Genomic DNA, 144,179 nt, shown 5'->3' on the forward strand with positions numbered 1-144,179 from the left:
TCCGGGTCCACAGCTGGAATCTTATTGGCAATTGGCTGTAGGTGGGGCTGATGGCGTGCGACCTCTGGGGAGGGGATTTCCGTCCTGTCCTCTGGCATCATGTCGCACTCAATCAAGGTGGGGAGGGGAAGCTGTAGTTTCCCATCCATGGACTCGATCATGAAGTTCCCAACTCTCCTACCCGTAGTCTCTGTTGTCCCTGCACAGGTTTTTAGCGGTGCTGGCCTTGACGTCGAAGAGATTGAAGAATTCCGTCTTCGCTAGAGACTTGTTACTTTGCTCGTCGAGCACTGCATACATTTTGATTGCCTTCTCCTTTCTCCCTGCAGGATATGCTTTAACCAAGCAGATTTTGGAGCATGAGCGTGGGCTGCTTGCATTTCCGCAAACCTCTGTACACTTGGAGGTGACTGAAGATGTGCTTTCGCTTTGCTCCCCGCTATCCTCTTTGTCAACCGCGGCACTCTCGGTGGTTGACGGAGGAGGACCTGGATGCAGGGCTGCTATGTGTTTTTCGCTGTTGCACTCAAGGCACTTGATTGTCGCCTTGCAGTCTTTTGCTATGTGCGTAGTCGACCCACAACACCTGAAGCAGATGCGGTTCTCTTTCAGGCATGATGTGCGCTCATCAATGGGCTTGTCTCTAAAGCTTCGACACTTTTTGAGTGGGTGGGGCTTCTTGTGTATAGGACACTGATGATCTGGGTCATCCACTTCATTCCCAGCAGAACTGGATTGGTTGACTGAGGGTTCGGCTGGAACATCTGTTTTGTGCACACTCACAGAGGCTTTGTTGCTGTACTTTGTGGGTTTCTCTGTTCTCAAAGGAGCGTAACTGCTGGAGGTGGAGAAAGTGAAACTTGGATCATTCCTCACCCTCGCCTGTTGTTGGACAAACCTGGAGAAGAGAGAGAAGGGGGGAAATGCCACTCCATTGTCCTCCTTGTACTTGGATCCCTTAGCTATCCATTTCTCTTGAAGATTGTGGGGGAGCTTTTCCACTATTGGGTTTACCCCGCGAGCCGTATCCAAATACGAGAGGCCGGTCAGGTAACCTTCTCCCTTGGCACACTCCAGTTCGAGGAGAATGTCGCCCAGTTCTCTGAGCTCGACATTATCCTTGTTGGTTAGCTTCGGGAAGTCCTCAAGCTTCTTGAGCAGTGCATGTTCGATGACTTCTGGTGTCCCATAACAGTCGTCGAGACGTTGCCAAACCAGGTTGAGGCGTGCTGTGGGATTGAGGACGTGCGCTGAGCGAATTCTCTTCACCTGCCTTGACGACTCGGCTCCGAGCCACTTTATCATCAAGTCTAGTTCTTCTCTGGCTGACAGATTCAAGTCCTTGGTGGTACTCAGGAAGGATGCTCTCCATGACCAATAATTTTCAGGACGGTCATCGAATTCTAGGAGGCCTGAACTTAATAATTCTCGGCGAGTAAGGTACCTGGTGAAGTCTTGTGCGCCTTGCGGCTCGGGCGAGGACTGCTTAGCTGGATTGGCCGAGTGTTGTGGAGGTCTCTGCAGGTGAGCCTTACTCGTTTCTTCTCTTTTAAGTTCAGTGTCTCTGAAAACGGGCCGTTTGTTGCTGGGGTGAGTAGCTGGTTCTACGTCGAGATACCTGAATGTTTCCTTTGAGAACACTTTGGAGTGTTGTTGGACATACTCATTTGTACGTTGCACTGGACTGAGGGGCTGTTCCAGGTCATATGTTTCCTGGCTGGGCTCCCCGCGTTCGCTCTCCTCATCTTCTTCATAAGCTGCGGCTTCGGCTTTAGCGGCAGCGGCAGCTCTCTGGCTTTGGAGAATGTGGAGAATGGCAGCGAGATCAGCTCTCTGCTTTACAAGGTCAGCTTTCTGCTTCATCATACTAGCGTCGAGGTCGGCTCTCTGCTTCATGAAGTCAGCTTCTTTTTCAGCGAAGGACAATTGCGCCTGGGTGGCCTTTGCCTTGGCACGTGCTTTGGCGGCTGTAGAAGCTGTCGATGACGACGGTCTGCTGGACCGCCGAGATGACCTAGAGGATACTTTAGAGAACTGTGACTTGGCATCGTTTGCTGGGAGAGCTGTCGGTGACGACGGTCTGCTGGACCGCCGAGATGTTCTAGAGGCTGCTTTAGAGGACTGTGACTTGGCCTCGTTTGCTGGGAGAGGCTCATTCTTCTCGATTGGCTGGTCGACTTCCTCTAGAGTATATTGTTTTCCTGAGCGTAGACTCATGGTAGCTGAGTGGTATCTTCCTGTGCTTGAGCCCGCTGTGCTGCTGTCTTTTTACTGTTCTGCCCTCGCAACGCGATCCTATGCAGAGCTAGACAGATAGCGAACAACTCGATATCTTCCAATAAAATCACAAGGCTTGACTTTTCTTGTAACGCTTTACTGAAAGATTCTTATTGTAAAACTGAAATACAACACAGAAATGGAAGGACACATTAGTATACAGACGCATAATTGATATGTATACACAAATTTAGGTACGCCTGGGCAACACGGTACATCTGGCAACGAATTACATTTAGCAAGCTGGAAGGCATTCTCTTTAAATTAGCCCTGTACATAGTGTATCAAATACGGCTGCTAGTTAACCAGCTAGACAGAAAAAGTTACAACTAAACATTTTCTCCAACATACAGTGTATGCTAATCGTCTATAGCATTCTAAATACTCACAGACAAACAATTTCCAAGACTGAAGCATGGGGACAATACAACCGAGGAGCACCGTGGCGCAGGTCTTGTTCCGGCGGCAGCTCCACGAGGAATGAACTTGCAGTGCCGTGGGGAGCGTGATGACCTCATCACGCTCGGGGTCGTGACGTCGTCGCGTTTGCCGGTAGTTGCGTCGCTGGCCGTTGGGGCCTAAGTCGGGAGCAGGAGCTGGAGGCCAGGCTGGGCCGGTGCTTGCCGCGGGAGCGGAAGATAGCGGCGCTCCCGGCGGCTGATCGATGCGGCCGAAGACGCTGGGCCGGGCTGTGCCGGCAGCCTTTCTGGAGAGCCGAGTCGGGCCGGCAGCCGCCTCACGCACGTCACGTCGTACATGACGTGACGTCAGCACGCTAAGGTGCGTCTTAAAGGGGCAATGGCCCTAAACGGTGAGTTAAAGGGGCAACGGCCCTAACAGGTAAGTTATACATATATAAGTAGGTTATGTACATACAGTAAGGTTAAGTTAGAGGGAGAGACAGCACAATGCTTTTCAAAAGTAAAAACAACGAAAGGGCAACGAGTTAATGTAATTGAGGACACTGATTTAAGTGAGACATTTTTTGTAGGAATGGTGTCATGTGACAATATCAAAAAGGATACAGAAAATGTGCAGCCCTCAGAAATGGACAATGCTGAACATAAAGTTAATGCAGTAAAAGAGGACAAATGGATGATCCCACTGCAGGTAAATGGAGCATTAGTTACCTTGAAACTAGACACTGGGGCAAAAGCAAACTTAATCAATATGAGTGACATTAACAATATGAAAGAAAAGCCCAAAATACAGAAAAATCAGTACTACTGAAGGACTATAATGGACAGAAAATAGATAGCTTAGGTGTATGCAGACTTAAAGTGACAGTCAAAGACAAAGTGCCTCATCTCATGTTTTCTGTTGTGGCTGAAAGACTTGATTCACCATTAGGTGACAAAGCTTGTGAAGACTTAGAACTGGTCAAGAGAGTCTACCGTATAAACTGTGCCATAAGCAGACCAGATGACTCAGGTGATGAAGCAGAGAGCCCATCAAGGATGAAAAGGCCAAAGGGTATCCATGTCTTCAAAAGGCCTAGTTTCTCCAAGAAGAAAGAAAAAGACTTTAACGTCAAAGAGAAGCCAAAGGAAGAAAAGCACAAAGAGGAAAAACACAAGGAGAAAAAGTCCAAAGATATAACCGCAGCAGATGTTGTTAAGCAGTGGAAAGAGAAAAAGAAAAAGAAGAAGCTTGCACCAGAGCAGGAAGCAGTTCCGGTGGATACTCCTTCTTCCCTCAGGCCAATCTTTGGTGTTCCATTAGCCGAGGCTGCTGAGAGGACTATGCTGTATGATGGGATCCAGCTGCCAGCAGTTTTTCGAGAGTGCATTGACTACATTGAGAGTTATGGCATGAAGAGTGAAGGAAACACTGAAACCCTCTCCAAGCAAAGATCGCAAGGAGACCTCGATCTATACAAGAGCAGATCGATGACAATGCCGCAACTGCATCTTGTCATTCACCACCAGAACAATCTCATGAAGACACATCAGACTTACCCGTGTTGAGAAGATCCACACGTGAAGTAAAAAAGCCTGATAGACTTAATCTTTGAGTACAATGTAAAGCTTTGAAAATGTTTATGTTTATAGAGCACTAACAAAAGTGTTACTGATATTATCTTTATTGTTTTCTTGAAAGTTGATTGATATTGATTTTGTTAAACCTCAAAGAAAGGGGGATGTAATGATCAATAACATGTCATTCTATAGTGGACACTAGGTGGAGCTGTAGAGCTGTGTAGAGCTGTATATAGCTGTATGTATAAGACTACACTACCCAGCTGTATGTATATTAAGACTACATTACCCATGAGGCACTAGGCTACCCACAAGGCAGCAGTCAAGATGGAAGCCTCTACAGATACTGTACCTAGTCCACATGTGCACAATAAAAGTAACCAGCAAAAGCTAGCTGTGTTCATAATAAGCATGTCTATTTATTAATGAACATAAGAACCTTGATTAGATCACCCCTTAACCTTTTAATCTCGAGGGAATACAAGCCCAGTCTGTGCAACCTGTCCTCGTGATTTAACCCTTTTAGCCCTGGTGTCATTCTGGTGAATCTGCGCTGCTCCTCCTCCAAGGCCGAGATCTCCTTCCTGAGGTGCGGGGCCCAGTTCAAATTCTACCATGAGAAGTTGAATTCAGGAAATCCGGTGATCTGTGGCCTGGTCTCAGTACATGTGACCATGAAGCTGTCAGAGAGGTTTGGGGAGGGAATTCCAGAGCTCGGGGCCCAGGCAGCTGAAGGCACGGCCGCCAATGTTGGAGCGATTACAATCGGGGAATGCTCAAGAGGACAGAATTGGAGGAATGCAGAGATCTCGGAGGGTTGTGGGGCTGGAGATGGTTACAGAGACAGAGAGGGGCGCGAGGGCCATGGAGGGATTTGAAAACAAGGATGAGAATTTTAAAATGCAGGCATTGCTGGACTGGGAGCCAATGTAGGCCAGCGAGCACAGGGTGGATGGGCTCCTCCAATTCTGGTCTCTTGTGCATCCCTGATTTTAATCTCATCCTTGCCTTCAAATCCCTCCATGGCCTCCTTGCCCCCCCTCCCTATCTCTGTGACCTCCTCCAGCCCTACAACCCTGAGATCTCTGCGTTCCCCCAATTCTGGTCTCTTGTCCATCCCCCGATTTTCATCGCTCCACCATTGGTGGCCGTGCCTTCAGCTGCCTGGGCCCTAAGCTCTGAAATTCCCTCCCTAAACCTCTCCGCCTCTCTCTCCTCCTTCCAGACGTTCCTTAAAACCGACCTCATTGACCCAGCTTTGGCACCTGTCCTAATATCTCCTTATATGGCTCGGTGTTAAACTTGGTTTCATCATCGTTCCTGTGAAGCACCTTGGGAAGTTTTATTATGTTAAAGGAACTAAATAAATTGTTGTTGACGGTGTAATATTTCCGTTTGAAAGTTATTATTCAATCTGTTTCCACCCATTCAGATCACAACAACTCGCTGTGTCATTATTTCTCCTCCTGTCGCCTCTGGTTCTTTGGCCGATGACCTTAAATCTGTGTCCGCTGGTTACCGACCCTTGTACCATCTGTGCCCACACGCGCTGGGGGTACGGGTGGTGTCGGTGCCCCCACCCCCCCGAACAGGCATCACCCACCCGTGTGAGCCCAGCCAGCGTGTGTGCCGCCCGGCTCCCCGACTACGCGGAGCTTCAGGGCTGAGCCAAACCCCCCGGCCTCGCCCGCCCTCCACCCACACAGCTTTACACAGGCCTCATTAGAAAGGAAGCACTCGGGATTCTTCCACGCCTTTTGCCACCTCAGGACGTCCCAAAGCGCTTCACCGCCAATGAAGATCTTTTTTTGAAGTGTAGTCACTGTTGTCATGCAGTTACTGCATTTGGGGAGGGCTACCAATGCAAGGGAATACACAATAAATGGTAGGACACTGAGAAGTGTAGAGGAACAGAGGGACCTTGGAGTTCATCCCTGTTTGGCATAAAAATAAAACAAAAAGGTGACTCAACCATGGCTAACAAGGGAAATTAGGGATAGCATAAGATCCAAGGAGAGGACATATAAATTGGCCAGAAAAAGCAGCAAACCTGAGGATTGGGAGCAGTTTAGGATTCAGCAAAGGAGGACAAAGGGATTAATTAAGAGGGGGGAAATAAAGTATGAGAGTAAGCTTGCTGGGAACATAAAAACTGACTGTAAAAGCTTTTATAGATATGTGAAGAGAAAAAGATTGGTGAAGTCAAGCGTAGGTCCCTTACAGTCAGAATCAGGGGAATTTATAATGGGGAACATAGAAATGGCTGACCAATTAAATACATACTTTGGTTCTGTCTTCACAAAGGAGGACACAAATAACCTCCCAGAGATGTCGGGGAACATAGGGTCTGATGAAAGAGTGGAACTGAAAGAAATCAGTATTTGTAGGGAAATGGCGTTAAGGAAATTGATGGGATTGAAGGCCGATAAATCCCCAGGGCCTGATAATCTACATCCTAGGGTACTTAAGGAAATGGCCCTAGAAATAGTAGATGCATTGCTGGTCATCTTCCAACATTCGATGGAATCTGAAACAGTACCCATGGATTGGAGGGTAGCTAATGTTACCCCACTATTCAAAAAAGGTGGTAGAGAGAAAATGGGGAATTATAGACCGGTAAGCCTGACATCGGTAGTGGGGAAAATGCTAGAGCCCATTATAAAAATGTAATAGCAGAGCACTTGGAAAACAATGACAGGATCGGACAAACTCAACATGGATTTACAAAAGGTAAATCGTGCTTGACTAATCTACTGGAATTTTTTGAGGATGTAACTGTTAGAATAGATAAGGGAGAACCAGTGGATGTGGTGTATTTGGACTTTCAGAAGGCTTTCGATAAGGTCCCGCATAAGAGATTAGCGTGTAAAGTTAAGGCACATGCGATTGGGGGCAAGGTATTGACTTGGATAGAGAACTGTTTGGCAGACAGGAAGCAAAGAGTTCGAATAAATGGCTTTTTCCGAGTGGCAGGCAGTGACTAGTGGGGTACCACAGGGATCGGTGCTAGGACCCCAGCTATTCACAATATATATTAATGATCTAGACGAGGGTACTAGATGTAATATCTCCGAGTTTGCAGACGACACAAAGTTGGGTGGGCATGTGTGCTGTGAGAAGGATGCCGAGAAACTCCAGTATGATTTGGACAGGTTGGGTGATTGGGCAGATGTATGGCACATGCAGTATAATGTGGATAAATGCAAGGTTATCCACTTTGGTGGCAAATACAGGAAGGCAGATTATTATCTGAATGGCAATAGATTGGGGGAAGGGGAAGTGCAATGAGACCTGGGTGTCCTTGTGCACCAGTCGCTGAAGGTAAGCATGCAGGTGCAGCAGGTGGTTAAGTAGGCAAATGGTATGTTGGCCTTCGTAGCGAGAGGGTTTGAGTACAGGAACAAGGATGTCTTGCTGCAGTTGTACAGGGCCTTGGTGAGACCACACCTTGAGTATTGTGTGCAGTTTTGGTCGCCTTATCTGAGGAAGGATGTTCTTGCCATGGAGGGAGTGCAGCAAAGATTCACCAGACTGACACCTGGGATAGCAGGAATGATGTATGAAGAGAGATTGAGTCGATTAGGCTTATAGTCACTGGAGTTTAGAAGAATGAGAGGGGATCTCATTGAAACTTATAAAATTCTAACAGGACTAGACAGACTAGATGCAGGAAGGATGTTCCCGATGGCGGGGAAGTCCAGAACCAGGGGTCACAGTCTAAAGATAAGGGGTAAGCCATTTAGGACAGAGATGAGGAGGACTTTCTTCACCCAGAGAGCAGTGAACCTGTGGAATTCTCTACCACAGAAGGCAGTTGAGGCCAATTCATTAAATATATTCAAAAAGGAGTTAGATATATTTCTTAAGGCTAAAGGGCTCAAGGGATATGGGGAGAAAGCAGGGACAGGGTACTGAATTTGGATGATCAGCCATGATCACATTGAATGGTGGAGCAGCCTCGAGGGGCCGAATGGCCTACTCCTGCTCCTATCTTCTATGTTTCTATTTCTATGCATGTCCACAGATCCCTGAAGGGAGCAGGACATGTAGTTAAGGTGGTTAAGAAGGCATGCAGGATACTTGCCTTTATTAGCCGAGGCATAGAATATAAGAGCAGGGAGTTTATGATTGAACTATATAAAACACTGGTTAGGCCACAGCTAGAGTACTGCGTGCGGTTCTGGTCCCCACATCACAGGAGGATCTGATTGCACTGGAGAGTGTGCAGAGGAGATTTACCAGAATGTTGCCTGGGCTGGAGAATTTTAGCCATGAGGAAAGATTGGATCGGCTTGGGAACAGAGGAGGCTGAGAGGAGACCTTATTGAAACATAGAAACATAAAAACACAGAAGATAGGAGCAGGAGTAGGCCATTCGGCCCCTCGAGCCTGCTCCGCCATTCAATGCGATCATGGCTGATCACCCAAATTCAGTACCCGGTCCCTGCTTTCTCCCCATATCCCTTGATCCCTTTAGCCTTAAGAAATATATCTAACTCCTTCTTGAATATATTTAATGAATTGGCCTCTACTGCCTTTTGTGGTAGAGAATTCCACAGGTTCACCACTCTCTGGGTGAAGAAAGTCCTCCTCATCTCTGTCCTAAATGGCTTATCCCTTATCCTTAGACTGTGACCCTGGTTCTGGACTCCCCCGCCATCGGGAACATCCTTCCTGCATCTAGTCTGTCTAGTCCTGTTAGAATTTTATAAGTTTCAATGAGATCCCCTCTCATTCTTCTAAACTCGAGCGACTGTTAGCCCAATAGACCCAATCTCTCTTCATACCTCATCAAATCAAATCAAAATCAAATCAACTTTTATTGTCATTGTTAGTGCACAAGTGCAGTACAACAAAATGTAGGCTTGCGGCTCCCGAGAGTGTACATTTAGATTAAGACATTTAAACATTCAACATACATTTGGCTTGTAATACATTAACATAAACATAACCATAATAAAGTGCATCGGCAGATGTGCAGGCTTTAGAGTTTATTTGTGGAGTTCAGTAGGATGACAGCCCTGGGAAAGAAGCTGTTCCTAAATCTGGTCATACGGGTGCGAATGCATCTGTAGCGTCTCCCAGATGGCAGGAGGGCGAACAGACTGTGGCTGGGGTGGGTAGGGTCTTTGATGATGGACCGTGACCTCCGTAGACAGCGTTTCTGGTATATGTGCTCTATGGTCGGTAGCCGGGTGCCGGTATCAGTCTGGTTCCCAGGTGTATAAAATTCTGCTGGGCCTAGATAAAGTGGCTAGAAAGGACCTATTTCCCTGAGCAAAAGGGTCAATAACCAGGGCCATAGATTTAAAGTAATTGGTCGGCGGTTTAGAGGGGATTTGAGGAGAAATTCTTTCACCCAGAGTGTGCTGGGGGTCTGGAACTCACTGCCTGAAAGGGTGGTAGAGGCAGAGACCCTCATTGCATTTAAAAAGTACTTGGATATGCACTAGAAGTGCCGTAACCTGCAAGACTATGGACCAAGAGCTGGAAAGTGGGATTAGGCTGGATAGCTCTTTGTCGGCCAGCACAGACAAGATGGGCCGAATGGCCTCCTTCCGTGCTGTAAATTTCTAGGATTCTATGATCCCACAAACAGCAATGAGATAATTCACTAGGGCAGAGATCACCCCCTCCAAGGCCAATATATCCTTCCTGAGGTGCGGTGCCCGGTTCAAATCCTACCACGACGAGTTGAATTCAGGAAATCCGGTGATCTGTGGCCTGGTCTTAGTAGACGTGACCGTGAAGCTGTCAGATTGTTGAAAAATCCAGCCGGTTCACCATTATCCTGCTGGGCTGGCCTGGCCTAGATGTGACTCCAGTCCCACAGCAATGAGCTTGCCTCCTAGTGCCCTCTGAACTCGCCCAACGAGCCACTTCTTCAATGAGACCGCACCTTGAGTATTGTGTGCAGTTTTGGTCGCCTTATCTGAGGAAGGATGTTCTTGCCATGGAAGGAGTGCAGCGAAGATTCACCAGGCTGATACCTGGGATGGCAGGAATGACGTATGAGGAGAGATTGGGTCGATTGGGCTTATACTCACTGGAGTTTAGAAGGTTGAGAGGGGATCTCATCGAAACCTATAAAATTCTGTCAGGCCTGGACAGACTAGATGCAGGAAGGATGTTCCCGATGGTCGGGGAGTCCAGAACCAGGGGTCACAGTCTAAAGATAAGGGGTAAGCCATTTAGGACTGAGATGAGGAGGAATTTCTTCACCCAGAGAGTGGTGAACCTGTGGAATTCTCTGTCACAGAGGGCGGTGGAGGCCAGTTCATTAAATATATTCAAGCAGGAGTTGGATATATTTCTTAAGGCTAAAGGGATCAAGGGATATGGGGAGAAGGCAGGGACAGGGTACTGAATTTGGATGATCAGCCATGATCTCATTAAATGGCAGAGCAGGCTCGAGGGGCCGAATGGCCTACTCCTGCTCCTATCTTCTATGTTTCTATGTTTCTATGAAGCGATTGCAAAATACTGCGGATGCTGGAAATCCGAAATAACAACCGAAAACACTGGAAAAACTCAGCAGGCCAGGCAACATCCGTGGAGAGAGAAACAGAGTTACCGTTTCAGGTCGGTGACCGTTCCTCAGAACTGGAAAAAAGCAGGGATAGGGATAGATTTTAAAGCAAGTGGGGGCTGGGAAAAGGGGGAGGGGATGAAAGAACAAAAGGGAAGGTCAGAGATAGGATAGAAAGTAGGAGAGATTAAGAGACATTGAGAGACATTAAGAGATATTCAAGGAACAAAGCCTGGCTCTCGATGAAGTGTGAATGGCCCTGGCAGAATGAAGGACAGCTGCATGTGAGAGGGAAGAAAAAAGCCCAGACAAAAGTGTGGATTAAAAAAAAGAAAGGGAAAATATATGTATGTGATAGGGGCCGAGGTTATGATCTGAAATTGTTGAGCTCTCTGTTGAGTCCAGAGGGCTGCAGAGTGCCTAATCGGAAGATGAGGTGCTGTTCCTCAAGCTTACACTGAGCTTCCGTGGAACAATGCTATAGGCCGAGGACGGTGAGGTCTGAGTGGGAATGGGGCGGTGAATTAAAGTGACAGGCCACCGGGAGCTTGGGGTCCCCCTTATGGACTGAACGGAGGTGTACCGCAAAGCGGTCACCCAATCTGCGTTTGGTCTCCCCAATGTAGAGGAGACCACATCGCGAGCAGTTTCTTCTTCTTCGGCAGTCCCTCGGAACCGAGGATGACTTCATGAGGGTCCTGACGTTCCGGGTCCCCGAACTTCATTTTTTAAAGGGTGGGAGATGCCTGTGCGTGAATTCTTTGAACATGGGGTGGCTGTTGCACACCAGCTACCACATGGGCTTGGCAGAGCAAGGTCTTGGTCCAATGGCAAGGGGATCCAAGACAATTGGAGACCAGGCTCTGCTACAACGGCCCAGCACACACACACACAAACATACTGCTACTGTCCTCCTCCCTCCTTCCCGCAGGTCCTCTCTGCATGGGTTTCGTAGGATGCATTGTGGTCCTCCCGACCTCACTGTTGGCCCGTGCCGCACCTTCCCTGGGCCTCGTCCTCACTCCTGGGTCCCGGCCTCGGACATGGATGATGTTGTCTCTCACAGGATCAAATTAGCACTGATAATCAGTGTCAAGACTACGCTTCTCCACTGGACTAGTGATCTAGTGACTAGTGGATCGTGAGGCGAGCTCGGGGCCAGGGATCGCGAGGTGAGCTCGGGGCGAGGAATTCAAATCCAAATACAGGTACAAATACAAAAAACTGATGGGGCTCCATTAACCTCCCCCTCCCCGGCTAATCTTCACCAGAATATCACGGGCCTCTCAGCTATGAGCTGGGCAATTACGGGCACGGAAAATGTGCCTTTGGGAAAGGGGAGGGATGTTCACACACACACGGGTGGCTCGAAAACAACAGCCAAATACTGCGGATGCTGGAAATCGGAAATAAGAAGAACAATGCTGGAAACGCTCAGCGGGTCAGGCAGCATCTGTGGAGGGAGAAACAGAGTTAACGTTTCAGGTCGATGACCTTTCGTCAGAACTGGAAAAAGTTCGAGATGTGACAGGTTTTAAACAAGTGCAGGGGCAGGTAAAGGGGGGAGGGGAGGAAAGAACAAAAGGGAAGGCCTGTGATAGGGTGGAAGGCAGGAGAGATTAAGAGACAAAAGGGATGATGGTGCGAGGCGAAAGGAGATGGTAATGGGACAAGTAAAGAAACAAAAGATGGGTCTAGCGGAGGTGTAAATAGTTAGACCACAACTGCAGAGGAGGAGGGAATCATTTGAAATATGACTCCTTCTTTTCCTCTTTCTTTCTATCTTTCTTTCTTTCTCTTTCTTTTTCTTTCCCTCCTTCCTTCTTTCTCATTCTTTCTTTCCCTCTCTCTTTCGTTCTTTCTCACTTTCTTTCTTTCATGCTCAGTCGATGAGTATATTGAAGACGGAGATCGCTAGATTTTTTGGACTCCAGGGAATCAAGGGAGATGGGGATCAGGCGGGAAAGTAGAGTTGAGGTCGAAGATCAGCCGTGATCTTATTGAATGACAGAGCAGGCTCGAGGGGCCGAGTGGCCCACTCCTGCTCCTAGTTCCATGTTCTTTTTTCTCTCTTTCTCTCTGTCTCTCTCTCTGTCTCTCTCTCTGTCTGTCTGTCTGTCTCTCTCTCTCTCTGTCTGTCTGTCTGTCTCTCTCTGTTTCACTCTCTCTCTCTCTCCCTGTCTCTGTCTCTTTCCCTTTCTCTTTCTCTCTGTCTCTTTCTCTCTCTTTCTCTGTTTCTCTCACTCTCTCTTGCTCTCTCTCTCTCTCTCTCTCTCTCTCTCTGCCTCTCTCTCTGTCTCTCTCTCTGTCTGTCTGTCTGTCTCTCTCTGTTTCACTCTCTCTCTCTCTCTCTCTGTCTCTGTCTCTTTCCCTTTCTCTTTCTCTCTGTCTCTTTCTCTCTCTTTCTCTGTTTCTCTCACTCTCTCTTGCTCTCTCTCTCTCTGTCTCTCGCTCTCTGTCTCTTTCTCTCTCGGTCTCTCTGTCTCTGTCTGTCTGTCTCTCTATCTCTGTTTGTTTCTCTCCCTCTCTCTCTCTCTGTCTCTCTGTCTCTTTCTCTCTCTTTCTCTGTTTCTCTCACTCTCTCTTGCTCTCTCTCTCTCTGTCTCTCTGTCTCTCGCTCTTTATCTCTCTGTCTCTTTCTCTCTCGGTCTCTCTGTCTCTCTTTGTCTGTCTGTGACTCTCTCTCTCTGTCTTTCTCTTTCTCTCTCTCTCTGCAGTACGGCTGGTGACTGGGCCCTTGATACAGGCAGCCAGGAACTCAGAGCGACATGCAGAGAAGGAAATGAGCACTCGTGTGTGTGTGTCTGTATGCCTGTGGTCGACACAATGCTAAATTAAAACCGAGAGAGAGAGAGCGAGGGAGGGAGGGAGCGAGAAGTGTTGGTACCACAACAATCAGGTGCCTCACGAGCCAGGCCTGCTCCGTGCAGCTTATCTGAGGGGCGGAAGGGGAGTGCTCTGATGCGGGACGTGCCCAGGCTGCCGAAGGTTTTTTTCGTGGAAATAACAATCCCCCGCCCACTGCCGCCACACACCTCCCCCCTCCCACCCACTACCTAGAAATCACCTGAGCGCCACATCCGCCTGCCAACCAGCAATCCATCCGGCCCCGGCTTCAAAACCACACGGGAGGATGAGAGAGCAGCAGCTCTGTCACCGTGGAGGCTGTGGCTCCTCTAGTCTGCCCTTGCCCCCTGCCCGAGACCCCATGCCTGTAACCTCCTCTAGCCCCACACCCCTCCCCGGCCCTGTAACCTCTCCATCACTGTAAACTCCTCCAGCCCTACACCCCTCCCCATCCCTGTAACCTCCTCCAGCCCTACACCCCTCTCCATCCCTGTAAACTCCTCCAGCCCTACACCCCTCCCCATCCCTGTAAACTCCTCCAGCCCTACACCCCTCCCCATCCCTGTAACCTCCTCCAGCCCCTACACCCCTCCCCATCCCTGTAACCTCCTCCATCCCTACACCCCTCCCCATCCCTGTAACCTCCTCCATCCCTACACCCCTCCCCATCCCTGTAACCTCCTCCATCCCTACACCCCTCCCCATCCCTGTAACCTCCTCCAGCCCTACACCCCTCCCCATCCCTGTAACCTCCACCATCCCTACACCCCTCCCCATCCCTGTAACCTCCTCCAGCCCTACACCCCTCCCCATCCCTGTAACCTCCTCCATCCCTACACCCCTCCCCATCCCTGTAACCTCCTCCATCCCTACACCCCTCCCCATCCCTGTAACCTCCTCCAGCCCCTACACCCCTCCCCATCCCTGTAACCTCCTCCAGCCCTACACCCCTCCCCATCCCTGTAAACTCCTCCAGCCCTACACCCCTCCCCATCCCTGTAACCTCCTCCAGCCCTACACCCCTCCCCATCCCTGTAACCTCCTCCAGCCCTACACCCCTCCCCATCCCTGTAACCTCCTCCAGCCCTACACCCCTCCCCATCCCTGTAAACTCCTCCAGCCCTACACCCCTCCCCATCCCTGTAACCTCCTCCAGCCCCTACACCCCTCCCCATCCCTGTAACCTCCTCCATCCCTACACCCCTCCCCATCCCTGTAACCTCCTCCATCCCTACACCCCTCCCTATCCCTGTAACTTCCTCCAGCCCTATACCCATCCCCATCCCTGTAAACTCCTCCAGCCCTACACCACTCCCCATCCCTGCAACCTCCTCCAGCCCTACACCCCTCCCCATCCCTGTAAACTCCTCCATCCCTACACCCCTCCCCATCCCTGTAACCTCCTCCAGCCCCTACACCCCTCCCCATCCCTGTAACCTCCTCCATCCCTACACCCCTCCCCATCCCTGTAACCTCCTCCAGCCCTACACCCCTCCCCATCCCTGTAACCTCCACCATCCCTACACCCCTCCCCATCCCTGTAACCTCCTCCAGCCCTACACCCCTCCCCATCCCTGTAACCTCCTCCATCCCTACACCCCTCCCCATCCCTGTAACCTCCTCCATCCCTACACCCCTCCCCATCCCTGTAACCTCCTCCAGCCCCTACACCCCTCCCCATCCCTGTAACCTCCTCCAGCCCTACACCCCTCCCCATCCCTGTAAACTCCTCCAGCCCTACACCCCTCCCCATCCCTGTAACCTCCTCCAGCCCTACACCCCTCCCCATCCCTGTAACCTCCTCCAGCCCTACACCCCTCCCCATCCCTGTAACCTCCTCCAGCCCTACACCCCTCCCCATCCCTGTAAACTCCTCCAGCCCTACACCCCTCCCCATCCCTGTAACCTCCTCCAGCCCCTACACCCCTCCCCATCCCTGTAACCTCCTCCATCCCTACACCCCTCCCCATCCCTGTAACCTCCTCCATCCCTACACCCCTCCCTATCCCTGTAACTTCCTCCAGCCCTATACCCATCCCCATCCCTGTAAACTCCTCCAGCCCTACACCACTCCCCATCCCTGCAACCTCCTCCAGCCCTACACCCCTCCCCATCCCTGTAAACTCCTCCATCCCTACACCCCTCCCCATCCCTGTAACCTCCTCCAGCCCCTACACCCCTCCCCATCCCTGTAACCTCCTCCATCCCTACACCCCTCCCCATCCCTGTAACCTCCTCCAGCCCTACACCCCTCCCCATCCCTGTAAACTCCTCCAGCCCTACACCCCTCCCCATCCCTGTAACCTCCTCCAGCCCTACACCCCTCCCCATCCCTGTAACCTCCTCCAGCCCTACACCCCTCCCCATCCCTGTAACCTCCTCCATCCCTACACCCCTCCCCATCCCTGTAAACTCCTCCAGCCCTACACCCCTCCCCATCCCTGTAACCTCCTCCAGCCCTACACCCCTCCCCATCCCTGTAACCTCCTCCAGCCCTACACCCCTCCCCATCCCTGTAAACTCCTCCAGCCCTACACCCCTCCCCATCCCTGTAACCTCCTCCATCCCTACACCCCTCCCCATCCCTGTAACCTCCTCCAGCCCTACACCCCTCCCCATCCCTGTAAACTCCTCCAGCCCTACACCCCTCCCCATCCCTGTAACCTCCTCCATCCCTACACCCCTCCCCATCCCTGTAACCTCCTCCATCCCTACACCCCTCCCCATCCCTGTAAACTCCTCCAGCCCTACACCCCTCCCCATCCCTGTAACCTCCTCCATCCCTACACCCCTCCCCATCCCTGTAAACTCCTCCAGCCCTACACCCCTCCCCATCCCTGTAACCTCCTCCAGCCCTACACCCCTCCCCATCACTGTAAACTCCTCCAGCCCTACACCCCTCCCCATCCCTGTAACCTCCTCCAGCCCTACACCCCTCCCCATCCCTGTAACCTCCTCCAGCCCTACACCCCTCCCCATCCCTGTAACCTCCTCCATCCCTACACCCCTCCCCATCCCTGTAACCTCCTCCATTCCTACACCCCTCCCCATCCCTGTAACCTCCTCCATCCCTACACCCCTCCCCATCCCTGTAACCTCCTCCATCCCTACACCCCTCCCCATCCCTGTAATGTCCTCCAGCCCTACACCCCTCCGAGATCTCTGCGCTCCCCAATTATGGCCTCTTGCGCATTCCCGATTTCCATCGCTCCAGCATTGGTGGCCATGCCTTCAGCTGCCAGGGCCCCGAGCTCTGGAATTCCCTCCCTAAACCTCTCCACCTCTCTCTCCTCCTTTACGGCGCTCCTTAAAACCGACCTCTTTGGCTCAGTTTTTGGTCACCTACCCTAATTTCTCATTATGAGGCTCGGTGTCAAAAGTTGTTTTATATCCGCCCCCTTAGTGAGTATTTGCACGGCCTGGGAGAGGGCTCGAGACTCCACAACAGGCCCGAGGAAAGCCTTTAGCCCAGGGCAGTCGGCAGGTCTCCGGCCTCTCCCTAGCTATTCCGCGCTGGTGACCCCGCTGGGAAGAAAGGTGTGCGGGTGTGGGGGCGATGACCGAGCACCCCCACTTACCGAACACTCGCAGACAGGGCTTACGCACAAAGACTGGCCATTTAGTCAGGCTCAGTGGGGCACCACTGCCTCATCCTCAGTCCACATAACCATCCCCAACTGGAGTAGAGTCAATGAGGCCTGTACCTGGATTAGAGTCAATGAGGCCTTCACATGGATTAGTCAATGAGGCCTGCACCTGGATTAGAGTCAATGAGGCCTGCACTTGGATTAGAGTCAATGAGGCCTGCACCTGGATTACAGTCAATGAGGCCTGCAACTGGATTAGAGTCAAAGAGGTCTGTACCTGGATTAGAGTCAATGAGGCCTCCACATGGATTAGTCAATGAGGCCTGCACCTGGATTAGAGTCAATGAGGACTGCACCTGGATTAGAGCCAATGAGGCCTGCACCTGGATTAGAGTCAATGAGGTCTGTACCTGGATTAGAGTCAATGAGGCCTCCACATGGATTAGTCAATGAGGCCTGCACCTGGATTAGAGTCAATGAGGACTGCACCTGGATTAGAGCCAATGAGGCCTGCACCTGGATTAGAGTCAATGAGGCTTGTACCTGGATTAGAGTCAATGAGGCCTGCACATGGATTAGAGTCAATGAGGTCTGTACCTGGAATAGAGTCAATGAGGTCTCCAGCTGGATTAGTCAATGAGGCCTGCACCTGGATTAGAGTCAATGAGGCCTGTACCTGGATTAGAGTCAATGAGGCCTGCACCTGGATTAGAGTCAATGAGGTCTGTACCTGGAATAGAGTCAATGAGGCCTCCAGCTGGATTAGTCAATGAGGCCTGCACCTGGATTAGAGTCAATGAGGCCTGCACCTGGATTAGAGTCAATGAGGCCTGCACCTGGATTAGAGTCAATGAAGACTGCACCAGGATTAGAGTCAATGAGGCCTGCACCTGGATAAGAGTCAATGAGGCCTGTAACTGGAGTAGACTCAATGAGGTCTGTACCTGGATTACAGTCAATGAGGCCTGCAACTGGATTAGAGTCAAAGAGGTCTGTACCTGGATTAGAGTCAATGAGGCCTGCACCTGGATTAGAGTCAATGAAGACTGCACCAGGATTAGAGTCAATGAGGCCTGCACCTGGATAAGAGTCAATGAGGCCTGTAACTGGAGTAGACTCAATGAGGTCTGCACCTGGATTAGAGTCAATGAAGACTGCACCAGGATTAGAGTCAATGAGGCCTGCACCTGGATAAGAGTCAATGAGGCCTGTAACTGGAGTAGACTCAATGAGGTCTGTACCTCGATTAGAGTCAATGAGGCCTGTAACTGGATTATAGTCAATGAGGCCTGTACCTGGATTAGAGTCAATGAGGTGTGTACCTGGATTAGAGTCAATGAGGTCTGTACCTGGATTAGAGACAATGAGGTCTGTACCTGGATTAGAGTCAATGAGGTATGCACCTGGATTAGAGTCAATGAGGCCTGTACCTGGATTAGAGTCAATGAGGTATGCACCTGGATTAGAGTCAATGAGGTATGCACCTGGATTAGAGTCAATGATGCCCGCACCAGGATTAGAGTCAATGAGGTCTGTACCTGGATTAGAGTCAATGAGGCCTGCATCTGGATTGAGTCAATGAGGCCTGCACCTGGATTAGAGTCAATGAGGCCTGTACCTGGATTAGAGCCAATGAGGTCTGCACCTGCATTAGAGTCAATGAGAGCAGCACCTGGATTAGAGTCAATGACGCCTGTACCTGGATTAGAGTCAATGAGGCCTGCACCTGGAGTAGAGTCAATGAGGCCTGCACCTGGATTAGAGTCAATGAGGCCTCCACATGGATTAGTCAATGAGGCCTGTACTTGAATTAGAGTCAATGAGGCTTGTACCTGGATTAGAGTCAATGAGGCCTGCACCTGGATTAGAGTCAATGAGGCTTGTACCTGGATTAGAGTCAATGAGGCCTGCACCTGGATTAGAGTCAATGAGGTCTGTACCTGGAATAGAGTCAATGAGGCCTCCAGCTGGATAAGTCAATGAGGCCTGCACCTGGATTAGAGTCAATGAGGCCTGTACCTGGATTAGAGCCAATGAGGCCTGCACTTGGATTAGAGTCAATGAGGTCTGTACCTGGAATAGAGTCAATGAGGCCTCCAGCTGGATTAGTCAATGAGGCCTGCACCTGGATTAGAGTCAATGAGGCCTGTACCTGGATTAGAGTCAATGAGGCCTGCACCTGGATTAGAGTCAATGAGGCCCGCACCTGGATTAGAGTCAACGAGGACTGCACCTGGATTAGTGTCAATGAGGCCTGCACCTGGATTAGAGTCAATGAGGCCTGTACCTGGATTAGAGTCAATGAGGTCTGTACCTGGATTAGAGTCAATGAGGTCTGTAACTGGAGTAGAGTCAATGACATCTGTACCTGGATTAGAGTCAATGAGGCCTGTAACTGGATTAGAGTCAATGAGGCCTGTACCTGGATTAGAGTCAATGAGGTCTGTACCTGGATTAGAGTCAATGAGGTCTGTACCTGTATTAGAAACAATGAGGTCTGTACCTGGATTAGAGTCAATGATGTATGCACCTGGATTAGAGTCAATGAGGCCTGCACCTGGATTAGAGTCAATGACACCTGCACCAGGATTAGAGTCAATGAGGCCTGCATCTGGATTAGAGTCAATGAGGCATGCACCTGGATTAGAGTCAATGAGGCCTGTACCTGGATTAGAGTCAATGAGGCCTGCACCTGGATTAGAGTCAATGAGGTCTGCACCTGGATTAGAATCAATGAAGTCTGTATCTGGATTAGAGTCAATGAGGCCTGTACCTGGATTAGAGACAATGAGGCCTGCACATGGATTAGTGTCAATGCGGTCTGCACCTGGACGAGACTCAATTAGGCCTGCACATAGATTAGAGTCAATGAGGCCTGTACTTGGATTTGAGTCAATGAGGTCTGCAGCTAGATTAGAGTAAATGAGGCCTGCACCTGGATTCGAGTCAATGAGGCCTGCACCTGGATTAGAGTCAATGAGGTCTGCACTCGGATTAGTGTCAATGAGATCTGCAGCTGGTTTAGAATCAATGAGGCCTGTACCTGGATTAGAGTCAAGGAGGCCTGCAGCTGGATTAGAGTCCATGAGGCCTGTACCAGGATTAGAGTCAATGATGTCTGTACCTGGATTAGTGTCAATGAGGCCTGCACCTGGAATAGGGTCAATGAGGTCTGCACCTGGATTAGAATCAATGAGATATGTACCTGGTTTAGAGTCAATAAGGCCTGTACCTGGATTAGAGTCAATGAGGCCTGTACCTGGATTAGAGTAAATGAGGTCTGCACATGGATTAGACTCAATGAGGCCTGCACCTGGATTAGAGTCAATGAGGTCTGCACCTGGATTAGTAGCAATGAGGTATGTACCTGGATTAGAGTCAATGAGGCCTGCACTTGGATTAGAGTCAATGAGGCCTGCACCTGGATTAGAGTCAATGACGTCTGTACCTGGATTAGTGTCATTGAGGTCTGTCCCTGGATTAGAGTCAATGAGGTCTGCGCCTGGATTAGAGTCGATGAGGTCTGCACCTGGATTAGAGTCATTGAGGCCTGTACCTGCATTAGAGTCAATGCGGTCTGCACCTGGATTAGACTCAATGAGGCCTGCACATAGATTAGAGTCAATGAGGCCTGCACCTGGATTAGAGTCAATGAGGTCTGCACCTAGATTAGAGTCAATGAGGCCTGCACCTGGATTCAAGTCAATGAGGCCTGCACCTGAATCAGAGTCAATGAGGTCTGCACCTGGATTAGTGTCAATGAGATCTGCACCTGGTTTAGAGTCAATGAGGCCTGTACCTGGATTAGAGTCAAGGCAGGCCTGCAGATGGATTGGATTAAAGGAGGTCTGTACTAGGATTAGAGTCAATGAGGTCTGTACCTGGATTAGTGTCAATGAGGTCTGTACCTGGATTACAGTCAACGAGGCCTGCACCTGGAGTACATTCAATGAGGCCTGCACCTGGATTAGAGTCAATGAGGCCTGCAGTTGGTTTAGAGTGAATGAGGTCTGCACCTGGATTAGAGTCAATGAGGCCTGTACCTGGATTAGAGTCAATGAGGCCTGCACCTGGATTAGAGTCAATGAGGCCTGCACCTGGATTACAGTCAATGAGACCTGCACCTGGATTAGAGTCAGTGAGGTCTGCACCTTGATTAGAGTCAATGAGGCCTGCACCTGGATTAGAGTCAATGAGGCCTGCACATGGATTAGAGTCAATGAGACCTGTACCTGGATTAGAATCAATGAGGCCTGCACCTTGATCAGAGTCAATGCGGCCTGTACCTGGAGTAGATTCAATGAGGCCTGCACCTGGATTAGGGTGAATGAGGTCTGCACCTGGATTAGAGTCAATGAGGCCTGTACCAGGATTAGAGTCAATGAGGCCTGTACCTGGATTAGAGTCAATGAGACCTGCACCTGGATTAGAGACAATGTGGTCTGTACCTGGATAAGAGTCAATGAGGTCTGTACCTGGATTAGAGTCAATGAGGTCTGCACATGGATTAGAGTCAATGAGGCCTGTACCTGGATTAGAGTTAATGAGACCTGTACCTGGATTAGAGTCAATGAGGCCTGCACCTGGATTAGAGACAATGAGGTCTGCACCTGGATTAGTGTCAATGAGTTCTGCACCTGGATTAGAGTCAATGAGGCCTGTACCTGGATTGGAGTCAATGAGGTCTGCACCTAGATTAGAGTCAATGAGGCCTGCACCTAGATTCGAGTTAATGAGGCCTGCACCTGGATTAGAGTCAATGAGGTCTGCACCTGGATTAGTGTCAATGAGATCTGCACCTGGCTTAGAGTCAATGAAGCCTGTACCTGGATTAGAGTCAAGGAGGCCTGCAGCTGGATTAGAGTCAATGAGGCCTGTATTAGGATTGGAGTCAATAAGGTCTGTACCTGGATTAGAGTCAATGAGGCCTGCACCTGGATTAGAGTCAATGACGTCTGTACCTGGATTAGTGTCATTCAGGTCTGTCCCTGGATTAGAGTCAATGAGGCCTGCACCTGTGTTAGAGTAAGTGAGGCCTGCACATGGATTAGAGTCAATGAGGTCTGCACCTGGATTAGAGTCGATGAGGTCTGCACCTGGATTAGAGTCATTGAGGCCTGTACCTGCATTAGAGTCAATGCGGTCTGCACCTGGATTAGACTCAATGAGGCCTGCACATAGATTAGAGTCAATGAGGCCTGCACCTGGATTAGAGTCAATGAGGTCTGCACCTAGATTAGAGTCAATGAGGCCTGCACCTGGATAAGAGTCAATGAGGCCTGCACCTGAATTAGAGTCAATGAGGTCTGCACCTGGATTAGTGTCAATGAGATCTGCACCTGGTTTAGAGTCAATGAGGCCTGTACCTGGATTAGAGTCAAGGCAGGACTGCAGCTGGATTGGATTAAAGGAGGTCTGTACTAGGATTAGAGTCAATGAGGTCTGTACCTGGATTAGTGTCAATGAGGTCTGTACCTGGATTACAGTCAATGAGGCCTGCACCTGGAGTACAGTCAATGAGGCCTGCACCTGGATTAGAGTCAATGAGGCCTGCAGTTGGTTTAGAGTGAATGAGGTCTGCACCTGGATTAGAGTCAATGAGGCCTGTACCTGGATTAGAGTCAATGAGGCCTGTACCTGGATTAGAGTCAATGAGGCCTGCACCTGGATTACAGTCAATGAGACCTGCACCTGGATTAGAGTCAGTGAGGCCTGCACCTTGATTAGAGTCAATGAGGCCTGCACCTGGATTAGAGTCAATGAGGCCTGCACATGGTTTAGAATCAATGAGGTCTGCAGATGGATCAGAGTCAATGCGGCCTGTACCTGGAGTAGAGTCAATGAGGCCTGCACCTGGATTAGGGTGAATGAGGTCTGCACCTGGATTAGAGTCAATGAGGCCTGCACCTGGAGTAGAGTCAATGAGACCTGTACCTAGATTAGAGGCAATGAGTCCTGCACCTGGATTAGAGTCAATGAGGCCTGTACCAGGATTAGAGTCAATGAGGCCTGTACCTGGATTAGAGTCAATGAGACCTGCACCTGGATTAGAGACAATGTGGTCTGTACCTGGAAAAGAGTCAATGAGGTCTGTACCTGGATTAGAGTCAATGAGGTCTGCACCTGGATTAGAGTCAATGAGGCCTGTACCTGGATTAGAGTTAATGAGACCTGTACCTGGATTAGAGTCAATGAGGCCTGCACCTGGATTAGAGTCAATGAGGTCTGCACCTGGATTAGAGTCAATGAGGTCTGCACCTGGATTAGAGTCAATGAGGCCTGTACCTGGATTGGAGTCAATGAGTTCTGCACCTAGATTAGAGTCAATGAGGCCTGCACCTAGATTCGAGTCAATGAGGCCTGCACCTGGATTAGAGTCAATGAGGCCTGCACCTGGATTAGAGTCAATGAGGTCTGTACCTGGATTAGACTCAATGAGGCCTGTACCTGGATTAGAGTCAATGAGGCCTGCACCTAGATTCGAGTCAATGAGGCCTGCACCTGGATTAGAGTCAATGAGGTCTGTACCTGGATTAGACTCAATGAGGCCTGTACCTGGATTAGAGTCAATGAGGCCTGCACCTAGATTCGAGTCAATGAGGCCTGCACCTGGATTAGAGTCAATGAGGTCTGTACCTGGATTAGACTCAATGAGGCCTGTACCTGGATTAGAGTCAATGAGGCCTGCACCTGTATTAGATTCAATGAGGCCTGTACCTGGAGTTGTTTCAATGAGGTCTCCACCTGGATTAGAATTAATGAGGCCTGTGCCTGGATTAGAATCAATGAGGTCTGCACCTGGATTAGAGTCAATGAGGCCTGTACCTGGATTAGAGTCAATGAGGCCTGTACCTGGATTTGTTTCAATGAGGTCTCCACCTGGATTGGATGAATGAATGAGGCCTGTGCCTGGATTAGAGTCAATGAGGTCTGCACCTGGATTACAGTCAATGAGGTCTGTACATGGATTAGAATCAATGAGGCCTGCACCTGGATTAGAGTCAATGAGGTCTGTACCTGGATTAGAGTCAATGAGGCCTGTACCTGGATTAGAGTCAATGAGGCCTGTACCTGGATTAGGGTCAATGAGGCCTGTACCTGGATTAGAGTCAATGAGGCCTGCACCTGGATTACAGTCAATGAGGCCTGCACCTGGATTAGAGTCAATGAGGATGGCACCTGGATTAGAGTCAATGAGGCCTGCAGCTGGATTAGAGTGAATGAGGTCTGCACCTGGATTAGAGTCAATGACGCCTGAACCTGGATTAGAGTCAATGAATTCTGTACCTGGATTAGAGTCAATGAGACCTGTGCCTGGATTAGAGTCAATGAGGCCTGCACCTTGATTACAATCAATGAGGCCTGCACCTGGATTAGAGTCAATGAGACCTGTACCTGGATTATAGTCAATGAGACCTGCACCTGGATTAGAGTCAATGTGGTCTGCACCTGGATAAGAGTTAATGAGGTCTTTACCTGGATTAGAGTCAATGAGACCTGCACCTGGATTAGAGTCAATGAGGTCTGCACCTGGATTAGAGTCAATGAGGTCTGCACCTGGATTAGAGTCAATGAGGTCTGCACCTGGATTAGAGTCAATGAGGTCTGCACCTGGATTAGAGTCAATGAGATCTGCACCTGGATTAGAGTCAGTGAGGCCTGTACCTGGATTAGACTCAATGAGGCCTGTACCTGGATTAGAGTCAATGAGGTCTGCACCTGGATTAGAGTCAATGAGGTCTGCACCTGGATTAGAGTCAATGAGGTCTGCACCTGGATTAGAGTCAATGAGGTCTGCACCTGGATTAGAGTCAATGAGGTCTGCACCTGGATTAGAGTCAATGAGATCTGCACCTGGATTAGAGTCAATGAGGCCTGCACCTGGATTAGAGTCAATGAGGTCTGCACCTGGATTAGAGTCGATGAGGTCTGCACCTGGATTAGAGTCAATGAGGTCTGCACCTGGATTAGAGTCAATGAGGCCTGTACCTGGATTAGAGTCAATGAGGTCTGCACCTAGATTCGAGTCAATGAGGCCAGTGCCTGGATTAGATTCAATGAGACCTGTACCTGGATTTGTTTCAATGAGGTCTCCACCTGGATTGGATGAATGAATGAGGCCTGTGCCTGGATTAGAGTCAATGAGGTCTGCGCCTGGATTAGAGTCAATGAGGTCTGTACATGGATTAGAATCAATGAGGCCTGCACCTGGATTAGAGTCAATGAGGTCTGTACATGGATTAGAATCAATGAGGCCTGCACCTGGATTAGAGTCAATGAGGTCTGTACCTGGATTAGAGTCAATGAGGCCTGTACCTGGATTAGAGTCAATGAGGCCTGTACCTGGATTTGTTTCAATGAGGTCTCCACCTGGATTGGATGAATGAATGAGGCCTGTGCCTGGATTAGAGTCAATGAGGTCTGCGCCTGGATTAGAGTCAATGAGGTCTGTACATGGATTAGAATCAATGAGGCCTGCACCTGGATTAGAGTCAATGAGGTCTGTACCTGGATTAGAGTCAATGAGGCCTGTACCTGGATTAGAGTCAATGAGGCCTGTACCTGGATTAGGGTCAATGAGGCCTGTACCTGGATTAGAGTCAATGAGGCCTGCACCTGGATTACAGTCAATGAGGCCTGCACCTGGATTAGAGTCAATGAGGCTGGCACCTGGATTAGAGTCAATGAGGCCTGCAGCTGGATTAGAGTGAATGAGGTCTGCACCTGGATTAGAGTCAATGAGGCCTGCACCTGGAGTAGAGTCAATGAGACCTGTACCTAGATTAGAGGCAATGAGTCCTGCACCTGGATTAGAGTCAATGAGGCCTGTACCAGGATTACAGTCAATGAGGCCTGTACCTGGATTAGAGTCAATGAGACCTGCACCTGGATTAGAGACAATGTGGTCTGTACCTGGAAAAGAGTCAATGAGGTCTGTACCTGGATTAGAGTCAATGAGGTCTGCACCTGGATTAGAGTCAATGAGGCCTGTACCTGGATTAGAGTTAATGAGACCTGTACCTGGATTAGAGTCAATGAGGCCTGCACCTGGATTAGAGTCAATGAGGTCTGCACCTGGATTAGAGTCAATGAGGTCTGCACCTGGATTAGAGTCAATGAGGCCTGTACCTGGATTGGAGTCAATGAGTTCTGCACCTAGATTAGAGTCAATGAGGCCTGCACCTAGATTCGAGTCAATGAGGCCTGCACCTGGATTAGAGTCAATGAGGCCTGCACCTGGATTAGAGTCAATGAGGTCTGTACCTGGATTAGACTCAATGAGGCCTGTACCTGGATTAGAGTCAATGAGGCCTGCACCTAGATTCGAGTCAATGAGGCCTGCACCTGGATTAGAGTCAATGAGGTCTGTACCTGGATTAGACTCAATGAGGCCTGTACCTGGATTAGAGTCAATGAGGCCTGCACCTAGATTCGAGTCAATGAGGCCTGCACCTGGATTAGAGTCAATGAGGTCTGTACCTGGATTAGACTCAATGAGGCCTGTACCTGGATTAGAGTCAATGAGGCCTGCACCTGTATTAGATTCAATGAGGCCTGTACCTGGAGTTGTTTCAATGAGGTCTCCACCTGGATTAGAATTAATGAGGCCTGTGCCTGGATTAGAATCAATGAGGTCTGCACCTGGATTAGAGTCAATGAGGTGTGTACATGGATTAGAATCAATTAGGCCTGCACCTGGATTAGAGTCAATGAGGTCTGTACCTGGATTAGAGTCAATGAGGCCTGTACCTGGATTAGAGTCAATGAGGCCTGCACCTGGATTAGAGACAATGTGGTCTGTACCTGGAAAAGAGTCAATGAGGTCTGTACCTGGATTAGAGTCAATGAGGTCTGCACCTGGATTAGAGTCAATGAGGCCTGTACCTGGATTAGAGTTAATGAGACCTGTACCTGGATTAGAGTCAATGAGGCCTGCACCTGGATTAGAGTCAATGAGGTCTGCACCTGGATTAGAGTCAATGAGGTCTGCACCTGGATTAGAGTCAATGAGGCCTGTACCTGGATTGGAGTCAATGAGTTCTGCACCTAGATTAGAGTCAATGAGGCCTGCACCTAGATTCGAGTCAATGAGGCCTGCACCTGGATTAGAGTCAATGAGGCCTGCACCTGGATTAGAGTCAATGAGGTCTGTACCTGGATTAGACTCAATGAGGCCTGTACCTGGATTAGAGTCAATGAGGCCTGCACCTAGATTCGAGTCAATGAGGCCTGCACCTGGATTAGAGTCAATGAGGTCTGTACCTGGATTAGACTCAATGAGGCCTGTACCTGGATTAGAGTCAATGAGGCCTGCACCTAGATTCGAGTCAATGAGGCCTGCACCTGGATTAGAGTCAATGAGGTCTGTACCTGGATTAGACTCAATGAGGCCTGTACCTGGATTAGAGTCAATGAGGCCTGCACCTGTATTAGATTCAATGAGGCCTGTACCTGGAGTTGTTTCAATGAGGTCTCCACCTGGATTAGAATTAATGAGGCCTGTGCCTGGATTAGAATCAATGAGGTCTGCACCTGGATTAGAGTCAATGAGGTGTGTACATGGATTAGAATCAATTAGGCCTGCACCTGGATTAGAGTCAATGAGGTCTGTACCTGGATTAGAGTCAATGAGGCCTGTACCTGGATTAGAGTCAATGAGGCCTGTACCTGGATTTGTTTCAATGAGGTCTCCACCTGGATTGGATGAATGAATGAGGCCTGTGCCTGGATTAGAGTCAATGAGGTCTGCACCTGGATTACAGTCAATGAGGTCTGTACATGGATTAGAATCAATGAGGCCTGCACCTGGATTAGAGTCAATGAGGTCTGTACCTGGATTAGAGTCAATGAGGCCTGTACCTGGATTAGAGTCAATGAGGCCTGTACCTGGATTAGGGTCAATGAGGCCTGTACCTGGATTAGAGTCAATGAGGCCTGCACCTGGATTACAGTCAATGAGGCCTGCACCTGGATTAGAGTCAATGAGGATGGCACCTGGATTAGAGTCAATGAGGCCTGCAGCTGGATTAGAGTGAATGAGGTCTGCACCTGGATTAGAGTCAATGACGCCTGAACCTGGATTAGAGTCAATGAATTCTGTACCTGGATTAGAGTCAATGAGACCTGTGCCTGGATTAGAGTCAATGAGGCCTGCACCTTGATTACAATCAATGAGGCCTGCACCTGGATTAGAGTCAATGAGACCTGTACCTGGATTATAGTCAATGAGACCTGCACCTGGATTAGAGTCAATGTGGTCTGCACCTGGATAAGAGTTAATGAGGTCTTTACCTGGATTAGAGTCAATGAGACCTGCACCTGGATTAGAGTCAATGAGGTCTGCACCTGGATTAGAGTCAATGAGGTCTGCACCTGGATTAGAGTCAATGAGGTCTGCACCTGGATTAGAGTCAATGAGGTCTGCACCTGGATTAGAGTCAATGAGATCTGCACCTGGATTAGAGTCAGTGAGGCCTGTACCTGGATTAGACTCAATGAGGCCTGTACCTGGATTAGAGTCAATGAGGTCTGCACCTGGATTAGAGTCAATGAGGTCTGCACCTGGATTAGAGTCAATGAGGTCTGCACCTGGATTAGAGTCAATGAGGTCTGCACCTGGATTAGAGTCAATGAGGTCTGCACCTGGATTAGAGTCAATGAGATCTGCACCTGGATTAGAGTCAATGAGGCCTGCACCTGGATTAGAGTCAATGAGGTCTGCACCTGGATTAGAGTCGATGAGGTCTGCACCTGGATTAGAGTCAATGAGGTCTGCACCTGGATTAGAGTCAATGAGGCCTGTACCTGGATTAGAGTCAATGAGGTCTGCACCTAGATTCGAGTCAATGAGGCCAGTGCCTGGATTAGATTCAATGAGACCTGTACCTGGATTTGTTTCAATGAGGTCTCCACCTGGATTGGATGAATGAATGAGGCCTGTGCCTGGATTAGAGTCAATGAGGTCTGCGCCTGGATTAGAGTCAATGAGGTCTGTACATGGATTAGAATCAATGAGGCCTGCACCTGGATTAGAGTCAATGAGGTCTGTACATGGATTAGAATCAATGAGGCCTGCACCTGGATTAGAGTCAATGAGGTCTGTACCTGGATTAGAGTCAATGAGGCCTGTACCTGGATTAGAGTCAATGAGGCCTGTACCTGGATTTGTTTCAATGAGGTCTCCACCTGGATTGGATGAATGAATGAGGCCTGTGCCTGGATTAGAGTCAATGAGGTCTGCGCCTGGATTAGAGTCAATGAGGTCTGTACATGGATTAGAATCAATGAGGCCTGCACCTGGATTAGAGTCAATGAGGTCTGTACCTGGATTAGAGTCAATGAGGCCTGTACCTGGATTAGAGTCAATGAGGCCTGTACCTGGATTAGGGTCAATGAGGCCTGTACCTGGATTAGAGTCAATGAGGCCTGCACCTGGATTACAGTCAATGAGGCCTGCACCTGGATTAGAGTCAATGAGGCTGGCACCTGGATTAGAGTCAATGAGGCCTGCAGCTGGATTAGAGTGAATGAGGTCTGCACCTGGATTAGAGTCAATGACGCCTGTACCTGGATTAGAGTCAATGAATTCTGTACCTGGATTAGAGTCAATGAGGCCTGTACCTGGATTAGAGTCAATGAGGCCTGTAACTGGATTGGGTCAATGAGACCTGCGCCTGGATTAGAGTCAATGAGGCCTGCACCTTGATTACAATCAATGAGGCCTGCACCTGGATTATAGTCAATGAGACCTGCACCTGGATTAGAGTCAATGTGGTCTGCACCTGGATAAGAGTTAATGAGGTCTGCACCTGGATTAGAGTCAAAGATGTCTGTACCTGGAGCAGAGTCAGTGTGACCTGTACCTGGATTATAGTCAATGAGACCTGCACCTGGATTAGAGTCAATGAGGCCTGCACATGGATTACAGTCAATGAGGCCTGTACGTGGATTAGAGTCAATGAGGTCTGCAGCTGGATTAGAGTCAATGCGGTCTGCACCTGGATTAGAGTCAATGAGGTCTGCACCTGGATTAGAGTCAATGAGGTCTGCACCTGGATTAGAGTCAATGAGATCTGCACCTGGATTAGAGGCAATGAGGCCTGCAGCTGGATTAGAGTCAATGAGGTCTGCACCTGGATTAGAGTCGATGAGGTCTGCACCTGGATTAGAGTCAATGAGGTCTGCACCTGGATTAGAGTCAATGAGGTCTGCTCCTGGATTAGAGTCAGTGAGGCCTGTACCTGGATTAGAGTCAATGAGGTCTGCACCTAGATTAAAGTCAATGAGGCCTGCACCTAGATTCGAGTCAATGAGGCCTGCACCTGGATTAGAGTCAATGAGGTCTGCACCTGGATTAGTGTCAATGAGATCTGCACCTGGCTTAGAGTCAATGAGGCCTGTACCTGGATTAGAGTCAAGGAGGCCTGCACCTGTATTAGATTCAATGAGGCCTGTACCTGGATTTGTTTCAATGAGGTCTCCACCTGGATTAGAATTAATGAGGCCTGTGCCTGGATTAGAGTCAATGAGGTCTGCACCTGGATTAGAGTCAATGAGGTCTGTACATGGATTAGAATCAATGAGGCCTGCACCTGGATTAGAGTCAATGAGGTCTGTACCTGGATTAGAGTCAATGAGGCCTGTACCTGGATTAGAGTCAATGAGGCCTGTACCTGGATTTGGGTCAATGAGGCCTGTACCTGGATTAGAGTCAATGAGGCCTGCACCTGGATTACAGTCAATGAGGTCTGCACCTGGATTAGAGTCAATGAGGCTGGCGCCTGGATTAGAGTCAATGAGGCCTGCAGCTGGATTAGAGTGAATGAGGTCTGCACCTGGATTAGAGTCAATGAGGCCTGTGCCTGGATTAGAGTCAATGAGGCCTGCACCTGGATTAGAGTCAATGAGGCCTGCACCTGGATTACAGTCAATGCGGTCTGCACCTGGATTAGAGTCAATGAGGCTGGCGCCTGGATTAGAGTCAATGAGGCCTGCAGCTGGATTAAAGTGAATGAGGTCTGCACCTGGATTAGAGTCAATGAGGCCTGTACCTGGATTAGAGTCAATGAAGTCTGTACCTGGGTTAGAGTCAATGAGGCCTGTACCTGAATTAGAGTCAATGAGGCCTGTACCTGGATTGGGTCAATGAGACCTGCACCTGGATTACAATCAATGAGGCCTGCACCAGGATAAGAGTTAATGAGGTCTGTACCTGGATTAGCGTCAAAGATGTCTGTACCTGGAGTAGAGTCAGTGAGACCAGTACCTGGATTACAATCAATGAGGCCTGCACCAGGATAAGAGTTAATGAGGTCTGTACCTGGATTAGCGTCAAAGATGTCTGCACCTGGATTGGAGTCAATGAGGTCTGCACCTGGATTAGAGTCAATGAGGTCTGCACCTGGATTAGAGTCAATGAGGTCTGCACCTGGATTAGAGTCAATGAGGTCTGCACCTGGATTAGAGTCAATGAGGTCTGCACCTGGATTAGAATCAAAGAGGTCTGCACCTGGATTAGAATCAAAGAGGTCTGTATCTGGATTAGAGTCAATGAGGTCTGCACCTGGATTAGAATCAAAGAGGTCTGCACCTGGATTAGAATCAAAGAGGTCTGTATCTGGATTAGAGTCAATGAGGACTGTATCTGGATTAGAGTCAATGAGGCCTGCACTTGGATTAGAGTCAATGAGGTCTGCACTTTGATTAGACTCAATGAGGCCTGCACATGGATTAGAGTCAATGAGGCCTGTACCTGGATTAGAGTCGATGAGGTCTGCAGCTGGATTCGAGTCATTGAGACGTGCACCTGGATTAGAGTCAATGAGGTCCCTACCTGGATTAGAGTCAATGAGGCCTGCACCTGGATAAGAGTTAATGAGGTCTGCACCTGGATTAGAGTCAATGAGGCCTGTACCTGGATTAGCGTCAATGAGGTTTGCACCTGGATAAGAGTTAATGATGTCTGCACCTGGATTATAGTCAATGAGACCTGCACTTGGATTAGAGTCAATGAGGCCTGCACCTTGATTAGATTCAATGAGGCCTGCACCTGGATTAGAATCAATGAGGTCTGCACCTGGATTATAGTCAATGAGACCTGCACTTGGATTAGAGTCAATGAGGCCTGCACCTTGATTAGATTCAATGAGTCCTGCACCTGGATTAGAGTCAATGAGGTCTGCACCTGGATTAGACTCAATGAGGCCTGTACCTGGATTAGAATCAATGAGGTCTGCACCTGGATTAGAGTCAATGAGGCCTGCACCTGGATTAGGGTCAATGAGGCCTGTACCTGGAATAGGTTCAAGGAGGTCTGCACCTGGATTAGACTCAATGAGGCCTGCACCTGGATTAGAGTCAATGAGGTCTGTACCTGGATTAGACTCAATGAGGCCTGTACCTGGATTAGAGTCAATGAGGCCTGCACCTAGATTCGAGTCAATGAGGCCTGCACCTGGATTAGAGTCAATGAGGTCTGTACCTGGATTAGACTCAATGAGGCCTGTACCTGGATTAGAGTCAATGAGGCCTGCACCTGTATTAGATTCAATGAGGCCTGTACCTGGAGTTGTTTCAATGAGGTCTCCACCTGGATTAGAATTAATGAGGCCTGTGCCTGGATTAGAATCAATGAGGTCTGCACCTGGATTAGAGTCAATGAGATGTGTACATGGATTAGAATCAATTAGGCCTGCACCTGGATTAGAGTCAATGAGGTCTGTACCTGGATTAGAGTCAATGAGGCCTGTACCTGGATTAGAGTCAATGAGGCCTGCACCTGGATTAGAGACAATGTGGTCTGTACCTGGAAAAGAGTCAATGAGGTCTGTACCTGGATTAGAGTCAATGAGGTCTGCACCTGGATTAGAGTCAATGAGGCCTGTACCTGGATTAGAGTTAATGAGACCTGTACCTGGATTAGAGTCAATGAGGCCTGCACCTGGATTAGAGTCAATGAGGTCTGCACCTGGATTAGAGTCAATGAGGTCTGCACCTGGATTAGAGTCAATGAGGCCTGTACCTGGATTGGAGTCAATGAGTTCTGCACCTAGATTAGAGTCAATGAGGCCTGCACCTAGATTCGAGTCAATGAGGCCTGCACCTGGATTAGAGTCAATGAGGCCTGCACCTGGATTAGAGTCAATGAGGTCTGTACCTGGATTAGACTCAATGAGGCCTGTACCTGGATTAGAGTCAATGAGGCCTGCACCTAGATTCGAGTCAATGAGGCCTGCACCTGGATTAGAGTCAATGAGGTCTGTACCTGGATTAGACTCAATGAGGCCTGTACCTGGATTAGAGTCAATGAGGCCTGCACCTAGATTCGAGTCAATGAGGCCTGCACCTGGATTAGAGTCAATGAGGTCTGTACCTGGATTAGACTCAATGAGGCCTGTACCTGGATTAGAGTCAATGAGGCCTGCACCTGTATTAGATTCAATGAGGCCTGTACCTGGAGTTGTTTCAATGAGGTCTCCACCTGGATTAGAATTAATGAGGCCTGTGCCTGGATTAGAATCAATGAGGTCTGCACCTGGATTAGAGTCAATGAGGTGTGTACATGGATTAGAATCAATTAGGCCTGCACCTGGATTAGAGTCAATGAGGTCTGTACCTGGATTAGAGTCAATGAGGCCTGTACCTGGATTAGAGTCAATGAGGCCTGTACCTGGATTTGTTTCAATGAGGTCTCCACCTGGATTGGATGAATGAATGAGGCCTGTGCCTGGATTAGAGTCAATGAGGTCTGCACCTGGATTACAGTCAATGAGGTCTGTACATGGATTAGAATCAATGAGGCCTGCACCTGGATTAGAGTCAATGAGGTCTGTACCTGGATTAGAGTCAATGAGGCCTGTACCTGGATTAGAGTCAATGAGGCCTGTACCTGGATTAGGGTCAATGAGGCCTGTACCTGGATTAGAGTCAATGAGGCCTGCACCTGGATTACAGTCAATGAGGCCTGCACCTGGATTAGAGTCAATGAGGATGGCACCTGGATTAGAGTCAATGAGGCCTGCAGCTGGATTAGAGTGAATGAGGTCTGCACCTGGATTAGAGTCAATGACGCCTGAACCTGGATTAGAGTCAATGAATTCTGTACCTGGATTAGAGTCAATGAGACCTGTGCCTGGATTAGAGTCAATGAGGCCTGCACCTTGATTACAATCAATGAGGCCTGCACCTGGATTAGAGTCAATGAGACCTGTACCTGGATTATAGTCAATGAGACCTGCACCTGGATTAGAGTCAATGTGGTCTGCACCTGGATAAGAGTTAATGAGGTCTTTACCTGGATTAGAGTCAATGAGACCTGCACCTGGATTAGAGTCAATGAGGTCTGCACCTGGATTAGAGTCAATGAGGTCTGCACCTGGATTAGAGTCAATGAGGTCTGCACCTGGATTAGAGTCAATGAGGTCTGCACCTGGATTAGAGTCAATGAGATCTGCACCTGGATTAGAGTCAGTGAGGCCTGTACCTGGATTAGACTCAATGAGGCCTGTACCTGGATTAGAGTCAATGAGGTCTGCACCTGGATTAGAGTCAATGAGGTCTGCACCTGGATTAGAGTCAATGAGGTCTGCACCTGGATTAGAGTCAATGAGGTCTGCACCTGGATTAGAGTCAATGAGGTCTGCACCTGGATTAGAGTCAATGAGATCTGCACCTGGATTAGAGTCAATGAGGCCTGCACCTGGATTAGAGTCAATGAGGTCTGCACCTGGATTAGAGTCGATGAGGTCTGCACCTGGATTAGAGTCAATGAGGTCTGCACCTGGATTAGAGTCAATGAGGCCTGTACCTGGATTAGAGTCAATGAGGTCTGCACCTAGATTCGAGTCAATGAGGCCAGTGCCTGGATTAGATTCAATGAGACCTGTACCTGGATTTGTTTCAATGAGGTCTCCACCTGGATTGGATGAATGAATGAGGCCTGTGCCTGGATTAGAGTCAATGAGGTCTGCGCCTGGATTAGAGTCAATGAGGTCTGTACATGGATTAGAATCAATGAGGCCTGCACCTGGATTAGAGTCAATGAGGTCTGTACATGGATTAGAATCAATGAGGCCTGCACCTGGATTAGAGTCAATGAGGTCTGTACCTGGATTAGAGTCAATGAGGCCTGTACCTGGATTAGAGTCAATGAGGCCTGTACCTGGATTTGTTTCAATGAGGTCTCCACCTGGATTGGATGAATGAATGAGGCCTGTGCCTGGATTAGAGTCAATGAGGTCTGCGCCTGGATTAGAGTCAATGAGGTCTGTACATGGATTAGAATCAATGAGGCCTGCACCTGGATTAGAGTCAATGAGGTCTGTACCTGGATTAGAGTCAATGAGGCCTGTACCTGGATTAGAGTCAATGAGGCCTGTACCTGGATTAGGGTCAATGAGGCCTGTACCTGGATTAGAGTCAATGAGGCCTGCACCTGGATTACAGTCAATGAGGCCTGCACCTGGATTAGAGTCAATGAGGCTGGCACCTGGATTAGAGTCAATGAGGCCTGCAGCTGGATTAGAGTGAATGAGGTCTGCACCTGGATTAGAGTCAATGACGCCTGTACCTGGATTAGAGTCAATGAATTCTGTACCTGGATTAGAGTCAATGAGGCCTGTACCTGGATTAGAGTCAATGAGGCCTGTAACTGGATTGGGTCAATGAGACCTGCGCCTGGATTAGAGTCAATGAGGCCTGCACCTTGATTACAATCAATGAGGCCTGCACCTGGATTATAGTCAATGAGACCTGCACCTGGATTAGAGTCAATGTGGTCTGCACCTGGATAAGAGTTAATGAGGTCTGCACCTGGATTAGAGTCAAAGATGTCTGTACCTGGAGCAGAGTCAGTGTGACCTGTACCTGGATTATAGTCAATGAGACCTGCACCTGGATTAGAGTCAATGAGGCCTGCACATGGATTACAGTCAATGAGGCCTGTACGTGGATTAGAGTCAATGAGGTCTGCAGCTGGATTAGAGTCAATGCGGTCTGCACCTGGATTAGAGTCAATGAGGTCTGCACCTGGATTAGAGTCAATGAGGTCTGCACCTGGATTAGAGTCAATGAGATCTGCACCTGGATTAGAGGCAATGAGGCCTGCAGCTGGATTAGAGTCAATGAGGTCTGCACCTGGATTAGAGTCGATGAGGTCTGCACCTGGATTAGAGTCAATGAGGTCTGCACCTGGATTAGAGTCAATGAGGTCTGCTCCTGGATTAGAGTCAGTGAGGCCTGTACCTGGATTAGAGTCAATGAGGTCTGCACCTAGATTAAAGTCAATGAGGCCTGCACCTAGATTCGAGTCAATGAGGCCTGCACCTGGATTAGAGTCAATGAGGTCTGCACCTGGATTAGTGTCAATGAGATCTGCACCTGGCTTAGAGTCAATGAGGCCTGTACCTGGATTAGAGTCAAGGAGGCCTGCACCTGTATTAGATTCAATGAGGCCTGTACCTGGATTTGTTTCAATGAGGTCTCCACCTGGATTAGAATTAATGAGGCCTGTGCCTGGATTAGAGTCAATGAGGTCTGCACCTGGATTAGAGTCAATGAGGTCTGTACATGGATTAGAATCAATGAGGCCTGCACCTGGATTAGAGTCAATGAGGTCTGTACCTGGATTAGAGTCAATGAGGTCTGTACATGGATTAGAATCAATGAGGCCTGTACCTGGATTAGAGTCAATGAGGCCTGTACCTGGATTTGGGTCAATGAGGCCTGTACCTGGATTAGAGTCAATGAGGCCTGCACCTGGATTACAGTCAATGAGGTCTGCACCTGGATTAGAGTCAATGAGGCTGGCGCCTGGATTAGAGTCAATGAGGCCTGCAGCTGGATTAGAGTGAATGAGGTCTGCACCTGGATTAGAGTCAATGAGGCCTGTGCCTGGATTAGAGTCAATGAGGCCTGCACCTGGATTAGAGTCAATGAGGCCTGCACCTGGATTACAGTCAATGCGGTCTGCACCTGGATTAGAGTCAATGAGGCTGGCGCCTGGATTAGAGTCAATGAGGCCTGCAGCTGGATTAAAGTGAATGAGGTCTGCACCTGGATTAGAGTCAATGAGGCCTGTACCTGGATTAGAGTCAATGAAGTCTGTACCTGGGTTAGAGTCAATGAGGCCTGTACCTGAATTAGAGTCAATGAGGCCTGTACCTGGATTGGGTCAATGAGACCTGCACCTGGATTACAATCAATGAGGCCTGCACCAGGATAAGAGTTAATGAGGTCTGTACCTGGATTAGCGTCAAAGATGTCTGTACCTGGAGTAGAGTCAGTGAGACCAGTACCTGGATTACAATCAATGAGGCCTGCACCAGGATAAGAGTTAATGAGGTCTGTACCTGGATTAGCGTCAAAGATGTCTGCACCTGGATTGGAGTCAATGAGGTCTGCACCTGGATTAGAGTCAATGAGGTCTGCACCTGGATTAGAGTCAATGAGGTCTGCACCTGGATTAGAGTCAATGAGGTCTGCACCTGGATTAGAGTCAATGAGGTCTGCACCTGGATTAGAATCAAAGAGGTCTGCACCTGGATTAGAATCAAAGAGGTCTGTATCTGGATTAGAGTCAATGAGGTCTGCACCTGGATTAGAATCAAAGAGGTCTGCACCTGGATTAGAATCAAAGAGGTCTGTATCTGGATTAGAGTCAATGAGGACTGTATCTGGATTAGAGTCAATGAGGCCTGCACTTGGATTAGAGTCAATGAGGTCTGCACTTTGATTAGACTCAATGAGGCCTGCACATGGATTAGAGTCAATGAGGCCTGTACCTGGATTAGAGTCGATGAGGTCTGCAGCTGGATTCGAGTCATTGAGACGTGCACCTGGATTAGAGTCAATGAGGTCCCTACCTGGATTAGAGTCAATGAGGCCTGCACCTGGATAAGAGTTAATGAGGTCTGCACCTGGATTAGAGTCAATGAGGCCTGTACCTGGATTAGCGTCAATGAGGTTTGCACCTGGATAAGAGTTAATGATGTCTGCACCTGGATTATAGTCAATGAGACCTGCACTTGGATTAGAGTCAATGAGGCCTGCACCTTGATTAGATTCAATGAGGCCTGCACCTGGATTAGAATCAATGAGGTCTGCACCTGGATTATAGTCAATGAGACCTGCACTTGGATTAGAGTCAATGAGGCCTGCACCTTGATTAGATTCAATGAGTCCTGCACCTGGATTAGAGTCAATGAGGTCTGCACCTGGATTAGACTCAATGAGGCCTGTACCTGGATTAGAATCAATGAGGTCTGCACCTGGATTAGAGTCAATGAGGCCTGCACCTGGATTAGGGTCAATGAGGCCTGTACCTGGAATAGGTTCAAGGAGGCCTGCACCTGGATTAGAATCAATGAGGCCTGCACCTGGATTAGAGTCAATGAGGTCTGCACCTGGATTAGACTCAATGAGGCCTGTACCTGGATTAGAATCAATGAGGTCTGCACCTGGATTAGAGTCAATGAGGCCTGCACCTGGATTAGAGTCAATGAGGCCTGTACCTGGAATAGGTTCAAGGAGGCCTGCACCTGGATTAGAATCAATGAGGCCTGTGCCTGGATTAGAGTCAATGAAGTCTGCACCTGGATTAGAGTCAATGAGGTCTGTACCTGGATTAGAATAAATGAGGTCTGCACCCGGATTAGAGTCAATGAGGCCTGCACCTGGATTACTGTCAATGAGGCCTGTACGTGGATTAGAGTCAATGACGCCTGTCCCTGGATTCGGGTCAATGAGGCCTGTACCTGGATTAGAGTTAATGAGGTCTGCACCTGGAGTAGAGTCAATGAGGCCTGCACCTGGATTAGAGTCAATGAGGCCTGCACCTGGAATAGAGTCAATGAGGCCTGCACCTGGATTAGAGTCAATGAGGCCTGCAGCTTGTTTAGAGTGAATGAGGTCTGCACCTGGATTAGCGTCAATGAGGTCTGTACCTGGATTAGAGTCAATGAGGCCTGTACCTGGATTAGAGTCAATGAGGCCTGCACCTGGATTAGAGTCAATGAAGCCTGCACCTGGATTAGAGACAATGAGACCCGCACCTTGATTAGAGTCAATGAGGTCTGTACCTGGATTAGAGTCAATGAGGTCTGTACGTTGTTTAGAGTCAATGAGGTCTGTGCCTGGATTAGAGTCAATGAAGCCTGCACCTGGATTAGAGTCAATGAGGTCTGTACCTTGATTAGAGTCAATGAGGTCTGTAACTGGATTAGAGTCAATGAGGCCTGCACCTGGAGTAGAGCCAATGAGGCCTGTACCTGGATTAGAGTCAATGAGACCTGTACCTGGATTAGAGTCAATGAGGTCTGTACCTGGGTTAAAGTCAATGAGGTCTGTATCTGGATTAGAGTCAATGAGGCCTGCACCTGGAGTAGAGCCAATGAGGCCTGTACCTGGATTAGAGTCAAAGAGACCTGTACCTGGGTTAGAGTCAATGAGGCCTGTACCTGGATTAGAGTCAATGAGGCCTGCACATGGATTAGAGTCAATGAGATCTGTACCTGGATTAGAGTCAATGAGGACTGCACCTGGACTAGAGTCAATGAGGCCTGCACCAGGATTATAGACAATGAGGTCTGCACCTGGATTCGAGTCAATGAGGCCTGTACCTGGATTAGAGTCAATGAGGCCTGTACCTGGATTAGAGTCAATGAGGCCTGCACCTGGATTAGTCAATGAGGTCTGCATCTGGATTTGAGTCAATGAGGCCAGCACCTGGAGCAGTAGAATCAGTGAGGTTTGTACCTGGATTAGAGTCAATGAGGCCTGCACCTGGTTTAGAGTCAATGAGGCCTGCAGCTTGTTTCGAGTGAATGAGGTCTGCACCTGGATTAGAGTCAATGAGGTCTTTAACAGGATTAGAGTCAATGAGGCCTGTACCTGGATAAGAGTCAATGAGGCCTGCACCTGGATTAGAGTCAATGAAGCCTGCACCTGGATTAGAGACAATGAGACCCGCACCTTGATTAGAGTCAATGAGGTCTGTACCTGGATTAGAGTCAATGAGGTCTGTACGTTGTTTAGAGTCAATGTGGTCTGTGCCTGGATTAGAGTCAATGAGGCCTGCACCTGGATTAGAGTCAATGAGGTCTGTACCTTGATTAGTGTCAATGAGGTCTGTAACTGGATTAGAGTCAATGAGGCCTGCACCTGGAGAAGTGTCAATGAGGCCTGTACCTGGATTAGAGTCAATGAGACCTGTACATGGATTAGAGTCAATGAGGCCTGTACCTGGATTAAAGTCAATGAGGTCTGTAGCAGCATTAGAGTCAATGAGGCCTGCACCTGGATTAGAGTCAATGAGGTCTGTACCTTGATTAGAGTCAATGAGGTCTGTAACAGCATTAGAGTCAATGAGGCCTGCACCTGGATTAGAGTCAATGAGGACTGCACCTGGATTAGAGTCAATGAGGCCTGCACCTGGATTAGAGTCAATGACGCTTGTACCTGGATTAGAGTCAATGAGGCCTGCTCCTGGATTAGAGTCAATGAGGTCTGTACCTGGATTAGTGTCAATGAGGCCTGTATCTGGATTAGAACCAAGGAGGCCAGCACCTGGAGTAGAGCGAATGAGTCCTGTACCTGGATTAAAGTCAATGAGATCTATACCTGGATTAGAGTCAATGTGGCTTCTACCTGGACTAGAGTCAATGAGGCCTGCACCTGGATTAGAGTCAATGACGCTTGTACCTGGATTAGAGTCAATGAGGCCTGCTCCTGGATTAGAGTCAATGACGTCTGCACCTGGATTAGTGTCAATGAGGCCTGTATCTGGATTAGAACCAAGGAGGCCAGCACCTGGAGTAGAGCGAATGAGTCCTGTACCTGGATTAAAGTCAATGAGATCTATACCTGGATTAGAGTCAATGTGGCTTCTACCTGGACTAGAGTCAATGAGGCCTGCACCTGGATTAGAGTCAATGAGGACTGCACCTGGATTAGAGTCAATGAGGCCTGTAACTGGATTAGAGTCAATGAGGCCTGTACCTTGATTAGAGTCAATGAGGCCTGCACCTGGATTAGAGTCAATGAGGTCTGTACCTTGATTAGAGTCAATGAGGTCTTTAACAGGATTAGAGTCAATGAGGCCTGCCACTGGAGAAGAGTCAATGAGGCCTGTACCTGGATTAGAGTCAATGAGACCTGTACCTGGATTAGAGTCAATGAGGTCTGTACCTGGATTAGAGTCAAAGAGGTCTGTATCTGGATTAGAGTCAATGAGGCCTGCACCTGGAGTAGAGCGAATGTGGCCTGTACCTGGATTAGAGTCAATGAGACCTGTACCTGGATTCGAGTCAATGAGGCTTGTACCTGGATTAGAGTCAATGAGGCCTGCACATGGATTAGAGTCAATGAGATCTGTACCTGGACTAGAGTCAATGAGGCCTGCACCTGGATTAGAGTCAATGAGGTCTGCACCTGGATTAGAGTCAATGAGGCCGTCACCTGGATTCGTCAATGAGGTCTGCATCTGGATTAGAGTCAATGAGGGCTGCACCTGGATCAGTGTCAATGAGGTCTGTACCTGGATTAGAGTCAATGAGGACTGCACCTGAATCAGAGTCAATGAGGTCTGTACCAGGATTAGAGTCAATGAGGCCTGCACTTGGATTAGAGTCAATGAGCCCTGCACCTGGAGTAGTATCAATGAGGTCTGCATCTGGATTAGAGTCAATGAGGCCTGTATCTGGATTAGAGTCAATGAGGACTGTATCTGGATTAGAGTCAATGAGGCCTGCACTTGGATTAGAGTCAATGAGGTCTGCACTTTGATTAGACTCAATGAGGCCTGCACATGGATTAGAGTCAATGAGGCCTGTACCTGGATTAGAGTCGATGAGGTCTGCAGCTGGATTCGAGTCAATGAGACGTGCACCTGGTTTAGAGTCAATGAGGCCTGTACCTGGAGTAGAGTCAATGAGGCCTGTACCTGGATTAGAATCAATGAGGTCTGCACCTGGATTAGAGTCAATGAGGACTGCACCTGGATTAGAGTCAATGAGGCCTGTACCTGGAATAGATTCAAGGAGGCCTGCACCTGGATTAGAATCAATGAGGCCTGTGCCTGGATTAGAGTCAATGAGGCCTGCACCTGGATTAGAGTCAATGAGGCCTGCACCTGGAATAGAGTCAATGAGGCCTGCACCTGGATTAGAGTCAATGAGGCCTGCAGCTTGTTTAGAGTGAATGAGGTCTGCTCCTGGATTAGAGTCAATGAGGTCTGTACCTGGATTAGAGTCAATGAGGCCTGTACCTGGATTAGAGTCAATGAGGCCTGCACCTGGATTAGAGTCAATGAAGCCTGCAACTGGATTAGAGTCAATGAGGTCTGTACCTTGATTAGAGTCAATGAGGATTGTAACTGGATTAGAGTCAATGAGGCCTGCACCTGGAGTAGAGCCAATGAGGCCTGTACCTGGATTAGAGTCATTGAGACCTGTACCTGGATTAGAGTCAATGAGGTCTGTACCTGGGTTAAAGTCAATGAGGTCTGTATCTGGATTAGAGTCAATGAGGCCTGCACCTGGAGTAGAGCCAATGAGGCCTGTACCTGGATTAGAGTCAAAGAGACCTGTACCTGGGTTAGAGTCAATGAGGCTTGTACCTGGATTAGAGTCAATGAGGCCTGCACATGGATTAGAGTCAATGAGATCTGTACCTGGATTAGAGTCAATGAGGCCTGCACCTGGACTAGAGTCAATGAGGCCTGCACCAGGATTATAGACAATGAGGTCTGCACCTGGATTAGAGTCAATGAGGCCTGTACCTGGATTAGAGTCAATGAGGCCTGTACCTGGATTAGAGTCAATGAGGCCTGCACCTGGATTAGTCAATGAGGTCCGCATCTGGATTTGAGTCAATGAGGCCGGCACCTGGAGGAGTAGAATCAGTGAGGTTTGTACCTGGATTAGAGTCAATGAGGCCAGCACCTGGATTAGAGTCAATGAGGCCTGCAGCTTGTTTCGAGTGAATGAGGTCTGCACCTGGATTAGAGTCAATGAGGTCTGTACCTGGATTAGAGTCAATGAGGCCTGTACCTGGATAAGAGTCAATGAGGCCTGTACCTGGATTAGAGTCAATGAAGCCTGCACCTGGATTAGAGACAATGAGACCCGCACCTTGATTAGAGTCAATGAGGTCTGCACCTGGATTCGAGTCAATGAGGTCTGTACGTTGTTTAGAGTCAATGAGGTCTGTGCCTGGATTAGAGTCAATGAGGCCTGCACCTGGATTAGAGTCAATGAGGTCTGTACCTTGATTAGAGTCAATGAGGTCTGTAACTGGATTAGAGTCAATGAGGCCTGCACCTGGAGAAGTGTCAATGAGGCCTGTACCTGGATTAGAGTCAATGAGACCTGTACCTGGATAGAGTCAATGAGGCCTGTACATGGATTAAAGTCAATGAGGTCTTTAACAGCATTAGAGTCAATGAGGCCTGCACCTGGATTAGAGTCAATGAGGTCTGTACCTTGATTAGAGTCAATGAGGTCTGTAACAGCATTAGAGTCAATGAGGCCTGCACCTGGATTAGAGTCAATGAGGACTGCACCTGGATTAGAGTCAATGAGGCCTGCACCTGGATTAGAGTCAATGAGGCTTGTACCTGGATTAGTGTCAATGAGGCCTGCTCCTGGATTAGAGTCAATGAGGCCTGCTCCTGGATTAGAGTCAATGAGGTCTGTACCTGGAATAGAGTCAATGAGGCCTCCAGCTGGATTAGTCAATGAGGCCTGCACCTGGATTAGAGTCAATGAGGCCTGTACCTGGATTAGAGTCAATGAGGTCTGCACCTGGATTAGTGTCAATGAGGCCTGTATCTGGATTAGAACCAAGGAGGCCAGCACCTGGAGTAGAGCGAATGAGTCCTGTACCTGGATTAAAGTCAATGAGATCTATACCTGGATTAGAGTCAATGTGGCTTCTACCTGGATTAGAGTCAATGAGGCCTGCACATGGATTAGAGTCAATGAGATCTGTACCTGGGTTAGAGTCAATGAGGCCTGCATCTGGACTAGAGTCAATGAGGCCTGCCCCTGGATTAGAGTCAATGAGGACTGCACCTGGATTAGAGTCAATGAGGCCTGTACCTGGATTAGAGTCAATGAGGCCTGTACCTTGATTAGAGTCAATGAGGCCTGCACCTGGATTAGAGTCAATGAGGTCTGTACCTTGATTAGAGTCAATGAGGTCTTTAACAGGATTAGAGTCAATGAGGCCTGCAACTGGAGAAGAGTCAATGAGGCCTGTACCTGGATTAGAGTCAATGAGACCTGTACCTGGATTAGAGTCAATGAGGTCTGTACCTGGATTAGAGTCAATGAGACCTGTACCTGGATTAGAGTCAATGAGGTCTGTATCTGGATTAGAGTCAATGAGGCCTGCACCTGGAGTAGAGCGAATGTGGCCTGTACCTGGATTAGAGTCAATGAGACCTGTACCTGTATTAGAGTCAATGAGGCTTGTACCTGGATTAGAGTCAATGAGGCCTGCACATGGATTAGAGTCAATGAGATCTGTACCTGGATTAGAGTCAATGAGGCCTGTACCTGGAATAGATTCAAGGAGGCCTGCATCTGGATTAGAATCAATGAGGCCTGTGCCTGGATTAGAGTCAATGAGGCCTGCACCTGGATTAGAGTCAATGAGGCCAGCAACTGGAATAGATTCAATGAGGCCTGCACCTGGATTAGAGTCAATGAGGCCTGCAGCTTGTTTAGAGTGAATGAGGTCTGTACCTGGATTAGAGTCAATGAGGCCTGTACCTGGATTAGAGTCAATGAGGCCTGCACCTGGATTAGAGTCAATGAAGCCTGCACCTGGATTAGAGACAATGAGACCCGCACCTTGATTAGAGTCAATGAGATCTGTACCTGGATTAGAGTCAATGAGGTCTGTACGTTGTTTAGAGTCAAAGAGGTCTGTGCCTGGATGAGAGTCAATGAAGCCTGCACCTGGATTAGAGTCAATGAGGTCTGTACCTTGATTAGAGTCAATGAGGTCTGTAACTGGATTAGAGTCAATGAGGCCTGCACCTGGAGTAGAGCCAATGAGGCCTGTACCTGGATTAGAGTCAATGAGACCTGTACCTGGATTAGAGTCAATGAGGTCTGTACCTGGGTTAAAGTCAATGAGGTCTGTATCTGGATTAGATTCAATGAGGCCTGCACCTGGAGTAGAGCCAATGAGGCCTGTACCTGGATTAGAGTCAAAGAGACCTGTACCTGGGTTAGAGTCAATGAGGCTTGTACCTGGATTAGAGTCAATGAGGCCTGCACATGGATTAGAGTCAATGAGATCTGTACCTGGATTAGAGTCAATGAGGCCTGCACCTGGACTAGAGTCAATGAGGCCTGCACCAGGATTATAGACAATGAGGTCTGCACCTGGATTAGAGTCAATGAGGACTGTACCTGGAATAGAGTCAATGAGGCCTGTACCTGGATTAGAGTCAATGAGGCCTGCACCTGGATTAGTCAATGAGGTCCGCATCTGGATTAGTGTCAATGAGGCCAGCACCTGGAGGAGTAGAATCAGTGAGGTTTGTACCTGGATTAGAGTCAATGAGGCCTGCACCTGGATTAGAGTCAATGAGGCCTGCACCTAGATTAGGGTCAATGAGGGCTGCACCTAGATTAGGGTCAATGAGGGCTGTACCTGGAATAGAGTCAATGCGGCCTGCACCTGGATTAGAGTCAATGAGGCCTGCAGCTTGTTTAGAGTGAATGGGGTCTGCACCTGGATTAGAGTCAATGAGGTCTGTACCTGGATTAGAGTCAATGAGGCCTGTACCTGTATAAGAGTCAATGAGGCCTGCACCTGGATAGAGTCAATGAAGCCTGCACCTGGATTAGAGACAATGAGACCCGCACCTTGAATAAAGTCAATGAGGTCTGTACCTGGATTAGAGTCAATGAGGTCTGTACGTTGTTTAGAGTCAATGAGGTCTGTGCCTGGATTAGAGTCAATGAGGCCTGCACCTGGATTAGAGTCAATGAGGCCTGCACCTAGATTAGGGTCAATGAGGGCTGTACCTGGAATAGAGTCAATGAGGCCTGCACCTGGATTAGAGTCAATGAGGCCTGCAGCTTGTTTAGAGTGAATGAGGTCTGCACCTGGATTAGAGTCAATGAGGTCTGTACCTGGATTAGAGTCAATGAGGCCTGTACCTGTATAAGAGTCAATGAGGCCTGCACCTGGATAGAGTCAATGAAGCCTGCACCTGGATTAGAGACAATGAGACCCGCACCTTGAATAAAGTCAATGAGGTCTGTACCTGGATTAGAGTCAATGAGGTCTGTACGTTGTTTAGAGTCAATGAGGTCTGTGCCTGGATTAGAGTCAATGAGGCCTGCACCTGGATTAGAGTCAATGAGGTCTGTACCTTGATTAGAGTCAATGAGGTCTGTAACTGGATTAGAGTCAATGAGGCCTGCACCTGGAGAAGTGTCAATGAGGCCTGTACCTGGATTAGAGTCAATGAGACCTGTACCTGGATTAGAGTCAATGATGCCTGTACCTGGATTAAAGTCAATGAGGCCTGTAGCTGGATTAGAGTCAAAGAGACCTGTACCTGGATTAGAGTCAATGAGGCCTGTACCTGGATTAGAGTCAATGAGGCCTGCACCTGGATTAGTCAATGAGGTCCGCATCTGGATTTGAGTCAATGAGGCCAGCACCTGGAGGAGTAGAATCAGTGAGGTTTGTACCTGGATTAGAGTCAATGAGGCCTGCACCTGGATTAGATTCAATGAGGCCTGCACCTATGATTAGGGTCAATGAGGGCTGTACCTGCATTAGAGTCAATGAGGTCTGCACCTGAATCAGAGTCAATGAGGTCTGTACCTGGATTAGAGTCAATGAGGCCTGCACTTGGATTAGAGTCAATGAGCCCTGCAACTGGAGTAGAGTCAATGAGGTCTGCATCTGGATTAGAGTAAATGAGGCCTGTACCTGGAGTAGAGACAATGTGGCCTGCACCTGGATTAGCGTCAATGAGATTTGCACCTGGATTAGAGTCAATGAGACCTGCACCTGGATTAGATTCAATGAGGCCTGTACCTGGATTAGCGTCAATGAGGTTTGCACCTGGATTAGAGTCAATGAGGCCTGTACCTGGATTAGAGTCAATGAGACCTGCACCTGGATTAGAGTCAATGAGGTCTGTACCTGGATTAAATTCAATGAGGTCTGTACCTGGATTAGAGTTAATGACGTCTGCACCTGGATTAGAGTCAATGAGACCTGCACCTGGATTAGAGTCAATGAGGCCTGTACCTGGATTAGAGTCAATGAGGCCTCTACCTGGATTAGAGTCAATGAGGCCTGTACCTTGATTGGGTCAATGAGACCTGCACCTGGATTAGAGTCAAAGAGGCCTGCACCTGGATAAGAGTTAATGAGGTCTGTACCTGGATTAGAGTCAATGAGACCTGCACCTGGATTAGAGTCAAAGAGGCTTGCACCTGGATAAGAGTTAATGAGGTCTGTACCTGGATTATAGTCAATGAGACCTGCACCTGGATTAGAATCAATGAGGCCTGTACCTGGATTAGAGTCAATGAGGTCTGTACATGGATTGGGTCACTGAGGCCTGCACCTGGTATAGAGTCAATGAGGCCTGCACCTGGATTACAGTCAATGAGGCCGGCACCTGGATTAGAGTCAATGACGCCTGCACAAGGATTAGAGTCAATGAGGCCTGTACCTGGATTAGAATCAATGAGGTCTGCACCTGGATTAGAATCAATGAGACCTGCACGTGGATTAGAGTCAATGAGGCCGGCACCTGGATTAGAGTCAATGTGGTCTGCACCTGTATTAGAATCAATGAGGTCTGTACCTGGATTAGAATCAATGAGGCCTGCACCTGGATTAGACTCAATGAGTCCTGTACATGGATTAGAGTCAATGAGGCCAGCACCTGGAATAGAGTCAATGAGGTCTGCACCTGGATTAGAGTCAATGAGGCCTGCACTTGGATTAGAGTCAATGAGGCCTGTACCTAGATTAGAGTCAATGAGGCCTGTACCTGGATTAGAGTCAATGAGGCCTGCACTTGGATTAGAGTCAATGAGGCCTGCACTTGGATTAGATTCAATGAGGCCGGCACCTGGATTAGAGTCAATGAGGTCTGCACCTGTATTAGAATCAATGAGGTCTGTACCTGGAATAGAGTCAATGAGGTCTGCACCTGGATTAGACTCAATGAGTCCTGTACATGGATTAGAGTCAATGAGGCCAGCACCTGGAATAGAGTCAATGAGGTCTGCACCTGGATTAGAGTCAATGAGGCCTGCACTTGGATTAGAGTCAATGAGGCCTGTACCTAGATTAGAGTCAATGAGGCCTGTACCTGGATTAGAGTCAATGAGGCCTGCACCTGGATTAGTCATTGAGGTCCGCATCTGGATTTGAGTCAATGAGGCCAGCACCTGGAGGATTAGAATCAGTGAGGTTTGTACCTGGATTAGAGTCAATGAGGCCTGCACCTGGATTAGAGTCAATGAGGCCTGCAGCTAGATTAGGGTCAATGAGGGCTGTACCTGGATTAGAGTCAATGAGGTCTGCACTTGGATTAGAGTCAATGAGGCCTGCACCTGGATTAGAGTCAATGAGGCCTGCAGCTAGATTAGGGTCAATGAGGGCTGTACCTGGATTAGAGTCAATGAGGCCTGCACTTGGATTAGAGTCAATGAGGCCTGCAACTGGAGTAGAGTCAATGAGGTCTGCATCTGGATTAGAGTAAATGAGGCCTGTACCTGGAGTAGAGACAATGTGGCCTGCACCTGGATTAGCGTCAATGAGGTTTGCACCTGGATTAGAGTCAATGAGACCTGCAAATGGATTAGATTCAATGAGGCCTGTACCTGGATTAGCGTCAATGAGGTTTGCACCTGGATTAGAGTCAATGAGGCCTGTACCTGGATTAGAGTCAATGAGACCTGCACCTGGATTAGAGTCAATGAGGTCTGTACCTGGATTAAATTCAATGAGGTCTGTACCTGGATTGGAGTTAATGACGTCTGCACCTGGATTAGAGTCAATGAGACCTTCACCTGGATTAGAGTCAATGAGGCCTGTACCTGGATTAGAGTCAATTAGGCCTGTACCTTGATTGGGTCAATGAGACCTGCACCTGGATTAGAGTCAAAGAGGCCTGCACCTGGATAAGAGTTAATGAGGTCTGTACCTGGATTAGAGTCAACGAGGCTTGCACCTGGATAAGAGTTAATGAGGTCTGTACCTGGATTATAGTCAATGAGACCTGCACCTGGATTAGAGTCAATGAGGCCTGTACCTGGATTAGACTCAATGAGGTCTGTACCTGGATTGGGTCAATGAGACCTGCACCTGGATTAGAGTCAAAGAGGCCTGCACCTGGATAAGAGTTAATGTGGTCTGTACCTGGATTATAGTCACTGAGACCTGCACCTGGTATAGAGTCAATGAGGCCTGCACCTTGATTACAGTCAATGAGGCCTGCACCTGGATTAGAGTCAATGACGCCTGCACAAGGATTAGAGACAATGAGGCCTGTACCTGGATTAGAGTCAATGAGGTCTGCAGCTGGATTAGAGTCAATGCGGCCTGCAGTTGGATGAGAGTCAATGTGTTCTGCACGTGGATTAGAGCCAATGAGGTCTGCACCTGGATTAGAGTCAATGAGGCCTGCAGCTGGATTAGAATCAATGAGGCCTGTACCTGGATTAGAGTCAATGAGACCTGCACATGGATTAGAGTCAATGAGGTCTGTCCCTGGATTAGAGTCAATGAGGCCGGCACCTGGATTAGAGTCAATGTGGTCTGCACCTGTATTAGAATCAATGAGGTCTGTATCTGGATTAGAGTCAATGAGGCCAGCACCTGGAATAGAGTCAATGAGGCCTGCACATGGATTAGAGTCAACGAGGCCTGTACCTGGATTAGAGTCAATAAGGTCTGCACCTAGATTAGAGTCAATGAGGCCTGCACTTGGGTTAGAGTCAATGAGCACTGCACCTGGATAAGAGTCAATGCGGTCTGCACCTGGATTAGTGTCAATGAGGCCTGAACCTGGATTCGAGTCAATGAGGCCTGTACCTGGATTAGAGTCAAGGAGGCCTGCAGCTGGATTAGAGTCAATGAGGCCTGGACCTGGATTAGAGTCAATGAGGTCTGTACCTGGAATAGTGTCAATGAGGTCTGTACCTGGATTAGAGTCAATGAGGCCTGCACCTGGAGTAGAGTCAATGAGAGCTGCACCTGGATCAGAATCAATGAGGCCTGTACCTGGATTAGATTCTATGAGGTCTGCACCTGGATTAGAATCAATGAGTTATGTACCTGGATTGGAGTCAATGAGGCCTGTACCTGGATTAGAGTAAATGAGGCCTGCACCTGGATTAAAGTCAATGAGGTCTGCACCTAGATTAGATTCAATGAGGCCTGTACCTGGATTAGAGTCAATGAGGTCTGTACCTGGATTAGAGTCAATGAGACCTGTAACTAGAGAAGAGTCAATGAGACCTGCACCTGGATTAGAGTCAATGAGGCCTGTACCTGGATTAGAGTCAATGAGGCCTGTACTTGGATTGGAGTCAATGAGACCTGCACCTGGATTAGAGTCAATGTGGTCTGTACCTGGATAAGAGTCAATGAGACCTGTACCTGGATTAGAATCAATGAGGTCTGTACCTGGATTAGAGTCAATGAGGTCTGTGTCTGGATTAGAGTCAATGAGGCCTGCAACTGGAGTAGAGCGAATGAGGCCTGTACCTGGATTAGAGTCAATTAGACCTGTACATGGATTAGAGTCAATGAGGCCTGCACTTGGATTAGAGTCAATGAGCCCTGCACTTGGATTAGAGTCAATGAGAAGTGCATCTGGATTAGAGTCAATGAGGCCTGCACCTGGATTAGAGTCAATGAGGTCTGTAACTGGATTGGAGTCAATCAGGCCTGCACCTGGATTAGAGTCAATGAGACCTGTATCTAGATTAGAGTCAATGAGGCCTGCACCTGGATTAGCACCAATGAGGTCTGCATCTGGATTAGAGTCAATGAGGCCTGCACCTGGATTAGAATCAATGAGGCCTGCACTTGGATTAGAGTCAATGACCCCTGCACCTGGAGTAGTGTCAATGAGGTCTGCATCTGGATTAGAGTCAATGAGGCCTGTACCTGGAGTAGAGTCAATGAGGCCTGCACCTGGATTAGCGCCAATGAGGTCTGCATCTGGATTAGAGTCAATGAGGTCTGCACCTGGATTAGAATCAATGAGGCCTGCACTTGGATTCGAGTCAATGAGGCCTGTACTTGGATTAGAGTCAATGAGACCTGCACCTGGATTAGAGTCAATGAGGCCTGTACCAGGATTAGAGTCAATGAGGCCTGTACTTGGATTAGAGTCAATGAGACCTGTACCTGGATTAGAGTCAATGAGACCTGTACCTGGATTAGAGTCAATGAGATCTGTACCTGGATTAGAGTCAACGAGGTCTGCACCTGGATTAGAGTCAATGAGGCCTGCACCTTGATTAGAGTCAATGAGGCCTGCACCTGGATTAGATTCAAGGAGGCCTGCACATGGATTAGAGTCAATGAGGCCTGTACCTGGATTAGAGTCAATGAGGTCTGCAGCTGGATTAGAGTCAATGAGGTCTGTACCTGGATTAGAGTCAATGAGGTCTGTAACAGCATTAGAGTCAATGAGGCCTGCACCTGGATTAGAGTCAATGCGGCCTGTACCTGGATTAGAGTCAATGAGACATGCCCTTGGATTAGAGTCAGTGAGGCCTGTACCTGGATTAGAGTCAATGAGGCCTGCACCTGGATTAGAGTCAATGAGGTCTGCACATGGATTAGAATCAAAGAGGTCTGTATCTGGATTAGAGTCAATGAGGCCTGCACCTGGATTAGAGTCAATGAGGTTTGTACCTTGATTCGAGTCAATGAGGTCTGTAACAGCATTAGAGTCAATGAGGCCTGCACCTGGATTACATAGATACATAGATACATAGAAGATAGGAGCAGGAGTAGGCCATTCGGCCCTTCGTGCCTGCTCCGCCATTTAATGAGATCATGGCTGATCCTTTAATTCAGTATCCCGTCCCCGCCTTCTCTCCGTAACCCTTAACCCCTTTTGCCCGTAGAAATATATCTAATTCCCTCTTAAATATATTTAATGAGCTGGCGTACACTGCCCTCTGTGGCAATGAGTTCCACAGGTTCACCACTCTCTGAGTGAAGAAATTCCCCCTCATCTCTGTCCTAAATGGTTTAGCCCTTATCCTTAAATTATGTCCTCTAGTTCTGTTCTCACCCGCCAAGGGAAACATTCCTTCTGCATCCAGTCTGTCTAGACCTGTCAGAATTTTATACACTTCTATGAGGTCCCCTCTCAATCTTCTAAACTCCAGTGTGTACATCCCTAAACTACATAGTCTCTCCTCATAGGTCATTCCCGCCATTCCTGGTATCAGCCTGGTGAATCGCCGCTGCACCCCCTCCATGGCAAGAACATCCTTCCTCAGATGAGGCGACCAAAACTGTACACAGTACTCGAGGTGTGGTCTCACCAGTGCCCTGTACAGCTGCAGCAAGGTATCCCTGTTCCTGTATTCTAACCCTTTTGCTATGAAGGCCAGCATACCGTTTGCCTTCTTGACCGCCTGTTGCACCTGCATGCTCGCCTTCAGTGACTGGTGTACAAGAACACCCAGGTCTCTCTGTACTTCCCCCTCTCCCAATCTATTGCCATTTAAATAATAATTTGCCCTCCCGTTCCTGCACCCAAGGTGGATAACTTCGCACTTGTCCACATTATAGTGCATCTGCCATTTATCCGCCCAATCGCCCAGTCTGTCCAAATCGCTCTGGAGCTTCCTGGTCTCTTCCTCTGAGCCCACCCCACCTCCTAGTTTAGTGTCGTCTGCAAATTTGGAAATGCTGCATCCGACTCCCTGATCCAGGTCATTAATGTAAATTGTGAACAGCTGGGGGCCCAGGACAGATCCCTGTGGTACCCCACTTGTTACTGCCTGCCATTCAGAAAATGAACCGTTTATTCCAACTCTCTGTTTTCTATCTGACAGCCAGTTCCCTATCCACGCCAAAACTTTCCCCTTTATCCCATGAGCCTCAATTTTCCATGCTAATCTTTTATGTGGGACCTTATCGAAGGCCTTTTGGAAGTCCAGGTACACCACATCTACTGGCTCTCCCCCATCTATTCTACCAGTTACTCCCTCAAAAAATTCCAATAGATTAGTCAAGCACGATTTACCCTTTGTAAATCCATGTTGACTCTGTCCTATCCTGTCCCCATTTGCTAAGTGCTCCGCTATTTCATCCTTAATGATGGACTCCAGCATTTTGCCCACAACTGATGTAAGGCTTACAGGTCTGTAATTACCTGCTTTTTCCCTACCCCCCTTTTTGAATAGTGGGGTAACGTTAGCTACCCTCCAATCCATCGGCACTGTTCCCGAGTCAATGAGGCCTGTACCTGGATTAGAGTCAATGAGGCCTCCACATGGATTAGTCAATGAGGCCTGCACCTGGGTTAGAGTCAATGAGGACTGCACCTGGATTAGAGTCAATGAGGCCTGCACCTGGATTAGAGTGAATGAGGCTTGCACCTGGATTAGCGTCAATGAGGCCTGCACCTGGATTAGAGTCAATGAGGTCTGTACCTGGAATAGAATCAATGAGGCCTCCAGCTGGATTAGTCAATGAGGCCTGCACCTGGATTAGCGTCAATGAGGCCTGTACCTGGATTAGAGTCAATGAGGTCTGTACCTGGATTAGAGTCAATGCGGCCTGTATCTGGATTAGAGCCAATGAGTCCTGTACCTGGATTAGAGTCAATGAGACCTGTACCTGGATTAGAGTCAATGTGGCTTGTACCTGGATTAGAGTCAATGAGGCCTGCACATGGATTAGAGTCAATGAGATCTGTACCTGGGTTAGAGTCAATGAGGCCTGCATCTGGACTAGAGTCAATGAGGCCTGCACATGGATTAGAGTCAATGAGGCCTGTACCTGGATTAGAGTCAATGAGGTCTGCAGCTGGATTAGAGTCAATGAGGACTGCACCTGGAGTAGAGTCAATGAGACCTGTAAATAGAGTAGAGTCAATGAGACCTGCACCTGGATTAGAGTCAATGAGGCCTGTAACTGGATTAGAGTCAATGAGACCTGCCCCTGGATTAGAGTCAGTGAGGCCTGTACCTGGATTAGAGTCAATGAGGCCTGCACCTGGATTAGAGTCAATGAGGTCTGCACATGGCTTAGAATCAAAGAGGTCTGTATCTGGATTAGAGTCAATGAGGCCTGCACCTGGATTAGAGTCAATGAGGTTTGTACCTTGATTAGAGTCAATGAGGTCTGTAACAGCATTAGAGTCAATGAGGCCTGCATCTGGATTAGAGTCAATGAGGACTGCACCTGGATTACAGTCAATGAGGCCTGCACCTGGAGTAGAGTCAATGAGGCTTGTACCTGGATTAGGTTCAATGAGGCCTGCACCTGGATTAGAGGGAATGAGGTCTGTACCTGGAATAGAATCAATGAGGCCTCCAGCTGGATTAGTCAATGAGGCTGCACCTGGATTAGAGTCAATGAGGCCTGTACCTGGATTAGAGTCAATGAGTTCTGTACCTGGATTAGAGTCAATGAGGCCTGTATCTGGATTAGAGCCAATGAGTCCTGTACCTGGATTAGAGTCAATGAGACCTGGACCTGGATCAGAGTCAATGTGGCTTGTACCTGGATTAGAGTCAATGAGGCCTGCACCTGGATTAGAGTCAATGAGGTCTGTATCTGGATTAGAGTCAATGAGGCCTGTATCTGGCTTAGAGTCAATGAGGCCTGCACCTGGATTAGAGTCAATGAGGTCTGCACTTTGATTTGACTCAATGAGGCCTGCACATGGATTAGAGTCAATGAGGCCTGTACCTGGATTAGAGTCGATGAGGTCTGCAGCTGGATGAGAGTCAATGAGACGTGCGCCTGGATTAGAGTCAATGAGGTCTCTCCCTGGATTAGAGTCAATGAGGCCTGTACCTGGATTGTGTCAATGAGACCTGCACCTGGATTATAATCAATGAGGCCTGCACCTGAATAAGAGTTAATGAGGTCTGTACCTGGATTAGAGTCAATGAGGTCTGTACCTGGATTAGAGTCAATGAGGTCTGTATCTGGATTAGAGTCAATGAGGCCTGTACCTGGATTAGAGTCAATGAGACCTGTACCTGGATTATAGTCAAAGGGGCCTGCACCTGGACTAGATTCAATGCGACCTGCACCTGGATTAGAGTCAATGAGGCCTGCACCTGGATTAGATTCAATGAGGCCTGCACCTGGATTAGAGTCAATGAGGCCTGCACATGGATTAGATTCAATGAGGCCTGTACCTGGATTAGAGTCAATGAGGTCTGCAGCTAGATTAGAGTCAATGCGATCTGCACCTGGATGAGAGTCAATGAGGCCTGCACCTGGATTAGAGTCAATTAGGTCTGCACCTGCAATTAGAGTCAATGAGGCCTGCACCGGGATTAGAGTCAATGAGGCCTGCACCTGGATTAGAGTCAATGAGGTCTGCACCTGGATTAGAGTCAATGAGGTCTGCACCTGGATTAGAGTCAATGAGGCATGTACCTGGATTAGAGTCAATGAGGCCTGCAGCTGGATTAGAGTCAATGAGGTCTGCACCTGGATTAGAGTCAATGAGGCCTGTACCTGGATTAGAGTCAATGAGGCCTGCACCTGCATTAGAGTCAATGAGGTCTGCACCTGGATTAGAATCAATGAGGTCTGTATCTGGTTTAGAATCAATGAGGCCTGCACCTGGATTAGAGTCAATGAGGCCGGCACCTGGATTAGAGTCAATGAGGTCTGCACCTGGATTAGACTCAATGAGGCCTGCACATAGATTAGAGTCAATGAGGTCTGCACCTAGATTAGCGTCAATGAGGCCTGCACCTGGATTCGAGTCAATGAGGCCTGCACCTGGATTAGACTCAATGAGGTCTGCACCAGGATTAGAATCAATGAGGCCTGTGCCTGGATTAGAGTCAATGAGGTCTGCACCTGGATTAGAGTCAATGAGGCCTGTACCTGGATTAGAGTCAATGAGGCCTGTACCTGGATTAGGGTCAATGAGGCCTGTACCTGGATTCGATTCAATGAGGCCTGCACCTGGAATAGCGTCAATGAGGCCTGCACCTGGATTAGAGTCAATGAGGCCTGCACCTGGATTAGAGTCAATGAGGCCTGCACCTGGATTAGAGTCAATCAGGCCTGCAGCTGGATTATAGTGAATGAGGTCTGCACCTGGATTAGAGTCAATGAGGCCTGTAGCTGGATTAGAGTCAATGAGGCCTGTACCTGGATTAGAGTCAATGAGACCTGCACCTGGATTAGATTCAATGAAGCCTGCACCTGGATTAGAGACAATGAGACCTGCACCTTGATTAGAGTCAATGAGGTCTGTACGTTGATTAGAATCAATGAGGTCTGTGCCTGGATTAGAGTCAATGAGGCCTGCACCTGGATTAGAGTCAATGAGAAGTGCATCTGGATTAGAGTCAATGAGGCCTGTACCTTGATTAGAGTCAATGAGGCCTGCACCTGGATTCGAGTCAAAGAGGTCTGTACCTTGGTTAGAGTCAATGAGGTCTGTAACTGGATTAGAGTCAATGAGGCCTGCACCTGGAGATGAGTCAATGAGGGCTGTACCTGGATTAGAGTCAATGAGACCTGTACCTGGATTAGAGTCAATGAGGTCTGTACCTGGATTAGAGTCAATGAGGTCTGTATCTGGATTAGAGTCAATGAGGCCTGCACCTGGAGTAGAGCCAATGAGGGCTGTACCTGGATTAGAGTCAATGAGACCTGTACCTGGATTCGAGTCAATGAGGTCTGTACCTGGATTAGAGTCAATGAGACCTGTACCTGGATTAGAGTCAATGAGGTCTGTACCTGGATTAGAGTCAATGAGGTCTGTATCTGGATTAGAGTCAATGAGGCCTGCACCTGGAGTAGAGCCAATGTGACCTGTACCTGGATTAGAGTCAATGCGACCTGCACCTGGATTAGAGTCAATGAGACCTGCACCTTGATTAGATTCAATGATGTCTGCACCTTGATTAGATTCAATGAGGCCTGTACCTGGATTAGAGTCATAGAGTCATAGAGTTTTACAGCACAGAAAGAGGCCCTTCGGCCCATCGTGTCTGCGCCGCCCATCCAGCCCTGTCCAGTCTAATCCCATTTTCCAGCATTTGGTCCATAGCCTTGTATGAAATGACATTTCAAGTGCTCATCCAAATGCTTCTTGAATGTTGTGAGGGTTCCTGCCTCTACCACCCTTTCAGGGAGTGAGTTCCAGATTCCAACCACCCTCTGGGTGAAAAAGTTCCTCCTCAAATCCCCTCTAACTCTCCTGCCCCTTACCCTGAATCTATGCCCCCTTGTTATTGACCCCCCTACTAAGGGGAAAAGTTCCTCTTTGTCTACCCTATCTATGCCCCTCATCATTTTGTACACCTCAATCCGGTCCCCCCTCAGCCTTCTTTGTTCCAAGGAAAACAACCCCAGCCTGTTTAGTCTTTCTTCATAGCTGAGGCGCCCCATCCCAGGTAACATCCTGGTGAATCTTCTCTGCACCCTCTCCAAAGCAATCACATCCTTCCTATAGTGAGGCGACCAGAACTGCACACAATACTCCAGCTGTGGCCTCACCAGCGTTTTGTACAGCTCCATCATAACCTCCCTGCTCTTATATTCTATGCCTCGGCTAATGAAGGCAAGTATCCCATATGCCTTTTTAACCACCCTATCTACCTGTTCCGCTGCCTTCAGGGATCTATGTACATGTACACCAAGGTCCCTCTGACCCTCTGTACTTCCTAGGGTCCTACCACTCATTGTGTATTCCCTTGCCTTATTTGTCTGTCCAAAATGCATCACCTCGCACTTTTCAGGGTTAAATTCCATTTGCCACTTTTCCGCCCATCTGACCAACCCGTTTATATCGTCCTGTAGCCTGAGGCTTTCCTCCTCGCAATTTACCACCCCACCAATTTTCGTGTCATCTGCGAACTTACTGATCATACCTTTCACATTCTCATCCAAATCATTTATGTAGATCACAAACAACAAGGGACCCAGCACCGATCCCTGAGGTACCCCACTGGACACAGGCTTCCAGTCACAAAAGCAACCTTCGACCATCACCCTCTGCCTCCTGCCACTCAGCCAGTTTAGGATCCAATGCGCCAAGGCACCCTGGATCCCATGGGCTCTTACCTTCTTGACCAGTCTCCTATGCGGGACTTTGTCAAAAGCTTTACTGAAGTCCATGTAAACCACATCCACAGCATTTCCCTCATCCACCCCCCCTAGTCACCCCCTCAAAAAATTCAATCAGATTTGTCAGACATGATTTACCCTTGACAAAGCCATGCTGACTATCCCCGATTAATCCTTGCCTCTCCAAGTGTAGACTAATTTTGTCCCTCAGAATTTTTTACAATAATTTCCCTACCACAGATGTTAGGCTCACTGGCCTGTAATTCCCTGGTTTATCCCTGCTACCCTTCTTGTATAATGGTACTACATTAGCTGTTCTCCAGTCCTCTGGTACATCCCCTGTGGCCAGAGAGGTTCTGAAAATTTGTGTCAGAGCCCCTGCAATCTCCTCCTTTGCCTCCCACAGCAGCCTGGGATACATCTCGTCCGGGCCTGGGGATTTATCCACTTTTTGGCCTGCTAAAACCGGTAGCACCTCCTCCCTCTCGATGCTAATATGTTCAAGTATGTCACAGTCCCCTTGCCCGATTTCTATGTCTGCATCGTCTTTCTCCATAGTGAACACAGATGCAAACAATTCATTTAAAACCCCGCCTACATCATCTGGCTCTACACACAGATTGCCACTTTGGTCCCTAATGGGCCCTACCCTTTCCCTGGTTATCCTCTTGCCCTTAATATACTTATAAAACATCTTAGGATTTTCCTTTATTTTGCTCGCCAGTGTTATTTCATGGCCCCTCCTCGCCCTCCTAATTTCTTTTTTAATATGCCCCTGCACTTTTTATACTCCTCTAGGGCTTCTTCCGTCATTAGTCTTTTGTAACTGCCAAAAGCCCCCCTTTTATTTCTAATGCATTTTTGTATATCCCTTGTCATCCAAGGTTCCCTTTGCTTGTTGGTCCCACCCTTGACCTTTACAGGAACATGTTGGCGTTGTACTCTCTCTATTTCCCTTCTGAAAGTCTCCCACTGTTTTGATGTGGATTTTCCTATAAGTAGCTGCTCCCAGTCCACTTTGGCCAGATCCTGCATTATCATATTAAAATCGGCCTTCCCCCAATTTAGAACTCTTATTTCCGGGCCGTCTTTGTCTTTTTCCATGACCACCTTAAATCTCACCGAATTATGGTCACTGTCGCCAAAATGCTCTCATACTGATACTTCCACCACTTGCCCGGCTACATTCCCCAGAATTAGGTCCAGTACCGCCCCCTCTCTTGTAGGACTTTCTACATGTTGGCTCAAAAAGCTCTCCTGGATGCACTTTAAGAATTCTGCACCCTCTAAGCCTTTCACACTCTGACTATCCCAATTTATATTGGGGAAGTTGCAATCCCCCACTATTATTACCCTATTATTTTCGCACTTCTCTGAGATTTGCCTACATATCTGTTCCTCTATCTCCCCCTGACTGTTTGGGGGCCTATAGTACACCCCCAGCAAAGTGCTTGCCCCCTTTTTGTTTTTAAGTTCTACCCATATGGCCTCATTAGAGGAACCCGCTAATATATCGTCCCTCCTTACAGCAGTAATTGACTCCTTAATTAATATTGCAACACCCCCTCCCCTTTTACACCCCCCTCTGTCTCGCCTGAAGATTCTATACCCCGGAATATTGAGCTGCCAGTCCTGACCCTCCCTCAACCATGTCTCCGTGATAGCAACAATATCGTACTCCCATGTGTTCATTAACAACTTCAGTTCATCCACCTTATTTGTAAGACTTCTTGCATTAAAATATATGCCTTCCAGCCCTGCCATATTCCCTTTTGCCTTCACATATTTGCTCTGCCTTCCCAGCTGACTTGTTTTTTCCTCTGTATTTGGCTGTAAATCACCCCCTACTATAGCTCCACTCTGTACCCCATCCCCCTGCCAAGTTAGTTTAAACCCCCCCCAGCAGTGCTAGCAAACCTCCCCGCAAGGATGTTGGTTCCCCTCTGGTTCAGGTGTAAGCCGTCCGACTTGTAAAAGTCACACCTGTTGTGTATGTAATATGCGTGCTACTTTGAACCTATGGACAGGACTGCACTACTTGTTGGGCGTAGTGATACGCAGTACCACTCCTGGCCATAGGGGTATAAATAGTACTGTGGGTACTGATCTCCCCTCAGTTCCCGCCTGTGGGCATGAAGTAAAGACCTACGTATAGTCTCTACCTTCAACCAGTAAAGACCTGTTTTATTGTTACTGATTAAGTCTGAGTATTAATTACTTGAACAACTCACAGATTTAACACTGGCGACGAGTCTGATTCGGACCCTGCGGCAGTCACTCCACGGCAGCTTCGTCCACAGCCAGGACGTTGCAGAGAGGTTTCCACCCTCTCCACCCCACTGGAAGACATCCTGACCTCGGAGCCTCCATCGGCGACCGTCAGCTTCTTCTCCAGCTTGGTGGTGGGTAAGCCGTTGTCTGAGCCGGGCAGCGACGCGACAGGCAGTTGGCCGCACGAACGGGGCTGGGGGAGCTGGAGGAATAGGGCGCGAGAGCCGCTTCGAGCGGGAGGCGTTTCAACAGAGCGATCGCATCTCCTGATAAGAGCCGAGAGCCGCTTCGCGATCCAGCGATCGCATCCGCTGATAAGGGCCGCACTCGGGCGATCGCGGCGAAGATAAGGGCCGCACTTGGGGGCTGAAGGGAGACGGCGTTGGGGGACGGGTGAAGACAGCCAAGCGCGGGAAAACCGCCATTTTGTGGGCGGAGGACGACGGCAAGAGCGGGAAGCCGCCATCTTGGATAGCAGTAAAAAAAAAAATCTGAGAAATTGCAAATCTACAATGACTAAACACGGGAATATTAGCACCTTTGATAGTGACCTCGAAGATTGGGCCATATATGTTGAAAGAGTAAAAAATTATTGTAAGGCCAATAAAATTCGTGACCAAGATAAAGCTCTAACATTATTAAATTTAATGGGTGCGAAGACATACGGGCAATTGAAACACCTGTTATCACCAGATGAACCGGCGGATAAGACGTTCGATGAGATTGTTACTGTCCTGAAAGATCATCTAAACCCCACGCCGCTGATGCTAGCGGAACGATTTAAATTTTACGACAGAAGGCAGCTACAGCATGAAAGCAATGCTGATTATTTGCTGGAATTGCGTAAATTGGCGAAATATTGCCAGTTTGGAACGGGACTGACAGAGGCACTTCGAGACAAATTTGTGTGTGGTTTATTTAAACAGGATACACAAAAGCGACTGCTCGAGGAGAATGAGCTGACGCTTGAGAAGGTGGTCACTATGGCAGCAGCACACGAAGCCGCAGCGAGAGGCACGGCAGTAATGCAGCTACGGTCACCGGAGCTCAGTGCACACAAATTGGGTGTGAGTTCTGGCAAATGTTATCGTTGTGGAAAGACAACGCATGATCAGAACCAGTGTTGGTTTAAAAACCAAGAATGTAGAACTTGTGGTAGGCTTGGACATATAGCTAGAGTATGCAGGTCAGCGAAGAAGACCAGCAACAAGAAGTCACCGCAAGGAAAATACGCAAAGGTACACAAGGTGACCGAACAGGAGTCCGATTCAGACGCTAGCAGTAATGAACTGGCTAGCTTAAGAGTACTCAACGCTGGTAAGGGTGCAGACCTCCAGACAATTTGGGTCACTCTTCAGATAGAAGGAGTCCAAGTAAAACTGGAATTGGACACTGGATCGGCATTGACGGTCATAAATAAGAAAGATTACGGAAAGTTATTCCAACATATTCCCCTACAGGATACGGGGATTATATTGGAAACATACACGGGGCAAAGAGTGTACCCCATCGGGAAAATAGAGGTTGCAGTGGTTCACAAGGGCGAAGACAGTCAAATAATGGACTTATATGTGATATCTGAAGGAGGTCCTCCACTACTAGGACGGGAGTGGATTAGGAAAATGAATATGGACTGGCATTTCCTACAAACAATAACGAGTGAGAACTCGGTGAAGATTGTCGGCCCAGACACTGGAACGGATGATGGTAAGCCCAACTCAGGTGCAAAAGACAAAGTTTCAGCACAGAATTCCACTGAGCAACAACAACATAGTTTAACTGTGGATTCTGAGTCTGGCAAGTCTACTGATGTGCCCATTTCTGAGGGACACCGGGCTCGAACTCAACTCCATTTCAAACTACAACAGCAATTAGAACAAATGCTTCGCCATTGTGAGCAAGAGTTGAATGCAACGAAAGAGTTCTTTGATATAGAGTTGGAGAATCTGGAAAGACAACAGAAGCAGCTGATGGAGAAAATGGAGCAGGAGCACACAAAACGTCTGACGTCAGAGGAGTTAACGGTCAGCCAACTCCTGCATATGCTGAAGGACAGGACTCTGAAATGGGAAAAACTTGAACACGAACTTCAATATTCAAACGAAAGGGGTTCGGAGCTCTCAAAGGTTATTGGAAGAGCTGAGGTGGCAACACAGACTGAGATGACTGCAACAGAGCAGCCCTTGGATGCCAAAAGTACGCTGACTCACGTCAACGTAGAACAACAGACCGCTGAAACAGCTGCTCCGGTAGAGGGATTGAATAGTCCGATCAATCAATCTCCAAAAGAAGTTGAAGTAGTAAAATCTCAAATGAGGTCATTAGTAAACGACTTGCTGAAAGCCCAGAAAAAGCTGGATGAAGAGGTACGCATGAAGAAGTCGCTTCAGGAAAGATGTCTGGACTTGGAACAAAAGCTGGCTAACGCCCAGCTGGGTATGGAGGAAATAGAAGACCCTCTCGCTGGCCTAGATCAGGACGACACCGAATATTACTATGTCCTGTCCTGCCCAACTTGTAACTTCGACTCCCACCATACAGAAATCATGGAGGAGCACCGAAAGTCTACGGAACATCGGGAGAAGGTGGCTCGACTACGGAAAAAGGAGGGAGAGAAGGAGGAACTGCGCATGCAGCTGACAGCTGACAGTGGAGCCCAGAGAGTCTCCAAGAAGCAGAAAAGGAAAAGTCAAAACAGAAGATGACCCATCTGAACCATTATTACCTCTACCAGATCACACACGTGGTCCCTCCGAACGGAGCCAATTCAGTTCGGAAGTTCAAGCTGTTAAATCCATGGAAGGACTATTGAATGAGTCACTCCAGCAACGTGAACCGACTCCACCACAGAGATTGAATCTGTGAACTGTTTTCCGCAGAGACTGAATCTGTGATCTGTTTTGACATGAAGTTATCTATGTATCTATGTTATTCTGTTATGTAAACCTGAAGTTATATATGTATATATGTTATTACGTTATGTTAAATGGGGAGATGACTGTAAAGCTAGGAAGGGAGGAATGTTGTGTATGTAATATGTGTGCTACTTTGAACCTATGGACAGGACTGCACTACTTGTTGGGCGTAGTGATACGCAGTACCACTCCTGGCCATAGGGGTATAAATAGTACTGTGGGTACTGATCTCCCCTCAGTTCCCGCCTGTGGGCATGAAGTAAAGACCTACGTATAGTCCCTACCTCCAACCAGTAAAGACCTGTTTTATTGTTACTGATTAAGTCTGAGTATTAATTACTTGAACAACTCACAGATTTAACACCACCTTTCCCAGAAGCAGACCCAGTGATCCAGGAAACTAAAGCCCTCCCCCCTGCACCATCCCTTTAGCCACGCATTCATCTGTTCTATCTTGCCATTCCTATACCCACTAGCACGTGGCACCGGGAGTAATCCAGAGATGATAACATTTGAGGTCCTGCTCTTTAATCCTTCACCTAGCTCCCTAAATTCTTGCTGCAGGACCTCATCCCTCTTTGATGAGAGTCAATGAGGCCTGTACCTGGATTAGAGTCAATGAGGCCTGCACCTGGATCAGTCAAAGAGGTCTGTATCTGGATTAGAGTCAATGAGGCCTGCACCTGGAGTAGAGCGAATGAGGCCTGCACCTGGATTAGAGTCAATGAGGCCTGCACATGGATTAGAGTCAATGAGGCCTGTACCTGGATTAGAGTCAATGAGGTCTGCAGCTGGATTAGATTCAATGCGGCCTGCACCTGGATGAGAGTCAATGAGGCCTGCACCTGGATTAGAGTCAATGAGGTCTGCACCTGGATTAGAGTCAATGAGGTCTGCACCTGGATTAGAGTCAATGAGGCCTGTACCTGGATTAGAGTCAATGAGGTCTGTACCTGGATTAGTGTCAATGAGGCCTGCATCTGGAGTAGAGTCAATGAGACCTGCCCCTGGATTAGAGTCAATGAGGCCTGTACCTGGATTAGATTCAATGAGGTCTGCACATGGATTAGAATCAAAGAGGTCTGTATCTGGATTAGTCTCAATGAGGCCTGCACCTGGATTAGAGTCAATGAGGTCTGTACCTTGATTAGAGTCAATGAGGCCTGCCCCTGGATTAGAGTCAATGAGGACTGCACCTGGATTAGAGTCAATGAGGCCTGTACCTGGATTAGAGTCAATGAGGCCTGTACCTTGATAAGAGTCAATGAGGCCTGCACCTGGATTAGAGTCAATGAGGTCTGTACCTTGATTAGAGTCAATGAGGTCTTTAACAGGATTAGAGTCAATGAGGCCTGCAACTGGAGAAGAGTCAATGAGGCCTGTACCTGGATTAGAGTCAATGAGACCTGTACCTGGATTAGAGTCAATGAGGTCTGTACCTGGATTAGAGTCAATGAGACCTGTACCTGGATTAGAGTCAATGAGGTCTGTATCTGGATTAGAGTCAATGAGGCCTGCACCTGGAGTAGAGCGAATGTGGCCTGTACCTGGATTAGAGTCAATGAGACCTGTACCTGGATTAGAGTCAATGAGGCTTGTACCTGGATTAGAGTCAATGAGGCCTGCACATGGATTAGAGTCAATGAGATCTGTATCTGGATTAGAGTCAATGAGGCCTGCACTTGGATTAGAGTCAATGAGGTTTGCACCTGGATTTGACTCAATGAGGCCTGTACCTGGATTAGAGTCAATGAGGCCTGTACCTGGAATAGATTCAAGGAGGCCTGCACCTGGATTAGAATCAATGAGGCCTGTGCCTGGATTAGAGTCAATGAGGCCTGCACCTGGATTAGAGTCAATGAGGCCTGCATCTGGAATAGATTCAATGAGGCCTGCACCTGGATTAGAGTCAATGAGGCCTGCAGCTTGTTTAGAGTGAATGAGGTCTGTACCTGGATTAGAGTCAATGAGGCCTGTACCTGGATTAGAGTCAATGAGGCCTGCACCTGGATTAGAGTCAATGAAGCCTGCACCTGGATTAGAGACAATGAGACCCGCACCTGGATTAGAGTCAATGAGGTCTGTACCTGGATTAGAGTCAATGAGGTCTGTACGTTGTTTAGAGTCAAAGAGGTCTGTGCCTGGATGAGAGTCAATGAAGCCTGCACCTGGATTAGAGTCAATGAGGCCTGTACCTTGATTAGAGTCAATGAGGTCTGTAACTGGATTAGATTCAATGAGGCCTGCACCTGGAGTAGAGCCAATGAGGCCTGTACCTGGATTAGAGTCAATGAGACCTGTACCTGGATTAGAGTCAATGAGGTCTGTACCTGGGTTAAAGTCAATGAGGTCTGTATCTGGATTAGAGTCAATGAGGCCTGCACCTGGAGTAGAGCCAATGAGGCCTGTACCTGGATTAGAGTCAAAGAGACCTGTACCTGGGTTAGAGTCAATGAGGCTTGTACCTGGATTAGAGTCAATGAGGCCTGCACATGGATTAGAGTCAATGAGATCTGTACCTGGATTAGAGTCAATGAGGCCTGCACCTGGACTAGAGTCAATGAGGCCTGCACCAGGATTATAGACAATGAGGTCTGCACCTGGATTAGAGTCAATGAGGCCTGTACCTGGATTAGAGTCAATGAGGCCTGTACCTGGATTAGAGTCAATGAGGCCTGCACCTGGATTAGTCAATGAGGTCCGCATCTGGATTAGTGTCAATGAGGCCAGCACCTGGAGGAGTAGAATCAGTGAGGTTTGTACCTGGATTAGAGTCAATGAGGCCTGCACCTGGATTAGAGTCAATGAGGCCTGCACCTAGATTAGGGTCAATGAGGGCTGTACCTGGAATAGAGTCAATGAGGCCTGCACCTGGATTAGAGTCAATGAGGCCTGCAGCTTGTTTAGAGTGAATGAGGTCTGCACCTGGATTAGAGTCAATGAGGTCTGTACCTGGATTAGAGTCAATGAGGCCTGTACCTGTATAAGAGTCAATGAGGCCTGCACCTGGATAGAGTCAATGAAGCCTGCACCTGGATTAGAGACAATGAGACCCGCACCTTGAATAAAGTCAATGAGGTCTGTACCTGGATTAGAGTCAATGAGGTCTGTACGTTGTTTAGAGTCAATGAGGTCTGTGCCTGGATTAGAGTCAATGAGGCCTGCACCTGGATTAGAGTCAATGAGGTCTGTACCTTGATTAGAGTCAATGAGGTCTGTAACTGGATTAGAGTCAATGAGGCCTGCACCTGGAGAAGTGTCAATGAGGCCTGCACCTGGATTAGAGTCAATGAGACCTGTACCTGGATTAGAGTCAATGATGCCTGTACCTGGATTAAAGTCAATGAGGCCTGTAGCTGGATTAGAGTCAAAGAGACCTGTACCTGGATTAGAGTCAATGAGGCCTATACCTGGATTAGAGTCAATGAGGCCTGCACCTGGATTAGTCAATGAGGTCCGCATCTGGATTTGAGTCAATGAGGCCAGCACCTGGAGGAGTAGAATCAGTGAGGTTTGTACCTGGATTAGAGTCAATGAGGCCTGCACCTGGATTAGATTCAATGAGGCCTGCACCTATGATTAGGGTCAATGAGGGCTGTACCTGCATTAGAGTCAATGAGGTCTGCACCTGAATCAGAGTCAATGAGGTCTGTACCTGGATTAGAGTCAATGAGGCCTGCACTTGGATTAGAGTCAATGAGCCCTGCAACTGGAGTAGAGTCAATGAGGTCTGCATCTGGATTAGAGTAAATGAGGCCTGTACCTGGAGTAGAGACAATGTGGCCTGCACCTGGATTAGCGTCAATGAGATTTGCACCTGGATTAGAGTCAATGAGACCTGCACCTGGATTAGATTCAATGAGGCCTGTACCTGGATTAGCGTCAATGAGGTTTGCACCTGGATTAGAGTCAATGAGGCCTGTACCTGGATTAGAGTCAATGAGACCTGCACCTGGATTAGAGTCAATGAGGTCTGTACCTGGATTAAATTCAATGAGGTCTGTACCTGGATTAGAGTTAATGACGTCTGCACCTGGATTAGAGTCAATGAGACCTGCACCTGGATTAGAGTCAATGAGGCCTGTACCTGGATTAGAGTCAATGAGGCCTGTACCTTGATTGGGTCAATGAGACCTGCACCTGGATTAGAGTCAAAGAGGCCTGCACCTGGATAAGAGTTAATGAGGTCTGTACCTGGATTAGAGTCAACGAGGCCTGTACCTGGATTGCGTCAATGAGACCTGCACCTGGATTAGAGTCAAAGAGGCTTGCACCTGGATAAGAGTTAATGAGGTCTGTACCTGGATTATAGTCAATGAGACCTGCACCTGGATTAGAATCAATGAGGCCTGTACCTGGATTAGAGTCAATGAGGCCTGTACCTGGATTGGGTCAATGAGACCTGCACCTGGTTTAGAGTCAAAGAGGCCTGCACCTGGATAAGAGTTAATGTGGTCTGTACCTGGATTATAGTCACTGAGACCTGCACCTGGTATAGAGTCAATGAGGCCTGCACCTTGATTACAGTCAATGAGGCCGGCACCTGGATTAGAGTCAATGACGCCTGCACAAGGATTAGAGTCAATGAGGCCTGTACCTGGATTAGAATCAATGAGGCCTGTACCTGGATTAGAGACAATGAGGTCTGTACCTGGATTTGAGTCAATGAGGTCTGTACCTGGATTAGAGTCAATGAGGCCGGCACCTGGATTAGAGTCAATGTGGTCTGCACCTGTATTAGAATCAATGAGGTCTGTATCTGGATTAGAGTCAATGAGGCCAGCACCTGGAATAGAGTCAATGAGGTCTGCACCTGGATTAGACTCAATGAGTCCTGTACATGGATTAGAGTCAATGAGGCCAGCACCTGGAATAGAGTCAATGAGGCCTGCACCTTGATTACAGTCAATGAGGCCGGCACCTGGATTAGAGTCAATGACGCCTGCACAAGGATTAGAGTCAATGAGGCCTGTACCTGGATTAGAATCAATGAGGCCTGTACCTGGATTAGAGACAATGAGGTCTGTACCTGGATTTGAGTCAATGAGGTCTGTACCTGGATTAGAGTCAATGAGGCCTGTCCCTGGATTAGAGTCAATGAGGCCGGCACCTGGATTAGAGTCAATGTGGTCTGCACCTGTATTAGAATCAATGAGGTCTGTATCTGGATTAGAGTCAATGAGGCCAGCACCTGGAATAGAGTCAATGAGGTCTGCACCTGGATTAGACTCAATGAGTCCTGTACATGGATTAGAGTCAATGAGGCCTGTACCTGGATTAGAGTCAATAAGGTCTGCACCTAGATTAGAGTCAATGAGGCCTGCACTTGGATTAGAGTCAATGAGGCCTGTACCTAGATTAGAGTCAATGAGGCCTGTACCTGGATTAGAGTCAATGAGGCCTGCACCTGGATTAGTCATTGAGGTCCGCATCTGGATTTGAGTCAATGAGGCCAGCACCTGGAGGATTAGAATCAGTGAGGTTTGTACCTGGATTAGAGTCAATGAGGCCTGCACCTGGATTAGAGTCAATGAGGCCTGCAGCTAGATTAGGGTCAATGAGGGCTGTACCTGGATTAGAGTCAATGAGGTCTGCACCTGATTCAGAGTCAATGAGGTCTGTACCTGGATTAGAGTCAATGAGGCCTGCACTTGGATTAGAGTCAATGAGCCCTGCAACTGGAGTAGAGTCAATGAGGTCTGCATCTGGATTAGAGTAAATGAGGCCTGTACCTGGAGTAGAGACAATGTGGCCTGCACCTGGATTAGCGTCAATGAGGTTTGCACCTGGATTAGAGTCAATGAGACCTGCAACTGGATTAGATTCAATGAGGCCTGTACCTGGATTAGCGTCAATGAGGTTTGCACCTGGATTAGAGTCAATGAGGCCTGTACCTGGATTAGAGTCAATGAGACCTGCACCTGGATTAGAGTCAATGAGGTCTGTACCTGGATTAAATTCAATGAGGTCTGTACCTGGATTGGAGTTAATGACGTCTGCACCTGGATTAGAGTCAATGAGACCTTCACCTGGATTAGAGTCAATGAGGCCTGTACCTGGATTAGAGTCAATTAGGCCTGTACCTTGATTGGGTCAATGAGACCTGCACCTGGATTAGAGTCAAAGAGGCCTGCACCTGGATAAGAGTTAATGAGGTCTGTACCTGGATTAGAGTCAACGAGGCCTGTACCCGGATTGCGTCAATGAGACCTGCACCTGGATTAGAGTCAAAGAGGCTTGCACCTGGATAAGAGTTAATGAGGTCTGTACCTGGATTATAGTCAATGAGACCTGCACCTGGATTAGAGTCAATGAGGCCTGTACCTGGATTAGACTCAATGAGGTCTGTACCTGGATTGGGTCAATGAGACCTGCACCTGGATTAGAGTCAAAGAGGCCTGCACCTGGATAAGAGTTAATGTGGTCTGTACCTGGATTATAGTCACTGAGACCTGCACCTGGTATAGAGTCAATGAGGCCTGCACCTTGATTACAGTCAATGAGGCCTGCACCTGGATTAGAGTCAATGACGCCTGCACAAGGATTAGAGACAATGAGGCCTGTACCTGGATTAGAGTCAATGAGGTCTGCAGCTGGATTAGAGTCAATGCGGCCTGCAGTTGGATGAGAGTCAATGTGTTCTGCACGTGGATTAGAGCCAATGAGGTCTGCACCTGGATTAGAGTCAATGAGGCCTGCAGCTGGATTAGAATCAATGAGGCCTGTACCTGGATTAGAGTCAATGAGACCTGCACATGGATTAGAGTCAATGAGGTCTGTCCCTGGATTAGAGTCAATGAGGCCGGCACCTGGATTAGAGTCAATGTGGTCTGCACCTGTATTAGAATCAATGAGGTCTGTATCTGGATTAGAGTCAATGAGGCCAGCACCTGGAATAGAGTCAATGAGGCCTGCACATGGATTAGAGTCAACGAGGCCTGTACCTGGATTAGAGTCAATAAGGTCTGCACCTAGATTAGAGTCAATGAGGCCTGCACTTGGGTTAGAGTCAATGAGCACTGCACCTGGATAAGAGTCAATGCGGTCTGCACCTGGATTAGTGTCAATGAGGCCTGAACCTGGATTCGAGTCAATGAGGCCTGTACCTGGATTAGAGTCAAGGAGGCCTGCAGCTGGATTAGAGTCAATGAGGCCTGGACCTGGATTAGAGTCAATGAGGTCTGTACCTGGAATAGTGTCAATGAGGTCTGTACCTGGATTAGAGTCAATGAGGCCTGCACCTGGAGTAGAGTCAATGAGAGCTGCACCTGGATCAGAATCAATGAGGCCTGTACCTGGATTAGATTCTATGAGGTCTGCACCTGGATTAGAATCAATGAGTTTTGTACTTGGATTAGAGTCAATGAGCCCTGCAACTGGAGTAGAGTCAATGAGGTCTGCATCTGGATTAGAGTAAATGAGGCCTGTACCTGGAGTAGAGACAATGTGGCCTGCACCTGGATTAGCGTCAATGAGATTTGCACCTGGATTAGAGTCAATGAGACCTGCACCTGGATTAGATTCAATGAGGCCTGTACCTGGATTAGCGTCAATGAGGTTTGCACCTGGATTAGAGTCAATGAGGCCTGTACCTGGATTAGAGTCAATGAGACCTGCACCTGGATTAGAGTCAATGAGGTCTGTACCTGGATTAAATTCAATGAGGTCTGTACCTGGATTAGAGTTAATGACGTCTGCACCTGGATTAGAGTCAATGAGACCTGCACCTGGATTAGAGTCAATGAGGCCTGTACCTGGATTAGAGTCAATGAGGCCTGTACCTTGATTGGGTCAATGAGACCTGCACCTGGATTAGAGTCAAAGAGGCCTGCACCTGGATAAGAGTTAATGAGGTCTGTACCTGGATTAGAGTCAACGAGGCCTGTACCTGGATTGCGTCAATGAGACCTGCACCTGGATTAGAGTCAAAGAGGCTTGCACCTGGATAAGAGTTAATGAGGTCTGTACCTGGATTATAGTCAATGAGACCTGCACCTGGATTAGAATCAATGAGGCCTGTACCTGGATTAGAGTCAATGAGGTCTGTACCTGGATTGGGTCAATGAGACCTGCACCTGGTTTAGAGTCAAAGAGGCCTGCACCTGGATAAGAGTTAATGTGGTCTGTACCTGGATTATAGTCACTGAGACCTGCACCTGGTATAGAGTCAATGAGGCCTGCACCTTGATTACAGTCAATGAGGCCGGCACCTGGATTAGAGTCAATGACGCCTGCACAAGGATTAGAGTCAATGAGGCCTGTACCTGGATTAGAATCAATGAGGCCTGTACCTGGATTAGAGACAATGAGGTCTGTACCTGGATTTGAGTCAATGAGGTCTGTACCTGGATTAGAGTCAATGAGGCCGGCACCTGGATTAGAGTCAATGTGGTCTGCACCTGTATTAGAATCAATGAGGTCTGTATCTGGATTAGAGTCAATGAGGCCAGCACCTGGAATAGAGTCAATGAGGTCTGCACCTGGATTAGACTCAATGAGTCCTGTACATGGATTAGAGTCAATGAGGCCAGCACCTGGAATAGAGTCAATGAGGCCTGCACCTTGATTACAGTCAATGAGGCCGGCACCTGGATTAGAGTCAATGACGCCTGCACAAGGATTAGAGTCAATGAGGCCTGTACCTGGATTAGAATCAATGAGGCCTGTACCTGGATTAGAGACAATGAGGTCTGTACCTGGATTTGAGTCAATGAGGTCTGTACCTGGATTAGAGTCAATGAGGCCTGTCCCTGGATTAGAGTCAATGAGGCCGGCACCTGGATTAGAGTCAATGTGGTCTGCACCTGTATTAGAATCAATGAGGTCTGTATCTGGATTAGAGTCAATGAGGCCAGCACCTGGAATAGAGTCAATGAGGTCTGCACCTGGATTAGACTCAATGAGTCCTGTACATGGATTAGAGTCAATGAGGCCTGTACCTGGATTAGAGTCAATAAGGTCTGCACCTAGATTAGAGTCAATGAGGCCTGCACTTGGATTAGAGTCAATGAGGCCTGTACCTAGATTAGAGTCAATGAGGCCTGTACCTGGATTAGAGTCAATGAGGCCTGCACCTGGATTAGTCATTGAGGTCCGCATCTGGATTTGAGTCAATGAGGCCAGCACCTGGAGGATTAGAATCAGTGAGGTTTGTACCTGGATTAGAGTCAATGAGGCCTGCACCTGGATTAGAGTCAATGAGGCCTGCAGCTAGATTAGGGTCAATGAGGGCTGTACCTGGATTAGAGTCAATGAGGTCTGCACCTGATTCAGAGTCAATGAGGTCTGTACCTGGATTAGAGTCAATGAGGCCTGCACTTGGATTAGAGTCAATGAGCCCTGCAACTGGAGTAGAGTCAATGAGGTCTGCATCTGGATTAGAGTAAATGAGGCCTGTACCTGGAGTAGAGACAATGTGGCCTGCACCTGGATTAGCGTCAATGAGGTTTGCACCTGGATTAGAGTCAATGAGACCTGCAACTGGATTAGATTCAATGAGGCCTGTACCTGGATTAGCGTCAATGAGGTTTGCACCTGGATTAGAGTCAATGAGGCCTGTACCTGGATTAGAGTCAATGAGACCTGCACCTGGATTAGAGTCAATGAGGTCTGTACCTGGATTAAATTCAATGAGGTCTGTACCTGGATTGGAGTTAATGACGTCTGCACCTGGATTAGAGTCAATGAGACCTTCACCTGGATTAGAGTCAATGAGGCCTGTACCTGGATTAGAGTCAATTAGGCCTGTACCTTGATTGGGTCAATGAGACCTGCACCTGGATTAGAGTCAAAGAGGCCTGCACCTGGATAAGAGTTAATGAGGTCTGTACCTGGATTAGAGTCAACGAGGCCTGTACCTGGATTGCGTCAATGAGACCTGCACCTGGATTAGAGTCAAAGAGGCTTGCACCTGGATAAGAGTTAATGAGGTCTGTACCTGGATTATAGTCAATGAGACCTGCACCTGGATTAGAGTCAATGAGGCCTGTACCTGGATTAGACTCAATGAGGTCTGTACCTGGATTGGGTCAATGAGACCTGCACCTGGATTAGAGTCAAAGAGGCCTGCACCTGGATAAGAGTTAATGTGGTCTGTACCTGGATTATAGTCACTGAGACCTGCACCTGGTATAGAGTCAATGAGGCCTGCACCTTGATTACAGTCAATGAGGCCTGCACCTGGATTAGAGTCAATGACGCCTGCACAAGGATTAGAGACAATGAGGCCTGTACCTGGATTAGAGTCAATGAGGTCTGCAGCTGGATTAGAGTCAATGCGGCCTGCAGTTGGATGAGAGTCAATGTGTTCTGCACGTGGATTAGAGCCAATGAGGTCTGCACCTGGATTAGAGTCAATGAGGCCTGCAGCTGGATTAGAATCAATGAGGCCTGTACCTGGATTAGAGTCAATGAGACCTGCACATGGATTAGAGTCAATGAGGTCTGTCCCTGGATTAGAGTCAATGAGGCCGGCACCTGGATTAGAGTCAATGTGGTCTGCACCTGTATTAGAATCAATGAGGTCTGTATCTGGATTAGAGTCAATGAGGCCAGCACCTGGAATAGAGTCAATGAGGCCTGCACATGGATTAGAGTCAACGAGGCCTGTACCTGGATTAGAGTCAATAAGGTCTGCACCTAGATTAGAGTCAATGAGGCCTGCACTTGGGTTAGAGTCAATGAGCACTGCACCTGGATAAGAGTCAATGCGGTCTGCACCTGGATTAGTGTCAATGAGGCCTGAACCTGGATTCGAGTCAATGAGGCCTGTACCTGGATTAGAGTCAAGGAGGCCTGCAGCTGGATTAGAGTCAATGAGGCCTGGACCTGGATTAGAGTCAATGAGGTCTGTACCTGGAATAGTGTCAATGAGGTCTGTACCTGGATTAGAGTCAATGAGGCCTGCACCTGGAGTAGAGTCAATGAGAGCTGCACCTGGATCAGAATCAATGAGGCCTGTACCTGGATTAGATTCTATGAGGTCTGCACCTGGATTAGAATCAATGAGTTATGTACTTGGATTAGAGTCAATGAGCCCTGCAACTGGAGTAGAGTCAATGAGGTCTGCATCTGGATTAGAGTAAATGAGGCCTGTACCTGGAGTAGAGACAATGTGGCCTGCACCTGGATTAGCGTCAATGAGATTTGCACCTGGATTAGAGTCAATGAGACCTGCACCTGGATTAGATTCAATGAGGCCTGTACCTGGATTAGCGTCAATGAGGTTTGCACCTGGATTAGAGTCAATGAGGCCTGTACCTGGATTAGAGTCAATGAGACCTGCACCTGGATTAGAGTCAATGAGGTCTGTACCTGGATTAAATTCAATGAGGTCTGTACCTGGATTAGAGTTAATGACGTCTGCACCTGGATTAGAGTCAATGAGACCTGCACCTGGATTAGAGTCAATGAGGCCTGTACCTGGATTAGAGTCAATGAGGCCTGTACCTTGATTGGGTCAATGAGACCTGCACCTGGATTAGAGTCAAAGAGGCCTGCACCTGGATAAGAGTTAATGAGGTCTGTACCTGGATTAGAGTCAACGAGGCCTGTACCTGGATTGCGTCAATGAGACCTGCACCTGGATTAGAGTCAAAGAGGCTTGCACCTGGATAAGAGTTAATGAGGTCTGTACCTGGATTATAGTCAATGAGACCTGCACCTGGATTAGAATCAATGAGGCCTGTACCTGGATTAGAGTCAATGAGGTCTGTACCTGGATTGGGTCAATGAGACCTGCACCTGGTTTAGAGTCAAAGAGGCCTGCACCTGGATAAGAGTTAATGTGGTCTGTACCTGGATTATAGTCACTGAGACCTGCACCTGGTATAGAGTCAATGAGGCCTGCACCTTGATTACAGTCAATGAGGCCGGCACCTGGATTAGAGTCAATGACGCCTGCACAAGGATTAGAGTCAATGAGGCCTGTACCTGGATTAGAATCAATGAGGCCTGTACCTGGATTAGAGACAATGAGGTCTGTACCTGGATTTGAGTCAATGAGGTCTGTACCTGGATTAGAGTCAATGAGGCCGGCACCTGGATTAGAGTCAATGTGGTCTGCACCTGTATTAGAATCAATGAGGTCTGTATCTGGATTAGAGTCAATGAGGCCAGCACCTGGAATAGAGTCAATGAGGTCTGCACCTGGATTAGACTCAATGAGTCCTGTACATGGATTAGAGTCAATGAGGCCAGCACCTGGAATAGAGTCAATGAGGCCTGCACCTTGATTACAGTCAATGAGGCCGGCACCTGGATTAGAGTCAATGACGCCTGCACAAGGATTAGAGTCAATGAGGCCTGTACCTGGATTAGAATCAATGAGGCCTGTACCTGGATTAGAGACAATGAGGTCTGTACCTGGATTTGAGTCAATGAGGTCTGTACCTGGATTAGAGTCAATGAGGCCTGTCCCTGGATTAGAGTCAATGAGGCCGGCACCTGGATTAGAGTCAATGTGGTCTGCACCTGTATTAGAATCAATGAGGTCTGTATCTGGATTAGAGTCAATGAGGCCAGCACCTGGAATAGAGTCAATGAGGTCTGCACCTGGATTAGACTCAATGAGTCCTGTACATGGATTAGAGTCAATGAGGCCTGTACCTGGATTAGAGTCAATAAGGTCTGCACCTAGATTAGAGTCAATGAGACCTGCACCTGGATTAGATTCAATGAGGCCTGTACCTGGATTAGCGTCAATGAGGTTTGCACCTGGATTAGAGTCAATGAGGCCTGTACCTGGATTAGAGTCAATGAGACCTGCACCTGGATTAGAGTCAATGAGGTCTGTACCTGGATTAAATTCAATGAGGTCTGTACCTGGATTAGAGTTAATGACGTCTGCACCTGGATTAGAGTCAATGAGACCTGCACCTGGATTAGAGTCAATGAGGCCTGTACCTGGATTAGAGTCAATGAGGCCTGTACCTTGATTGGGTCAATGAGACCTGCACCTGGATTAGAGTCAAAGAGGCCTGCACCTGGATAAGAGTTAATGAGGTCTGTACCTGGATTAGAGTCAACGAGGCCTGTACCTGGATTGCGTCAATGAGACCTGCACCTGGATTAGAGTCAAAGAGGCTTGCACCTGGATAAGAGTTAATGAGGTCTGTACCTGGATTATAGTCAATGAGACCTGCACCTGGATTAGAATCAATGAGGCCTGTACCTGGATTAGAGTCAATGAGGTCTGTACCTGGATTGGGTCAATGAGACCTGCACCTGGTTTAGAGTCAAAGAGGCCTGCACCTGGATAAGAGTTAATGTGGTCTGTACCTGGATTATAGTCACTGAGACCTGCACCTGGTATAGAGTCAATGAGGCCTGCACCTTGATTACAGTCAATGAGGCCGGCACCTGGATTAGAGTCAATGACGCCTGCACAAGGATTAGAGTCAATGAGGCCTGTACCTGGATTAGAATCAATGAGGCCTGTACCTGGATTAGAGACAATGAGGTCTGTACCTGGATTTGAGTCAATGAGGTCTGTACCTGGATTAGAGTCAATGAGGCCGGCACCTGGATTAGAGTCAATGTGGTCTGCACCTGTATTAGAATCAATGAGGTCTGTATCTGGATTAGAGTCAATGAGGCCAGCACCTGGAATAGAGTCAATGAGGTCTGCACCTGGATTAGACTCAATGAGTCCTGTACATGGATTAGAGTCAATGAGGCCAGCACCTGGAATAGAGTCAATGAGGCCTGCACCTTGATTACAGTCAATGAGGCCGGCACCTGGATTAGAGTCAATGACGCCTGCACAAGGATTAGAGTCAATGAGGCCTGTACCTGGATTAGAATCAATGAGGCCTGTACCTGGATTAGAGACAATGAGGTCTGTACCTGGATTTGAGTCAATGAGGTCTGTACCTGGATTAGAGTCAATGAGGCCTGTCCCTGGATTAGAGTCAATGAGGCCGGCACCTGGATTAGAGTCAATGTGGTCTGCACCTGTATTAGAATCAATGAGGTCTGTATCTGGATTAGAGTCAATGAGGCCAGCACCTGGAATAGAGTCAATGAGGTCTGCACCTGGATTAGACTCAATGAGTCCTGTACATGGATTAGAGTCAATGAGGCCTGTACCTGGATTAGAGTCAATAAGGTCTGCACCTAGATTAGAGTCAATGAGGCCTGCACTTGGATTAGAGTCAATGAGGCCTGTACCTAGATTAGAGTCAATGAGGCCTGTACCTGGATTAGAGTCAATGAGGCCTGCACCTGGATTAGTCATTGAGGTCCGCATCTGGATTTGAGTCAATGAGGCCAGCACCTGGAGGATTAGAATCAGTGAGGTTTGTACCTGGATTAGAGTCAATGAGGCCTGCACCTGGATTAGAGTCAATGAGGCCTGCAGCTAGATTAGGGTCAATGAGGGCTGTACCTGGATTAGAGTCAATGAGGTCTGCACCTGATTCAGAGTCAATGAGGTCTGTACCTGGATTAGAGTCAATGAGGCCTGCACTTGGATTAGAGTCAATGAGCCCTGCAACTGGAGTAGAGTCAATGAGGTCTGCATCTGGATTAGAGTAAATGAGGCCTGTACCTGGAGTAGAGACAATGTGGCCTGCACCTGGATTAGCGTCAATGAGGTTTGCACCTGGATTAGAGTCAATGAGACCTGCAACTGGATTAGATTCAATGAGGCCTGTACCTGGATTAGCGTCAATGAGGTTTGCACCTGGATTAGAGTCAATGAGGCCTGTACCTGGATTAGAGTCAATGAGACCTGCACCTGGATTAGAGTCAATGAGGTCTGTACCTGGATTAAATTCAATGAGGTCTGTACCTGGATTGGAGTTAATGACGTCTGCACCTGGATTAGAGTCAATGAGACCTTCACCTGGATTAGAGTCAATGAGGCCTGTACCTGGATTAGAGTCAATTAGGCCTGTACCTTGATTGGGTCAATGAGACCTGCACCTGGATTAGAGTCAAAGAGGCCTGCACCTGGATAAGAGTTAATGAGGTCTGTACCTGGATTAGAGTCAACGAGGCCTGTACCCGGATTGCGTCAATGAGACCTGCACCTGGATTAGAGTCAAAGAGGCTTGCACCTGGATAAGAGTTAATGAGGTCTGTACCTGGATTATAGTCAATGAGACCTGCACCTGGATTAGAGTCAATGAGGCCTGTACCTGGATTAGACTCAATGAGGTCTGTACCTGGATTGGGTCAATGAGACCTGCACCTGGATTAGAGTCAAAGAGGCCTGCACCTGGATAAGAGTTAATGTGGTCTGTACCTGGATTATAGTCACTGAGACCTGCACCTGGTATAGAGTCAATGAGGCCTGCACCTTGATTACAGTCAATGAGGCCTGCACCTGGATTAGAGTCAATGACGCCTGCACAAGGATTAGAGACAATGAGGCCTGTACCTGGATTAGAGTCAATGAGGTCTGCAGCTGGATTAGAGTCAATGCGGCCTGCAGTTGGATGAGAGTCAATGTGTTCTGCACGTGGATTAGAGCCAATGAGGTCTGCACCTGGATTAGAGTCAATGAGGCCTGCAGCTGGATTAGAATCAATGAGGCCTGTACCTGGATTAGAGTCAATGAGACCTGCACATGGATTAGAGTCAATGAGGTCTGTCCCTGGATTAGAGTCAATGAGGCCGGCACCTGGATTAGAGTCAATGTGGTCTGCACCTGTATTAGAATCAATGAGGTCTGTATCTGGATTCGAGTCAATGAGGCCAGCACCTGGAATAGAGTCAATGAGGCCTGCACATGGATTAGAGTCAACGAGGCCTGTACCTGGATTAGAGTCAATAAGGTCTGCACCTAGATTAGAGTCAATGAGGCCTGCACTTGGGTTAGAGTCAATGAGCACTGCACCTGGATAAGAGTCAATGCGGTCTGCACCTGGATTAGTGTCAATGAGGCCTGAACCTGGATTCGAGTCAATGAGGCCTGTACCTGGATTAGAGTCAAGGAGGCCTGCAGCTGGATTAGAGTCAATGAGGCCTGGACCTGGATTAGAGTCAATGAGGTCTGTACCTGGAATAGTGTCAATGAGGTCTGTACCTGGATTAGAGTCAATGAGGCCTGCACCTGGAGTAGAGTCAATGAGAGCTGCACCTGGATCAGAATCAATGAGGCCTGTACCTGGATTAGATTCTATGAGGTCTGCACCTGGATTAGAATCAATGAGTTATGTACCTGGATTGGAGTCAATGAGGCCTGTACCTGGATTAGAGTAAATGAGGCCTGCACCTGGATTAAAGTCAATGAGGTCTGCACCTAGATTAGATTCAATGAGGCCTGTACCTGGATTAGAGTCAATGAGGTCTGTACCTGGATTAGAGTCAATGAGACCTGTAAGTAGAGTAGAGTCAATGAGACCTGCACCTGGATTAGAGTCAATGAGGCCTGTACCTGGATTAGAGTCAATGAGGCCTGTACTTGGATTGGAGTCAATGAGACCTGCACCTGGATTAGAGTCAATGTGGTCTGTACCTGGATAAGAGTCAATGAGACCTGTACCTGGATTAGAATCAATGAGGTCTGTACCTGGATTAGAGTCAATGAGGTCTGTGTCTGGATTAGAGTCAATGAGGCCTGCAACTGGAGTAGAGCGAATGAGGCCTGTACCTGGATTAGAGTCAATTAGACCTGTACATGGATTAGAGTCAATGAGGCTTGTACCTGGATTAGAGTCAATGAGGTCTGCACATGGATTAGAGTCAATGAGATCTGTACCTGGATTAGAGTCAATGAGGCGTGCACCTGGACTAGAGTCAATGAGGCCTGCACCTGGATTAGAGGCAATGAGGTCTGCATCTGTATTAGAGGCAATGAGGCCTGTACCTGGATTAGTCAATGAGGTCTGCAGCTGGATTTGAGTCAATGAGGCCTGCATCTGGAGGAGTAGAGTCAGTGAGGTTTGTACCTGGATTAGAGTCAATGAGGCCTGCAGCTGGATTAGCGTCAATGAGGCCTGCACCTAGATTACGGTCAATGAGGGCTGCACCCGAATCAGAGTCAATGAGGTCTGTACCTGGATTAGAGTCAATGAGGCCTGCACTTGGATTTGAGTCAATGAGCCCTGCACCTGGAGTAGTGTTAATGAGTCCTGCTCCTGGATTAGAGTCAATGAGGCCTGTACCTGGAGTAGAGTCAAAGAGGCCTGCACCTGGATTAGCGTCAATGAGGTCTGCACCTGGATTAGTGTCAATGAGGCCTGCACCTGGATTAGAGTCAATGAGCCCTGTACCTGGATTAGAGTCAATGAGCCCTGTACATGGATTAGAGTCAATGAGGTTTGTACCTGGATTAGAGTCAATGAGGCCTGCACATGGATTAGAGTCAATGAGCCCTGTACCTGGATTAGAGTCAATGAGGCCTGTACCTGGAGTAGAGTCAAAGAGGCCTGCACCTGGATTAGCGTCAATGAGGTCTGCACCTGGATTAGTGTCAATGAGGCCTGCACCTGGATTAGAGTCAATGAGCCCTGTACCTGGATTAGAGTCAATGAGCCCTGTACATGGATTAGAGTCAATGAGGTTTGTACCTGGATTAGAGTCAATGAGGCCTGCACATGGATTAGAGTCAATGAGCCCTGTACCTGGATTAGAGTCAATGAGGCTTGTACCTGGAATTGAGTCAATGAGGCCTGCACCTGGACTACAGTCAATGAGGTTTGTACCTGGATTAGAGTCAATGAGGCTTGCACCTGGATTAGAGTCAATGAGGCCTGCACCTAGATTATGGTCAATGAGGGCTGCACCTGGATCAGTGTCAATGAGGTCTGTACCTGGATTAGAGTCAATGAGGTCTTCACCCGAATCAGAGTCAATGAGGTCTGTACCTGGATTAGAGTCAATGAGGCCTGCACTTGGATTAGAGTCAATGAGCCCTGCACTTGGATTAGAGTCAATGAGAAGTGCATCTGGATTAGAGTCAATGAGGCCTGCACCTGGATTAGAGTCAATGAGGTCTGTAACTGGATTGGAGTCAATCAGGCCTGCACCTGGATTAGAGTCAATGAGACCTGTATCTAGATTAGAGTCAATGAGGCCTGCACCTGGATTAGCGCCAATGAGGTCTGCATCTGGATTAGAGTCAATGAGGCCTGCACCTGGATTAGAATCAATGAGGCCTGCACTTGGATTAGAGTCAATGACCCCTGCACCTGGAGTAGTGTCAATGAGGTCTGCATCTGGATTGGAGTCAATGAGGCCTGTACCTGGATTAGCGTCAATGAGGTTTGCACCTGGATTAGAGTCAATGAGGCCTGTACCTGGATTAGAGTCAATGAGACCTGCACCTGGATTAGAGTCAATGAGGTCTGTACCTGGATTAAATTCAATGAGGTCTGTACCTGGATTAGAGTTAATGACGTCTGCACCTGGATTAGAGTCAATGAGACCTGCACCTGGATTAGAGTCAATGAGGCCTGTACCTGGATTAGAGTCAATGAGGCCTGTACCTTGATTGGGTCAATGAGACCTGCACCTGGATTAGAGTCAAAGAGGCCTGCACCTGGATAAGAGTTAATGAGGTCTGTACCTGGATTAGAGTCAACGAGGCCTGTACCTGGATTGCGTCAATGAGACCTGCACCTGGATTAGAGTCAAAGAGGCTTGCACCTGGATAAGAGTTAATGAGGTCTGTACCTGGATTATAGTCAATGAGACCTGCACCTGGATTAGAATCAATGAGGCCTGTACCTGGATTAGAGTCAATGAGGTCTGTACCTGGATTGGGTCAATGAGACCTGCACCTGGTTTAGAGTCAAAGAGGCCTGCACCTGGATAAGAGTTAATGTGGTCTGTACCTGGATTATAGTCACTGAGACCTGCACCTGGTATAGAGTCAATGAGGCCTGCACCTTGATTACAGTCAATGAGGCCGGCACCTGGATTAGAGTCAATGACGCCTGCACAAGGATTAGAGTCAATGAGGCCTGTACCTGGATTAGAATCAATGAGGCCTGTACCTGGATTAGAGACAATGAGGTCTGTACCTGGATTTGAGTCAATGAGGTCTGTACCTGGATTAGAGTCAATGAGGCCGGCACCTGGATTAGAGTCAATGTGGTCTGCACCTGTATTAGAATCAATGAGGTCTGTATCTGGATTAGAGTCAATGAGGCCAGCACCTGGAATAGAGTCAATGAGGTCTGCACCTGGATTAGACTCAATGAGTCCTGTACATGGATTAGAGTCAATGAGGCCAGCACCTGGAATAGAGTCAATGAGGCCTGCACCTTGATTACAGTCAATGAGGCCGGCACCTGGATTAGAGTCAATGACGCCTGCACAAGGATTAGAGTCAATGAGGCCTGTACCTGGATTAGAATCAATGAGGCCTGTACCTGGATTAGAGACAATGAGGTCTGTACCTGGATTTGAGTCAATGAGGTCTGTACCTGGATTAGAGTCAATGAGGCCTGTCCCTGGATTAGAGTCAATGAGGCCGGCACCTGGATTAGAGTCAATGTGGTCTGCACCTGTATTAGAATCAATGAGGTCTGTATCTGGATTAGAGTCAATGAGGCCAGCACCTGGAATAGAGTCAATGAGGTCTGCACCTGGATTAGACTCAATGAGTCCTGTACATGGATTAGAGTCAATGAGGCCTGTACCTGGATTAGAGTCAATAAGGTCTGCACCTAGATTAGAGTCAATGAGGCCTGCACTTGGATTAGAGTCAATGAGGCCTGTACCTAGATTAGAGTCAATGAGGCCTGTACCTGGATTAGAGTCAATGAGGCCTGCACCTGGATTAGTCATTGAGGTCCGCATCTGGATTTGAGTCAATGAGGCCAGCACCTGGAGGATTAGAATCAGTGAGGTTTGTACCTGGATTAGAGTCAATGAGGCCTGCACCTGGATTAGAGTCAATGAGGCCTGCAGCTAGATTAGGGTCAATGAGGGCTGTACCTGGATTAGAGTCAATGAGGTCTGCACCTGATTCAGAGTCAATGAGGTCTGTACCTGGATTAGAGTCAATGAGGCCTGCACTTGGATTAGAGTCAATGAGCCCTGCAACTGGAGTAGAGTCAATGAGGTCTGCATCTGGATTAGAGTAAATGAGGCCTGTACCTGGAGTAGAGACAATGTGGCCTGCACCTGGATTAGCGTCAATGAGGTTTGCACCTGGATTAGAGTCAATGAGACCTGCAACTGGATTAGATTCAATGAGGCCTGTACCTGGATTAGCGTCAATGAGGTTTGCACCTGGATTAGAGTCAATGAGGCCTGTACCTGGATTAGAGTCAATGAGACCTGCACCTGGATTAGAGTCAATGAGGTCTGTACCTGGATTAAATTCAATGAGGTCTGTACCTGGATTGGAGTTAATGACGTCTGCACCTGGATTAGAGTCAATGAGACCTTCACCTGGATTAGAGTCAATGAGGCCTGTACCTGGATTAGAGTCAATTAGGCCTGTACCTTGATTGGGTCAATGAGACCTGCACCTGGATTAGAGTCAAAGAGGCCTGCACCTGGATAAGAGTTAATGAGGTCTGTACCTGGATTAGAGTCAACGAGGCCTGTACCCGGATTGCGTCAATGAGACCTGCACCTGGATTAGAGTCAAAGAGGCTTGCACCTGGATAAGAGTTAATGAGGTCTGTACCTGGATTATAGTCAATGAGACCTGCACCTGGATTAGAGTCAATGAGGCCTGTACCTGGATTAGACTCAATGAGGTCTGTACCTGGATTGGGTCAATGAGACCTGCACCTGGATTAGAGTCAAAGAGGCCTGCACCTGGATAAGAGTTAATGTGGTCTGTACCTGGATTATAGTCACTGAGACCTGCACCTGGTATAGAGTCAATGAGGCCTGCACCTTGATTACAGTCAATGAGGCCTGCACCTGGATTAGAGTCAATGACGCCTGCACAAGGATTAGAGACAATGAGGCCTGTACCTGGATTAGAGTCAATGAGGTCTGCAGCTGGATTAGAGTCAATGCGGCCTGCAGTTGGATGAGAGTCAATGTGTTCTGCACGTGGATTAGAGCCAATGAGGTCTGCACCTGGATTAGAGTCAATGAGGCCTGCAGCTGGATTAGAATCAATGAGGCCTGTACCTGGATTAGAGTCAATGAGACCTGCACATGGATTAGAGTCAATGAGGTCTGTCCCTGGATTAGAGTCAATGAGGCCGGCACCTGGATTAGAGTCAATGTGGTCTGCACCTGTATTAGAATCAATGAGGTCTGTATCTGGATTAGAGTCAATGAGGCCAGCACCTGGAATAGAGTCAATGAGGCCTGCACATGGATTAGAGTCAACGAGGCCTGTACCTGGATTAGAGTCAATAAGGTCTGCACCTAGATTAGAGTCAATGAGGCCTGCACTTGGGTTAGAGTCAATGAGCACTGCACCTGGATAAGAGTCAATGCGGTCTGCACCTGGATTAGTGTCAATGAGGCCTGAACCTGGATTCGAGTCAATGAGGCCTGTACCTGGATTAGAGTCAAGGAGGCCTGCAGCTGGATTAGAGTCAATGAGGCCTGGACCTGGATTAGAGTCAATGAGGTCTGTACCTGGAATAGTGTCAATGAGGTCTGTACCTGGATTAGAGTCAATGAGGCCTGCACCTGGAGTAGAGTCAATGAGAGCTGCACCTGGATCAGAATCAATGAGGCCTGTACCTGGATTAGATTCTATGAGGTCTGCACCTGGATTAGAATCAATGAGTTATGTACCTGGATTGGAGTCAATGAGGCCTGTACCTGGATTAGAGTAAATGAGGCCTGCACCTGGATTAAAGTCAATGAGGTCTGCACCTAGATTAGATTCAATGAGGCCTGTACCTGGATTAGAGTCAATGAGGTCTGTACCTGGATTAGAGTCAATGAGACCTGTAAGTAGAGTAGAGTCAATGAGACCTGCACCTGGATTAGAGTCAATGAGGCCTGTACCTGGATTAGAGTCAATGAGGCCTGTACTTGGATTGGAGTCAATGAGACCTGCACCTGGATTAGAGTCAATGTGGTCTGTACCTGGATAAGAGTCAATGAGACCTGTACCTGGATTAGAATCAATGAGGTCTGTACCTGGATTAGAGTCAATGAGGTCTGTGTCTGGATTAGAGTCAATGAGGCCTGCAACTGGAGTAGAGCGAATGAGGCCTGTACCTGGATTAGAGTCAATTAGACCTGTACATGGATTAGAGTCAATGAGGCTTGTACCTGGATTAGAGTCAATGAGGTCTGCACATGGATTAGAGTCAATGAGATCTGTACCTGGATTAGAGTCAATGAGGCGTGCACCTGGACTAGAGTCAATGAGGCCTGCACCTGGATTAGAGGCAATGAGGTCTGCATCTGTATTAGAGGCAATGAGGCCTGTACCTGGATTAGTCAATGAGGTCTGCAGCTGGATTTGAGTCAATGAGGCCTGCATCTGGAGGAGTAGAGTCAGTGAGGTTTGTACCTGGATTAGAGTCAATGAGGCCTGCAGCTGGATTAGCATCAATGAGGCCTGCACCTAGATTACGGTCAATGAGGGCTGCACCCGAATCAGAGTCAATGAGGTCTGTACCTGGATTAGAGTCAATGAGGCCTGCACTTGGATTTGAGTCAATGAGCCCTGCACCTGGAGTAGTGTTAATGAGTCCTGCTCCTGGATTAGAGTCAATGAGGCCTGTACCTGGAGTAGAGTCAAAGAGGCCTGCACCTGGATTAGCGTCAATGAGGTCTGCACCTGGATTAGTGTCAATGAGGCCTGCACCTGGATTAGAGTCAATGAGCCCTGTACCTGGATTAGAGTCAATGAGCCCTGTACATGGATTAGAGTCAATGAGGTTTGTACCTGGATTAGAGTCAATGAGGCCTGCACATGGATTAGAGTCAATGAGCCCTGTACCTGGATTAGAGTCAATGAGGCTTGTACCTGGAATTGAGTCAATGAGGCCTGCACCTGGACTACAGTCAATGAGGTTTGTACCTGGATTAGAGTCAATGAGGCTTGCACCTGGATTAGAGTCAATGAGGCCTGCACCTAGATTATGGTCAATGAGGGCTGCACCTGGATCAGTGTCAATGAGGTCTGTACCTGGATTAGAGTCAATGAGGTCTTCACCCGAATCAGAGTCAATGAGGTCTGTACCTGGATTAGAGTCAATGAGGCCTGCACTTGGATTAGAGTCAATGAGCCCTGCACTTGGATTAGAGTCAATGAGAAGTGCATCTGGATTAGAGTCAATGAGGCCTGCACCTGGATTAGAGTCAATGAGGTCTGTAACTGGATTGGAGTCAATCAGGCCTGCACCTGGATTAGAGTCAATGAGACCTGTATCTAGATTAGAGTCAATGAGGCCTGCACCTGGATTAGCGCCAATGAGGTCTGCATCTGGATTAGAGTCAATGAGGCCTGCACCTGGATTAGAATCAATGAGGCCTGCACTTGGATTAGAGTCAATGACCCCTGCACCTGGAGTAGTGTCAATGAGGTCTGCATCTGGATTAGAGTCAATGAGGCCTGTACCTGGAGTAGAGTCAATGAGGCCTGCACCTGGATTAGCGCCAATGAGGTCTGCATCTGGATTAGAGTCAATGAGGTCTGCACCTGGATTAGAATCAATGAGGCCTGCACTTGGATTAGAGTCAATGAGGCCTGTACTTGGATTAGAGTCAATGAGACCTGCACCTGGATTAGAGTCAATGAGGCCTGTACCAGGATTAGAGTCAATGAGGCCTGTACTTGGATTAGAGTCAATGAGACCTGTACCTGGATTAGAGTCAATGAGACCTGTACCTGGATTAGAGTCAATGAGATCTGTACCTGGATTAGAGTCAACGAGGTCTGCACCTGGATTAGAGTCAATGAGGCCTGCACCTTGATTAGAGTCAATGAGGCCTGCACCTGGATTAGATTCAAGGAGGCCTGCACATGGATTAGAGTCAATGAGGCCTGTACCTGGATTAGAGTCAATGAGGTCTGCAGCTGGATTAGAGTCAATGAGGTCTGTACCTGGATTAGAGTCAATGAGGTCTGTAACAGCATTAGAGTCAATGAGGCCTGCACCTGGATTAGAGTCAATGAGGCCTGTACCTGGATTGGAGTCAATGAGACATGCCCTTGGATTAGAGTCAGTGAGGCCTGTACCTGGATTAGAGTCAATGAGGCCTGCACCTGGATTAGAGTCAATGAGGTCTGCACATGGATTAGAATCAAAGAGGTCTGTATCTGGATTAGAGTCAATGAGGCCTGCACCTGGATTAGAGTCAATGAGGTTTGTACCTTGATTCGAGTCAATGAGGTCTGTAACAGCATTAGAGTCAATGAGGCCTGCACCTGGATTAGAGTCAATGAGGCCTGTACCTGGATTAGAGTCAATGAGGCCTCCACATGGATTAGTCAATGAGGCCTGCACCTGGGTTAGAGTCAATGAGGACTGCACCTGGATTAGAGTCAATGAGGCCTGCACCTGGATTAGAGTGAATGAGGCTTGCACCTGGATTAGCGTCAATGAGGCCTGCACCTGGATTAGAGTCAATGAGGTCTGTACCTGGAATAGAGTCAATGAGGCCTCCAGCTGGATTAGTCAATGAGGCCTGCACCTGGATTAGCGTCAATGAGGCCTGTACCTGGATTAGAGTCAATGAGGTCTGTACCTGGATTAGAGTCAATGCGGCCTGTATCTGGATTAGAGCCAATGAGTCCTGTACCTGGATTAGAGTCAATGAGACCTGTACCTGGATTAGAGTCAATGTGGCTTGTACCTGGATTAGAGTCAATGAGGCCTGCACATGGATTAGAGTCAATGAGATCTGTACCTGGGTTAGAGTCAATGAGGCCTGCATCTGGACTAGAGTCAATGAGGCCTGCACATGGATTAGAGTCAATGAGGTCTGTACCTGGATTAGAGTCAATGCGGCCTGTATCTGGATTAGAGACAATGAGTCCTGTACCTGGATTAGAGTCAATGAGACCTGTACCTGGATTAGAGTCAATGTGGCTTGTACCTGGATTAGAGTCAATGAGGCCTGCACCTGGATTAGAGTCAATGAGCCCTGTACCTGGATTAGAGTCAATGAGCCCTGTACATGGATTAGAGTCAATGAGGTTTGTACCTGGATTAGAGTCAATGAGGCCTGCACATGGATTAGAGTCAATGAGCCCTGTACCTGGATTAGAGTCAATGAGGCTTGTACCTGGAATTGAGTCAATGAGGCCTGCACCTGGACTACAGTCAATGAGGTTTGTACCTGGATTAGAGTCAATGAGGCTTGCACCTGGATTAGAGTCAATGAGGCCTGCACCTAGATTATGGTCAATGAGGGCTGCACCTGGATCAGTGTCAATGAGGTCTGTACCTGGATTAGAGTCAATGAGGTCTTCACCCGAATCAGAGTCAATGAGGTCTGTACCTGGATTAGAGTCAATGAGGCCTGCACTTGGATTAGAGTCAATGAGCCCTGCACTTGGATTAGAGTCAATGAGAAGTGCATCTGGATTAGAGTCAATGAGGCCTGCACCTGGATTAGAGTCAATGAGGTCTGTAACTGGATTGGAGTCAATCAGGCCTGCACCTGGATTAGAGTCAATGAGACCTGTATCTAGATTAGAGTCAATGAGGCCTGCACCTGGATTAGCGCCAATGAGGTCTGCATCTGGATTAGAGTCAATGAGGCCTGCACCTGGATTAGAATCAATGAGGCCTGCACTTGGATTAGAGTCAATGACCCCTGCACCTGGAGTAGTGTCAATGAGGTCTGCATCTGGATTAGAGTCAATGAGGCCAGTACCTGGAGTAGAGTCAATGAGGCCTGCACCTGGATTAGCGCCAATGAGGTCTGCATCTGGATTAGAGTCAATGAGGTCTGCACCTGGATTAGAATCAATGAGGCCTGCACTTGGATTAGAGTCAATGAGCCCTGCACTTGGATTAGAGTCAATGAGAAGTGCATCTGGATTAGAGTCAATGAGGCCTGTACTTGGATTAGAGTCAATGAGACCTGCACCTGGATTAGAGTCAATGAGGCCTGTACCAGGATTAGAGTCAATGAGGCCTGTACTTGGATTAGAGTCAATGAGACCTGTACCTGGATTAGAGTCAATGAGACCTGTACCTGGATTAGAGTCAATGAGATCTGTACCTGGATTAGAGTCAACGAGGTCTGCACCTGGATTAGAGTCAATGAGGCCTGCACCTTGATTAGAGTCAATGAGGCCTGCACCTGGATTAGATTCAAGGAGGCCTGCACATGGATTAGAGTCAATGAGGCCTGTACCTGGATTAGAGTCAATGAGGTCAGCAGCTGGATTAGAGTCAATGAGGTCTGTACCTGGATTAGAGTCAATGAGGTCTGTAACAGCATTAGAGTCAATGAGGCCTGCACCTGGATTAGAGTCAATGAGGCCTGTACCTGGATTGGAGTCAATGAGACATGCCCTTGGATTAGAGTCAGTGAGGCCTGTACCTGGATTAGAGTCAATGAGGCCTGCACCTGGATTAGAGTCAATGAGGTCTGCACATGGATTAGAATCAAAGAGGTCTGTATCTGGATTAGAGTCAATGAGGCCTGCACCTGGATTAGAGTCAATGAGGTTTGTACCTTGATTAGACTCAATGAGGTCTGCACCAGGATTAGAATCAATGAGGCCTGTGCCTGGATTAGAGTCAATGAGGTCTGCACCTGGATTAGAGTCAATGAGGCCTGTACCTGGATTAGGGTCAATGAGGCCTGTACCTGGATTCGATTCAATGAGGCCTGCACCTGGAATAGCGTCAATAAGGCCTGCACCTGGATTAGAGTCAATGAGGCCTGCACCTGGATTAGAGTCAATGAGGCCTGCACCTGGATTAGAGTCAATCAGGCCTGCAGCTGGATTATAGTGAATGAGGTCTGCACCTGGATTAGAGTCAATGAGGCCTGTAGCTGGATTAGAGTCAATGAGGCCTGTACCTGGATTAGAGTCAATGAGGCCTGCACCTGGATTAGATTCAATGAAGCCTGCACCTGGATTAGAGACAATGAGACCTGCACCTTGATTAGAGTCAATGAGGTCTGTACGTTGATTAGAATCAATGAGGTCTGTGCCTGGATTAGAGTCAATGAGGCCTGCACCTGGATTAGAGTCAATGAGAAGTGCATCTGGATTAGAGTCAATGAGGCCTGTACCTTGATTAGAGTCAATGAGGCCTGCACCTGGATTAGATTCAATGAAGCCTGCACCTGGATTAGAGACAATGAGACCTGCACCTTGATTAGAGTCAATGAGGTCTGTACGTTGATTAGAATCAATGAGGTCTGTGCCTGGATTAGAGTCAATGAGGCCTGCACCTGGATTAGAGTCAATGAGAAGTGCATCTGGATTAGAGTCAATGAGGCCTGTACCTTGATTAGAGTCAATGAGGCCTGCACCTGGATTCGAGTCAAAGAGGTCTGTACCTTGGTTAGAGTCAATGAGGTCTGTAACTGGATTAGAGTCAATGAGGCCTGCACCTGGAGATGAGTCAATGAGGGCTGTACCTGGATTAGAGTCAATGAGACCTGTACCTGGATTAGAGTCAATGAGGTCTGTACCTGGATTAGAGTCAATGAGGTCTGTATCTGGATTAGAGTCAATGAGGCCTGCACCTGGAGTAGAGCCAATGAGGGCTGTACCTGGATTAGAGTCAATGAGACCTGTACCTGGATTCGAGTCAATGAGGTCTGTACCTGGATTAGAGTCAATGAGACCTGTACCTGGATTAGAGTCAATGAGGTCTGTACCTGGATTAGAGTCAATGAGGTCTGTATCTGGATTAGAGTCAATGAGGCCTGCACCTGGAGTAGAGCCAATGTGACCTGTACCTGGATTAGAGTCAATGCGACCTGCACCTGGATTAGAGTCAATGAGACCTGCACCTTGATTAGATTCAAAGAGGCCTGCACCTAGATAAGAGTCAATGAGGTCTGTACCTGGATTAGAATCAATGAGGCCTGTACCTGGATTAGAGTCAATGAGGCCTGTACCTGGATTAGAGTCAAAGAGGCCTGCACCTGGATTAGAGTCAATGAGGTCTGTACCTGGATTAGAGTCAATGAGGCCTGTACCTGGATTACAATCAATGAGGTCTGCACCTGGATTAGAGTCAATGAGGTCTGTACCTGGATTAGAGTCAATGAGGCCGGCACCTGGATTAGAGTGAATGAGGCCTGCCCCTGGATTAGAGTCAAGGAGGACTGCAGCTGAATTAGAGTGAATGAGGTCTGCACCTGGATTAGAGTCAATGAGGCCTGTACCTGGATTAGAGTCAATGAGGCCTGCACCTGGATTAGAGTCAATGAAGCCTGCACCTGGATTAGAGTCAATGAATTCTGCACCTTGATTAGAGTCAATGAGGTCTATACATTGATTCGAGTCAATGAGGTCCGTGCCTGGATTAGAGTCAATGAGGCCTGCACCTGGATTAGAGTCAATGAGAACTGCATCTGGATTAGAGTCAATGAGGCCTGTACCTTGATTAGAGTAAATGAGGCCTGCACCTGGATTAGAGTCAATGAGGTCTGTACCTTGATTAGTGTCAATGAGGTCTGTAACTGGATTAGAGTCAATGAGGCCTGCACCTGGAAAAGAGTCAATGAGGCCTGTACCTGGATTAGAGTCAATGAGACGTTTACCTGGATTAGAGTCAATGAGACCTGCACCTGGATTAGAGTCATTGAGGCCTGCACCTAGATTAGAGTCAATGAGGCCTGCACCTCGATTAGAGTCAATGAGGCCTGCACATGGATTAGAGTCAATGAGGCCTGTACCCGGATTAGAGTCAATGAGGTCTGCACCTGGATTAGAGTCAATGAGGCCTGCACCTGGAATAGATTCAAAGAGGTCTGCACCTGGATTAGAGTCAATCAGGCCTGCACATGGATTAGATTCAATGAGGTCTGCACCTGGATTAGAGTCAATGAGGCCTGCACATGGATTAGAGTCAATGAGGCCTGTACCTGGATTAGAGCCAATGAGGCCTGCACCTGGATTAGTCAATGAGGTCTGCGTCTGGATTTGTGTCAATGAGGCCTGTACCTGGATTGAGTCAATGAGACGTGTACCTGGATTAGAGTCAATGAGGTCTGTACCTGGATTAGAGTCAATGAGATCTGTACCTGGATTAGAGTCAATGAGGTCTGCACCTGGAATAGAGTCAATGAGTCCTGTACCTGGATTAGCGTCAATGAGACATGTACCTGGATTAGAGTCAATGAGGTCTGTACCTGGATTAGATTCAATCAGGTCTGTACCTGGTTTAGAGTTAATGACGTCTGCACCTGGATTAGAGTCAATGAGACCTGCACCTGGATTAGAGTCAGTGAGGCCTGTACCTGGATTAGAGTCAATGAGGCCTGCACCTGGATTAGAGTCAATGAGGTCTGCACATGGATTAGAATCAAAGAGGTCTGTATCTGGATTAGAGTCAATGAGGCCTGCACCTGGATTAGAGTCAATGAGGTTTGTACCTTGATTAGACTCAATGAGGTCTGCACCAGGATTAGAATCAATGAGGCCTGTGCCTGGATTAGAGTCAATGAGGTCTGCACCTGGATTAGAGTCAATGAGGCCTGTACCTGGATTAGAGTCAATGAGGCCTGTACCTGGATTAGGGTCAATGAGGCCTGTACCTGGATTCGATTCAATGAGGCCTGCACCTGGAATAGCGTCAATAAGGCCTGCACCTGGATTAGAGTCAATGAGGCCTGCACCTGGATTAGAGTCAATGAGGCCTGCACCTGGATTAGAGTCAATCAGGCCTGCAGCTGGATTATAGTGAATGAGGTCTGCACCTGGATTAGAGTCAATGAGGCCTGTAGCTGGATTAGAGTCAATGAGGCCTGTACCTGGATTAGAGTCAATGAGGCCTGCACCTGGATTAGATTCAATGAAGCCTGCACCTGGATTAGAGACAATGAGACCTGCACCTTGATTAGAGTCAATGAGGTCTGTACGTTGATTAGAATCAATGAGGTCTGTGCCTGGATTAGAGTCAATGAGGCCTGCACCTGGATTAGAGTCAATGAGAAGTGCATCTGGATTAGAGTCAATGAGGCCTGTACCTTGATTAGAGTCAATGAGGCCTGCACCTGGATTAGATTCAATGAAGCCTGCACCTGGATTAGAGACAATGAGACCTGCACCTTGATTAGAGTCAATGAGGTCTGTACGTTGATTAGAATCAATGAGGTCTGTGCCTGGATTAGAGTCAATGAGGCCTGCACCTGGATTAGAGTCAATGAGAAGTGCATCTGGATTAGAGTCAATGAGGCCTGTACCTTGATTAGAGTCAATGAGGCCTGCACCTGGATTCGAGTCAAAGAGGTCTGTACCTTGGTTAGAGTCAATGAGGTCTGTAACTGGATTAGAGTCAATGAGGCCTGCACCTGGAGATGAGTCAATGAGGGCTGTACCTGGATTAGAGTCAATGAGACCTGTACCTGGATTAGAGTCAATGAGGTCTGTACCTGGATTAGAGTCAATGAGGTCTGTATCTGGATTAGAGTCAATGAGGCCTGCACCTGGAGTAGAGCCAATGAGGGCTGTACCTGGATTAGAGTAAATGAGACCTGTACCTGGATTCGAGTCAATGAGGTCTGTACCTGGATTAGAGTCAATGAGACCTGTACCTGGATTAGAGTCAATGAGGTCTGTACCTGGATTAGAGTCAATGAGGTCTGTATCTGGATTAGAGTCAATGAGGCCTGCACCTGGAGTAGAGCCAATGTGACCTGTACCTGGATTAGAGTCAATGCGACCTGCACCTGGATTAGAGTCAATGAGACCTGCACCTTGATTAGATTCAAAGAGGCCTGCACCTAGATAAGAGTCAATGAGGTCTGTACCTGGATTAGAATCAATGAGGCCTGTACCTGGATTAGAGTCAATGAGGCCTGTACCTGGATTAGAGTCAAAGAGGCCTGCACCTGGATTAGAGTCAATGAGGTCTGTACCTGGATTAGAGTCAATGAGGCCTGTACCTGGATTACAATCAATGAGGTCTGCACCTGGATTAGAGTCAATGAGGTCTGTACCTGGATTAGAGTCAATGAGGCCGGCACCTGGATTAGAGTGAATGAGGCCTGCCCCTGGATTAGAGTCAAGGAGGACTGCAGCTGAATTAGAGTGAATGAGGTCTGCACCTGGATTAAAGTCAATGAGGCCTGTACCTGGATTAGAGTCAATGAGGCCTGCACCTGGATTAGAGTCAATGAAGCCTGCACCTGGATTAGAGTCAATGAATTCTGCACCTTGATTAGAGTCAATGAGGTCTATACATTGATTCGAGTCAATGAGGTCCGTGCCTGGATTAGAGTCAATGAGGCCTGCACCTGGATTAGAGTCAATGAGAACTGCATCTGGATTAGAGTCAATGAGGCCTGTACCTTGATTAGAGTAAATGAGGCCTGCACCTGGATTAGAGTCAATGAGGTCTGTACCTTGATTAGTGTCAATGAGGTCTGTAACTGGATTAGAGTCAATGAGGCCTGCACCTGGAAAAGAGTCAATGAGGCCTGTACCTGGATTAGAGTCAATGAGACGTTTACCTGGATTAGAGTCAATGAGACCTGCACCTGGATTAGAGTCATTGAGGCCTGCACCTAGATTAGAGTCAATGAGGCCTGCACCTCGATTAGAGTCAATGAGGCCTGCACATGGATTAGAGTCAATGAGGCCTGTACCCGGATTAGAGTCAATGAGGTCTGCACCTGGATTAGAGTCAATGAGGCCTGCACCTGGAATAGATTCAAAGAGGTCTGCACCTGGATTAGAGTCAATCAGGCCTGCACATGGATTAGATTCAATGAGGTCTGCACCTGGATTAGAGTCAATGAGGCCTGCACATGGATTAGAGTCAATGAGGCCTGTACCTGGATTAGAGCCAATGAGGCCTGCACCTGGATTAGTCAATGAGGTCTGCGTCTGGATTTGTGTCAATGAGGCCTGTACCTGGATTGAGTCAATGAGACGTGTACCTGGATTAGAGTCAATGAGGTCTGTACCTGGATTAGAGTCAATGAGATCTGTACCTGGATTAGAGTCAATGAGGTCTGCACCTGGAATAGAGTCAATGAGTCCTGTACCTGGATTAGCGTCAATGAGACATGTACCTGGATTAGAGTCAATGAGGTCTGTACCTGGATTAGATTCAATCAGGTCTGTACCTGGTTTAGAGTTAATGACGTCTGCACCTGGATTAGAGTCAATGAGACCTGCACCTGGATTAGAGTCAGTGAGGCCTGTACCTGGATTAGAGTCAATGAGGCCTGTACCTGGATTGAGTCATTGAGACCTGTACCTGGATTAGTGTCAATGAGACCTACACCTAGATAAGAGTCAATGAGGTCTGTACCTGGATTAGAATCAATGAGGCCTGTACCTGGATTAGAGTCAATGAGGCCTGTACCTGGATTAGAGTCAATCAGGCCTGCACCTGGATTAGAGTGAATGAGGCCTGCACCTGGATTAGAGTCAATGAAGCCTGCACCTGGATTAGAGTCAATGAAACCTGCACCTTGATTTGAGCCAATGAGTTCTGTACATTGATTAGAGTCAATGAGGTCTGTGCCTGGATTAGAGTCAATAAGGCCTGCACCTGGATTAGAGTCAATGAGAACTGCATCTGGATTAGAGTCAATGAGGCCTGTACCTTGATTAGTGTCAATGAGGTCTGTAACTGGATTAGAGTCAATGAGGCCTGCACCTGGAAAAGAGTCAATGAGGCCTGTACCTGGATTAGAGTCAATGAGGCCTGCACCTGGATTAGAGTCAATAAGTTCTGCACCTGGATTAGAATCAATCGTGTCTGTATCTGGATTAAAGTCAATGAGGCCTGTACCTGGACTAGAGTCAGTGAGGCCTGCACCTGGAAAAGAGTCAATGAGGTCTGCGCCTGGGTTAGACTCAATGAGGCCTGCACATGGATTCGAGTCAATGAGGCCTGTACCTGGATTAGATTCAATGAGGTCTGCACCTAGATTAGAGTCAATGAGGCCTGCACCTGGATTCGAGTCAATGAGGCCTGCACCTCGATTAGAATCAATGAGGTCTGCACCTGGATTAGTGTCAAAGAGGTCTGCACCTGGATTAGAGTCAATGAGGCCTGTACCTGGATTAGAGTCAATGAGGTCTGTACCTAGATTAGCGTCAATGAGGTCTGTACCTGGATTATAGTCAATGAGGCCTGCACCTGGAGTAGAGTCAATGAGAGCTGCACCTGGATTAGAGTCAATGAGGTCTGCACCTGGATTAGAATCAATGAGTTATGTACCTGGATTCGAGTCAATGAGGTCTGTACCTGGATTAGAGTAAATGAGGCCTGTACCTGGATTAGAGGCAATGAGGTCTGCACCTGGATTAGAGTCAATCAGGACTGCACCTGGATTAGAGCCAATGTGGTCTGTACCTGGATTAGAGTCAATGAGGCCTGTATCTGGAGTGGAATCAATGAGGTCTGCACCTGGATTAGAGTCAATGAGGTCTGTACCTGGATTAGAGTCAATGAGACCTTTACCTGGATTAGAGTCAATGAGACCTGCACCTGGATTAGAGTCATTGAGGCCTGCACCTAGATTAGAGTCAATGAGGCCTGCACCTGGATTAGAGTCAATGAGGCCTGCACATGGATTAGAGTCAATGAGGCCTGTACCCTGATTAGAGTCAATGAGGTCTGCACCTGGATTAGTGTCATTGAGGCCTGCACCTGGAATAGATTCAAAGAGGTCTGCACCTGGATTAGAGTCAATGAGGCCTGCACATGGATTAGAGTCAATGAGGCCTGTACCTGGATTAGAGCCAATGAGGCCTGCACCTGGATTAGTCAATGAGGTCTGCATCTGGATTAGAGTCAATGAGGCCTGTACCTGGATTAGAGCCAATGAGGCCTGCACCTGGATTAGTCAATGAGGTCTGCATCTGGATTTGAGTCAATGAGGCCTGTACCTGGATTGAATCAATGAGACGTGTACCTGGATTAGAGTCAATGAGGTCTGTACCTGGATTAGAGTCAATGAGATCTGTACCTGGATTAGAGTCAATGAGGTCTGCACCTGGAATAGAGTCAATGAATCCTGTACCTGGATTAGCGTCAATGAGACATGTACCTGGATTAGAGTCAATGAGGTCTGTACCTGGATTAGATTCAATCAGGTCTGTACCTGGTTTAGAGTTAATGACGTCTGCACCTGGATTAGAGTCAATGAGACCTGCACCTGGATTAGAGTCAGTGAGGCCTGTACCTGGATTCGAGTCAATGAGGCCTGTACCTGGATTGAGTCATTGAGACCTGTACCTGGATTAGTGTCAATGAGACCTACACCTAGATAAGAGTCAATGAGGTCTGTACCTGGATTAGAATCAATGAGGCCTGTACCTGGATTAGAGTCAATGAGGCCTGTACCTGGATTAGAGTCAATCAGGCCTGCACCTGGATTAGAGTCAATGAGGTCTGTACCTGGATTAGAGTCAATGAGGACTGTACCTGGATTAGAATCAATGAGGTCTGCACCTGGATTAGAGTCAATGAGGTCTGTACCTGGATTAGAGTCAATGAGGCCGGCACCTGGATTAGAGTCAATGAGGCCTGCACCTGGATTAGAGTCAAGGAGGCCCGCACCTGGATTAGAGTCAATGAGGCCTGCAGCTGAATTAGAGTGAATGAGGTCTGCACCTGGATTAGAGTCAATGAGGTCGGTACCTGGATTAGAGTCAATGAGGCCTGCACCTGGATTAGAGTCAATGAGGCCTGTAACTGGATTAGAGTCAATGAGGCCTGTTCCTGGATTAGAGTCAATGAGGCCTGCACCTGGATTAGAGTCAATGAAGCCTGCACCTGGAGTAGAGCCAATGAGGTCTGTGCATTGATTAGAGTCAATGAGGTCTGCACCTGGATTAGAGTCAATGAGAACTGCATCTGGATTAGAGTCAATGAGGCCTGTACCTTGATTAGAGTCAATGAGGCCTGCATCTGGATTAGAGTCAATGAGGTCTGCACCTTGATTAGTGTCAATGAGGTCTGTAACTGGATTAGAGTCAATGAGGCCTGCACCTGGAAAAGAGTCAATGAGGCCTGTACCTGGATTAGAGTCAATGAGGCCTGCACCTGGATTAGAGTCAATAAGTTCTGCACCTGGATTAGAATCAATCGTGTCTGTATCTGGATTAAAGTCAATGAGGCCTGTACCTGGATTAGAGTCAGTGAGGCCTGCACCTGGAATAGAGTCAATGAGGTCTGCACCTGGGTTAGACTCAATGAGGCCTCCACATGGATTAGAGTCAATGAGGCCTGTACCTGGATTAGATTCAATGAGATCTGCACCTAGATTAGAGTCAATGAGGCCTGCACCTGGATTCGAGTCAATGAGGCCTGCACCTGGATTAGAATCAATGAGGTCTGCACCTGGATTAGTGTCAAAGAGGTCTGCACCTGGATTAGAGTCAATGAGGCCTGTACCTGGATTAGAGTCAATGAGGTCTGTACCTGGATTAGTGTCAATGAGGTCTGTACCTGGATTATAGTCAATGAGGCCTGTACCTGGAGTAGAGTCAATGAGAGCTGCACCTGGATTAGAGTCAATGAGGTCTGCACCTGGATTAGAATCAATGAGTTATGTACCTGGATTAGAGTCAATGAGGTCTGTACCTGGATTAGAGTAAATGAGGCCTGTACCTGGATTAGAGGCAATGAGGTCTGCACCTGGATTAGAGTCAATCAGGACTGCACCTGGATTAGAGTCAATGAGGTCTGTACCTGGATTAGAGTCAATGAGGCCTGTACCTGGAGTGGAATCAATGAGGTCTGCACCTGGATTAGAGTCAATGAGGTCTGTACCTGGATTAGAGTCAATGAGACCTTTACCTGGATTAGAGTCAATGAGACCTGCACCTGGATTAGAGTCATTGAGGCCTGCACCTAGATTAGAGTCAATGAGGCCTGCACCTGGATTAAAGTCAATGAAGCCTGCACATGGATTAGAGTCAATGAGGCCTGTACCCGGATTAGAGTCAATGAGGTCTGCACATGGATTAGAGTCAATGAGGCCTGCACCTGGAGTAGATTCAAAGAGGTCTGCACCTGGATTATAGTCAATGAGGCCTGCACATGGATTAGAGTCAATGAGGCCTGTACCTGGATTAGAGACAATGAGGCCTGCACCTGGATTAGTCAATGAGGTCTGCATCTGGATTAGAGTCAATGAGGCCTGTACCTGGATTAGAGCCAATGAGGCCTGCACCTGGATTAGTCAATGAGGTCTGCATCTGGATTTGAGTCAATGAGGCCTGTACCTGGATTGAGTCAATGAGACGTGTACCTGGATTAGAGTCAATGAGGTCTGTACCTGGATTAGAGTCAATGAGATCTGAACCTGGATTAGAGTCAATGAGGTCTGCACCTGGAATAGAGTCAATGAGTCCTGTACCTGGATTAGCGTCAATGAGACATGTACCTGGATTAGAGTCAATGAGGTCTGTACCTGGATTAGATTCAATCAGGTCTGTACCTGGTTTAGAGTTAATGACGTCTGCACCTGGATTAGAGTCAATGAGACCTGCACCTGGATTAGAGTCAGTGAGGCCTGTACCTGGATTAGAGTCAATGAGGCCTGTACCTGGATTGAGTCATTGAGACCTGTACCTGGATTAGTGTCAATGAGACCTACACCTAGATAAGAGTCAATGAGGTCTGTACGTGGATTAGAATCAATGAGGCCTGTACCTGGATTAGAGTCAATGAGGCCTGTACCTGGATTAGAGTCAATGAGGCCTGCATCTGGATTAGAGTCAATGAGGTCTGCACCTTGATTAGTGTCAATGAGGTCTGTAACTGGATTAGAGTCAATGAGGCCTGCACCTGGAAAAGAGTCAATGAGGCCTGTACCTGGATTAGAGTCAATGAGGCCTGCACCTGGATTAGAGTCAATAAGTTCTGCACCTGGATTAGAATCAATCGTGTCTGTATCTGGATTAAAGTCAATGAGGCCTGTACCTGGATTAGAGTCAGTGAGGCCTGCACCTGGAATAGAGTCAATGAGGTCTGCACCTGGGTTAGACTCAATGAGGCCTCCACATGGATTAGAGTCAATGAGGCCTGTACCTGGATTAGATTCAATGAGGCCTGTACCTGGATTGAGTCATTGAGACCTGTACCTGGATTAGTGTCAATGAGACCTACACCTAGATAAGAGTCAATGAGGTCTGTACCTGGATTAGAATCAATGAGGCCTGTACCTGGATTAGAGTCAATGAGGCCTGTACCTGGATTAGAGTCAATCAGGCCTGCACCTGGATTAGAGTCAATGAGATCTGTACCTGGATTAGAGTCAATGAGGCCTGTACCTGGATTAGAATCAATGAGGTCTGCACCTGGATTAGAGTCAATGAGGTCTGTACCTGGATTAGAGTCAATGAGGCCGGCACGTGGATTAGAGTCATTGAGGCCTGCACCTGGATTAGAGTCAAGGAGGCCCGCACCTGGATCAGAGTCAATGAGGTCTGTACCTGGATTAGAGTCCATGAGGCCGGCACCTGGATTAGAGTCAATGAGGTCTGTACCTGGATTAGAGTCAATGAGGCCTGTACCTGGATTAGAATCAATGAGGTCTGCACCTGGATTAGAGTCAATGAGGTCTGTACCTGGATTAGAGTCAATGAGGCCGGCACGTGGATTAGAGTCAATGAGGCCTGCAACTGGATTAGAGTCAAGGAGGCCCGCACCTGGATTAGAGTCAATGAGGTCTGTACCTGGATTAGAGTCAATGTGACCTTTACCTGGATTAGAGTCAATGAGACCTGCACCTGGATTAGAGTCATTGAGGCCTGCACCTAGATTAGAGTCAATGAGGCCTGCACCTGGATTAGAGTCAATGAGGCCTGCACATGGATTAGAGTCAATGAGGCCTGTACCCGGATTAGAGTCAATGAGGTCTGCACCTGGATTAGAGTCAATGAGGCCTGCACCTGGAATAGATTCAAAGAGGTCTGCACCTGGATTAGAGTCAATGAGGCCTGCACATGGATTAGAGTCAATGAGGCCTGTACCTGGATTAGAGCCAATGAGGCCTGCACCTGGATTAGTCAATGAGGTCTGCATCTGGATTAGAGTCAATGAGGCCTGTACCTGGATTAGAGCCAATGAGGCCTGCACCTGGATTAGTCAATGAGGTCTGCATCTGGATTTGAGTCAATGAGGCCTGTACCTGGATTGAGTCAATGAGACGTGTACCTGGATTAGAGTCAATGAGGTCTGTCCCTGGATTAGAGTAAATGAGATCTGTACCTGGATTAGAGTCAATGAGGTCTGCACCTGGAATAGAGTCAATGAGTCCTGTACCTGGATTAGCGTCAATGAGACATGTACCTGGATTCGAGTCAATGAGGTCTGTACCTGGATTAGATTCAATCAGGTCTGTACCTGGTTTAGAGTTAATGACGTCTGCACCTGGATTAGAGTCAATGAGACCTGCACCTGGATGAGAGTCAGTGAGGCCTGTACCTGGATTAGAGTCAATGAGGCCTGTACCTGGATTGAGTCATTGAGACCTGTACCTGGATTAGTGGCAATGAGACCTACACCTAGATAAGAGTCAATGAGGTCTGTACCTGGATTAGAATCAATGAGGCCTGTACCTGGATTAGAGTCAATGAGGCCTGTACCTGGATTAGAGTCAATCAGGCCGGCACCTGGATTAGAGTCAATGAGGTCTGTACCTGGATTAGAGTCAATGAGGCCTGTACCTGGATTAGAATCAATGAGGTCTGCACTTGGATTAGAGTCAATGAGGTCTATACCTGGATTAGAGTCAATGAGGCCGGCACGTGGATCAGAGTCAATGAGGCCTGCACCTGGATTAGAGTCAAGGAGGCCCTCACCTGGATTAGAGTCAATGAGGTCTGTACCTGGATTAGCGTCAATGAGGCCGGCACCTGGATTAGAGTCAATGAGGCCTGCACCTGTATTAGAGTCAAGGAGGCCCGCACCTGGCTTAGAGTCAATGAGGCCTGCAGCTGAATTAGAGTGAATGAGGTCTGCACCTGGATTAGAGTCAATGAGGCCTGTACCTGGATTAGAGTCAATGAGGCCTGTACATGGATTAGAGTCAATGAGGCCTGTACCTGGAGTAGAGTCAATGAGGCCTGTACCTGGATTAGAGTCAATGAGGCCTGTTCCTGGATTAGAGTCAATGAGGCCTGCACCTGGATTAGAGTCAATGAAGCCTGCACCTGGATTAGAGTCAATGAAACCTGCACCTTGATTAGAGTCAATGATGTCTGTACATTGATTAGAGTCAATGAGGTCTGTGCCTGGATTAGAGTCAATGAGGCCTGCACCTGGATTAGAATCAATGAGAACTGCATCTGGATTAGAGTCAATGAGGCCTGTACCTTGATTAGAGTCAATGAGGCCTGCCCCTGGATTAGAGTCAATGAGGTCTATACCTTGATTAGTGTCAATGAGGTCTGTAACTGGATTAGAGTCAATGAGGCCTGCACCTGGAAAAGAGTCAATGAGGCCTGTACCTGGATTAGAGTCAATGAGGCCTGCACCTGGATTAGAGTCAATAGGTTCTGCACCTGGATTAGAATCAATCGTGTCTGTATCTGGATTAAAGTCAATGAGGCCTGTACCTGGATTAGAGTCAGTGAGGCCTGCACCTGGAATAGAGTCAATGAGGTCTGCACCTGGATTAGACTCAATGAGGCGTGCACATGGATTAGAGTCAATGAGGCCTGTACCTGGATTAGATTCAATGAGGTCTGCACCTAGATTAGAGTCAATGAGGCCTGCACCTGGATTCGAGTCAATGAGGTCTGCACCTGGATTAGAATCAATGAGTTATGTACCTGGATTCGAGTCAATGAGGTCTGTACCTGGATTAGAGTAAATGAGGCCTGTACCTGGATTAGAGGCAATGAGGTCTGCACCTGGATTAGAGTCAATCAGGACTGCACCTGGATTAGAGTCAATGAGGTCTGTACCTGGATTAGAGTCAATGAGGCCTGTACCTGGATTGGAATCAATGAGGTCTGCACCTGGATTAGAGTCAATGAGGTCTGTACCTGGATTAGAGTCAATGAGACCTTTACCTGGATTAGAGTCAATGAGACCTGCACCTGGATTAGAGTCATTGAGGCCTGCACCTAGATTAGAGTCAATGAGGCCTGCACCTGGATTAGAGTCAATGAGGCCTGCACATGGATTAGAGTCAATGAGGCCTGTACCCGGATTAGAGTCAATGAGGTCTGCACCTGGATTAGAGTCAATGAGGCCTGCACCTGGAATAGATTCAAAGAGGTCTGCACCTGGATTAGAGTCAATCAGGCCTGCACATGGATTAGATTCAATGAGGTCTGCACCTGGATTAGAGTCAATGAGGCCTGCACATGGATTAGAGTCAATGAGGCCTGTACCTGGATTGCGTCAATGAGACGTGTACCTGGATTAGAGTCAATGAGGTCTGTACCTGGATTAGAGTCAATGAGATCTGTACCTGGATTAGAGTCAATGAGGTCTGCACCTGGAATAGAGTCAATGAGTCCTGTACCTGGATTAGCGTCAATGTGACATGTACCTGGATTAGAGTCAATGAGGTCTGTACCTGGATTAGATTCAATCAGGTCTGTACCCGGTTTAGAGTTAATGACGTCTGCACCTGGATTAGAGTCAATGAGACCTGCACCTGGATTAGAGTCAGTGAGGCCTGTACCTGGATTAGAGTCAATGAGGCCTGTACCTGGATTGAGTCATTGAGACCTGTACCTGGATTAGTGTCAATGAGACCTACACCTAGATAAGAGTCAATGAGGTCTGTACCTGGATTAGAATCAATGAGGCCTGTACCTGGATTAGATTCAATGAGGCCTGTACCTGGATTAGAGTCAATCAGGCCTGCACCTGGATTAGAGTCAATGAGGTCTGTACCTGGATTAGAGTCAATGAGGCCTGTACCTGGATTAGAATCAATGAGGTCTGCACCTGGATTAGAGTCAATGAGGTCTGTACCTGGATTAGAGTCAATGAGGCCGGCACCTGGATTAGAGTCAAGGAGGCCCGCACCTGGATTAGAGTCAATGAGGCCTGCAGCTGAATTAGAGTGAATGAGGTCTGCACCTGGATTAGAGTCAATGAGGCCTGTACCTGGATTAGAGTCAATGCGGCCTGTACCTGGATTAGAGTCAATGAGGCCTGTACCTGGAGTAGAGTCAATGAGGCCTGTACCTGGATTAGAGTCAATGAGGCCTGTTCCTGGATTAGAGTCAATGAGGCCTGCACCTGGATTAGAGTCAATGAAGCCTGCACCTGGATTAGAGTCAATGAAACCTGCACCTTGATTAGAGTCAATGAGGTCTGTACATTGATTAGAGTCAATGAGGTCTGTGACTGGATTAGAGTCAATGAGGCCTGCACCTGGATTAGAGTCAATGAGACCTGCATCTGGATTAGAGTCAATGAGGCCTGTACCTTGATTAGAGTCAATGAGGCCTGCACCTGGATTAGATTCAATGAGGTCTGTACCGTTATTAGTGTCAATGAGGTTTTTAACTGGATTAGAGTCAATGAGGCCTGCACCTGGAAAAGAGTCAATGAGGCCTGTACCTGGATTAGAGTCAATGAGACCTTTACCTGGATTAGAGTCAATGAGACCTGCACCTGGATTAGAGTCATTGAGGCCTGCACCTAGATTAGAGTCAATGAGGCCTGCACCTGGAGTAGAGTCAATGAGGCCTGCACATGGATTAGAGTCAATGAGGCCTGTACCCGGATTAGAGTCAATGAGGTCTGCACCTGGATTAGAGTCAATGAGGCCTGCACCTGGAATAGATTCAAAGAGGTCTGCACCTGGATTAGTGTCAATCAGGCCTGCACATGGATTAGATTCAATGAGGTCTGCACCTGGATTAGAGTCAATGAGGCCTGCACATGGATTAGAGTCAATGAGGCCTGTACCTGGATTAGAGTCAATGAGGCCTGCACCTGGATTAGTCAATGAGGTCTGCATCTGGATTTGAGTCAATGAGGCCTGTACCTGGATTGAGTCAATGAGACGTGTACCTGGATTAGAGTCAATGAGGTCTGTACCTGGATTAGAGTCAATGAGATCTGTACCTGGATTAGAGTCAATGAGGTCTGCACCTGGAATAGAGTCAATGAGTCATGTACCTGGATTAGCGTCAATGAGACATGTAGCTGGATTAGAGTCAATGATGTCTGTACCTGGATTAGATTCAATCAGGTCTGTATCTGGTTTAGAGTTAATGACGTCTGCACCTGGATTAGAGTCAATGAGACCTGCACCTGGATTAGATTCAGTGAGGCCTGTACCTGGATTAGAGTCAATGAGGCCTGTACCTGGATTGAGTCATTGAGACCTGTACCTGGATTAGTGTCAATGAGACCTTCACCTAGATAAGAGTCAATGAGGCCTGTACCTGGATTAGAGTCAATGAGGCCTGTTCCTGGATTAGAGTCAATGAGGCCTGCACCTGGATTAGAGTCAATGAAGCCTGCACCTGGATTAGAGTCAATGAAACCTGCACCTTGATTAGAGTCAATGATGTCTGTACATTGATTAGAGTCAATGAGGTCTGTGCCTGGATTAGAGTCAATGAGGCCTGCACCTGGATTAGAGTCAATGAGAACTGCATCTGGATTAGAGTCAATGAGGCCTGTACCTTGATTAGAGTCAATGAGGCCTGCCCCTGGATTAGAGTCAATGAGGTCTGTACCTTGATTAGTGTCAATGAGGTCTGTAACTGGATTAGAGTCAATGAGGCCTGCACCTGGAAAAGAGTCAATGAGGCCTGTACCTGGATTAGAGTCAATGAGGCCTGCACCTGGATTAGAGTCAATAGGTTCTGCACCTGGATTAGAATCAATCGTGTCTGTATCTGGATTAAAGTCAATGAGGCCTGTACCTGGATTAGAGTCAGTGAGGCCTGCACCTGGAATAGAGTCAATGAGGTCTGCACCTGGATTAGACTCAATGAGGCGTGCACATGGATTAGAGTCAATGAGGCCTGTACCTGGATTAGATTCAATGAGGTCTGCACCTAGATTAGAGTCAATGAGGCCTGCACCTGGATTCGAGTCAATGAGGTCTGCACCTGGATTAGAATCAATGAGTTATGTACCTGGATTCGAGTCAATGAGGTCTGTACCTGGATTAGAGTAAATGAGGCCTGTACCTGGATTAGAGGCAATGAGGTCTGCACCTGGATTAGAGTCAATCAGGACTGCACCTGGATTAGAGTCAATGAGGTCTGTACCTGGATTAGAGTCAATGAGGCCTGTACCTGGATTAGAATCAATGAGGTCTGCACCTGGATTAGAGTCAATGAGGTCTGTACCTGGATTAGAGTCAATGAGACCTTTACCTGGATTAGAGTCAATGAGACCTGCACCTGGATTAGAGTCATTGAGGCCTGCACCTAGATTAGAGTCAATGAGGCCTGCACCTGGATTAGAGTCAATGAGGCCTGCACATGGATTAGATTCAATGAGGCCTGTACCCGGATTAGAGTCAATGAGGTCTGCACCTGGATTAGAGTCAATGAGGCCTGCACCTGGAATAGATTCAAAGATGTCTGCACCTGGATTAGAGTCAATCAGGCCTGCACATGGATTAGATTCAATGAGGTCTGCACCTGGATTAGAGTCAATGAGGTCTGCACATGGATTAGAGTCAATGAGGCCTGTACCTGGATTGAGTCAATGAGACGTGTACCTGGATTAGAGTCAATGAGGTCTGTACCTGGATTAGAGTCAATGAGATCTGTACCTGGATTAGAGTCAATGAGGTCTGCACCTGGAATAGAGTCAATGAGTCCTGTACCTGGATTAGCGTCAATGTGACATGTACCTGGATTAGAGTCAATGAGGTCTGTACCTGGATTAGATTCAATCAGGTCTGTACCTGGTTTAGAGTTAATGACGTCTGCACCTGGATTAGAGTCAATGAGACCTGCACCTGGATTAGAGTCAGTGAGGCCTGTACCTGGATTAGAGTCAATGAGGCCTGTACCTGGATTGAGTCATTGAGACCTGTACCTGGATTAGTGTCAATGAGACCTACACCTAGATAAGAGTCAATGAGGTCTGTACCTGGATTAGAATCAATGAGGCCTGTACCTGGATTAGATTCAATGAGGCCTGTACCTGGATTAGAGTCAATCAGGCCTGCACCTGGATTAGAGTCAATGAGGTCTGTACCTGGATTAGAGTCAATGAGGCCTGTACCTGGATTAGAATCAATGAGGTCTGCACCTGGATTAGAGTCAATGAGGTCTGTACCTGGATTAGAGTCAATGAGGCCGGCACCTGGATTAGAGTCAATGAGGCCTGCACCTGGATTAGAGTCAAGGAGGCCCGCACCTGGATTAGAGTCAATGAGGCCTGCAGCTGAATTAGAGTGAATGAGGTCTGCACCTGGATTAGAGTCAATGAGGCCTGTACCTGGATTAGAGTCAATGCGGCCTGTACCTGGATTAGAGTCAATGAGGCCTGTACCTGGAGTAGAGTCAATGAGGCCTGTACCTGGATTAGAGTCAATGAGGCCTGTTCCTGGATTAGAGTCAATGAGGCCTGCACCTGGATTAGAGTCAATGAAGCCTGCACCTGGATTAGAGTCAATGAAACCTGCACCTTGATTCGAGTCAATGAGGTCTGTACATTGATTACAGTCAATGAGGTCTGTGACTGGATTAGAGTCAATGAGGCCTGCACCTGGATTAGAGTCAATGAGAACTGCATCTGGATTAGAGTCAATGAGGCCTGTACCTTGATTAGAGTCAATGAGGCCTGCACCTGGATTAGATTCAATGAGGTCTGTACCGTTATTAGTGTCAATGAGGTTTTTAACTGGATTAGAGTCAATGAGGCCTGCACCTGGAAAAGAGTCAATGAGGCCTGTACCTGGATTAGAGTCAATGAGACCTTTACCTGGATTAGAGTCAATGAGACCTGCACCTGGATTAGAGTCATTGAGGCCTGCACCTAGATTAGAGTCAATGAGGCCTGCACCTGGAGTAGAGTCAATGAGGCCTGCACATGGATTAGAGTCAATGAGGCCTGTACCCGGATTAGAGTCAATGAGGTCTGCACCTGGATTAGAGTCAATGAGGCCTGCACCTGGAATAGATTCAAAGAGGTCTGCACCTGGATTAGTGTCAATCAGGCCTGCACATGGATTAGATTCAATGAGGTCTGCACCTGGATTAGAGTCAATGAGGCCTGCACATGGATTAGAGTCAATGAGGCCTGTACCTGGATTAGAGTCAATGAGGCCTGCACCTGGATTAGTCAATGAGGTCTGCATCTGGATTTGAATCAATGAGGCCTGTACCTGGATTGAGTCAATGAGACGTGTACCTGGATTAGAGTCAATGAGGTCTGTACCTGGATTAGAGTCAATGAGATCTGTACCTGGATTAGAGTCAATGAGGTCTGCACCTGGAATAGAGTCAATGAGTCATGTACCTGGATTAGCGTCAATGAGACATGTACCTGGATTAGAGTCAATGATGTCTGTACCTGGATTAGATTCAATCAGGTCTGTATCTGGTTTAGAGTTAATGACGTCTGCACCTGGATTAGAGTCAATGAGACCTGCACCTGGATTAGATTCAGTGAGGCCTGTACCTGGATTAGAGTCAATGAGGCCTGTACCTGGATTGAGTCATTGAGACCTGTACCTGGATTAGTGTCAATGAGACCTTCACCTAGATAAGAGTCAATGAGGTCTGTACCTGGATTAGAGTCAATGAGGCCTGTTCCTGGATTAGAGTCAATGAGGCCTGCACCTGGATTAGAGTCAATGAAGCCTGCACCTGGATTAGAGTCAATGAAACCTGCACCTTGATTCGAGTCAATGAGGTCTGTACATTGATTAGAGTCAATGAGGTCTGTGCCTGGATTAGTGTCAATGAGGCCTGCACCTGGATTAGAGTCAATGAGAACTGCATCTGGATTAGAGTCGATGAGGCCTGTACCTTGATTAGAGTCAATGAGGCCTGCCCCTGGATTAGAGTCAATGAGGTCTGTACCTTGATTAGTGTCAATGAGGTCTGTAACTGGATTAGAGTCAATGAGGCCTGCACCTGGAAAAGAGTCAATGAGGCCTGTACCTGGATTAGAGTCAATGCGGCCTGTACCTGGATTAGAGTCAATGAGGCCTGTACCTGGAGTAGAGTCAATGAGGCCTGTACCTGGATTAGAATCAATGAGGCCTGTTCCTGGATTAGAGTCAATGAGGCCTGCACCTGGATTAGAGTCAATGAAGCCTGCACCTGGATTAGAGTCAATGAAACCTGCACCTTGATTAGAGTCAATGAGGTCTGTACATTGATTAGAGTCAATGAGGTCTGTGACTGGATTAGACTCAATGAGGCCTGCACCTGGATTAGAGTCAATGAGAACTGCATCTGGATTAGAGTCAATGAGGCCTGTACCTTGATTAGAGTCAATGAGGCCTGCACCTGGATTAGATTCAATGAGGTCTGTACCGTTATTAGTGTCAATGAGGTTTTTAACTGGATTAGAGTCAATGAGGCCTGCACCTGGAAAAGAGTCAATGAGGCCTGTACCTGGATTAGAGTCAATGAGACCTTTACCTGGATTAGAGTCAATGAGACCTGCACCTGGATTAGAGTCATTGAGGCCTGCACCTAGATTAGAGTCAATGAGGCCTGCACCTGGAGTAGAGTCAATGAGGCCTGCACATGGATTAGAGTCAATGAGGCCTGTACCCGGATTAGAGTCAATGAGGTCTGCACCTGGATTAGAGTCAATGAGGCCTGCACCTGGAATAGATTCAAAGAGGTCTGCACCTGGATTAGTGTCAATCAGGCCTGCACATGGATTAGATTCAATGAGGTCTGCACCTGGATTAGAGTCAATGAGGCCTGCACATGGATTAGAGTCAATGAGGCCTGTACCTGGATTAGAGTCAATGAGGCCTGCACCTGGATTAGTCAATGAGGTCTGCATCTGGATTTGAGTCAATGAGGCCTGTACCTGGATTGAGTCAATGAGGTCTGCACCTAGATTAGAGTCAATGAGGCCTGCACCTGGATTCGAGTCAATGAGGTCTGCACCTGGATTAGAATCAATGAGTTATGTACCTGGATTCGAGTCAATGAGGTCTGTACCTGGATTAGAGTAAATGAGGCCTGTACCTGGATTAGAGGCAATGAGGTCTGCACCTGGATTAGAGTCAATCAGGACTGCACCTGGATTAGAGTCAATGAGGTCTGTACCTGGATTAGAGTCAATGAGGCCTGTACCTGGATTAGAATCAATGAGGTCTGCACCTGGATTAGAGTCAATGAGGTCTGTACCTGGATTAGAGTCAATGAGACCTTTACCTGGATTAGAGTCAATGAGACCTGCACCTGGATTAGAGTCATTGAGGCCTGCACCTAGATTAGAGTCAATGAGGCCTGCACCTGGATTAGAGTCAATGAGGCCTGCACATGGATTAGAGTCAATGAGGCCTGTACCCGGATTAGAGTCAATGAGGTCTGCACCTGGATTAGAGTCAATGAGGCCTGCACCTGGAATAGATTCAAAGAGGTCTGCACCTGGATTAGAGTCAATCAGGCCTGCACATGGATTAGATTCAATGAGGTCTGCACCTGGATTAGAGTCAATGAGGCCTGCACATGGATTAGAGTCAATGAGGCCTGTACCTGGATTGAGTCAATGAGACGTGTACCTGGATTAGAGTCAATGAGGTCTGTACCTGGATTAGAGTCAATGAGATCTGTACCTGGATTAGAGTCAATGAGGTCTGCACCTGGAATAGAGTCAATGAGTCCTGTACCTGGATTAGCGTCAATGTGACATGTACCTGGATTAGAGTCAATGAGGTCTGTCCCTGGATTAGATTCAATCAGGTCTGTACCTGGTTTAGAGTTAATGATGTCTGCACCTGGATTAGAGTCAATGAGACCTGCACCTGGATTAGAGTCAGTGAGGCCTGTACCTGGATTAGAGTCAATGAGGCCTGTACCTGGATTGAGTCATTGAGACCTGTACCTGGATTAGTGTCAATGAGACCTACACCTAGATAAGAGTCAATGAGGTCTGTACCTGGATTAGAATCAATGAGGCCTGTACCTGGATTAGATTCAATGAGGCCTGTACCTGGATTAGAGTCAATCAGGCCTGCACCTGGATTAGAGTCAATGAGGTCTGTACCTGGATTAGAGTCAATGAGGCCTGTACCTGGATTAGAATCAATGAGGTCTGCACCTGGATTAGAGTCAATGAGGTCTGTACCTGGATTAGTGTCAATGAGGCCGGCACCTGGATTAGAGTCAATGAGGCCTGCACCTGGATTAGAGTCAAGGAGGCCGGCACCTGGATTAGAGTCAATGAGGCCTGCAGCTGAATTAGAGTGAATGAGGTCTGCACCTGGATTAGAGTCAATGAGGCCTGTACCTGGATTAGAGTCAATGCGGCCTGTACCTGGATTAGAGTCAATGAGGCCTGTACCTGGAGTAGAGTCAATGAGGCCTGTACCTGGATTAGAGTCAATGAGGCCTGTTCCTGGATTAGAGTCAATGAGGCCTGCACCTGGATTAGAGTCAATGAAGCCTGCACCTGGATTAGAGTCAATGAAACCTGCACCTTGATTAGAGTCAATGAGGTCTGTACATTGATTAGAGTCAATGAGGTCTGTGACTGGATTAGAGTCAATGAGGCCTGCACCGGGATTAGAGTCAATGAGAACTGCATCTGGATTAGAGTCAATGAGGCCTGTACCTTGATTAGAGTCAATGAGGCCTGCACATGGATTAGAGTAAATGAGGCCTGTACCTGGATTAGAGTCAATGAGGCCTGCACCTGGATTAGTCAATGAGGTCTGCATCTGGATTAGAGTCAAGGAGGCCGGCACCTGGATTAGAGTCAATGAGGCCTGCAGCTGAATTAGAGTGAATGAGGTCTGCACCTGGATTAGAGTCAATGAGGCCTGTACCTGGATTAGAGTCAATGAGGTCTGTACCTGGATTAGAGTCAATGAGGCCTGTACCTGGATTAGAATCAATGAGGTCTGCACCTGGATTAGAGTCAATGAGGTCTGTACCTGGATTAGTGTCAATGAGGCCGGCACCTGGATTAGAGTCAATGAGGCCTGCACCTGGATTAGAGTCAAGGAGGCCGGCACCTGGATTAGAGTCAATGAGGCCTGCAGCTGAATTAGAGTGAATGAGGTCTGCACCTGGATTAGAGTCAATGAGGCCTGTACCTGGATTAGAGTCAATGCGGCCTGTACCTGGATTAGAGTCAATGAGGCCTGTACCTGGAGTAGAGTCAATGAGGCCTGTACCTGGATTAGAGTCAATGAGGCCTGTTCCTGGATTAGAGTCAATGAGGCCTGCACCTGGATTAGAGTCAATGAAGCCTGCACCTGGATTAGAGTCAATGAAACCTGCACCTTGATTAGAGTCAATGAGGTCTGTACATTGATTAGAGTCAATGAGGTCTGTGACTGGATTAGAGTCAATGAGGCCTGCACCGGGATTAGAGTCAATGAGAACTGCATCTGGATTAGAGTCAATGAGGCCTGTACCTTGATTAGAGTCAATGAGGCCTGCACATGGATTAGAGTAAATGAGGCCTGTACCTGGATTAGAGTCAATGAGGCCTGCACCTGGATTAGTCAATGAGGTCTGCATCTGGATTTGAGTCAATGAGGCCTGTACCTGGATTGAGTCAATGAGACGTGTACCTGGATTAGAGTCAATGAGGTCTGTAACTGGATTAGAGTCAATGAGGCCTGCACCTGGAAAAGAGTCAATGAGGCCTGTACCTGGATTAGAGTCAATGAGGCCTGCACCTGGATTAGAGTCAATAGGTTCTGCACCTGGATTAGAATCAATCGTGTCTGTATCTGGATTAAAGTCAATGAGGCCTGTACCTGGATTAGAGTCAGTGAGGCCTGCACCTGGAATAGAGTCAATGAGGTCTGCACCTGGATTAGACTCAATGAGGCGTGCACATGGATTAGAGTCAATGAGGAATGTACCTGGATTAGATTCAATGAGGTCTGCACCTAGATTAGAGTCAATGAGGCCTGCACCTGGATTCGAGTCAATGAGGTCTGCACCTGGATTAGAATCAATGAGTTATGTACCTGGATTCGAGTCAATGAGGTCTGTACCTGGATTAGAGTAAATGAGGCCTGTACCTGGATTAGAGGCAATGAGGTCTGCACCTGGATTAGAGTCAATCAGGACTGCACCTGGATTAGAGTCAATGAGGTCTGTACCTGGATTAGAGTCAATGAGGCCTGTACCTGGATTAGAATCAATGAGGTCTGCACCTGGATTAGAGTCAATGAGGTCAGTACCTGGATTAGAGTCAATGAGACCTTTACCTGGATTAGAGTCAATGAGACCTGCACCTGGATTAGAGTCATTGAGGCCTGCACCTAGATTAGAGTCAATGAGGCCTGCACCTGGATTAGAGTCAATGAGGCCTGCACATGGATTAGAGTCAATGAGGCCTGTACCCGGATTAGAGTCAATGAGGTCTGCACCTGGATTAGAGTCAATGAGGCCTGCACCTGGAATAGATTCAAAGAGGTCTGCACCTGGATTAGAGTCAATCAGGCCTGCACATGGATTAGATTCAATGAGGCCGGCACCTGGATTAGAGTCAATGAGGCCTGCACCTGGATTAGAGTCAAGGAGGCCCGCACCTGGATTAGAGTCAATGAGGCCTGCAGCTGAATTAGAGTGAATGAGGTCTGCACCTGGATTAGAGTCAATGAGGCCTGTACCTGGATTAGAGTCAATGCGGCCTGTACCTGGATTAGAGTCAATGAGGCCTGTACCTGGAGTAGAGTCAATGAGGCCTGTACCTGGATTAGAGTCAATGAGGCCTGTTCCTGGATTAGAGTCAATGAGGCCTGCACCTGGATTAGAGTCAATGAAGCCTGCACCTGGATTAGAGTCAATGAAACCTGCACCTTGATTAGAGTCAATGAGGTCTGTACATTGATTAGAGTCAATGAGGTCTGTGTCTGGATTAGAGTCAATGAGGCCTGCACCTGGATTAGAGTCAATGAGAACTGCATCTGGATTAGAGTCAATGAGGCCTGTACCTTGATTAGAGTCAATGAGGCCTGCACCTGGATTAGATTCAATGAGGTCTGTACCGTTATTAGTGTCAATGAGGTTTTTAACTGGATTAGAGTCAATGAGGCCTGCACCTGGAAAAGAGTCAATGAGGTCTGTGCCTGGATTAGAGTCAATGAGGCCTGCACCTGGATTAGAGTCAATGAGAACTGCATCTGGATTAGAGTCAATGAGGCCTGTACCTTGATTAGAGTCAATGAGGCCTGCCCCTGGATTAGAGTCAATGAGGTCTGTACCTTGATTAGTGTCAATGAGGTCTGTAACTGGATTAGAGTCAATGAGGCCTGCACCTGGAAAAGAGTCAATGAGGCCTGTACCTGGATTAGAGTCAATGAGGCCTGCACCTGGATTAGAGTCAATAGGTTCTGCACCTGGATTAGAATCAATCGTGTCTGTATCTGGATTAAAGTCAATGAGGCCTGTACCTGGATTAGAGTCAGTGAGGCCTGCACCTGGAATAGAGTCAATGAGGTCTGCACCTGGATTAGACTCAATGAGGCGTGCACATGGATTAGAGTCAATGAGGCCTGTACCTGGATTAGATTCAATGAGGTCTGCACCTAGATTAGAGTCAATGAGGCCTGCACCTGGATTCGAGTAAATGAGGTCTGCACCTGGATTAGAATCAATGAGTTATGTACCTGGATTCGAGTCAATGAGGTCTGTACCTGGATTAGAGTAAATGAGGCCTGTACCTGGATTAGAGGCAATGAGGTCTGCACCTGGATTAGAGTCAATCAGGACTGCACCTGGATTAGAGTCAATGAGGTCTGTACCTGGATTAGAGTCAATGAGGCCTGTACCTGGATTAGAATCAATGAGGTCTGCACCTGGATTAGAGTCAATGAGGTCTGTACCTGGATTAGAGTCAATGAGACGTTTACCTGGATTAGAGTCAATGAGACCTGCACCTGGATTAGAGTCATTGAGGCCTGCACCTAGATTAGAGTCAATGAGGCCTGCACCTGGATTAGAGTCAATGAGGCCTGCACATGGATTAGAGTCAATGAGGCCTGTACCCGGATTAGAGTCAATGAGGTCTGCACCTGGATTAGAGTCAATGAGGCCTGCACCTGGAATAGATTCAAAGAGGTCTGCACCTGGATTAGAGTCAATCAGGCCTGCACATGGATTAGATTCAATGAGGTCTGCACCTGGATTAGAGTCAATGAGGCCTGCACATGGATTAGAGTCAATGAGGCCTGTACCTGGATTGAGTCAATGAGACGTGTACATGGATTAGAGTCAATGAGGTCTGTACCTGGATTAGAGTCAATGAGATCTGTACCTGGATTAGAGTCAATGAGGTCTGCACCTGGAATAGAGTCAATGAGTCCTGTACCTGGATTAGCGTCAATGTGACATGTACCTGGATTAGAGTCAATGAGGTCTGTACCTGGATTAGATTCAATCAGGTCTGTACCTGGTTTAGAGTTAATGACGTCTGCACCTGGATTAGAGTCAATGAGACCTGCACCTGGATTAGAGTCAGTGAGGCCTGTACCTGGATTAGAGTCAATGAGGCCTGTACCTGGATTGAGTCATTGAGACCTGTACCTGGATTAGTGTCAATGAGACCTACACCTAGATAAGAGTCAATGAGGTCTGTAGCTGGATTAGAATCAATGAGGCCTGTACCTGGATTAGATTCAATGAGGCCTGTACCTGGATTAGAGTCAATCAGGCCTGCACCTGGATTAGAGTCAATGAGGTCTGTACCTGGATTAGAGTCAATGAGGCCTGTACCTGGATTAGAATCAATGAGGTCTGCACCTGGATTAGAGTCAATGAGGTCTGTACCTGGATTAGAGTCAATGAGGCCGGCACCTGGATTAGAGTCAATGAGGCCTGCACCTGGATTAGAGTCAAGGAGGCCCGCACCTGGATTAGAGTCAATGCAGCCTGCAGCTGAATTAGAGTGAATGAGGTCTGCACCTGGATTAGAATCAATGAGGCCTGTACCTGGATTAGAGTCAATGCGGCCTGTACCTGGATTAGAGTCAATGAGGCCTGTACCTGGAGTAGAGTCAATGAGGCCTGTACCTGGATTAGAGTCAATGAGGCCTGTTCCTGGATTAGAGTCAATGAGGCCTGCACCTGGATTAGTGTCAATGAAGCCTGCACCTGGATTAGAGTCAATGAAACCTGCACCTTGATTAGAGTCAATGAGGTCTGTACATTGATTAGAGTCATAGAGTCATAGAGTCATAGAGTTTTACAGCACAGAAAGAGGCCCTTCGGCCCATCGTGTCTGCGCCGCCCATCCATCCCTGTCCAGTCTAATCCCATTTTCCAGCATTTGGTCCATAGCCTTGTATGCAATGGCATTTCAAGTGCTCATCCAAATGCTTCTTGAATGTTGTGAGGGTTCCTGCCTCTACCACCCTTTCAGGCATTGAGTTCCACATTCCAACCACCCTCTGGGTGAAAAAGTTCCTCCTCAAATCCCCTCTAAATCTCCTGCCCCTTACCCTGAATCTATGCCCCCTTGTTATTGACCCCCCTACTAAGGGGAAAAGTTCCTCTTTGTCTACCCTATCTATGCCCCTCATCATTTTGTACACCTCAATCAGGTCCCCCCTCAGCCTTCTTTGCTCCAAGGAAAACAACCCCAGCCTGTCCAGCCTCTCTTCATAGCTGAGGCGCTCCATCCCAGGTAACATCCTGGTGAATCTTCTCTGCACCCTCTCCAAAGCAATCACATCCTTCCTATAGTGAGGCGACCAGAACTGCACACAGTACTCCAGCTGTGGCCTCACCAGCGTTTTGTACAGTTCCATCATAACCTCCCTGCTCTTATATTCTATGCCTCGGCTAATGAAGGCAAGTATCCCATATGCCTTTTTAACCACCTTATCTACCTGTTCCGCTGCCTTCAGGGATCTATGTACATGTACACCAAGGTCCCTCTGACCCTCTGTACTTCCTAGGGTCCTACCACTCATTGTGTATTCCCTTGCCTTATTTGTCCGTCCAAAATGCATCACCTCGCACTTTTCAGGGTTAAATTCCATTTGCCACTTTTCCGCCCATCTGACCAACCCGTTTATATCGTCCTGTAGCCTGAGGCTTTCCTCCTCACAATTTACCACCCCACCAATTTTCGTGTCATCTGCGAACTTACTGATCATACCTTTTACATTCTCATCCAAATCATTTATGTAGATCACAAACAACAAGGGACCCAGCACCGATCCCTGAGGTACCCCACTGGACACAGGCTTCCAGTCACAAAAGCAACCTTCGACCATCACCCTCTGCCTCCTGCCACTCAGCCAGTTTAGGATCCAACGCGCCAAGGCACCCTGGATCCCATGGGCTCTTACCTTCTTGACCAGTCTCCTATGCGGGACTTTGTCAAAAGCTTTACTGAAGTCCATGTAAACCACATCCACAGCATTTCCCTCATCCACCCCCCTAGTCACCCCCTCGAAAAATTCAATCAGATTTGTCAGACATGATTTACCCTTGACAAAGCCATGCTGACTATCCCCGATTAATCCTTGCCTCTCCAAGTGGAGACTAATTTTGTCCCTCAGAATTTTTTCCAATAATTTCCCTACCACAGATGTTAGGCTCACTGGCCTGTAATTCCCTGGTTTATCCCTGCTACCCTTCTTGAATAATGGTACTACGTTAGCTGTTCTCCAGTCCTCTGGTACATCCCCTGTGGCCAGAGAGGTTCTGAAAATTTGTGTCAGAGCCCCTGCAATCTCCTCCTTTGCCTCCCACAGCAGCCTGGGATACATCTCGTCTGGGCCTGGGGATTTATCCACTTTTTGGCCTGCTAAAACCGCTAGCACCTCCTCCCTCTCGATGCTAATATGTTCAAGTATGTCACAGCCCCCTTGCCCGATTTCTATGTCTGCATCGTCTTTCTCCATAGTGAACACAGATGCAAAAAATTCATTTAAAACCCCGCCTACATCATCTGGCTCCACACACAGATTGCCACTTTGGTCCCTAATGGGCCCTACCCTTTCCCTGGTTATCCTCTTGCCCTCAATATACTTATAAACCATTTTAGGATTTTCCTTTATTTTGCTCGCCAGTGTTATTTCATGGCCCCTCCTCGCCCTCCTAATTTCTTTTTTAAGTATGCCCCTGCATTTTTTATACTCCTCTAGGGCTTCTTCTGTCTTTAGTCTTTTGTAACTGCCAAAAGCCCAACTTTTATTTCTAATGCATTTTTGTATGTCCCTTGTCATCCAAGGTTCCCTTTGCTTGTTGGTCCCACCCTTGACCTTTACAGGAACATGTTGGCGTTGTACTCTCTCTATTTCCCTTCTGAAATGAGGTCTGTGACTGGATTAGAGTCAATGAGGCCTGCACCTGGATTAGAGTCAATGAGGCCTGCACCTGGAAAAGAGTCAATGAGGCCTGTACCTGGATTAGAGTCAATGAGACCTTTACCTGGATTAGAGTCAATGAGACCTGCACCTGGATTAGAGTCATTGAGGCCTGCACCTAGATTAGAGTCAATGAGGCCTGTACCTGGATTAGAGTCAATGAGACCTTTACCTGGATTAGAGTCAATGAGACCTGCACCTAGATTAGAGTCAATGAGGCCTGCACCTGGAGTAGAGTCAATGAGGCCTGCACATGGATTAGAGTCAATGAGGCCTGTACCCGGATTAGAGTCAATGAGGTCTGCACCTGGATTAGAGTCAATGAGGCCTGCACCTGGAATAGATTCAAAGAGGTCTGCACCTGCATTAGTGTCAATCAGGCCTGCACATGGATTAGATTCAATGAGGTCTGCACCTGGATTAGAGTCAATGAGGCCTGCACATGGATTAGAGTCAATGAGGCCTGTACCTGGATTAGAGTCAATGAGGCCTGCACCTGGATTAGTCAATGAGGTCTGCATCTGGATTTGAGTCAATGAGGCCTGTACCTGGATTGAGTCAATGAGACGTGTACCTGGATTAGAGTCAATGAGGTCTGTACCTGGATTAGAGTCAATGAGATCTGTACCTGGATTAGAGTCAATGAGGTCTGCACCTGGAATAGAGTCAATGAGTCATGTACCTGGATTAGCGTCAATGAGGTCTGTACCTGGATTAGATTCAATCAGGTCTGTATCTGGTTTAGAGTTAATGACGTCTGCACCTGGATTAGAGTCAATGAGACCTGCACCTGGATTAGATTCAGTGAGGCCTGTACCTGGATTAGAGTCAATGAGGCCTGTACCTGGATTGAGTCATTGAGACCTGTACCTGGATTAGTGTCAATGAGACCTACACCTAGATAAGAGTCAATGAGGTCTGTACCTGGATTAGAATCAATGAGGCCTGTACCTGGATTAGAGTCAATGAGGCCTGTACCTGGATTGAGTCAATGAGACCTGCACCTGGATTAGTGTCAATGAGACCTGCACCTGGATAAGAGTAAATGAGGTCTGTACCTGGATTAGTGTCAATTAGGTCTGTACCTGGATTGAGTCAATGAGACCTGCACCTGGATTAGTGTCAATGAGACCTGCACCTGGATAAGAGTAAATGAGGTCTGTACCTGGATTAGTGTCAATTAGGTCTGTACCTGGATTTGAGTCAATGAGGCCTGCAGCTGGATTAGAGTTAATGTGGCCTGTACCTGGATGAGAGTCAATGAGGCCTGCACCTGGATTAGAGTCAATGAGGTCTGCAGCTGGATTAGAGTTAATGTGGCCTGTACCTGGTTGAGAGTCAATGAGGCCTGCACCTGGATTAGAGTCAATGAGGTCTGCACCTAGATTAGAACCAATGAGTTATGTACCTGGATTAGAGTCAATGAGGCCTGTCCCTGGATTAGAATCAATGAGGTCTGCACCTGGATTAGAGTCAATCAGGTCTGTACCTGGATTAGAGTCAATGAGGCCTGCACCTGGATTAGAGTCAATAAGTTCTGCACCTGGATTAGAATCAATCATGTCTGTATCTGGATTAAAGTCAATGAGGCCTGTGCCTGGATTAGAGTCAATGAGGCCTGCACCTGGAATAGAGTCAATGAGGTCTGCACCTGGATTATACTCAATGAGGGCTGCACATGGATTAGAGTCAATGAGGCCTGCACCTGGATTAGATTCAATGAGGTCTGCACCTAGATTAGAGTCAAAGAGGCCTGCACCTGGATTCGAGTCAATGAGGCCCGCACCTGGATTAGAATCAATGAGGTCTGCACCTGGATTAGTGTCAAAGAGGTCTGCACCAGGATTAGAGTCAATGAGGCCTGTACATGCATTAGAGTCAAGGAGGCCAGCAGCTGGATTAGAGTCAATGAGGCCTGTACCTGGTTTAGAGTCAATGAGGTCTGTACCTAGATTAGAGTCAATGAGACCTGTACCTGGATTAGATTCAATGAGGTCTGCACCTGGATTAGAGTCAATGAGGCCTGCACATGGATTCGAGTCAATGAGGCCTGTACCTGGATTAGAGTCAATGAGGCCTGCACCTGGATTAGTCAATGAGGTCTGCATCTGGATTTGAGTCAATGAGGCCTGTACCTGGATTGAGTCAATGAGACGTGTACCTGGATTAGAGTCAATGAGGTCTGTATCTGGATTAGAGTCAATGAGATCTGTACCTGGATTAGAGTCAATGAGGTCTGCACCTGGAATAGAGTCAATGAGTCATGTACCTGGATTAGCGTCAATGAGGTCTGTACCTGGATTAGATTCAATCAGGTCTGTATCTGGTTTAGAGTTAATGACGTCTGCACCTGGATTAGAGTCAATGAGACCTGCACCTGGATTAGATTCAGTGAGGCCTGTACCTGGATTAGAGTCAATGAGGCCTGTACCTGGATTGAGTCATTGAGACCTGTACCTGGATTAGTGTCAATGAGACCTACACCTAGATAAGAGTCAATGAGGTCTGTACCTGGATTAGAATCAATGAGGCCTGTACCTGGATTAGAGTCAATGAGGCCTGTACCTGGATTGAGTCAATGAGACCTGCACCTGGATTAGTGTCAATGAGACCTGCACCTGGATAAGAGTAAATGAGGTCTGTACCTGGATTAGTGTCAATTAGGTCTGTACCTGGATTGAGTCAATGAGACCTGCACCTGGATTAGTGTCAATGAGACCTGCACCTGGATAAGAGTAAATGAGGTCTGTACCTGGATTAGTGTCAATTAGGTCTGTACCTGGATTTGAGTCAATGAGGCCTGCAGCTGGATTAGAGTTAATGTGGCCTGTACCTGGATGAGAGTCAATGAGGCCTGCACCTGGATTAGAGTCAATGAGGTCTGCAGCTGGATTAGAGTTAATGTGGCCTGTACCTGGTTGAGAGTCAATGAGGCCTGCACCTGGATTAGAGTCAATGAGGTCTGCACCTAGATTAGAATCAATGAGTTATGTACCTGGATTAGGGTCAATGAGGCCTGTCCCTGGATTAGAATCAATGAGGTCTGCACCTGGATTAGAGTCAATCAGGTCTGTACCTGGATTAGAGTCAATGAGGCCTGCACCTGGATTAGAGTCAATAAGTTCTGCACCTGGATTAGAATCAATCATGTCTGTATCTGGATTAAAGTCAATGAGGCCTGTGCCTGGATTAGAGTCAATGAGGCCTGCACCTGGAATAGAGTCAATGAGGTCTGCACCTGGATTAGACTCAATGAGGGCTGCACATGGATTAGAGTCAATGAGGCCTGTACCTGGATTAGATTCAATGAGGTCTGCACCTAGATTAGAGTCAAAGAGGCCTGCACCTGGATTCGAGTCAATGAGGCCTGCACCTGGATTAGAATCAATGAGGTCTGCACCTGGATTAGTGTCAAAGAGGTCTGCACCAGGATTAGAGTCAATGAGGCCTGTACATGCATTAGAGTCAAGGAGGCCAGCAGCTGGATTAGAGTCAATGAGGCCTGTACCTGGTTTAGAGTCAATGAGGTCTGTACCTAGATTAGAGTCAATGAGACCAGTACCTGGATTAGAGTCAATGAGGCCTGCACCTGGAGTAGAGTCAATGAGAGCTGCACCTGGATTAGAGTCAATGAAGCCTGCACCTGGATTAGAGTCAATGTGACCTGCACCTTGATTAGAGTCAATGACGTCTGTACATGGATTAGAGTCAATGAGGCCTGCACCTGGATTAGATTCAATGAGAACTGCAGCTGCATTAGAGTCATTGAGGCCTGTACCTTGATTAGTGTCAATGAGGTCTGTAACTGGATTAGAGTCAATGAGGCCTGCACCTGGAAAAGTGTCAATGAGGCCTGTACCTGGATTAGAGTCAATGAGACCGTTACCTGGATTATAGTCAATGAGACCTGCACCTGGATTAGAGTCAATGAGGTCTGCACCTGGATTAGAGTCAATGAGGCCTCCACATGGATTAGAGTCAATGAGGCCTGTGCCTGGATTAGAGTCAATGAGGTCTGTACCTGGATTAGAGTCAATGAGGCCTGTGCCTGGATTAGAGTCAATGAGGCCTGTACATGGATTAGAGTCAATGAGGCCTGTGCCTGGATTAGAGTCAATGAGGCCTGTGCCTGGATTAGATTCAATGAGGCCTGTACCTGGATTAGTGTCAATGACGTCTGTACCTGAATTAGAGTCAATGCTGCCTGCATCTGGAGTAGAGTCAATGAGACCTGCACCTGGATTAGAGTCAATGAGGCCTGTACCTGGATTAGATTCAATGAGGCCTGCACCTGGATTAGAATCAATGAGGTCTGCATGTGGATTAGAGTCAATGAGGCCTGGACCTGGATTAGAGTCAATGAGGCCTGCACCTGGACTAGAGTCAATGAGGCCTGCACCTGGATTAGAGTAAATGAGGCCTGAACCTGGATTAGCGTCAATGACGTCTGCACCTGGATTAGAGTCAATGAGGTCCGCACCCGAATCAGAGTCAATGAGGTCTGTACCTGGATTAGAGTCAATGAGGCCTGCACCTGGAGTAGAGTCAATGAGGTCTGAACCTGGATTAGCGTCAATGACGTCTGCACCTGGATTAGAGTCAATGAGGCCTGTACCTGGATTAGAGTCAATGAGGCCTGTACCTGGATTAGAGTCAAAGAGGCCTGCACCTGGATTAGCATCAATGAAGCCTGCACCTGGATTAGAGTCAATGAGACCTGCACCTTGATTAGAGTCAATGAGGTCTGTACCTGGATTAGAGTCAATGAGGTCTGTACGTTGATTAGAATCAATGAGGTCATAGATACATAGATACATAGAAGATAGGAGCAGGAGTAGGCCATTCGGCCCTTCGTGCCTGCTCCGCCATTTAATGAGATCATGGCTGATCCTTTAATTCAGTATCCCGTCCCCGCCTTCTCTCCGTAACCCTTAACCCCTTTTGCCCGTAGAAATATATCTAATTCCCTCTTAAATATATTTAATGAGCTGGCGTACACTGCCCTCTGTGGCAATGAGTTCCACAGGTTCACCACTCTCTGAGTGAAGAAATTCCCCCTCATCTCTGTCCTAAATGGTTTAGCCCTTATCCTTAAATTATGTCCTCTAGTTCTGTTCTCACCCGCCAAGGGAAACATTCCTTCTGCATCCAGTCTGTCTAGACCTGTCAGAATTTTATACACTTCTATGAGGTCCCCTCTCAATCTTCTAAACTCCAGTGTGTACATCCCTAAACTACATAGTCTCTCCTCATAGGTCATTCCCGCCATTCCTGGTATCAGCCTGGTGAATCGCCGCTGCACCCCCTCCATGGCAAGAACATCCTTCCTCAGATGAGGCGACCAAAACTGTACACAGTACTCGAGGTGTGGTCTCACCAGTGCCCTGTACAGCTGCAGCAAGGTATCCCTGTTCCTGTATTCTAACCCTTTTGCTATGAAGGCCAGCATACCGTTTGCCTTCTTGACCGCCTGTTGCACCTGCATGCTCGCCTTCAGTGACTGGTGTACAAGAACACCCAGGTCTCTCTGTACTTCCCCCTCTCCCAATCTATTGCCATTTAAATAATAATTTGCCCTCCCGTTCCTGCACCCAAGGTGGATAACTTCGCACTTGTCCACATTATAGTGCATCTGCCATTTATCCGCCCAATCGCCCAGTCTGTCCAAATCGCTCTGGAGCTTCCTGGTCTCTTCCTCTGAGCCCACCCCACCTCCTAGTTTAGTGTCATCTGCAAATTTGGAAATGCTGCATCCGACTCCCTGATCCAGGTCATTAATGTAAATTGTGAACAGCTGGGGGCCCAGGACAGATCCCTGTGGTACCCCACTTGTTACTGCCTGCCATTCAGAAAATGAGCCGTTTATTCCAACTCTCTGTTTTCTATCTGACAGCCAGTTCCCTATCCACGCCAAAACTTTCCCCTTTATCCCATGAGCCTCAATTTTCCATGCTAATCTTTTATGTGGGACCTTATCGAAGGCCTTTTGGAAGTCCAGGTACACCACATCTACTGGCTCTCCCCCATCTATTCTACCAGTTACTCCCTCAAAAAATTCCAATAGATTAGTCAAGCACGATTTACCCTTTGTAAATCCATGTTGACTCTGTCCTATCCTGTCCCCATTTGCTAAGTGCTCCGCTATTTCATCCTTAATGATGGACTCCAGCATTTTGCCCACAACTGATGTAAGGCTTACAGGTCTGTAATTACCTGCTTTTTCCCTACCCCCCTTTTTGAATAGTGGGGTAACGTTAGCTACCCTCCAATCCATCGGCACTGTTCCCGAGTCTAATGAATTCTGAAAAATCATCCTTAGTGCATCCGCTATCTCTAGGGCCACCTCCTTCAGTACCCTAGGATGCATGTTATCAGGCCCTGGGGATTTGTCCACCTTCAATCCCTTTAGCTTCCTTAACACCATATCCTTAGAGATATTGATTTGCGTCAGTTCCTCCTTTGCCAATGTCCCTATTTTTCCCGATATCCCAGGGAGGTTTTTTGTGTCTTCCTTCGTAAAGACTGACCCAAAGTATGCATTTAGTTGATCTGCCATTTCCTTATTTCCCATTATATATTCCCCCGTATCTGACTGCAATGGACCAACTTTGGTTTTCACCAGTCTTTTCCTTTTGATATATTTATAAAAGCTTTTGGAGTTAGTTTTTATATTTTCCGCCAGCTTGTTTTCGTAAGCTATTTTGCCCCTCTTGATCATGCCCTTTGCCCTCCTTTGCTCTATCTTAAACTGTTCCCAATCTTCCGCTCTGGCGCTTTTTTTGGCTATTTTATACGCCCTATCTTTGGATTTTATGCTGTCTCTAATTTCCCCTGTTATCCACGGTTGAGTCACCTTTTTAGATTTCCTTTTATGCCAGATTGGTATAAACAATTTTTGCAATTTTGTCATTCTATCTTTAAATGTTTGCCATTGTTTATCTACCTCCAGTCCTCTCAGGAACGTTGTCCAATCAGACTGGATTAGAGTCAATGAGGCCTGCACCTGGATTAGAGTCAATGAGAACTGCATCTGGATTAGAGTCAATGAGGCCTGTACCTTGATTAGAGTCAATGAGGCCGTTACCTGGATTATAGTCAATGAGACCTGCACCTGGATTAGAGTCAATGAGGCCTGCACCTGGATTACAGTCAAGGAGGCCCGCACCTGGATTAGAGTCAATGAGGCCTGCAGCTGAATTAGAGTGAATGAGGTCTGCACCTGGATTAGAGTCAATGAGGCCTGTACCTGGATTAGAGTGAATGAGGCCTGTACCTGGATTAGAGTCAATGAGGCCTGCACCTGGATTAGAGTAAAAGAGGCCTGTTCCTGTATTAGAGTCAATGAGGCCTGCACCTGGATTAGAGTCAATGAAGCCTGCACCTGGATTAGAGTCAATGAGACCTTCACCTTGATTAGAGTCAATGAGGTCTGTACCTGGATTAGAGTCAATCAGGTCTGTACGTTGATTAGAGTCAATGAGGTCTGTGCCTGGATTAGAGTCAATGAGGCCTGCATCTGGATTAGAGTCAATGAGGCCCGTACCTTGATTAGAGTCAATGAGGCATGCACCTGGATTAGAGTCAATGAGGCCTGCACCTTGATTAGAGTCAATGAGGCCTGCATCTGGATTAGAGTCAATGAGGCCCGTACCTTGATTAGAGTCAATGAGGCATGCACCTGGATTAGTGCAAATGAGGTCTGTAACTGGATTAGAGTCAATGAGGCCTGCACCTGGAAAAGAGTCAATGAGGCCTGTACCTGGATTAGAGTCAATGAGACCTGTACGTGGAGGTTTAGAGTCAGTGAGGTTTGTACTTGGATTAGAGTCAATGAGGGCTGCACCTGGATTAGAGTCAATGAGGCCTGCACCTAGATTAGGGTCAATGAGGGCTGCACCTGGAGTAGAGTCAATGAGGCCTGAACCTGGATTAGCGTCAATGACGTCTGCACCTGGATTAGAGTCAATGAGGTCTGCACCCGAATCAGAGTCAATGAGGTCTGTACCTGGATTAGAGACAATGAGGCCTGCACTTGGATTAGAGTCAATGAGCCCTGCAACTGGAGTAGAGTCAATGGCGTCTGCATCTGGATTAGAGTCAATGAGGCCTGTACCTGGATTAGCGTCAATGACGTCTGCACCTGGATTAGAGTCAATGAGGCCTGTACCTGGATTAGAGTCGATGAGGCTTGTAACTGGATTAGAGTCAATGAGATCTGTACCTGGATTAGAGTCAATGAGGCCTGTACCTGGATTAGAGTCAATGAGGTCTGCACCTGGATTAGAGTCAATGAGGCCTGTACCTGGATTAGAGTCAATGAGGCCTGCAGCTGGATTGGAGTCAATGCGGCCTGTACCTGGATTAGAGTCAATGCTGCCTGCATCTGGAGTAGAGTCAATGAGACCTGTACCTGGATTAGAGTCAATGGGGTCTGCACCTGGATTAGAATCAAGGAGGCCTGTATCTGGATTAGATTCAATGAGGCCTGTACGTGGATTAGAGACAATGAGGCCTGCACCTGGAATAGAGTCAATGAGGTCTGCACCTGGATTAGACTCAATGAGGCCTGCACATGGATTAGAGTCAATGAGGCCGTTACCTGGATTATAGTCAATGAGACCTGCACCTGGATTAGAGTCAATGAGGCCTGCACCTGGATTACAGTCAAGGAGGCCCGCACCTGGATTAGAGTCAATGAGGCCTGCAGCTGAATTAGAGTGAATGAGGTCTGCACCTGGATTAGAGTCAATGAGGCCTGTACCTGGATTAGAGTGAATGAGGCCTGTACCTGGATTAGAGTCAATGAGGCCTGCACCTGGATTAGAGTAAAAGAGGCCTGTTCCTGTATTAGAGTCAATGAGGCCTGCACCTGGATTAGAGTCAATGAAGCCTGCACCTGGATTAGAGTCAATGAGACCTTCACCTTGATTAGAGTCAATGAGGTCTGTACCTGGATTAGAGTCAATCAGGTCTGTACGTTGATTAGAGTCAATGAGGTCTGTGCCTGGATTAGAGTCAATGAGGCCTGCATCTGGATTAGAGTCAATGAGGCCCGTACCTTGATTAGAGTCAATGAGGCATGCACCTGGATTAGAGTCAATGAGGCCTGCACCTTGATTAGAGTCAATGAGGCCTGCATCTGGATTAGAGTCAATGAGGCCCGTACCTTGATTAGAGTCAATGAGGCATGCACCTGGATTAGTGCAAATGAGGTCTGTAACTGGATTAGAGTCAATGAGGCCTGCACCTGGAAAAGAGTCAATGAGGCCTGTACCTGGATTAGAGTCAATGAGACCATTACATGGATTATAGTCAATGAGAACTGCACCTGGATTAGAGTCAATGAGGCCTGCACCTTGATTAGAGTCAATGAGGCCTGCACCTGGATTAGAGTCAATGAGGCCTGCACATGGATCAGAGTCAATGAGGCCTGTACCCGGATTAGAGTCAATGAGGTCTGCACCTGGATTAGAGTCAATGCGGCCTGTACCTGGATGAGAGTCAATGAGGCCGTTACCTGGATTATAGTCAATGAGACCTGCACCTGGATTAGAGTCAATGAGGCCTGCACCTGGACTAGAGTCAATGAGACCTGCACCTGGATTAGAGTCAATGAGGCCTGTACGTGGAGGTTTAGAGTCAGTGAGGTTTGTACTTGGATTAGAGTCAATGAGGGCTGCACCTGGATTAGAGTCAATGAGGCCTGCACCTAGATTAGGGTCAATGAGGGCTGCACCTGGAGTAGAGTCAATGAGGCCTGAACCTGGATTAGCGTCAATGACGTCTGCACCTGGATTAGAGTCAATGAGGTCTGCACCCGAATCAGAGTCAATGAGGTCTGTACCTGGATTAGAGACAATGAGGCCTGCACTTGGATTAGAGTCAATGAGCCCTGCAACTGGAGTAGAGTCAATGGCGTCTGCATCTGGATTAGAGTCAATGAGGCCTGTACCTGGATTAGCGTCAATGACGTCTGCACCTGGATTAGAGTCAATGAGGCCTGTACCTGGATTAGAGTCGATGAGGCTTGTAACTGGATTAGAGTCAATGAGATCTGTACCTGGATTAGAGTCAATGAGGCCTGTACCTGGATTAGAGTCAATGAGGTCTGCACCTGGATTAGAGTCAATGAGGCCTGTACCTGGATTAGAGTCAATGAGGCCTGCAGCTGGATTGGAGTCAATGCGGCCTGTACCTGGATTAGAGTCAATGCTGCCTGCATCTGGAGTAGAGTCAATGAGACCTGTACCTGGATTAGAGTCAATGGGGTCTGCACCTGGATTAGAATCAAGGAGGCCTGTATCTGGATTAGATTCAATGAGGCCTGTACGTGGATTAGAGACAATGAGGCCTGCACCTGGAATAGAGTCAATGAGGTCTGCACCTGGATTAGACTCAATGAGGCCTGCACATGGATTAGAGTCAATGAGGCCGTTACCTGGATTATAGTCAATGAGACCTGCACCTGGATTAGAGTCAATGAGGCCTGCACCTGGATTACAGTCAAGGAGGCCCGCACCTGGATTAGAGTCAATGAGGCCTGCAGCTGAATTAGAGTGAATGAGGTCTGCACCTGGATTAGAGTCAATGAGGCCTGTACCTGGATTAGAGTGAATGAGGCCTGTACCTGGATTAGAGTCAATGAGGCCTGCACCTGGATTAGAGTAAAAGAGGCCTGTTCCTGTATTAGAGTCAATGAGGCCTGCACCTGGATTAGAGTCAATGAAGCCTGCACCTGGATTAGAGTCAATGAGACCTTCACCTTGATTAGAGTCAATGAGGTCTGTACCTGGATTAGAGTCAATCAGGTCTGTACGTTGATTAGAGTCAATGAGGTCTGTGCCTGGATTAGAGTCAATGAGGCCTGCATCTGGATTAGAGTCAATGAGGCCCGTACCTTGATTAGAGTCAATGAGGCATGCACCTGGATTAGAGTCAATGAGGCCTGCACCTTGATTAGAGTCAATGAGGCCTGCATCTGGATTAGAGTCAATGAGGCCCGTACCTTGATTAGAGTCAATGAGGCATGCACCTGGATTAGTGCAAATGAGGTCTGTAACTGGATTAGAGTCAATGAGGCCTGCACCTGGAAAAGAGTCAATGAGGCCTGTACCTGGATTAGAGTCAATGAGACCATTACATGGATTATAGTCAATGAGAACTGCACCTGGATTAGAGTCAATGAGGCCTGCACCTTGATTAGAGTCAATGAGGCCTGCACCTGGATTAGAGTCAATGAGGCCTGCACATGGATCAGAGTCAATGAGGCCTGTACCCGGATTAGAGTCAATGAGGTCTGCACCTGGATTAGAGTCAATGCGGCCTGTACCTGGATGAGAGTCAATGAGGCCTGCACCTGGAGTAGAGTCAAAGAGGTCTGCACCGGGATTAGAGTCAATGAGGCCTGTACCTGGATTAGAGTCAATGAGGCCTGCACCTGGATTAGATTCAATGAGGTCTGCACCTGGATTAGAATCAATGAGGTCTGTATGTGGATTAGAGTCAATGGGGCCTGGACCTGGATTAGAGTCAATGAGGCCTGCACCTGGAATAGATTCAATGAGGTCTGCACCTGGATTAGAGTCAATGCGGCCTGCACATGGATTAGAGGTAATGCGATCTGTACCTGGATTAGAGTCAATGAGGCCTGCACCTGGACTAGAGTCAATGAGACCTGCACCTGGATTAGAGTCAATGAGGCCTGTACGTGGAGGTTTAGAGTCAGTGAGGTTTGTACTTGGATTAGAGTCAATGAGGGCTGCACCTGGATTAGAGTCAATGAGGCCTGCACCTAGATTAGGGTCAATGAGGGCTGCACCTGGAGTAGAGTCAATGAGGCCTGAACCTGGATTAGCGTCAATGACGTCTGCACCTGGATTAGAGTCAATGAGGTCTGCACCCGAATCAGAGTCAATGAGGTCTGTACCTGGATTAGAGACAATGAGGCCTGCACTTGGATTAGAGTCAATGAGCCCTGCAACTGGAGTAGAGTCAATGGCGTCTGCATCTGGATTAGAGTCAATGAGGCCTGTACCTGGATTAGCGTCAATGACGTCTGCACCTGGATTAGAGTCAATGAGGCCTGTACCTGGATTAGAGTCGATGAGGCTTGTAACTGGATTAGAGTCAATGAGATCTGTACCTGGATTAGAGTCAATGAGGCCTGTACCTGGATTAGAGTCAATGAGGTCTGCACCTGGATTAGAGTCAATGAGGCCTGTACCTGGATTAGAGTCAATGAGGCCTGCAGCTGGATTGGAGTCAATGCGGCCTGTACCTGGATTAGAGTCAATGCTGCCTGCATCTGGAGTAGAGTCAATGAGACCTGTACCTGGATTAGAGTCAATGGGGTCTGCACCTGGATTAGAATCAAGGAGGCCTGTATCTGGATTAGATTCAATGAGGCCTGTACGTGGATTAGAGACAATGAGGCCTGCACCTGGAATAGAGTCAATGAGGTCTGCACCTGGATTAGACTCAATGAGGCCTGCACATGGATTAGAGTCAATGAGGCCGTTACCTGGATTATAGTCAATGAGACCTGCACCTGGATTAGAGTCAATGAGGCCTGCACCTGGATTACAGTCAAGGAGGCCCGCACCTGGATTAGAGTCAATGAGGCCTGCAGCTGAATTAGAGTGAATGAGGTCTGCACCTGGATTAGAGTCAATGAGGCCTGTACCTGGATTAGAGTGAATGAGGCCTGTACCTGGATTAGAGTCAATGAGGCCTGCACCTGGATTAGAGTAAAAGAGGCCTGTTCCTGTATTAGAGTCAATGAGGCCTGCACCTGGATTAGAGTCAATGAAGCCTGCACCTGGATTAGAGTCAATGAGACCTTCACCTTGATTAGAGTCAATGAGGTCTGTACCTGGATTAGAGTCAATCAGGTCTGTACGTTGATTAGAGTCAATGAGGTCTGTGCCTGGATTAGAGTCAATGAGGCCTGCATCTGGATTAGAGTCAATGAGGCCCGTACCTTGATTAGAGTCAATGAGGCATGCACCTGGATTAGAGTCAATGAGGCCTGCACCTTGATTAGAGTCAATGAGGCCTGCATCTGGATTAGAGTCAATGAGGCCCGTACCTTGATTAGAGTCAATGAGGCATGCACCTGGATTAGTGCAAATGAGGTCTGTAACTGGATTAGAGTCAATGAGGCCTGCACCTGGAAAAGAGTCAATGAGGCCTGTACCTGGATTAGAGTCAATGAGACCATTACATGGATTATAGTCAATGAGAACTGCACCTGGATTAGAGTCAATGAGGCCTGCACCTTGATTAGAGTCAATGAGGCCTGCACCTGGATTAGAGTCAATGAGGCCTGCACATGGATCAGAGTCAATGAGGCCTGTACCCGGATTAGAGTCAATGAGGTCTGCACCTGGATTAGAGTCAATGCGGCCTGTACCTGGATGAGAGTCAATGAGGCCTGCAGCTGGATTGGAGTCACTGCGGCCTGTACCTGGATTAGAGTCAATGCTGCCTGCATCTGGAGTAGAGTCAATGAGATCTGTACCTGGATTAGAGTCAATGAGGCCTGTACCTGGATTAGAGTCAATGAGGTCTGCACCTGGATTAGAGTCAATGAGGCCTGTACCTGGATTAGAGTCAATGAGGCCTGCAGCTGGATTGGAGTCAATGCGGCCTGTACCTGGATTAGAGTCAATGCTGCCTGCATCTGGAGTAGAGTCAATGAGACCTGTACCTGGATTAGAGTCAATGGGGTCTGCACCTGGATTAGAATCAAGGAGGCCTGTATCTGGATTAGATTCAATGAGGCCTGTACGTGGATTAGAGACAATGAGGCCTGCACCTGGAATAGAGTCAATGAGGTCTGCACCTGGATTAGACTCAATGAGGCCTGCACATGGATTAGAGTCAATGAGGCCTGTACCTGGATTAGATTCAATGAGGTCTGCACCTAGATTAGAGTCAATGAGGCCTGTACCTGGATTCGAGTCAATGAGGCCTGCACCTGGATTAGAGTCAATGAGGTGTGCACCTGGATTAGTGTCAATGAGGTCTGCACCTGGATTAGAGTCAATGAGGTCTGTACATGCATTAGAGTCAAGGAGGCCTGCAGCTGGATTAGAGTCAATGAGGCCTGTACCTGGATTAGAGTCAATGAGGTCTGTAGCTAGATTAGTGTCAATGAGGGCTGTACCTGGATTAGAGTCAATGAGACCTGCACCTGGAGTAGAGTTAAAGACAGCTGCACCTGGATTAGAGTCAATGAGGTCAGCACCTGGATTAGAATCAATGAGTTATGTACCTGGATTAGAGTCAATGAGGTCTGTACCTGGATTAGAGTAAATGAGGCCTGCACCTGGATTAGAGTCAATGAGGTCTGCACCTGGATTAGACTCAATGAGGCCTGTATCTGGAGTAGATTCAATGAGGCCTGTACCTGGATTAGAGTCAATGAGGTCTGCACCTGGATTAGAGTCAATCAGGCCTGCACCTGGATTAGAGTCAAGGAGGCCCGCACCTGGATTAGAGTCAATGAGGCCTGCAGCTGAATTAGAGTGAATGAGGCCTGTACCTGGATTAGAGTCAGTGAGGTTTGTACTTGGATTAGAGTCAATGAGGGCTGCACCTGGATTAGAGTCAATGAGGCCTGCACCTAGATTAGAGTCAATGAGGGCTGCACCTGGAACAGTGTCAACAAGGTTTGTACCTGGATTAGAGTCATTGAGATCTGCACCCGAATCAGAGTCAATGAGGCCTGTACCTGGATTAGAGTCAATGAGCCCTGCACCTGGAGTAGAATCAATGACGTCTGCATCTGGATTAGAGTCAATGTGGCCTGCACCTGGATTCGAGTCAATGAGGCCTGCACATGGATTAGAGCCAATGAGGCCTGTACCTGGATTAGAGTCAATGAGGTCTGCACCTAGATTAGAGTCAATGAGGCCTGCACCTGGATTCAAGTCAATGAGGTCAGCACCTGGATTAGAGTCAATGAGGCCTGTACCTGGATTAGAGTCAATGAGGCTTGTACCTGGATGAGAGTCAATGAGGTCTGTACCTGGATTAGAGTCAATGAGGCCTGCACCTGGATTAGAGTCAATGAGGCCTGCACCTGGATTAGAGTCAAGGAGGCCCGCACCTGGATTAGAGTCAATGCGGCCTGCAGCTGAATTGGAGTGAATGAGGCCTGCACCTGGATTAGAGTCAGTGAGGTTTGTACTTGGATTAGAGTCAATGAGGGCTGCACCTGGATTAGAGTCAATGAGGCCTGCACCTAGATTAGAGTCAATGAGGGCTGCACCTGGAACAGTGTCAACAAGGTTTGTACCTGGATTAGAGTCAATGAGGTCTGCACCCGAATCAGAGTCAATGAGGCCTGTACCTGAATCAGAGTCAATGTGGCCTGCACCTGGATTCGAGTCAATGACGTCTGCACATGGATTAGAGTCAATGAGACCTGTAGCTGGATTAGAGTCAATGAGGTCTGCACCTAGATTAGAGTCAATGAGGCCTGCACCTGGATTCAAGTCAATGAGGTCAGCACCTGGATTAGAGTCAATGAGGCCTGTACCTGGATTAGAGTCAATGAGGCTTGTACCTGGATTAGAGTCAATGAGGCCTGCACATGGATTAGAGTCAATGAGATCTGTACCTGGATTAGAGTCAATGAGGTCTGTACCTTGATTAGTGTCAATGAGGTCTGTACCTGGATTAGAGTCAATGAGGCCTGCACCTGGATTAGAATCAATGAGGTCTGCACCTGGATTAGAATCAATGATGTCTGTACCTGGATTAGAGTCAATGAGGCTTGTACCTGCATTAGAGTCAATGAGGCCTGCACATGGATTAGAGTCAATGAGATCTGTACCTGGATTAGAGCCAATGAGGCCTGCACCTGGACTAGAGTCAATGAGGCCTGCACCTGGATTAGAGACAATGAGGTCTGCACCTGGATTAGAGTCAATGAGGCCTGTACCTGGATTAGTGTCAATGAGGTCTGCACCTGGATTAGAGTCAATGAAGCCTGCACATGGATTAGAGTCAATGAGGCCTGTACCCGGATTAGAATCAATGAGGTCTGCAGCTGGATTACAGTCAATGCGGCCTGTACCTGGATGAGAGTCAATGAGGCCTGCACCTGGATTAGAGTCAATGAGGTCTGCATCTGGATTAGAATCAATGAGTTATGTACCTGGATTAGAGTCAATGAGGTCTGTACCTGGATTAGAGTAAATGAGGCCTGCACCTGGATTAGAGTCAATGAGGTCTGCACCTGGATTAGACTCAATGAGGCCTGTACCTGGATTAGAGTCAATGAGGCCTGTACCTGGATTAGAATCAATGAGGTCTGCACCTGGATTAGAGTCAATGAGCTCTGTACCTGGATTAGAGTCAATGAGGCCTGCACCTGGATTAGAGTCAATGAGGCCTGTACCTGGATTAGAATCAATGAGGTCTGCACCTGGATTAGAGTCAATGAGGTCTGTACCTGGATTAGAGTCAATGAGGCCTGCACCTGGATTAGAGTCAATGAGGCCTGCACCTGGATTAGAGTCAAGGAGGCCCGTACATGGATTAGAGTCAATGAGGCCTGCAGCTGAATTAGAGTGAATGAGGCCTGTACCTGGATTAGAGTCAGTGAGGTTTGTACTTGGATTAGAGTCAATGAGGGCTGCACCTGGATTAGAGTCAATGAGGCCTGCACCTAGATTAGAGTCAATGAGGGCTGCACCTGGAACAGTGTCAACAAGGTTTGTAACTGGATTAGAGTCAATGAGGTCTGCACCCGAATCAGAGTCAATGAGGCCTGTACCTGGATTAGAGTCAATGAGCCCTGCACCTGGAGTAGAGTCAATGACGTCTGCACCTGGATTAGAGTCAATGAGGCCTGTACCTGGATTGGAGTCAATGGGGCCTGCACATGGATTAGAGTCAATGAGGCCTGTACCTGGATTGGAGTCAATGAAGTCTGCACCTAGATTAGAGTCAATGAGGCCTGCACCTGGATTCAATTCAATGAGGTCAGCACCTGGATTAGAGTCAATGAGGCCTGTACCCGGATTAGAGTCAATGAGGCTTGTACCTGGATTAGAGTCAATGAGGCCTGCACATGGATTAGAGTCAATGAGGCCTGCACATGGATTAGTGTCAATGAGATCTGTACCTGGATTAGAGTCAATGAGGTCTGTCCCTTGATTAATGTCAATGAGGACTGTACCTGGATTAGAGTCAATGAGGCCTGCACCTGGATTAGAGTCAATGAGGCCTGCACCTGGATTAGAGTCAAGGAGGCCCGCACCTGGATTAGAGTCAATGCGGCCTGCAGCTGAATTAGAGTGAATGAGGTCTGTACCTGGATTAGAGTCAGTGAGGTTTGTACTTGGATTAGAGTCAATGAGGGCTGCACCTGGATTAGAGTCAGTGAGGTTTGTACTTGGATTAGAGTCAATGAGGTCTGCACCCGAATCAGAGTCAATGAGGCCTGTACCTGGATTAGAGTCAATGAGCCCTGCACCTGGAGTAGAGTCAATGACGTCTGCATCTGGATTAGAGTCAATGTGGCCTGCACCTGGATTCGAGTCAATGAGGCCTGCACATGGATTAGAGTCAATGAGGCCTGTACCTGGATTAGAGTCAATGAGGTCTGCACCTAGATTAGAGTCAATGAGGCCTGCACCTGGATTCAAGTCAATGAGGTCAGCACTCGGACTAGAGTCAATGAGGCCTGTACCTGGATTAGAGTCAATGAGGCTTGTACCTGGATTAGAGTCAATGAGGCCTGCACATGGATTAGAATCAATGAGATCTGTACCTGGATTAGAGTCAATGAGGTCTGTACCTTGATTAGTGTCAATGAGGTCTGTAACTGGATTAGAGTCAATGAGGTCTGCACCTGGATTAGAATCAATGAGATCTGTACCTGGATTAGAGTCAATGAGGCTTGTACCTGGATTAGAGTCAATGAGGCCTGCACCTGGATTAGAGCCAATGAGGCCTGCACCTGGATTAGTGTCAATGAGGTCTGCACCTGGATTAGAGTCACTGAGGTCTGTACCTGGATTAGAGTCAATGAGGCCTGCACCTGGATTAGAGTCAATGAGGTCTGCACCTGGATTAGAATCAATGAGATCTGTACCTGGATTAGAGTCAATGAGGCTTGTACCTGGATTAGAGTCAATGAGGCCTGCACCTGGACTAGAGTCAATGAGGCCTGCACCTGGATTAGAGACAATGAGGTCTGCACCTGGATTAGTGTCAATGAGGCCTGTACCTGGATTAGTGTCAATGAGGTCTGCACCTGGATTAGAGTCACTGAGGTCTGTACCTGGATTAGAGTCAATGAGGCCTGCACCTGGATTAGAGTCAATGAGGTCTGCACCTGGATTAGAATCAATGAGATCTGTACCTGGATTAGAGTCAATGAGGCTTGTACCTGGATTAGAGTCAATGAGGCCTGCACCTGGACTAGAGTCAATGAGGCCTGTACCTGGATTAGAGTCAATGAGGTCTGCACGTGGATTAGAGTCAATGAGGCCTGTACCTGGATTAGTGTCAATGAGGCCTGCACCTGGATTAGAGTCAATGATGTCTGCACCTGGATTAGAGTCAAGGAGGCCCGCAGCTGGATTAGAGTCAATGAGGCCTGCAGCTGAATTAGAGCGAATGAGGCCTGTACCTGGATTAGAGTCAGTGAGGTTTGTACTTGGATTAGAGTCAATGAGGGCTGCACCTGGATTAGAGTTAATGAGGCCTGCACCTAGATTACAGTCAATGAGGGCTGCACCTGGAACAGTGTCAACGAGGTTTGTACCTGGATTAGAGTCAATGAGGTCTGCACCCGAATCAGAGTCAATGAGGCCTGTACCTGGATTAGAGTCAATGAGCCCTGCACCTGGAGTAGAGTCAATGACGTCTGCATCTGGATTAGAGTCAATGAGGCCTGTATGTGGAGTAGAGTCAATGAGGCCTGAACCTGGATTAGCGTCAATGAGGTCTGCACCTGGATTAGAGTCAATGAGGCCTGTACCTGGATTAGAGGCAATGAGGCTTGTACCTGGATAAGAGTCAATGAGGCCTGCACATGGATTAGAGTTAATGAGATCTGTACCTGGATTAGATTCAATGAGGTCTGTACCTTGATTAGTGTCAATGAGGTCTGTAACTGGATTAGAGTCAATGAGGCCTGCACCTGGAAAAGAGTCAATGAGGCCTGTACATGGATTAGAGTCAATGAGACCGTTACCTGGATTATAGTCAATGAGACCTGCACCTGGATTAGAGTCATTGAGGCCTGCACCTTGATTAGAGTCAATGAGGCCTGCACCTGGGTTAGAGTCAATGAGGCCTGTACCCGGATTAGAGTCAATGAGGTCTGCAGCTGGATTAGAGTCAATGCGGCCTGTACCTGGATGAGAGTCAATGAGGCCTGCACCTGGAGTAGAGTCAATGAGGTCTGCACCTGGATTAGAGTCAATGAGGCCTGCACCTGGATTAGAGTCAATGAGATCTGTACCTGAATTAGAGTCAATGAGACCTGCACCTGGATTAGAGTCATTGAGGCCTGCACCTTGATTAGAGTCAATGAGGCCTGTACCCGGATTAGAGTCAATGAGGTCTGCAGCTGGATTAGAGTCAATGCGGCCTGTACCTGGATGAGAGTCAATGAGGCCTGCACCTGGAGTAGAGTCAATGAGGTCTGCACCTGGATTAGAGTCAATGAGGCCTGTACCTGGATTAGAGTCAATGAGGTCTGTACCTGGATTAGAGTCAATGAGGTCTGCACCTGGATTAGAGTCAATGAGGCCTGCACCTGGATTAGAGTCAATGAGGCCTGCACATGGATTAGATTCAATGAGGTCTGCACCTGGATTAGAGTCAATGAGGCCTGCACCTGGATTAGATTCAATGAGGCCTGTACCTGGATTAGAGTCAATGAGGCCTGCACCTGGATTAGATTCAATGAGGTCTGCACCTGGATTAGAGTCAATGAGGCCTGCACCTGGATTAGAGTCAATGAGTCCTGCACATGGATTAGATTCAATGAGGTCTGCACCTGGATTAGAGTCAATGAGGCCTGCACCTGGATTAGATTCAATGAGGCCTGTACCTGGATTAGAGTCAATGAGGCCTGCACCTGGATTAGATTCAATGAGGTCTGCACCTGGATTAGAATCAATGAGGTCTGTATGTGGATTAGAGTCAATGAGGCCTGGACCTGGATGAGAGTCAATGAGGCCTCCACCTGGAATAGATTCAATGAGGTCTGCACCTGGATTAGAGTCACTGAGGCCTGCACATGTATTAGAGTCAATGAGATCTGTACCTGGATTAGAGTCAAAGAGGCCTGCACCTGGACTAGAGTCAATGAGGCCTGCACCTGGATTAGAGTCAATGAGGCCTGCACCTGGATTAGAGTCAATGAGGTCTGCACCTGGATTAGAATCAAAGAAGCCTGTACCTGGATTAGAGTCAATGAGGCCTGTACCTGGATTAGAGTCAATGAGGCCTGTACCTGGATTAGAGTCAATGAGGCCTGCACCTGGATTAGAGTCAGTGAGGCCTGCACCTGGATTAGAGTCAATGAGGTCTGCACCTGGATTAGAGTCAAAGAAGCCTGTACCTGGATTAGAGTCAATGAGATCTGTACCTGGATTAGAGTCAATGAGGCCTGCACCTGGACTAGAGTCAATGAGGCCTGCACCTGGATTAGAGTCAGTGAGGTTTGTACTTGGATTAGAGTCAATGAGGCCTGCACCTGGATTAGAGTCAATGAGGCCTGCACTTAGATTAGGGTCAATGAGGGCTGCACCTGGAACAATGTCAACGAGGTCTGTACCTGGGTTAGAGTCAATGAGGTCTGCACCCTAATCAGAGTCAATGAGGTCTGTACCTGGATTAGAGACAATGAGGCCTGCACTTGGATTAGAGTCATTGAGCCCTGCACCTGGAGTAGAGTCAATGAGGTCTGCATGTGGATTAGAGTCAATGAGGCATGAACCTGGATTAGCGTCAATGAGGTCTGCACCTGGATTAGAATCAATGAGGCCTGTACCTGGATTAGAGTCAATGAGGCTTGTACCTGGATTACAGTCAATGAGGCCTGCACATGGATTAGAGTCAATGAGATCTGTACCTGGATTAGAGTCAATGAGGCCTGCACCTGGATTAGAATCAATGAGGCCTGTACCTGGATTAGAGTCAATGAGGCCTGCACATGGATTAGAATCAATGAGGCCTGTACCTGGATTAGAGTCAATGAGGCCTGCACATGGATTAGAGTCAATGAGGTCTGCACCTGGATTAGAATCAATGAGGCCTGTACCTGGATTAGAGTCAATGAGGCCTGCACATGGATTAGAGTCAATGAGGCCTGCACCTGGATTAGAGTCAATGAGGTCTGTACCTGGATTAGAATCAATGAGGTCTGTACCTGGATTAGAGGCAATGAGGCTTGTACCTGGATTAGAGTCAATGAGGCCTGCACATGGATTAGAGTCAATGAGATCTGTACCTGGATTAGAGTCAATGAGGCCTGCACCTGGACTAGAGTCAATGTGGCCTGCACCTTGATTAGAGACAATGAGGTCTGCACCTGGATTAGAGTCAATGAGGCCTGTACCTGGATTAGTGTCAATGAGGCCTGCATCTGGAGTAGAGTCAATGAGACCTGTACCTGGATTAGAGTCAATGAGGCCTGCACCTGGATTAGAGTCAATGAGGCCTGTACCTGCATTAGAGTCAATGAGGCCTGCACCTGGAATAGAGTCAATGAGGCCTGTACCTGGATTAGAGTCAATGAGGTCTGCACCTAGATTAGAGTCAATGAGGCCTGCACCTGGATTCGAGTCAATGAGGCCTGCACATGGATTAGAGTCAATGAGGTCTGTACCTGGATTAGAGTCAATGAGATCTGTACCTGGATTAGAGTCAATGAGGCCTGTACCTGGATTGAGTCAATGATGCCTGCAGCTGGATTAGAGTCAATGAGGCCTGTACCTGGATTAGAGTCAATGAGGTCTGCACCTAGATTAGAGTCAATGAGGCCTGTACCTGGATTGAGTCAATGAGACGTGTACCTGGATTAGAGTCAATGAGGTCTGTACCTGGATTAGAGTCAATGAGATCTGTACCTGGATTAGAGTCAATGAGGTCTGCACCTGGATTAGAGTCAATGAGGTCTGTACCTGGATTAGAGTCAATGAGGCCTGTACCTGGATTAGAGTCAATGAGGTCTGCACCTAGATTAGAGTCAATGAGGCCTGTACCTGGATTGAGTCAATGAGACGTGTACCTGGATTAGAGTCAATGAGGTCTGTACCTGGATTAGAGTCAATGAGGTCTGCACCTGGATTAGAGTCAATGAGGTCTGTACCTGGAGTAGAGTCAATGAGACCTGCACCTGGAGTAGAGCCAATGTGACCTGTACCTGGATTAGAGTCAATGAGGCCTGAGCCTGGATTGAGTCAATGAGATCTGTACCTGGATTAGAGTCAATGAAGCCTGCGCATGGATTAGAGTCAATGAGGCCTGTACCCGGATTAGAGTCAACGAGGTCTGCAGCTGGATTAGAGTCAATGCGGCCTTTACCTGGATGAGAGTCAATGAGGCCTGCACCTGGATTAGAGTCAATGACGTCTGTGTTGTGTATGTAACCTGTTCCACCTTAAGAGAGCTTAAGCCTGTTCCACCTTAAGAGATGTACTACTTTCTCAGGCTGCTGTAGACGTAATACCGGGGGTGAACACACCGGTATATAAGCACTGTGCAGTAATCTTGTATTCAGTATAGTTCCTACCTCCAACCTGTAAAGACCTGTTGAGTTATACGTTTAAGTCTTTGTGTTAATTGTTCAATACAATACACATACTTAACACTGGCGACGAGTCAGGTTCTTACCCTGCGGCAGTTATTCCACGGCGGTTGAAGAGAGGTTTCAAACCTCACCACTCACCACCCCACTGGAAGCGACAGGCATTAGGACCCTGAAGCCTCCATCAGCTTGTGAACCGGAGTGGAAGACAGGACTGGGGAAGAGAGGTACAGGGCGATAGCGATCGGCAGATAAGGGCCGGGCCGCTTTGAAGTGAGGGGCGCAGCCGGGCCATCGATCGCATCCGCTGATAAGGGCCTGGCCGCTTTCAAGTGCGAGGCGCAGCCGGGCCATCGATCGAAATCCCTGATAAGGGCCGCACTCGGGCTGAAAGGCGCGGCGGCTGCAGAAGCTCAAGGTGCGAGAGCCGCGGTGCACAGCGCTGGCTATCGATCGTGGCGAAGATAAGGGCGGCACTCGGGGGCTGAAGGGAGACGGCGTCGGGGGACGGGTGAAGACCGCCAAGCGCGGGAAAACCGCCATTTTGTGGGCGGAGGACGACGGCAAGAGCGGGAAGCCGCCATCTTGGATAGCAGTAAAAAAAAAAAAATCTGAGAAATTGCAAATCTGATAAAGTACTACAATGCCTAAACATGGGAATATTAGCAACTTTGATAGTGACATCGAAGATTGGGCCATATATGTTGAACGAGTTAAAAATTATTGTAAGGCCAATAAAATTCGTGAGGCTGATAAAGTACTAACATTATTAAATTTAATGGGTGCGAAGACATACGGGCAATTGAAACACCTGTTATCACCAGATGAACCGGCGGATAAGACGTTCGATGAGATTGTCACTGTCCTGAAAGATCATCTAAACCCCACGCCGCTGATGCTAGCGGAACGATTTAAATTTTACGACAGAAGGCAGCTACAGCATGAAAGCAATGCTGAATATTTGCTGGAATTGCGTAAATTAGCGAAATATTGCCAGTTTCGAACGGGACTGACAGATGCACTACGAGACAAATTTGTGTGTGGTTTATTTAAACAGGATACACAAAAGCGACTGCTCGAGGAGAATGAGCTGACGCTTGAGAAGGCGGTCACTATGGCAGCAGCACACGAAGCCGCAGCGAGAGGCACGGCAGTAATGCAGCTACGGTCACCGGAGCTCAGTGCACACAAATTGGGTGTGAGTTCTGGCAAATGTTATCGTTGTGGAAAGACAACGCATGATCAGAACCAGTGTTGGTTTAAAAACCAAGAATGTAGAACTTGTGGTAGGCTTGGACATATAGCTAGAGTATGCAGGTCAGGGAAGAAGACCAGCAACAAGAAGTCACCGCAAGGGAAATACGCAAAGGTACACAAGGTGGCCGAACAGGAGTCCGATTCAGACGCAAGCAGTATTGAACTGGCTAGCTTAAGGGTACTCAACGTTGGTAAGGGTGCAGACCTCCAGACAATTTGGGTTACTCTTCAGATAGAAGGAGTCCAAGTAAAAATGGAATTGGACACTGGATCGGCATTGTCGGTCATGAATAAGAAAGATTACAGAAGGTTATTCCAACATATTCCCCTACAGGATACGGAGATTATATTGACAACCTACACGGGGCAGAGAGTGTACCCCATCGGGACAATAAAGGTTGCAGTGGCCAACAAGGGCGAAGGAAGTCAAATAATGGACTTATATGTGCTACCGGAGGGAGGTCCACCACTACTAGGCCGGGAGTGGTTTAGAAACATAAATATGGACTGGCATTCGCTAAAAGCCATAAAGAGTGAGAACTCGGTGCAGATAATCAGCCCAGACTCTGGAACTGATGATGGTAAGACCAACCCATGTGCAAAAGACAAAGTTTCAGCACAGAATTCCACTGAGCAACAACAACATAGTTTAACAGAGAATTCTGAGTCTGTCAAGTCTACTGATATGCACATTTTTGAGGGACACTGGGCTCGAACTCAACTCCATTTCAAACTACAACAGCAATTAGAACAAATGATTCGCCGTTTTGAGCAAGAGATGAATGAAATAAAAAAGTTCTTTGTTACAGAGTGGGAGAAAATGGAGCAGGAGCACACCAACCATCTGCGCGAGGAGGCCGAACGAATCAAAGCTGATTCAGGTTCTGAAGGTGCGTGCCATAATCTGGTGTAAGAAGAGTTAACGGTCAGCCAACTCCTTCATATGCTGAGGGACAAGACTCTGAAATGGGAAAAACTTGAACACGAGCTGCGATCTTCAAA

The 144,179-nt window shown here is 47.8% G+C and overlaps 1 long non-coding RNA gene across 1 annotated transcript; it reads right to left on the bottom strand.

Annotated features, from left to right (window-relative positions):
• Nucleotides 1-2,353: 2,353 nt before the first annotated feature.
• Nucleotides 2,354-3,179, bottom strand: LOC147109750 (uncharacterized). Its single transcript, XR_015080343.1, has 2 exons — nucleotides 2,667-3,179; nucleotides 2,354-2,398 (listed from the first exon to the last, which is right to left on the bottom strand). It is a non-coding gene; the product is annotated as an uncharacterized LOC147109750 (long non-coding RNA).
• Nucleotides 3,180-144,179: the final 141,000 nt, after the last annotated feature.

Source organism: Somniosus microcephalus, chromosome 12 (assembly GCF_052327205.1).
Source record: "Somniosus microcephalus isolate GS21.2 chromosome 12, FLI_Smic_1.0, whole genome shotgun sequence".
Lineage (NCBI taxonomy): Eukaryota > Metazoa > Chordata > Chondrichthyes > Squaliformes > Somniosidae > Somniosus > Somniosus microcephalus.